The sequence below is a fragment of the Macrotis lagotis genome, chromosome X, assembly GCF_037893015.1.
Source record: "Macrotis lagotis isolate mMagLag1 chromosome X, bilby.v1.9.chrom.fasta, whole genome shotgun sequence".
Classification (NCBI taxonomy): Eukaryota; Metazoa; Chordata; class Mammalia; order Peramelemorphia; family Peramelidae; genus Macrotis; species Macrotis lagotis.
The window spans coordinates 251,063,693-251,207,871 of NC_133666.1; the positions used below are offsets into that span (position 1 = coordinate 251,063,693).

The 144,179-nt window shown below is 36.4% G+C and overlaps 2 protein-coding genes across 6 annotated transcripts; both read right to left on the reverse strand.

Moving 5' to 3' along the window:
• Nucleotides 1–1,146: 1,146 nt before the first annotated feature.
• Nucleotides 1,147–13,547, reverse strand: CCNB1 (cyclin B1). 3 transcript variants are annotated; one of them, XM_074201288.1, is made up of 9 exons: nucleotides 13,300–13,547; nucleotides 12,646–12,825; nucleotides 12,452–12,565; nucleotides 10,916–11,092; nucleotides 10,512–10,670; nucleotides 9,194–9,430; nucleotides 8,203–8,343; nucleotides 7,700–7,810; nucleotides 1,147–1,298 (listed from the first exon to the last, which is right to left on the reverse strand). In XM_074201288.1, the coding sequence occupies exons 1-9, from the start codon at nucleotides 13,318–13,320 to the stop codon at nucleotides 1,293–1,295; spliced, it is 1,146 nt and encodes a 381-aa protein (XP_074057389.1). In that variant the 5' UTR covers nucleotides 13,321–13,547; the 3' UTR covers nucleotides 1,147–1,292. The 3 variants fall into 3 exon arrangements, with proteins under 3 accessions (XP_074057389.1, XP_074057387.1, XP_074057388.1); XM_074201286.1 differs by lacking the exon at nucleotides 1,147–1,298 and adding an exon at nucleotides 7,325–7,542 and having other exon boundaries at nucleotides 13,300–13,545; XM_074201287.1 differs by lacking the exons at nucleotides 1,147–1,298; nucleotides 13,300–13,547 and adding exons at nucleotides 7,325–7,542; nucleotides 13,002–13,144.
• A 4,795-nt stretch (nucleotides 13,548–18,342) lies between these two features.
• Nucleotides 18,343–99,509, reverse strand: SLC30A5 (solute carrier family 30 member 5). 3 transcript variants are annotated; one of them, XR_012471593.1, is made up of 17 exons: nucleotides 99,258–99,356; nucleotides 81,038–81,160; nucleotides 80,141–80,207; nucleotides 77,986–78,071; nucleotides 76,255–76,342; nucleotides 62,535–62,622; nucleotides 60,833–60,909; nucleotides 59,860–60,030; nucleotides 58,828–59,116; nucleotides 58,210–58,418; nucleotides 55,044–55,201; nucleotides 51,880–52,009; nucleotides 43,198–43,429; nucleotides 40,382–40,608; nucleotides 38,709–38,837; nucleotides 37,145–37,286; nucleotides 32,942–33,030 (listed from the first exon to the last, which is right to left on the reverse strand). XR_012471593.1 is itself a non-coding variant. In XM_074201285.1 (16 exons), exons 1-16 carry the CDS (start codon nucleotides 99,329–99,331, stop codon nucleotides 32,860–32,862), a joined length of 2,319 nt encoding a protein of 772 aa, XP_074057386.1. In that variant the 5' UTR covers nucleotides 99,332–99,509; the 3' UTR covers nucleotides 18,346–32,859. The 3 variants fall into 3 exon arrangements, 2 of the variants coding, with proteins under 2 accessions (XP_074057385.1, XP_074057386.1); XM_074201285.1 differs by lacking the exon at nucleotides 37,145–37,286 and having other exon boundaries at nucleotides 18,346–33,030; nucleotides 99,258–99,509; XM_074201284.1 differs by lacking the exons at nucleotides 37,145–37,286; nucleotides 76,255–76,342; nucleotides 81,038–81,160; nucleotides 99,258–99,356 and having other exon boundaries at nucleotides 18,343–33,030.
• Nucleotides 99,510–144,179: the final 44,670 nt, after the last annotated feature.

Below are 144,179 nucleotides of genomic sequence, written 5' to 3' on the forward strand. Positions count from 1 at the left end.
TTTACTGGCAGAGAAAACTAGAGACAGACCAATGCTTTCTTTCCATCACACTACCTGTCTGTCCTCCCAGATTCTCTATTCTTTCCTCCCACCTCCAAAACACAAGCATACAGAGAACATGCAATTGAGCTATAATTCAACCTAGAGATGGTATACTTAAAAAAAAAAGGTAAAAAAATTCTCTTCCTGAATATGGAATATGAGTCAAGTATGTTGATTCCACAGAGATTTAGTTTTATAATCTCTATATCCTCTGAAGCCCTATAGCACTCTGACCCTCTTTTCACTTTTCTCTATTACCTGGATGCTCTTACCTCAAGGACTACAAAAATAGCCTCCAAGAGACCGTGGATTATATCCCACTGCTATTGAATTTGGTATGTAGTACCTTGGACAGAGGTGTTACAGGGATATTTAAGTGAATTTACTATATAAATTCTATGAATTTCACTCAACTGAGTTAGCTAAGTCTATTATAGGACTTTTGGCTAAAATGAAGTATGTTTTTCTTGATAAGTCCTCACTTTGTTTCTATTCTCATTTGATTGGTTGATGATATTCAAGGCTAGAATGATGACACACTGATACATGAACCGAGGATTCTGGCTTTGAAGGAATTCATTCTATGAAATTACAACAAAGACTTATATAGCAAATAAATAATGGCATTATTACAGTTGGAAAAAATACATTAAGTTCCCACTGAGTTGATTACTGAATTTTCCACCTGCAATGCAGTCATGAATGAACTTCTTTGTTACTTTACAATGTGGAAAATATATTGTAATCATTAATATTAGTACATGAAATAGGTAATATGGACAACAGTTTTGTCAAACTTGGTTAGAGAAGTGTTGTTTATTTAAATAAATCTTACTGTGAAACTCATTCATTAGTATCAGCAAGGATTTGATATTAAAAACTTGTCTATGACAGTCCTATAGAAATTGACCTTGAGAATGAAGTTTCAAAAAAAAAAACTTGGAAGCAAACCTTGCAAAACCTTGCACTGATGCAAAGTGAAATGAGCAGAATCAGGAGAATAATTAATAGAATAATAGAAATTAAAGATGAACAACTTAGACTTAGGAACTGATCAATGCAATGGAGCCAACCACAGATCCAGAGAACTCAGGATCAGGTTTAGGTGATAGACGTAGAGTTCAAACTGAGGTTTATTTTATTTTTTGGACATGGATAATGAGCAAATGTTTTGCTTGACCACATAATTTGTAATGGGTATTGTTTTTCTTACTTTCTCAATGAGGGAGGGAGGGAAGAGCAGGAAGAATTCAGAACTGAAAAAAAAAGGAATAAAAAGAAATTAGCCCTGACAATTTTCAGATCAAGTTCTTTATCATCCTGTTGAAACTTTCAAACTGAGATATCATTTTACATCTATGAAACTGGTTAAAATGATTGAAGGAAAAAGTAACAAATGCTGGAGGGGATGTGGTAAAATTGGAACACTAATTCATTGTTGGTGGAACTGTGAACTGAGCCAACCATTTTGGAAAGCAATCTAGAATTCTGCCTAAGGAGTTATTAAACTGCCCTTTGACTCAGTAATACCACTACTGGGTCTATTTCCAAAGATAATTAGGGGGAAAAGAATCTATGTGTTTAAAACATTTATTAACAGCTCTTTTATTGGTGGAAAATTATCTTAAAAAAACAGATTTGTATGAAATATTGAACAAAAAAAGTAGAGGCAAGATAATGTTGTATATAGTAACAGATATATTAAGAACAACTTAAGTGATTAAATCGTTTAATTATAAATACCTAAATTAACCAGAGATAAAGATGCTATCTACATTCAGAGAAAGAACTGATAGATATGAAGAACATTTCATATATATGCATTTTTGTATACATACAATCGTGTGTGTGTGTGTGTGTGTGTGTGTGTGTGTGTGTGTGTGTGTAGTCTAGTCTAATGGTAGCCATCTCCAGGGGAAGGAAAAAAAGGAAAATTTATATGTTTAAATTTAAAATACTCATATTTAAAATGAATTGTGTTGTATATACTAAAATTGCAGTTCCATGTGTAAACATTTTTAAAAACTAAATTTTTTAAAACAGGTTTTGAAAGTGCTTGTTTTATTGCTTAAATTAAAAATAAAATGAAAATAAACCTTTTTAATTTTTTAATTCTGTCACTTTTCTGTCCATATTTATCGTAGCACTGAAACTAATTTTGTTAAACTAATTACTAAAAAATTTTAGTAATGGTGAGTATTTACCAAATTCTACCCAGAGTTTAGGAAAATTGTAAAACAAAGGCACTGAATTTAGAGTTTTGGGAGGAAGATTCAGAAAGACCTTGGTAGACAGGTTTGAACTGATCAATCCAAAGTGAAAGGAGCAGATAACATTATGAGTTGATAACATCATCAAGGGGAATATAAGATTTCAAAATACTACTCAGAAAAGGCAAATTTTAAAGCTACCTGATAAAGGAATAGAAAATAGATAATAGAGTCTTATAAAAGACCAAAAATATTTCAAGTTGATTTAGAGCTAGAAGGGACCTCAGAGGTCATTGAAACCTGCCCCCTCATTTTAATGATTTTTCCAAGGTTTTACAGTCAGTATATAGCTGAAAGAAGAATGTGTTCAGGATTTTCTGACTTTAATTCAGTGCTCTGCCATAAATTTAGCAGAGATTATAAAGTACTGTGAATAATGATTTCAGACCTATACTACATAATAAAAAATCCTGATTACATCAGTGGCTAATATTTTTTAAAGTATTTGATGTTTTGTTTGTACATCATAGATTTTCTTCCCTTCTTCCCCTTTCTTCCCATCTCTTTTTACAAAGAATACAAGTTATATAATAGAAAAAAAATACCTCAAAAGACTCAACATCACATGCAACTTGCAATTCCCATAAAGATGCAACAGGAAGTATTTTTTCAGTCTCTTTTTTTGGGGTCAAGCTTAGGCATTGCAGTTTCACAGCATTCAATCTGCTGTATTTGTTTTCTTTCTATTCAAATTGTTATAGACATTGTATATATAGTTTTCCTGACTCTGTGTATTTCCCTTTGCATCAATTCAGATTACATCTTCTTAAACTTCTCCAATTCTTTTTTTCTTAAAATTTGATTCTGAGGTGAGATTTGAACTCAGGTCTCCCTGACTCCAGGGCCAGTACTTAGCCGCCCCTGTCATATTATAACAATGTTTCATTTCATTCAGGTACCACAATTTGCTAAGTCATTCTCTAATCTATGAACATCTAATTAATTTCCAGTTCTTTGCTACCACAAATAGTAGTCTGGAATACTTGTAATCTTTTTGTATGCCTCCTTAGAATACAGATCTAGTAATGGAACCTCAGGGTCAAAAGGTATGGACATTTAAAATACTTTGACATGATTCCACATTGCTTTCTCAAAAAATGGAATGAATTATTAAACAAAAATAAGTAAAAAAATAATCAAAATATGCACAATAGAGAATTTATCAAAAAAAAAAGAAAAAAGATTGGCATCAGAGGACTTAGTGTGCTGACATTCAAGGACAGCAGATTGATGAGAAAAGGGAAAACTGGGGATGTGAAGTTCAAGAACTTGGCGGAAGTTTTGGGATGGCTTCAGGACAACTTGGGAGTTGATGTTATTTCCTTACTTGGTGACAAGATTGTAAAACTCAAAGTGTTGAATGACCTTAATCTTTTTGGTATGAACAGTTTTTTTGGGAAACCTAACTGAACTGTTAATTGGTAAAATTTTTTAGTTAGACTTGGAATCAGGTCTTATTTGTCAAGAAGATGCTGTAGGTGGAAGTAAAAGGGGAGCCAGTGTCAAGCAGCTGGTTCTACAAGTAAAAACTAGCTTTAGGCAGTAAAGTCTGTTCTAGATTATTTTATTAGGAATGACCATGCTTACATCATTCTGGAACAAATAGGTTATATTTTACGTGGCCATTTGCAAATTATAAGTTAAACATACAAGAAATCAATACATTGTGCTATATATATATCCTTAAAAGCATCACCATCTTTACTCTTAAAAACCTAGATGATGACCATTTTTTTAATTGTTGAAGCTGCACTGCAAAGTACAGAATACCAGAAACATTTGATTCTCTTACAGTATTTGAAACATTGAACAAATGAAATTATACAACAGAATTCAAAAGTCTTAATTAAGAAGGCATTAATTGAACCTTTGCACTTCTAAAGCCTTCTTGTGTTGTCTGAAACTAAGGTTGGTGAGCAAAAGCTTTGGTCTGAGTGTTTACATGGGAGTTTGGGGAATACTAGAGTGACTGGAAAATCTAAAGACAGCTTTAAATAAAGACTTTGCTTATTTGCAACTTATTCCATCAAAAGTAATGAAGCAGATAGCTGCTCTCTTCAATAATTCCTAAACCAGTAATCATACTAAAACATACATACCACCATAAATCTTTCCCAAAGGATTGTGTAAAATGCAATATATTACAATATTACAACAAATCTATGCAAGTTTTTTTTCCTCCCCAAAACAAGGGGATCTTTATGCTTGCTCATTTCTTTGATCTTAAGAATTTACACATTTCTGATACTTTCCTAATAAGATGAATTTGCCAGTATCTCTATTCTTAGCAAACAAAGAAATCAGTAATTTATTCACTTGACCTTTATTGAGCATCTGTAGGATGCAAGGTACTGTGGAGTATACAAAGAACTCACATTTCTTTAGTACTTTTGGGTTTACAGAACATTCTCCTTATAATAAACCTTTGAGGTTTCTAAACTGTAAATGTTTCCATACTTACACATAAAAAAACAAACAGTAATTTATTAGTTTCACATTTCCAAGACAATAAGAAAAACTGATTTAAATTTATGAAAACAGAACCATTTCCCACCTGATTTAATGGTCAAACAATTTCAACAGGTTATGTAAAGCTGTATTTTTTTAATGATTCAAAACATTATTAGAGAAATATGAACTAAAACAGTTTCAGGATTTCATCATACAACCATCAGATTGGCAAAGATGACAAGCCTATACTCTAGCACCTTAAAGAGATCAAAGAAAAAAGAAAAGATCCTATATTTACAAAAATATTTACAGTTTTTATTGCAGGAGGAAAAACAATCTAGAAACTCAAAGAAAATCCCCCATTACCTGGGGAAAAACTGAACTATAGTGTAAAAGACTATAATGAAATGCTATCGTGCTCTTTCAAAAATGAGAAAATAGATGTTTTCAAAGAGACTTGGGAAAACTTTTATCAACTAATATAGTGTGAAATGAGTAGAACCAAAGAACAACTTATCAATCTTATAAAACAATTCTTGTACAAATGAATGAGGAATGATGAATACCTGATAATAATCCTGTAAGAACAAATTCTGAAAGTTCTAAGAACTTGATTAAAACAAATGATTACTCATGATTCCCAAAATCTGATGAAAGCCAGCTATCCACCTTCTGACAGGTGATGGATTCAGTATAAAGAACAAAACATGCGTTTTTTTTGAACAGTCAAGGAGGAAATCTGTTTTGCTAAACTATGCATATTTGCTTCAAGAAATTTTTTTTGTCCCAGCAGTGCAATGTGGGAGATAGGAAGGGTATAAGAAAACATTTCTATTGGCTTATAAAAAAAAAACAACTGAGTTTCACAACTAGTAATAAAGATCAGAGCCCAGGACTCAAAACTCTGGAGCTTTCTATAACATATGACAATCTCTCCCCTCAAGATAAAACTTGTAAATAATTGACAAAAAAAAGAGTGATCAGTAGTACTAGAAAACATCAAGGTTTGCCAAATACTCTTAAGTATTATTAGGTATCATCTCCATTTTGTTCGGCAAGTCTGAGTCAAAATCCCATAACTATTTTGAAGGCAGAATTTGATCTCCAATCCTATATACAAATCATTCTGCTCATACAAATTATGTTGAAAATTCTGTTTACAGGCTTTATGGAAACACTAGCATTGGCTTCTGATATTTAAGTATTATCAAAAATGAGAACAGCACAAATTAAAATCAGGAAGATACTGAAATAGGAAGTCAGTGTAAAGCTATAGCAGTAAATGATGTACAACAATCTAGAGACAAAGAGGAAACTTACTGAAGAGACAGATCACAGTTGTAGGTGGGAAGATTACTGTGGTAGTGCTATAGTAGAGGAAAGCAGAGAAACCAATTAAGGGTAGTATCTGAAATCAAATTAGTTAAAGATTAAAAGGAGCTGAATTAAGTGCAGCAGCAGCAGGGACATTTTGAGAATTAGAATTCACAAAATTTGGATAGGAAGTGGGTAAAGAAGTCAGATAGATGGGGTAAAGTTCTTATGCTTATCAGAAATAAGAAAAATCTGAAAGAACAGGTTTAGAGAAAGTGGGTGAAGTTTTAGTTTTAAGTTTAGGCCTGATCTGGCAAGATTTCTGGTGATATTCAGCAGGCTGTAATGAAGGGCTGATAAATAGGTGCTAATTGAAGTCAGATGAGAAAACGCTGACAATTCTGGGTAGGATAGCAACATTTAAGGAAAAGATAAGTCACTGAAGAGAGGTCAAAGAAAGGACAAGTAGGATCATGTGATACTGTGGAAGTGGACAGAAGTGTTCAAGTGGGCTCTTTGATTCGATAATTTGTGGTATAAACCCCAAGTAGTTTGAATATGGATTGGAGAAAAAAGGAGGTAGAGAATGAGGAAAAGGATCTGGAGATAAAAATGACAGAGGGTGAATTAGGAAGATTTGTGAAGATATATTAAGAGTTCTTAGCCTGGGGCCTATAAAGTTATTTTAAAATATTTTGATAACTATATTTCAACAATTTCCTTTGTAAGGTATGCATTTTATTATACACATCAAAAGACTGCTAAAGACACAGTCACGACACAGGTTAAGAACTTTTGATATACAAGAAAATCTTAAGAAGGAAGAGTTGAGAGAATCTAGGGCAGATGGCATGGATGGTGAAATGGAGGCAAACAGACAGCTTTGAAGGCAGTAAGGAATATCTACCAATAAGGAAATCAACTGAATACAACAGTGTTTCAGCATGAAACCAGAAGATTTACAATTTGCTAGTTTAAAATCTTCCTTTATTTGACAATATAACAATGAAAAAAAATTTTCTAAAGGGAGGGAGGGGACAGATCTCTTCTTTGAATTTTTAATTATATCAGCCTATAGACCTCCTTTACCTTTGATATGGCAGGCATAGCACTTAATTGTTTTACTCATTAGTCTGAACACAAATTCCAGGTTGACTCAACCTTTACCTGCTTTAGGTCTAACCTGAACAAACAATCCCTAAAATGCTTTTGGGAAGACTGACATTAAAAAAGTTAACACATAAAAGTAAAAGGGACAAAAGAAAACTTTATTATGACAAATATTTGGGAGCTATAATATGTACAAAATGGCACATGGTGCCAATCTCATTGTAGATTTTACTATAAAGATAAAGATTTACACTTTTGTGAGTGGCCTGGCTAGATCCTGAATTACTACAGAATTCAGTTGTGCAATAGTGCTGATCTTTGCATGCTTAGTGCTGGCATACTTATTCTTGATAGCCTGAAAGAATTAAAAAAAGAAAATTAAGGAAAATCAACCAGTATAGATCTGATAACTGCATATAAAAAAAAACAACCTAAAGCTTTTTCTTTTTAAAATACAATTTTCTCTAGCACAATTATCTTTTGACTTAACAGAAATACCCATTTCCACTTACCATGTGCTTTGTAAGCCCCCGGTTCACTAGGATCACATTCTTAGCCATATGCTGCATTACAGGAAGAAGGGCATCCTCCGTATAAGACATGTAGTGTTGCAGAGTTGGAGTCTATGAGTCAGCATATCGAATAAGAAAATAGTTGTAAAGCACTTTGCACAGGGCCTGATATGCAATAGGTAAGCACTATATAGATGCTAGCTTATATTATTCAATTAGGAGATTTTTAAATGCTAATCTCCACTTTTCATCAAATAAAAACTGCCACCTAGAAATCCATGACCATGTTTGTACTTGCTAATGAAATTCTTTTAAAAAAATCCTCATTTCTTCAAGTCTCTATCTCATTTGCTTTCGGAGTGAAATCAGAAGGAACAGTATCTTAGTATTTACTTTTTAAACCAGTCTGTGGCCTTAACAGATTTACAGGCTGAAAAGTCTCAACAAAAAATACAAGTACCAAGAAATTCACTCAAGTTTAAGGTGAAGCTCACAGGACTTACCCATTCACCATTATCAAGGACCTTCAATGCCAAGCAAAATGCACTTGCTGCAATCTGGGAAGGAGGGAAGTGGACCATATCATAATCCACCATTGTGAGTTCCATCAGGTATTTGGCTAAGGTGTGCTGTTCAATGTCAACCTGGGAATGAGAAGTCATTTTCTTCTTGGGGAAGAGTTCATTAAACTTGCTTGGAAACTATTTGATTTAAGAAAAGTATCAAACTCCACCCAAAGAAAATGACCCCCACAAATCTAGACTTTAAACTTCCATTACTATAACCCACCAATCAATACCAGGTCAATGCAAGACCCCACATAACTGTCTACACAACTGTCTTCTTGCCATCTGCCTTACCAGTACAATCTCTAAAGTTCCCAAAAACCATGCCCTGAATTAAATTAAAATTGATTTTGGGACATTCAGCCCCTGTTTTCAATTGTTCTGAATGATGAGAAAGCACAAAATCTTCTGTATCTTGTTGTCTTTAGACCAGACAATGCTTCACATCAGATCCAATCACCTTCTTGCCATCATGAGACCTGATCAGTGCCCAAAAATGTTTCATCTCTAAGATCTTAAACTTCTATAATTTCCTGTCTTCTACATCTCCCAATGCCTTAGGCTTCCCAAGCCTGGTCTGTGTAAGTATAAAAAAAGCCAAGTTCATTCCACAGCAATCCTTTCATTGGTTTCCCAGTGATTATCATATAATCTATAGCTGTGTTTGGAATAGGCACAAGCTCCTGAAGCTAAAACCCAGTTGTTCTGTCAGGAAGTTTCTCATCTTCCAATTTTATGGGATCATTTGAGATCATCTTGCTACCTTTAAAGCATTTTACAGGGATCATCCTGCCTTTAGAGTCTGAATATACTTTCTTTCATATAGGAGGTTCAATGTTCAGCTAAATTGGCCTTCTCCCCTCATGATAGCAACTATCAACCTTCATATCTCTATAACCCTTCCTTGCTCATCAAAGATTCAACTCACCTCTCCAACCTTAGATGCTCGGCGTAAAAAGTGCAAGGGTAAAGGACGACCCAGACTGAAATCTAAAGCTTTTAAAATCTTCATTTCCATCTGCCGAATCTGGTGCTTACTGTATGTGTGGTCAGTTACAAAGGCAAAGTCCCCAATTTCAGGTGGGTACATCTCTTCATATTTGCTGGCAATGAACATGGCAGTAACACCCACCAGCTGCAGCAGTTTCTTAGGCACACTATTATCCTGCAAGATTGAACCATGAAGTTTAGGGACTGAAATGAGAGTGGCTGCCAAATGAATGTAATGCAAACAAGCTTCTCTTCATGACAGGTAGCTCCTTCATGGACCACTTCTGAGGAACTTAAGAGAAACATTTTCCCTTTCCCCCTTCAAATTCCCAGTCTGGCCAGAAGATGAACATGAATGAGAAACCACTATTGGTGGGCTTTGGTAGACATTTGATTTAGAATTAATAGTCATTAGAATACTGTTTTTAGTCACTAACCCATTTGAAGAAACCTGAGACACTCCTCTACACTAATGTCAAAAACAGACATTACAAAAACCTCTCTCGTAATCTTCCTATTATTATTATAAGCATAAAGAGTAGCTTAAGCTTTATAGGATCTGAAAAGAGAAAGTTCAGTCACAAAGCAAGTTGAAAGTTCTTAAATTATTTTAAAGCATTGAATTTTACATATTTGAACAGAATGTGGTGGAGTAAGTAGAAAGAATGTTATATCTAGAATCAGAAGAACCAGCTTGGAATCCTGGCCTCAGACACACTAGCTATGTAATCAAGAGGAAGTCACTTCACTCAACCTCCAAGTTTCATGTTTCTCAACAGAAAAATGGGAATAAAATCTATCTCACAGGCTTGTTTTGGGGTTCAAATGAAAATGTATATTTATCACCCTATATAAATGTCATCTAAATTATGATGGGATAGTAATACTGATATTTACATTATTTAGGATTTAGAAAGTACTTCATTTAAGCACAAAAACAACTCCTGAGGGCTTATGTGTATTATATAATAATATATAAGTGCTCAAACATCACACTTATTTTACAAGTGAGGAAACTGAGGTTCAGCAAGTTAAAAGAACATGCCTATGGTCTCACAGTTAGCATTGAGATAGTTCAAACTCCAATCTTCCTGAATCCAAGGTCAGTCTTTCATCCACAAGATTGCATTTGTATTATATTTCATGTTTTAACAGAGACAATTCCAGGGAATTAGGAAAACTCTCTCAAATGGCAACTTCATAGGTTTTTCAAGAGATCAACACTCAGCACCCATCTAAGGATTATCTATGCTCACCTGCATAAATCGGTCAATAATGGCCACAGTCATGTACATAGTCTCCTGTAGCAACCTGAACTTCATTTGCACTTGTACCAACCAGTCAATTAGGATGGCTCTCATGTTTCCAGTGACTTCTTGACCCACAAGGTATTTTGGTTTAATTGACTGCTCTTCCTGCATGTAAAAAAAAGTAAATTGTCTTTTGAAATTATATTTCATGAAGCAGAGTATCTAGAACACAGGAGACAACTGTAACCAGGAAGGTCATTTATTGCTAAATAGTTAAAAAAAAGTTCATCATCTAAATGCTAGTTATTCACAGACTTATTAGGTAAACTTTAATAGGCCTTACTAAAAAATATTTTAAAAATAAAAGTAACAGGAAGTTTGTTTAGGAAGATTCCAATAAGAGTACTAACCTCAAGTTGTCTAAGATAACAATAAATATCTTTCACATATTCACTACAAAGATTTGGATCAGCTGTATCCTCTGCATCAACATCTTTCACTGCGAGTATGACATCAGAAAAAGCTTGGCACAGAAACTCTTCTGCAGGTGCACACCCAGATGTTTCCATTGGGGATGGAGAATCCACCTGGTTAACAGAAAGCTCTTGGAATTAAAACTGTAGTGCTATGTATATATACATATGTATCAATATGAAGGTTGATTTTCTGATTAGTTATCCACCCACTCAAGAAGCTATTGCTACATGGATGTCTCTATGTGCTTTGCTCCTCACAAAAAAAAAAATCTTCAATCTGAATTCTTCAGCAGTATCTCCTGGACTAATAATGTATCAAATGTGGACTGGTTTTACAAAAGCCACAAGTTTGTTGATTCCAGATTTAAACACAACTAGAAGCAAATATGAAACATTCTGGGCTTTTTCTTGTTGACACAATGGAAGTATTCAATTACTGTGTCATTTGATCATCATCACCAAAAGTAAACTTGGAGGGGCGGCTAGGTGGTGCAGTGGATAGAGCACCAGCCTTGGAGTCAGGAATACCTGGGTTCAAATCTGACTTCAAACACTTAATAATTAATTACCTAGCTGTGTGGCCTTGGGCAAGCCACTTAACCCCGTTGCCTTGCAAAAACAAAACAAAACAAAAAAAAGTTTATTTATGCAGTCTTTGAGGGGGTTTTGTTGGGAGATGAGGTCCAAGAGTTAAAAGATTGGACAGACCCTGTTAGTAGGAAAGGCATTGTTGATTTGAATAGAAGGCAGGATTTTAGTTTTTCTTTCCTTTCTTCTTCCCTGTCCGTACGCAGGAAGAATTCTAATTCTGGATCCTGTTTATATTGTTCAGGAACAATTCACATCACTGCTACAAAAACAATCCCTAAAAATGGCTCATACAAAACAATGTGATTTGTTCAGTTTTTTCAGTCATATCTTACTCTTTGTGACCCCATTTGGGTTTTCCTGGCAAAGATAAAGATAATGAACTGGTTTGCTATTTCCTTCTCCATTATGTATCCATTTTACTGACTAAGAATAGAGGCAAAGAGGGATTAAGTGACTTGCTCAGGATTGAACAATTTTTTTTAGTTTTTTTTTTAACGCAATGGAGTTAAGTGGCTTGTCCAAGGCCACAGAGCTAGGTCATTATTAAGTGTCTGAGGCTGACTCCAGGGCTGGTGTTGTCCACTGCGCCACCTAGCGGCCCCCTATTTAATAACTGTATGATGTTGCATTTGAAGTCAGATCTTCCAGTCTCCAGGTTCTATGCACCCCACAACCTACCTGCACTTAAATATAGTATAGCCAATAGAAACTCAGTAACTTTAAGGAAATGTTCCAACATTGGAAAGATGCTCTTCAAAAGAGACGGTATGCAAATCAACAGGGTTTCTGTCTATGCCTTGTCAAGGCAATTCATTTGACTGGAATCTAAATCATGTGGAAACATCAATCAAAGAAATGCTGTCTTTTGGAATTGGCTACCTTATTAGGCTCAGGAGTTAATTTCTCTTCCTTAACAGGCTCAGGCACAGGCATCTTTTCTACTGGTTTGGGGGCTTTTTTAGCCACTACTTTTGCTACGGGAGCTTTGGCTTCCTGGAAAGAAGAGACAAAAAAGAAGGATTTACAGTTGGAAAAGGAAGATCCACTGGTAGGAAGAGAAGTAAGGGAGTTACCTTTTTCAGTGATATTTTGGAAGGAGGTGCCTGCTGCTGCTCACACACTTTGTTGCCAATGTCACCCAGGGCCGTTCTAGGCCTCAGCCCGGGCTTGGAGGCGGCGGTGGATGCCGGCACCCTTTTGGCAACTGGGACATTACCACCCTTCAGTTTATTCTCAGCATTTATCTTCATGTTCTGCAAAGGGAACCAAAAAATTACTTTAAAACAAGGCAAAAATGGTTATAGGGCCAAAAATGATTAAAGTTGTAACTGTATATAGAGTTCAATCGAGAAAGGCTGGATTCGGGAGAGGGGCCAGGAGACCCTTTGCTGCCCCTCCCCCCGTCACTGGGCTGCCATCCCCGTCCTACCCCCATCTGCGTGGAGGAAGGGCCTTCACCGCCCGGGGCACAGGGCCGCCGGGGGGGGGGGGCTCCTGGGCCCGGCTTCAACGTCCCTAACCCACTTTCCACTTTTAATCCACTTTTTTATCTCTGGGATTTTGGAAAAAACGAGGTTCTCTCCCCTTCCCCCGCCCCTTTTCCCGGAGCCCCGAGGGGCGCCCCGCTCCGCCCCCACCCCGCGCCCACGGTGACCCTTCTAAGCGGGGGCTGAGCCGGGGGGGGGGGACGGGTTAGGGGCGCCGTTCCACCGCCCCCCACCACTCACCCTGGTAACGCGGAGCGCCATGGCCTTTCCGGGGCAGCTGACAACAAAGACACACGCACGCGCACACGCACACACACACACGGACACACACGGACACACGCACGCACAGGAGCCCAAGAAACGCCCGGGCCGGCCCGGCCTAGCTGCCGGGAGCGCAGGGGAAGCGGGCGCGGCAGCAGCCGTTCCTCCCAGCACGCAGTGGCAGCCGCGGCCCAGCCTGAGGTTTAAACCCCGCGCAGCTCCGCGCTCATTGGCCAGTTCGTCGCGTTCCCTCGCCCCTCATTGGTCGGCCGCGGGTTCCTCCGAGAATGCGTTTCCTTGGCGATCCCGGCAGGACGTTCGACGGGAGGGCGGGGCTAGGGGCCGGGCCGAGCTCGGCGTTACTCACGTGGCGGGGGGGGCTGACACTTCGCCGCCCCGCCCCCTTCCCCGGAGACCGGCGGCAGCGCCGGGGACTTTGCTGTCCAAAGTGACCCGGAAGCATTGGGCGAGGGGGGGGGGAGGCATAAAAGGCGTGGCCAGCGCTTAACTGCCCGGATCCCATTGAAAATTCCTGAGACTTTGAGCGTGTCCCGGCACCGTGATACGTGGTGGGAAGTGGGGAAAGGGCGAGGCAGAGAAAGGCAGGAACCGCCCTGCCCTCGAGGGGGCTGACCCGGCGACCCGGAACGGCTATTTCTCTTCCTCCACAAGCTAAGTCATTTGTCCCGGGGAGGGTGTGTGTATAGCACCCATGTGGGTATATGTTTTTCCCCTAGGCATCCTAGCTGCCAATGGGCAGCTTGTGGATGGCGCGCTGGGCTGGGAGTCAGGAGGCCGAGAGTTCACATGCAGCCTCATAACCGTGGCAAGTCACCGAACCTTGACCATATCCGGTCATTTTATATATATACATATATACATATATATGTATATATGTATATATGTATATGTATATATGCATATATACATATAATTTATTATACATGTGTGTGTATTTTATTTATTTTTTTATTTATTCCAGATTTTTGCAGGGCTTGCCCAAGGCCACATAGCTAGGTAATTATTAAGTGTCTGAGGCCGGATTTGAACTCAGGTCCTCCTGACTCCAGGGCCGGTGCTCTATCCACTGTACCACCTAGCCGCCCCCCGTCGTTTTAATTCATATCTGGTCACTTGGACCCAGATGGCTCTGGAGGAGAAAATGAGGCTTCCCCTCAAATCCAATTCACAGGCCTGTCCTGGCATCACCTCCCTGACAGCGTGGCTTTTGAGAAGGAAAGACAAACATCATCATCAAGCTTAATTTTTATACACACACTTTCCAGGTGTATGTATGCATGTATGGAAGTATATGATATGGAAAATATTCATGCAACTATTAAACATGGGAACATGTATATATAACTGGGAAATATATAACACAGTAATGGGTGTCCTTCATTCTCAAAGAAGACCACAACATCAAGGAGGTGATGCCATGACACTGGATTTGAGTGAGGAGTGCTGTGCTAAGTCCCAGCCTCACTTTCTCCCCCAGAGTCATCTGGTGGCCAGATGGGAATCAGGACAGCAGGAGATGCCAAACAATCAGGGTAAGTGACTCGCCCAAGGCCACACAGCTAGTAAATGTCTGAGGCTGGATTCGAGCTCCCATCCTGACTCCAAGGTCAGTGCTCTATCTGCCACTCCATCTAGCTGCCCTATATAATATGGAAAATGTATATGATTATTAAACTCAGAAATAGATGTATACATATTAAATGTGAAAATAAATGTGTGTTAAAACTGAAATATCCACATGTGTATATACACATATACATAATATTTATATTTAAAATGTGGAAAATGTTTTATTTGTATGTGTATATTTAAAACCTTAAACCCCAAGTTAAGTGAGAGGGTGTCTACCCCAAGCATGTGATGCCTTCCACCAGCAAAATGTCTGTATAGACGCATTTACATACACACAGACATTTTCCAAGTTACACATATATAATAAATAACATGTGTATATATGCAGTTTCCAGTACATACATGTATATATTTGTATATACAGGGTGATGTCTTGACTTTGAATGAATTGGACTTAAGGGAGGCAAAGTTGAGCAGTCTTTTAGGTCCACTCTTCCAGAGCAATTCAAGGGAAAAGTAATAATAACTAGGGATACTGAGGATGACCTTGGCATCTTCAAAGTCTGACCAAGCTCTAATCATTCCATATGACTATTGGAATAAACTATTTTCATCTGCTCATTCTGCTGGGGGGAAATTTTCACATGCTTGGGGTAATCACCCTCTAACTTACCTTGGGTTTAAATACATATTTACACATAAAGATTTTCCATTTTTTAAACATATATATGTGTATCTCCAGGTTTAACACACGTGTAATTCCAATTCAATAAGTAAACATTTCTAAGTGGAATATTCATACACACATTCCCCATGTTATATATTTCCATGTTTTATATATAGATATGTTTACATGTTTAATATTTATACACTGATTTTCCATATATATATTTCCATTTTTATACATGTTTCACATTTAATATTTATACACATATTTTTCCACATCTTGTATTTCCATGTTATATACATATTTCCGGATTTAATGCAATCATACATATGTATATTTTCTAGTTTACTTTTTCAAAATGCTAGCATGTAGCCCACTCATTGTATGCTCATTGTCCCAAATTGTTTCACTGTTCTGGGGCCCAGCATCATGTGTGAGAGTGGAATTGATGGGGAAAAAAAAAGTCAAGTCATACACAAGGGGGACATTAGTATTGTCTTAAGTTCTCTACAACATCTGAAACTAGAACTCTATTTCTCCTGGTATACTTTCTCCTCTTAGGTCTATCCTCATCCCTCACAAATTATGTATTCATACATAGCACTTTCTCTTTCTTATGCCTTGCCACTTTCAGTCCTCCAAAACCTAGAATACAATCTCTACTTATCCTACACTTCTCAGAATCCCTGATTTCCTATGTTTAACATAATTGTACATATATAACCTATATCAGATTACTCGAGAGAGGGAGAAAAATGTGGAACTCAAAATCTTACCAAAAAAAAGAAAAGTTGAAAACTACATGTAATTGGAAAAAAAATAAAGAAAAATCACACTCTCCAAAAAAGAATCTCTGATTCCCTTCAAGACTCAGTTCAAACATTACTTTCTAGATGAAATTTTTTTCTGAACCTGGACCTGTCATAGCCTGATGTCTTTCTTCTCAAAATTGTTTTGTATTTTATTTATTTGGTATGTATTATATGTATATTCATTTTTAAATACATGTTTTACCAGGGAAGGGACATCTAGGAGCCTCAGTGGATAGAGTGCTGGGTCTGAAGTCAGGAAAACATCTTTCAGTGTTCAAATGTGGTCTCACTTTACCAGTAGTATGACCCAGATAAGTTACTTAATCCTGTTTGTCTCAGTTTCTCATCTGTAAAAAAGAGCTGGAAAAGGAAATGGCAAAGTACTATATCTTTGCCCCAAAAAAACCCAAATGGGATCAGAAACAGTTGGTTACAATTGAAACAGCTAAAAAACAGCAACAACCTACTTGGAGAGGCAACAGGAGCTCCTTAAGGGCAGGGTCTGTTTCATTTCTGTCTTTGTAGCCCCAGATACTAACCCTGATTGGCCCAAGGTCACTTGTCTAATTTCAAATTGTCTTCCATCTTTGTTGTTGTCATTTCAGGAGTGTCCTACTCTTTGAGACTTCATTTGTGGCTTTCTTTGCAAAGATACAAAAATGGTTTGTCTTTTTTTTTTCTAACTCATTTTACAGATGAAGAAACTGAGTCAAACGGTTAAGTGACTTGCTCAAGGTCACACAGCTGGTAAATGTCTGAGGTCACATTTGAACTCAGGAAGACAGTCTTCCTGACTTCATTGTGGCTTGTATTCTATATTCTGAGCCATCTAGCTGCAGTCACTGGATGGAACAGTGAGTAGATCACCAGTCATGAAGTTAAAGATTTGAGTTCAAATTTTGATCACTCACTAACTGTGTGACCTTGGGCAAGTCACTTAACACTGATTATATCACATCTAGGACCATCTCCAGTAGTGCAGATTCCTATCTGGTTACAGCAGCTCCTCACTCAATCCAATTCACATGCAATCTCTTTCCTTAGGATTTGGTCTTCTAGGACAAAGGACAAACATCACCAATCCAGACTTCTAAAAATAAGTTCTTGAAAAGTATTGATTAATTACCTTCTCAGTTCCTCCAGGCAATTCTTTAATTCAAATCAGAAGCCAATCAGTATCAATAGAAGAGGAATCTAGACTTCCTCTCACAGGTCCCTATTTTTGATTGAAATACAGGAGTTATGTGACAGTCTTAAAAAACAAGAGTTCCTATTTTATGAAGACTGAGTAAATCACTTCACCTCTTAGCCTCAGTTTCTAATCTGCTTATCTGTAAAATGTTTACTTTATAGGTTGTGTAAAGATCACCTGAGATAGTGTATGGAAAGTGCTTTGCAAATGTTAAAGGACTTTAAAAATGCTAGCTATAAGTCAAGTCAACTAGCATTTATTAATTGCCTTTTCAAGGGCTGGCTAAACTCTTTGTTAAACTCTTCAGGCACAAAGTAGGACAAAACCAGTGTCAGTCTTCAAGGTGCCCACAGTTTAAAGGAAGAGATATTGTCTGATATGCTTTTTGAATGGAGGGTGGATAGGATGCAGGAGACTTAAGGCTGGAACACCAACCAGCTGGCTACTATAAAAATCGAAGCTGTATGGTAATGAGGGCCTGAGTCCCAGTATTGAGGGAAAGAAAGGAAAATCCAAGAGATCTTACTGTTATAGAATTTACAGAGCTTTACCTCAAATTATAAATGAATGTGTTTGTATGTATGGTGAATTGAGGTTGATTCTTACATTTTCCTGCCTGGGCAACTTGGATCATGGTTGTATTCTGGTCTGTAAAAGGGAACTTAGGAAGAGGGGAGGATTTTAAACAAAATTTAGTTTAATCTTATTTTTAATTTTATTAAATATATTTATATTCCATTAAATTGTTTCATTCATTCATTATTTGTGATTGTCATTGAGTTTAAGAGTTAATCTACAAAACATTCAATTCAAGATGTACAATAGTTGGAAATGCAAGACTCAAGGTAGAGGACTAGACTGAATAAATAGAACTGATAATAATGTACATTTGTTTATGTTGCCCACTTATATTTGACTCTTTTTGATTCCTTTTGGGGTTTTCTTTGCAGAGATACTGGGGTGATTTTGCCATTCTTTTCTCTAGTTCATTTACCATATGAGGAAACTGAAGCAAACAGGGTTAAATGACTTGCCTAGGGTCACATAGCTAGTAGGTGTCTGAGGTCTCATTTGAACACTGGAAGATGAGTCTTCCTGGTTCCTAACTCAGGGCTCTAAATGCTATGATACGTAGAGATAAATATTGAATCCTTGAAAGATGAGATCTTCAAGTGAAATAGTATAGAGGGAGAAGAGAAGAGGACCTAGGATAGAACTCTGGGGACTACTCATGGTAATTGTTGAAGATGTAGGGAAGGAGTCTAACAGGTAGGAAAAATAGGGAAAAAAACTGACAAAAACCTAGAGGGAGGGAAAGAGAAGAAGAAGAAGAAGAAGAAGAAGAAGAAGAAGAAGAAGAAGAAGAAGAAGAGGCGGAGGCGGTGGCAGTGGCAGTGAGAGACAGGAGAAGGGGAGAGAGAAAGAAAGGGAAACTGAGAGACAGGAATGAGATAGAGAAAGAGATAGAGACAGAGAGTGCAAGGATGAAAATTAAGAAAAGGTCATTTGATTTGGCAAGAGTGCAATTTCAGTTAAATGATGGTGGCAGAAAACAGAGCGAAAGTTGAGAAAAAAAGGAGGCACTGAATGTATATAGTTTTTTTCAATTTATAGAACAATAGCAGTTGGAGATGATATATCAATATCAAGAGAAGATTCTTGGAGGATGGAAGACAGGTACAGGTATCAGCATGAAAGAGATAGTGGCAGAAGGGGTCCAATTGATATGGGATGAGGAGGGGAAAAGGAGTTCTTTTTCAGTGAAATATGAGGCAAGGGTCTCAGCTGAGAGGGCAGGGAGAGGGGGAGCCATAGGTTTGAAGAGAGATAAAAATATTAAGAAAAGCTGCAAGTTGGTTCAGTTAGATAAATGTAAAAAGATCTCCCTGCTTCATAAACAGCACAGTTCCGTAATTCCATCCATCTTCATTCATCAGCCCAAATGCAAGTAAAGGCAGTAGGTGGTGGGAGAGATCCAAGGCTGGGGCTAGGCAGGGCAAAACCAAAGTTAGGATAAGGAGGCAAGAGACTTGAGAGAAGAATAGAGTCCAATTGGGTCTAGGTATTCACTTACTATCCCTTTAATAATATGTTTTATAATCTTGCTGAGAATTGTTATTATCTTATTATTTGTAGATTTCTCCACTCCCTCTATTTTGAATATCAAGACAACTTTGCTTTCCTCTGGTTCAGCAGTTTCTCTCCAGTTCTTCACAATTTTTCAAAACTCAGACAGTAGCTCAGAAATCACATCTGATAACTCTTTCAGTATCTTGTGATATTTGGGCCCTGTAACTTGAACTCATCAAAGGAAGCTAAGTGCTTATTTATCTTGGATTTTTAGCTTGCTTTTAATCATTTTTTTTTGCAGAGAAAATAAGATTAAGAGGTAGTTTTATCACCTCTACTCCTAAACCACAAATACTCAAATAGAAATTTTTATAAAGTACTGAATATAATACCAAGAAAAAGAATCTCTTCCCTCAAGAAGATTACATATGTGTACATATTTACAAATATAAAATGAAAACAAAAGTTATGTCTCAAGGGAAAGAAGAGTAGCTTCTGGGAGCAGGAAAAACCTCATGTAGGAGCTTGGAAGTGAACTAGAATTGTGGACTGCAACCAGGCCTGGGGGAAGGGATGACCGGAGGACAGGACAAGATAAAATCACAGAAGTGAAATGCTATTTATGAGGAGGAATGTGAAGTACCTAAAGGAGCAATATTGATTAAGACTGGAAAGGTTGGTGAAGCCAGATTGTGAAAGATTTAAAAGCCAAAGGAATTTGTCTTGATCCTAGAGGGAAAAAAGGAACCTGGTGAGCTTCCTGAGCCCCTAAAGAAGTGACAAGCCAGACCTCTTATTTTTTTGTGATTGTTAGGTTGTTTTTCAGTCAAGTTCAACTCTATGGCTATGTGGGGTTTTCTTGTCAAGGGTACTGTCATTTTTTTCCTCTAGCTTATTTGATAGATGAAGAAACTGAGGCAAATAGGATTTGAGGGACTTGCTCAGGTTTATCACATGGCTAGTAACTGTCCAAGGATGGATTTGAACTCATGAAGATGAATCTTCCTAATTCCCAAAACCAGTGCTCTGTCCACTGTACCACTTTAGCTGCCTGACCAGTACTTTAGGAATTTCATTTTGGTAGATTTGATTGGCTGATAAGAGAGAGGCTAGATACAAGAAGACCAATTAGGAGGCTACTGCAATTAGTTGGCATCTGTTGTTACTGTCCCTTTCATTTCATTACTCCCCGCCCCATATGATTTTTAAAATTCTTTTTTGTTGTTCATAACTTAGCAGTAGTTCATTTTAAGTTTTAGATTTCCTGATCAGGACCACTGCATTTTTAGAAGCTGGGACAGCTACTTTAAGAGTGCATTTTTAGGTCCAGTCATATCTTTATTTTCATCCATATGCATATACTGCGCCACCTAGCCGCCCCTACATATATATTTTTAAATTACAGAATTTCATTCCATCCTCCCTTTCCACCTCCCTCCCCTCAGCGGCAAACATTATGGTTAGCATTGTACATACATATTTTGATAAACATGTTTACAGATTAGTATTAAGTTTTAGTATTAAGTATATTAAGTATTCTTTTCAGTATGAGGAATTAGGATTAAGGGAGGTACATAAAGGATAATTTTTGTAAGTGTTCATCAGGTTCAGAAGGGTTGGGTTTTTTGTGAGCTGTTTTGTTTTTCTTCCTTTGGATGGGGATAACATTGTCCTTAGCCAGCCTAATACAGTTGTCCTAGATCTCAGAACTGCCGAGCGAGCTGCTTCCATCAAAGTTGATCATCTCCCAATGTTGTTGTTGATGCCTACATTGTTCTCTTGGTTCTACTCCTTTCACTTAGTAAATCATTCCATGTTTCTCTAGAATCCAATCATTTATGGTTTCTTATAGAACAATAGTATTCCATACTATTCATGTACCATAACCTGTTTAGCCATTCCCCAAGTAATGGGCATCCCCTCAATTTCCAATTCTTTGACACTACAAAAAAGAGCTACTATGATATTTTGGAACATGTAGAATTTTCCCCTTTTTTTATAATTTCTTCTGGATATAGGCCTAGAATTGGAATTGCTGGGTCAAAGGGAATGAACATTTTTGTTGCTCCTTTGAGCATAGTTCTATATTGCTCTCTAGAAAGGTTGGATCCATTCACAACTCCATCAGCAACTCATTAATGTCCCAATCTTACAACTCTCCAACACTGATCATCTTCCCTTTTTCTCATCTTAGCCAATCTGATACTTGTGAGATACCTCATTGTTGTTTTAATTTGCTTTTCTCTAATCAGTAATGATTTGGAGCATTCTTTCATATGATTATATATAGCTTTAATTTTTTCATCTGCAAACTGTTCATATCTTTGACTATCAATTGTGGAATGACTTGTGACCTTATAAATTTGATGCAATTCTCTATATATTTTAGAAATGAGACCTTTATCAGAGCTCCTAGTTGTGAACATTGTTTCCCAGCTTTCTGCTTTCCTTCTAATTTTGGCAGCATTGAATTTATTAGTGTAAAATCTTTTTAATTTAATATAATCGAAATAATTTATTTTTCAGTTAAAATGTGCTCTAATTCTTGTTTGGTCATAAATTTATCCCCTTTCCATAGATGTGATAGATGGAATATTTCTATTAATTTACCTATGGTGTTGCTCTTTATGTTTAAATCCTGTACCCATTTGACCTTATTTTGGTGTAGGGTGTGAGATGTGGATCTATGCATAACTTTTGCCATACTATTTTCCAGTTTTCCCAACAATTTTTGTCAAATTGTCGAGTTCTTATCCCAGAAGCTGATGTCTTAGGGTTTGTCAAATAGCAGATTGCTGTAGTCACCTCCTGCAGTTTCTTTTGAACCTATCCTAATCTACTGATCCAGTATGCTATTTCTTTTTTTAAAGTTTTTTTTTTTTGCAAGGCAAATGGGGTTAAGTGGCTTGCCCATGGTCGAACAGCTAGGTAATTATTAAATGTCTGAGGACGGATTTGAACTCAGGTCCTCCTTACTCCAGGACTGATGCTCTATCCATTGTGCTACCTAGCTGCCCCCAGCATGCTATTTTTTAACCAATACCAGACAGTTGTGATAACTGCCATTTTGTAGTATAGTTTTAGATCTGGTAGAGCTAGGCCACCTTCCTTTACATTTGTTTGGTATGGCACTGAATAAGTAATTTAATTTGGGTAGAATCGTCATTTTTATTATATTAGCTTGGCCTAACCATGAACAATTGACATTTTCCCAATTATTTAGATCTGATTTTATTTGGGTGAGGAGAGCTTTATAATTGTGGTCATATAGTTTCTGAGTTTCTCTTGGGAGGTATTTTCCCAATTATTTAATGTTGTCTATAGTTATTTTAAATAGAATTTGTCTTTCTACCTCTTGCTCTTGGGCTTTGCTGTTCATATATAGAAATGCTGATGACTTTTGTGGGTTTATTTTATATCCTGCTCCTTTGCTGAATTTGTTAATTGTTTCAAGGAGTTTTTAAGATGATTTTCTCTAGTTCTCTAAGTTTACCATCATATCATTTGCGAAGAGTAAAAGTTTTGCTTCCTCAATGCCAATTCTGATTCCTTCAATTTCCTTTTCTTCTCTTATTGCTATAGCTAGCATTTCTAATACTATAAAGAATAATAATGATGATAATGGGCATCCTTGTTTCATCCCTGAATTTATTGGAAATCTGAGTTTATACCCATTACATATATTTGATGGTTATAGATACTATTTATTATTTTAAGGAAAATTTATTCATTTATTTATCCATTTATTCCTAAACTTTCTAGTGTTTTTAATAGGAATGGATGTTGTATTTTATCAAAGGCTTTTTCGGCATCCATTGTGGTAATCATGATTTCTATGTTTAATTATGTTGTGTTTTCCTAATGTTGAACCATCCCTGTCTACCTGGTATAAATCTTACCAGTTCCAGTCATTTCTAAATGAGTGCTGCTAGTCCAGTGAATTCCACTACAAAGAACTTCAAGTATTCTTACACTGAATTCACAGTGTAATTAATTAACACTGTACAAATTCTTCCTATAGGAAGTCATGGGTATAATTGATATCCTATTGTTTATCTTCTTAATGGGTTGGGGAGGGGAAGAATTTGGAGGTCAATATTTAAAAAAGAATGTTAATGAAGAAAGAAAAGAGGACATGGTTCTTGCCCACAGTGATGAATTTATAGTAAAATTTTGTGGAGTACATGGGAGATGTGTGGACCAACTAGAGCATATAAGGCAGAATATAAAATTAAATTTTGTGGGTATTGGCCAGTAGTCTCTAAAATGGAGGACACATACACCAAAATAGGCATGGAGGATGATGCGCTAAAATTAAAATTGAGAGCATCATAACTGTTCAGTATTCTTGCATCTGTTGTCTATTTTTGCTAACCTTTTTGTTCCTACCTGTGCCTAGTGCAGATTAACCAGTTATACATAGCTCTCTCCATGGGAGACATTATTGGGATGGGTGATTATCTCTTGCCCCTATCCATCATTCCCCACATGCCTTTGTCCTCTGATCTGGGCTTCACAAATCATCACTCTACCTTTTCCCATGATCCTAGGCTGCAGTAGGGAAACAAGTAAACTTGATCTCATCTTCGGTGAGATCTTAACTTGCCTGACTTCAGGGAAGAAGGAAATTTGCTGGGCTAATTTCGACAACTTTTGCCTATTTGGTATATAGATCTGAAAAATTAATATCATGATTTAGTGAGACCAATGGGGGAGCTTCAACATCTGAATCAACAGCAGCTGGGGCCTTCAGAGTCCGAATTGGGAAAGCCCCAGGCAGTGTCCTCTCCATGGGTGAAACTCCGGATTAGTGATGCTTTCTCTTATCTATGTTTATGTAGGTTTTGCTCTTTTTATTATATTGGGACTTGTTGGTTACTTTTGCTGTAAAACTGATTTATTTCTACCTGTTTTATAATCACTTTATTAAATATATCCTTTTTAGTTTTGTTGGTGTGAATGTGTCATTTTGTAGGAGCGAATCGAAACCAAACAAGTTTGTATTCTATATAAATAATTATACAATTAAGTTTAGTACTGTTGGGGGAAGGGGCCCAGAAAGGCAATTGTGAGAGAACTCACATAGACAGGTACATTTTCTGTTTCAGTCATCCTTTCTTACACATAAGCTCACTGAGTCAAGCAAAGAAGGGGTTTAAGATAGTTGATTCACTGTGGGGGGAAAGGGGATTGCTTATAAAGATTTTGGGCCTCAGGTACCCCATAGATTAGGGAGTTTTTCATTTGCAAAGTTTTCAAGAATGGAGTTTGAGAGGAAGGGAAGACAAGGAAGAGGGCCTTAGAGATAATGGTGCAAGATTATGTTCTTTCTGAGAAACTGAGGTCAGTTTACAAATGGAGAGGAGAAGAAATAGCCAGAAACTCCAGAAAGAGAAAACTGAGGAGGGGCTGGCTACCAGGTTAGCATGAAGATCATTTCCTGATGAAGCCTCATTTAGGATTTTTCTGGCATGCAGCTCAACCTGGTGATTTATTTATGCAATACAGCAGGAAGTAGTTGCTGGTGATTCTTGAATATCAGAAAGAGTATGAGAGGTGTCATTGGGAAGGAGTGAAACAGTGAAGGTTAAGTTAGAAAGAATGGGTTCATGGAGTCAGGAGGACCTGAGTTCAAATATGGTCTCAGACACTTAATAACTGCCTAGCCTTGGGCAAGTTACTTAATCCCACTGAATTAAATAAAAGGGGGTGGAGTGAGATCTGGCCAATCATAGAGGTTATGAGTTTTCTGAGAAGGATTGTCCTGCTGAGAGGCAACAAAAAAAATTAACATTGCCAAATTGCATTACAATTTAGAGACCCATTCTTTTTGGCCATTTCAGGGTATATTGAAACCAGGTGATAATTACAGGGGCAGATAAAGGTGACTTTGCTTGATCTTAACAGCTCCAAATTTGACCAATGATTCAAAAAACCCAAAGGAAAAATCCTTGGGAGTTGAAGAAATCTTTGGTCTTTCCCTGTTTGCCACTTCCTAAGAGAGGGAAAGTGAGAAAAGGAGAAAAATGATGCCACTTTGCAGAAGGTGACTCTTCTGTCAGTTTGGCTAAGTCTATTTGCTAGGCAGGCCCCTGAAACCTAAAGTGACTACCACCTTCGAAATGTTGGGACTTTCTAGAGACCCAACACAGAGAAGTGAGTTGGGAGACAGTGATGAGCAGAGAAAAATCAAGAAAAAGCACCTACCTCCCTTTGGCTAAAAGAAATTCCCAGTTCACAAAGGGAATCCCATTTAGGTCCCAAGTTTCAGCACTAAGAAATGTTGGAAGAAAGGACCCAGAAAGGTTCTAGGGACCCCACCCTGATTTATAGATGATTATGGAGAATTCACATAGATAGGAAACTGTTTGTCAGCCTTTATTATGTGTAAGCTCATTGAGTCAAGGATAGAAGGGGTTTAAGATAGTTGACTCAATGTGGGGGGAAAAGGGATTGCCTATAGAAATTTTGCACCTTAGCCAGGTACTCCTTAAACTGGGGAATTTTTCATTTGCAAAGTTTTAGAGGATGGAGTTTGAGAGGAAGGGAGGGCAAGCAAGGGAGTCTTAGAGATAATGGTGCAAGGTTATGTTCTTTCTGAGAAGACAGTCATACTGAGGTCAGTTTACAAAAACGGGCTTATGTTAGTAGTTCTGTGACCTCTTCCCACACAAAGCTAGGTATTATATCAATTAACTCTTTCATTTCAAAGTCCCCAAGTTAAGCACTTCAGTTAATCTCATCAATACAAGAAAAACTGATGAGATGATTAACTGGAAGAATCAAGAAGTTGTCATTAAGTAACTACACTGAACCCACAAGGACAAGAATTCTGAGAGGAGAAATAAGAATAAAAAGCTTATACAAAAGAGAAAGGAATGCCAATGTGGTGAACATATTTGGGGGTGTTTTAAATCTAGGACTTTCTAGTGGTTGTCTGTTGAGTATTTGCATTTTGCCTTTGATTCCAGTACTTCTGGATAATTTTTAAAAAATATTTCACTAATATTGTTTGTTCTTCCTAGAGTCCCACAACACTGTTCTCACCCTGTTTTCCTATCTGTCTGACAACTTTCAGGTCTCCTTTAGTGTATCATCTTATCTCGCACTTCTTTAGCAAGTGTCCTGTAGAGCTCTCTCTTAGGACTTCTGCCTTAATTGGGCGTGCCATAAGTCCAAGTATGACCTCTGCATAGATGATTATCAAATCTATATTCTCAAAACTCAACCTCACTAAGTCCAAAAGAGCTCACATTATTCTACAGTGTCTACCACAAAACTTATTTAAGTTAGCACTATCCTATCATCTAAGTCATCTGAGTTTGTAACCATGGAATTAGCTTTAATTTTCCCTTTCCTAGGCCTCCATATTTAATCAATAAGATCCATTCTTCCATATCTTTTCATTAATCTTTGTCTCATCCACCATTCCTAGGATAGGCCTTCTCACCTAAATTACTTTAAAATCATTCTAATTCATCTTAACTTCTCTCTCCATGTGGCTACAAACCTGGTCTTTTTAAGGCATGGGTCTATCACTCCCTTATTCTGTAATCAACAAGGATTTTCCATTACTTATGAGATAAAAAGAGCATATTCCTTAGGCTAACCTTTACAATCCTCACAATCTGACTCTCACCTACCTTTTCATTCTTCTTTCATACCTCTTTATTTTAAGAAGGCAACTAAGTGGTTTACTGGATAGAGTACAAAGCCTAGAGTCAGGAAAACTCATCTTCCTGAGTTCAAATTTGACCTCAAAAGATTTCTAGCTGTAAGACCCTGGGTAAATCACTTAACCCATATCTGTTAAAAAAAAAAAAAAAAAAGAGAAGGAAATGGCAAACCATTATAGTATCTTTGCCTAGAAAACACCTAATTGGTCAGGAAGAGGACATTACCAAACCACAACAGAATCCTTCATAAACACTAAATCTAACAATCATTACTAATTACTCCTCAAATTTGGCATTCCTTTCTCTTGCTTAATTTTGTATAAGCTTTTCCCCATGCCTGTCTGTAATACCTTTGATTCTTATTCCTGCTCTCAGAATTCTTGTCCTTATAAGGTTCAGTGTAGTTACTTAATGACTTCTTGATTCTTTCCAGTTAATCATCTCATCAGTTTTTCTTGTATTGATGGGATTAACTGAAGTGCTTAACTTGGACTTTGAAAAGTTGGTCTAATCAGGCTGAGCTTCCCAACTTCTGTTTTCATTAGTGTAATTTCTATCACCTACTGATGATAGTTAAAAAAAAATTGCTACTAAAATTTTTGTAGTCTTTTCCATTTTTTCCCCCTTTGGTTTGGATGCTTTCTGTTTTCCTTCAGCTTTGATTCCTAAATGTCCTCAGGATGACAACATATTTGGGTCTAGACTTTACCTTATACTGCTTCTCTGTTTTATGAGTCAGTCAGTATTGTTTATAAATTTCCATGACCTTTTCTAAAATGTTTTACAAACAAATTTGTATTCCAAACCATTGTTGCCTTTTGCTGTTATCTCTCCTTATTGTCAATCAAGTATTTATGGACTAATGTGTTTTTAGGTTCTTTTGATCTTGTAAAGGAATGGATTTATGCATTTAAAATTCCTTTATATCATCATCATCATCATCATTATTATTATTATTATAGTAAACAATCTATACTTATTTTATCCATTTTGATTAATAACTTGTATGAATCAACCAAGATGGAGTTGGTTTTAATTAAATAACTGTAATTTTTTGTTCTCTTTTAAGCTTTGTACCATTTTTAACCTTTAAACTAACAAATCAGTAGTCTGACCACATACAGAGGTGATTCATGAAGAACTCTGATGGCAGTTTCAGGTAATACCTAATTAATTTTCTGTGATGCCAAATGATTCCTGATTCTTCTCTCAAATAAATTTATTAGTATTATATGGGCCACAAGACTTTTGTGTAGTAGCTTCTCTCATTCCTTATTCTCTCTCTTTTTTTAAATCTATTACTACTTATTTGAATAAAACTATAAAAATGATCATGGCAGATTTGGAGAATGTACTTCTTAATTTAAAAAATGAAATTGGGGCGGCTAGGTGGTGTAGTGGATAAAGCCTTGGAGTCAGGAGTATCTGGGTTCAAATCCAGTCTCAGACACTTAATAATTACCTAGCTGTGTGGCCTTGGGCAAGCCATTTAACCCCATTTGCCTTGAAAAACCTAAAAAAAAAAAAAAAGAAATGTAATTCCTTATTACTGATCAGTTTCTCAATGCATTCCTCACTAAATCCCACCTGGGTATACCAAGTATATGCTATAGTGATTGAAGTCTTACTGAGTTTAAAAATTTTCCTACCTATTCATTCTCTGCAAAAGACTTAATTGCTACAATAATTTTTATTTAGGGTGGTCTTTTTACAAATACTCATCTTGAGCACCTCAATATCGCATAAATTCCCTATGATCTGTTTTTTGTTATCTTTTTGACAAAATGAACTCTGTTAACTCCTTTTACTATTTTGCATATAGCTAAGACTGCCAAAATTAGTTTGGGTCAGTATTCACATTGACAAAATAAATACTTACTATAAGATTAATAAATTATTCAAAGAAACTTAAAGTGTTTAGTCTAGTTTACTAATTTTCTTTAAATTACACAATTCATTACCTATTAATAAAGTCCTTAAAATAATGCAAACTATTGTTTGCTAAAGTTGGCATGAAAACAAAACTCACCTTGCAAGATGAAATGAAATGACATGTCATTTTAAACATTAATTTTAAAAGATTAAAAATATTTTCAAAAATGGAATTTTAAAATCCATACAAAAGTTAACACATTCCACTTACCACTATAATGAAAGAAATGAGCTAACTGATTGTTCAAAATCTGGTTTTTTCTTTAAAAATGAAACCCCTCAACAATCCATGTTATGTTAAAGTTTAATGAAAAAGCAAACCCAAATTTTATTTATTGCCTTTTTGGCTTGCTTACATATAACTTACTAGAAAAATCTTTATCATGAAAAACTATCATATAAATGAAATGATCATTAATAGTTTCATAATTGAAACTCAGTTCAGCATTCATACACAATAATTCAGAATCTCTACTGGCAGGCAAATTATTGCTCTGAGAAACTTTCATATCATCACAAACTAAAAAACACCTCTCAATAATATGTTGTTATTGATCAATGATATTTATTCTTGTTCAAATCTGCAGTAAACAAAGAAGACTTTTGTTTTTTTTTTTAACATAGAAGACTTTTAAAGGGGTTTAATTTTATGACCACTATCACATTTAATTTAGCACAAAACAGATGGGTGGGGAAGAATAAATTCTTGTTTAGAACTGGGATTGGGAATGGACTGTGATTTCATTGCAGCTTGGCACTTTTTCCTGAAGCATAGTTGCTGGGGTCACATAGCTAATATGTGGCAATGATAGGATACAAATTATGGTATTCCTGATGTAAGGCTTTCTATTCACATCACAAAGCTGTCTCTAACTTTAAAATTGAAAAATTAATTATTTGGGATGAGACATTCTAAAATATCTATGAAATAAAAGCTTTGTTGAGAATATATTTAAAAGTTCTAAATGGGTAGTATTTAAGGATAATTTTTTTTGTCTTTCATTTTTGAAGACCATGATATGCACAGGAAATGGATTTGAGGGGGTGCCATGTTTAGTCACCAACCTTACTTTCTCAGAGTCATCTGGGTCCAGTGGCCAGATATGAATCAGGATGACTGGAGATGACCCTGGATGCAAGGCTATCAGGGATAAGTGACTTGCCCAAGATCCCAGAGCTAGTAAGTGACAAGTATCTGAGGCTGGATTTGAACTCCTGTCTTCCTAAATCCAAGACCAGTGCTCTATCCACTGTCTCAAGGTATTAAGGACAGTTAAATGCAAAAGGAAAGTAATTTATTCAAGTTAAGTGGAACATATGGATGGATTTTGTTGCTTGAGTTATTTTGTGATAGGGCACAAGGAGTAAGGATGAGTGGTTATAATTTTTTTTTTATAAATTATGGTAATTATGGTGGTGCTGTATTCCACCCACTCATGCTTTGAAAAGCTTTAAAATATGAAATTCCATTTTTCCTATTTTCCAAAGGATTAACAGAGTGAATTAAAGTGAAAATACTGACTCAAGGTACAGACAGAATAGAGGAAACAAGAAAAATCAGATGATTCAGACTGAACTTAACACGTGTTAATATCAAAACCATGATACCATATAAAACAATAATAGGATAAGTAAGAGGATGGCCTCAGAATGAAAATAAGTTAACGTAAATGTGAAAATTCTTTGGTAAGGAAAAAAATATGAGCATAATGCAAAAAACAATTTTCTTTAGATTTCACATTTTATCTTTTAGAAGAATCCATGTATAATTGCAGAGCCTTCTCAGACAAGAAATTTAAGAGAAGTATGTTTTCTGAAATATTTTTTTTTGCCTAATTAGCACAAAATCGACTACTTTAAACTTCCAAGTAATGGAAAAGAAAATTGGAATTGGAGTCTCAGGACCCAAGGCTAAGTCTCAGTTCTGCTTCCTGTTACTTGTGTAACACTGGGCAAAGAAAGCATTAACTTTTCAGGACCTTGGTTCCTTCCTCTCTAACATGAAGGGTATGGTGGATGAATTGTAAAGTTGCTTTTTTTTCCAGTTCTACTCAGGAAAAAAATTTAAATGTCCCAGAAAGAAGTTGAGTTATCTGATTGAGTCATTAAAGTGAACCAGGAAAAGTAAAGAACAAATCAATCATTCTGGTTTGCTGAACAGAATTATAGTTAGCTAGGGGTCTCAGTGGGTAGAGCTGTGTTCAGACTGGACTTAACACACCAACTAGGCTGTATGACCTTGGGTAAGTCACTTCACCCATTTTCACTAGAAAGAGAAATGGCAAAACTATTCTAGTATCCATGCTAAGAAAACCCTATGGATAATATAACATGCTATGATTCATGGAGCTACAAAGAGTTGGATGTGATTGAACAACAACAATCTCCTTTTTCCTATGCTTCTCCTAATTCCCAACTTCTCCTTGTCCCTTTTTAAGAACAGCTAGATGGTGCAGTGGATAGAACACTAGGACTGGAGTCAGGAAGATCTGAGGTTTTTTTTTTTTAGCTGAGTTCTAATCCAGGTTTAAATACTTAGTAGTTGTGTGACCCTAGGTAAGCCACTTAACTCATAATTCAGTTTCCTTAACTGTAAAATGAACTGGATAAGGAAATGACAAAACACTCCAATATCTTTGCCAAGGAAACCCCAAATGGTGTCAAGGAATGACAAAACAAAATCATACTTAACAGTCAATCCACCTATGCACCAGATACAACAAATACTGCTTACCCATTGAGGAAAAAACTTGCCATTTTAGCTGCCTAACAAGAAATAGAATATTCTACTGTGGAAAGAAACAGAAAAAAATCAGTGCCAGTTTTACATCTTAATAAATAAGTATTGATTTGCAAATATTGCTAAAAGTAAAATTATTTTATCAGTTCCTTTGTTTTCCAATTTCTTTAAGGAATCAGTTTAAAAACATTCCACGATTCTGTATGATTTCCTAATTCTTATTTCTTGTCTTGAATTGGTAGCTAGCAAGTACCACTCAAATTAGGAAATTTGAATATAAATTTAAAATGGCAACAGAAAATTGCTGGATGTAAAATAAAAAGAATATTTAGGAAGAAGACTTATGGTACAGAAAATTCATAAATATAGAACTTTAATTCCTATTTTGTTTTGCTTGGACTTGCAAAAAAATTCTAAGTCAAAGTTCAAACTTTCATTTGAATCCTTGTAATAAATGTGTAAATACATATTTACAAAAGGAGAATGTGACAGAAAAATAAGCACACTGAAGCAATTTCAGCCTTTTTTTGCTATAACACATTATTTCTATTTTCTCTTAATTGAACATGAAAAATTTGTGTTTGTATATCCCCAAGGATATAAGGTATGCTGTTGCTGACATAGTAGGATTTCTTTTTAATAAGCACAAAGTATAGTCATTCAAATTGTCATTATTCACATATACAATCAATGTTTCACATGTACAATCAGCCCAATTCAAAAATTCCTTTAGAAAAACCTCTTGATCCTATAGAACTGAGCTTTAAAAAAATTCAAATACAGTACATCGTTTCTGTACATTTATGTGCATTTTCCCTTAACATTATTTATAGGCAACCGGCAAACCATATTTCATGTCACATGATGTAAGTGCCATCTTTGTAGTATTTCATGGATTCCATCTGTTTTGTCATAGCAAGGACGTCGTGGAAACCTGTACTTAGGCCAGACATATGTTGAAAGTATGCCTCTTTTTCCACCTGGACTGTCAAATTGTTCACTCCAGCATCTTTAAGTACTCCTGTAACCTAATTAGAATTACAAGAAATTGTTAAAAATTTAAATTAGGAGATGTTAGCTAACATCAGCATGTTAGCATTATAACCTAATAATTTAATAGTTTTCTGAGGCTTCCAATAAAGTTTAATAAACAAGTCATTCTTAAGTCTTTCATCTTTCAGGCTGTTCTCCCAATTCCCTCCCGTCTTTCGTCTTTCTGTGCATTGAACTAAAACTACTTAGGAACTTCAGGCTAAATTATAAAAAAGTAACTTGTTGGGCTTAGATAACAGGACAGATAGGTAGATTATATTTTAAAAATTGGTGAATTTTCAGTCAAATAAGCAAAAAAACCTCCCAATATACACAAATGATAATAACACTGTAAATAAAAACAATTAAAACTGAATGCTGTGAAATTAAGATAAAACTTTGCTCCAAAGAAAAGATATGATAAAATTTTCAATCACTCTAAGGTTTTGAAGACAAATTGATAAATTTATATATTGGTTCTTTGTTTTTCAGTTTCTTTAAGTAACTCTCTACCCCTTCTTTTTTATTCTTATAAGGGATAGCTCTTTTAGAGGCAATAAGGGGAAACATATAGTGGGAAATGTTAGGTGATGTAAAAACAAAATATAGCAATACAAATATTTAAACAAAAAAATGGGTGATAATACTAGAACTCCTCATAACTTCTTAGTATCATAAACATTCTATCTTCCCTATTTCAGAAGAGGTGTATAAGACTAAATCCATCCAAGCCCTTAAAAACCTCCATTCCTCACCTTTTATCAGAGAACATGCCAACTATTCTTACCCTACCCTTTCCTTCTCTTCATATTCTTTCTCTTCTCTATTAATTGCTTACTATCTATCTATAAACATGTTCAGTTTTAAAAGGGCATTCCCTTGACCCAATTAGCTACCCTCTTATCTCTCTCTTCCCTTTCAGTCAAACTTCTTGAGAAAATGGTTTACATTTGATGTCTCCACTTCTGACCTTTGTAATGAACTGTTCTTTTTTTCACTCTTCATCTTTGATCTCTCTGATCAGCCACTATTTCTGGAGAGTCCTCCCTTGGTTTTCAGGATTTCATTCACCTCTTAATTTCCCCCTACCTCTCTAATTATTCTTTATTTTTTTTTCTTACTACCCTGTTAAAGCAAATGGTATCTTAAGGTTTCCTTAGTTCTCTTTTTTTCCTCAGTAAATTTTCCCTTCGCAATTTCATTTAATCCCACAGTTTCAGCTATCACCTCTCTGCACAGGAGCCTCAAATCAGTATATCTGACTCCAGATTCACATCACCACTTCAACTTCCCTTTGAACATCTCTATTTGAATATTTTACTGGCAACTTACCAGTGCTTTTCCTACTGTACTTGATACCTTCTAAATTTCCTCAAAGGCCATCCCATCTTCTTCCCTTCCTACTTCAAATTTATCCTTAACATTATTAAATGACTAATTTTTCTTGTGAACCGTCTGGTCATGACACCTCTGCTCAAATACTAATAATTTTCATGTGAGTAAAGTTCAAACTCTGACAACAAAGATTTACTATTTCCCTACATGTACTTTACATTCTATCTTAACTAGAAGCCTCATTATTCCCAGTAGATGTCCAATGTTGGCCTGCTGTCATTCAAGTCTTTGCTCCTATTTGTGGATCCCTCAGGTAAAAAAAAGTCTCAGGAAAGCAGGGAAGGCAGCATGTATAAATGGCCAGTACAGTGTCTCTGTCTGTCCGTCCGTCCGTCCGTCCGTCTGTCTCTCTCTCTCTCTCACACACACACACACACACACAAACATACACACACACAAAATCTGTCCTTGATGAATGTCTGCTGAATGAAGGGAGGAAAACACTTCTTAGTCAAAATGTGACTCATTAGAATTAATATTAGTACAAGTAAATCATCTAGGTTCTTGCATATGGAGAAATCTCAATTGATATAAAGACTTTTACAGAGGAGGGGAGTCTGTTATCAACATCCAACATGCACACAGAAAGAACCATGGTCCGCTCTTTCTCCAGAAACTTTCTATCCCATACATTGTCATTATACAATTTAAAATAGTTTGTATTCTGTCAGTGCCATGCCTTGTTTATTTAACATCACTGGTTAGATGTTGGAAGTGAATTGTCCAGATAAATGAGATTTTGTCCCTCTAAACATTAAGTTCTGAAATATTTTAGGCAAATCTAATGGAAATCTATGAAATACAGCTTTGAATAAGAATTTAAACTTTTATTTCAACAATATTAACATTATAAACATCAACTGCTTATGAAGTCTTCAGTTCTCTTCTGTGTACCTCAAAATGTCCATTTCAGTTCTTATGTCTACATTAATTTTTTTCATCCCACCACTGTCAATGTCACATCCTGCTATTATCATCACCTTCTAATTTGCTTTTAATATGTTAGAAAACCAGGTAACCAAAATCATATGTAAAAATTGACTTTCAGGAAGTCTTCCATGAAGTGAATACTTTTTTGTCATTTTGGAGGGTGACTTTCTACTTTAGCAATGTTAATTTCATGGTTTGTGGCTATTTTAGAAAACTAAAGTTACAGGAATCTGACCTATATATGAATGGGGTGACATTATCAGCTCAGAATATAAAACTGTAGGAGTCCTTGGAAAAGTGTAACTCATTTATAAGAAGGAAAATGAAGCACAGCTATGTCTGTCACGCAGTCAGCTAGTGGCAAAAACAATTGCAAATTTGAGCCTCTTGACATAGTGGTTTTTTTCCTGTTATGTTAATATATTGCTTTTTAATTCTTTCATGTATGTAATTCTCATCTTTCCAACAAGATTCTGACTTTCTTTAAACAGCTTTGTCTCATACTTCTTTAGTCTTTTCCCAAAATATCTATCAGTGTTGAGCCCACTGATGGACCAAAGATATTTCTTGTATTTATCTCCTGTCTTCTCCAGTTCACTTGGTGATCTCTGCAGATGCTATGAATTCAATTATCATCTTTATATTGTTGATATTCAAAACTCTTTATCCATCCCTAACCTCTCTCCTACTCTCCAGATTCACTCTACTATACATCTCAAACTGGAAACCCTACAGACATCTTAAACTCAACAGGTCCCAAACTTTTCCCCCTCTTCACTATTACTTTCAAATGTATCACTACCCTGTCAGGAACCCCCAGCATAAAACTTAATTGTCATCCTTTATTTCTCTCTCTCACTCACTCTCCTTCCATATCCAATTCATTACAAAGGCTAGTGGATTTTATTTTCATAATATCTCTTGTATATGCCTTTCTCTCCTCTGACTCTGTGGTATAGCACTCATCACCTCTTTTCTTGACTCCTGTAAGAACTGCTGGTTGACCTCCATGCCACAAATCTCTCCCAATTCCAGGCCATCTTCTTTCTACTGAGCTGTCAAAGTGTTCTTCCTAAAGCACAGGTCTGATGGTGCCATACCCCTAGTTAATAAATTCTAGCAGATACAAACCTTTTCTACATCTAAAACTAAAATTGTTTGGTATTCAGAGCTCTTCATAATTTAGCCCACCATCTCCAATCTTTTCAGGCTTCTAATACCTTACAGTTACCCACCCTATGGTTACCCCAGTGACACTGGCCTCCTTGCTGTTTGTGTCCAAGATTCTCCATCTACTGACTGGATAATCCGACTGGTTGTATCCCATGTTTGAAATTTTTTGCCTCCTCATCTGTGTCCTGGTTCTCTTGGCTTTCCTTCAGTTTACAGCTAAAATCCCACCTTCTACAAGAAGTCTTTAATTTTAGTGCTTTCTCACAGAAGTTCTTCCTAGATAACTCACTGTAGATATATTACTATTTGCATGCTAATTCCCAATAAATTGTGAACTCTTTTAGAGTAAGGACTGTCTTTTACTTTTCTTGGTATCTCCAGGACTTAGCATAGTGCAGAAGCAAGCAGATGCTTAATAAAGATTTATTGAATGATGACACTGAGTTAACTGGCTATTCAATTAGTTAACAACAATATTTTGTTAATGAGGCTACTAAAGTAGGGGCAGAGAGTCAAAATAAACTAACATTGTGTTTTGGGGAGGGCCAAATGTTCAACTACTGAAAAAACCTACCATGCAAAAATGTCAGTGCCCCCCTTCTCCCCTCCTACCTGGTCTGAAACTTTAATCTCTAGAATCACTCCTTTGGATTAGATGGAAAAGAGGAACACTGGAAGGGCCTCTAGCTTTCTCTTAAAAGCATCAGCATGCCAAATTACCCAAGTGTCATCTTGGGGGACACAAGAGTCTGACCTTGAGATAAGATATATAGGATAGATTAAGTTTCACTGGCATGGAAAGTATAGTAGTGAGTAATCTCAAACGTGGTTGTCCATTGGCAGTTTTGGAAAATAGAAAGCAGGTTGCAGTCATATGGGGAGTACAGATTTCTGCTGTTTTTAGGACCAATTGATCCTTAGAACATAGTGCTAACAACAATAACAATTTTGAGAAAATGTCAATCTAGTTTTCAACCATTAAATTATATCCCTCACTCTGGCTTATTCATCTAACAAAAATAGTCCATAATGTCAATAGTAAAATGAGTGAAACTAGATAAATGAATCAGTAAAATATATCCTTAGTTCATTTGAAAATTTTACTGATGGTAGAACCAACAGATTAACTTCAATTCTAAAGAGCCAGATGGAAGATAAGATTTTGGTACTTTTTAAAGTTTTATATAAAGGATTTACATAAACTTCACTACTACTAATTTACTAGAATGTTACAATGAATAACAGACAAAACAAATGAAAATTTACTTTGGATATTACATTTGGGAGAAGGGTGAGATGGGGAGGGTAAAGGTAGGAAAATCCCTTTCATGGTTAACTGAATATCAAAAATATATCTGTTGATTAAAATATACAAAAAACTAACAGTTCTAATCTACCTTTTTTTTATTTTGGTAGGGCAATGGGGTTAAGTGACTTGCCCAAGTTCTAGTAAGTATTAAGTGTCTGAGGTCACATCTGAACTCAGTTCCTCCTGACTCCAGGGCCAGTACTCGATCCACTGTGTCACTTAGGTGCCCCTCTCATCTATTTCTGGAATTAAAACAATTAATTGTATTAAATTTTAAGAATTTGAACTCCTGATTATCACTACATGGTAATGTATTCATAAATAGCTACGTAATGATCTAATTTTGATGGCCTAGAGCAGAAAGGCTGGTTAAAAGTCTAACTTTAACTGTTATTCTTTTGCTGAAATTGTCATTCAGCCTAACAATTTCTAGGCATAGGGTACTGAATCAAAGAAAAAAAGACATATTACAGTGCCCAATGACAATCTTAAAGTTTGTGTGTAGCCAACCACTCCTGAGACTTTTTTTTTTACCTCCTAGAAGCTGTACCTGACACATAGGTTTATACAGGATACTAAAAATTCCCTGAAACTTCATGCAGCACACTTTCTCTAAAAGCCTCTTAAAGGCATTGCTAGTAGTTTCTCAACTGGGCAGTCAAGTGATTGGAAGCAGTTCACAATTTTTTCTTAGCTCCCTCTTAGAATGTCTTCTTCTGTTTAAGTTGCAAAATGGTAGATTTGGAATGCTCTGAAAATGCTGAACTGGTTTTAGATACCTAGAAACAAGCTTAGGTCAAGTGACTCCTTTGTGTAAAGTTATTTTGATATTTTTGAATACGGTGATAAGCTATTAAAATATCTTACCTGTTGTACAATCCGCTGTTCCAGCACATCTGACATCACTTGTATATGAATTGTACCAGCAACAACACTGGCAGAATGACGCCAAAAATGAGGATCTCTGTAGGATATTAAACCTTCAATTTTCTGAATCTGCCAAATTGAAAAAAAGATAGTGATAAAGATTTTTCATCTGTCATAAATGAAATATAGGCACACACACACTAATTTAGTTATTAATTTAGCTATCATTTAGTATTCCTTATTAGTACAGGAAAAAAAATCACCTCATTGAACATCTTTGAATATTTATAGAAAGAGGCAAAACCAAAAGGGTAAAAATCACAACTTTATCCTTACACATAAAAGACAGAACACTGAAAACAGTTCTGAATGGAAAACACGTCACAGTAGCTGTCACATCTAGGTTTCTGAATCATTGATATCTCTCTCTCTCTCATACACACACATACAATGGCATCTAAGACATGAAATGTGACATACAATATTGGTAACCAGATAACCCCCTACACCAAGATAAATCCCAACATAGTCCTAAACACTGGGATATGCTTATATACTTCTGCTTAATTAATGCCTTCATAGTCTTCTTCAGATTCACATATAAATGCAAAAAACCCAAACATTTAGAAATTTTCATCATTCATCTACAATTTTTGCACATCTCCTAATATAAATATATACAAGTAAAAAAAATCTGAACATGTACAAATATCCACCAAACAAAAGATTAGATTGGTAGAAAATTCACTGACTGTTGGATGAGAGGAAAAATAGAGAAAGTATTCTACTTTCGGAAGTGATCATCACAACTATGAGTTGCTTTCATTTAAACATCCATGGAAAAGGAAAATACTGTTGTGAAAAAAAGAAATCTGTAAAATGGTCAAGTCACTCTGGAAAGCAATTTGGAACTATGTCCCCAAAGTTAATAAACTATGCACATCCTTTGTTTCAGGTATGTCACTATTAAGTTATAATTTTAACAAGATCAAAGAAGCAAAAACCCCTTATATACATATAAATAAGTGGATACTCATCAATTGGGGAATAGTTGAACAATTACAGTATGTGAATAAATTAAAAACTATTGAGCTACAAGAAACTACTAAAGAAATAGTCTCAGAGAAACACGGGAAGACTTGTATGCATTGAGACAGAGTGAACTAAGATATCAGGAAAATAAATTATGTAAAAACAATAATCTAAATAAAAAACAGTGAAAGGCTAAAGAATTCTGATTAATGTAATGAACAATAATGATTCCAGAAAACAAATAATGCATGTTTCCCTTATCTTCACAGAGAGGTGATGATTCAAGATGCAGAATAAATGGATACAGTCAATATGGGAATTTATTTTGTTTGACTGTTCATTTCTATTACAAATTAGGGAGGACATGAAGAGAAAATAAATGCTTGCTAATTTAAAAAATCTATCTATAGACACACATATGTATATGTGCATGTATATATCCATCCATTCATCTTTCTATCTATCCATTCATCCAAAGAAATTCTTCCCATATAGATCAAATTTCTTAGTCAAATTTTGCAAGCTAATGTTTAAAAACTGCAGCAGAGAGGATTTATTCAGTTTTAACAATTTTTAACTTAACAAATACAAAGAAAAATTTGAGTAAACTCTCATATAATATGTAGAAGTTCAAAGCCCACCTTTTCTAATGCAATGTTTATCTCTTTTTCATTCTCTGGTGGCAGCCTCAGAAGTAGCACTTGACAGGCATCTTTAATCAGTGGAATAACACTGAGAAAAATTAATACAGCAATAAAAAGAGAGCAGAGAGGATCAGCAAAGAACCATCCAAACTGTTCTATAAGAATCGTGGATACGATCACACCAATGCTGCCAAGCGTGTCTGCCAATATGTGTAAAAACACACCTACAAATAAAACAAAAGCAACATACACACACATATATATATATACTACATGTGTAAACCCACACACTCAAATCATTATAATTAGTATAATTAGAATTCTAAAAACTCCAAGAACACTCATTAATATTAAAATTATGCTTAAAAATCTTTGCATTTGCCCAACTATACAACAAAAGCAATCTTTTATTCTTGCCTCTATGAATACTGTATATTTGTAATATAAATTATTTAAAAATTAAGCAGTAAACCATACAATTAATTTATATTTCCTAGTTACCTCTTGAAACCTATGTACTTTTAGACTTCAATTTTTCTCCCCAATCATGTTATGTATTCTTGTAAAACCCAAATAATCTTATCAATTTTTTCTTTAGGATTTCCTAATTTCATTGCTATAAGGAAAAAAAGTCTTAAATTTATTATTAATTCTAAGATGTGATAAAGAGTATTTCACTCAACAGATAGCTACATAGCTTAATAGAAACAGTTTTCCTATACTAAAGTGGTCACAGAACACTCTTGATGTTTGAATTAAAATGCCAGAATATAGTTGCTGGCAGTGGGGGTGGGGGGGGAGTAGGGGGAGGGAAAGGAAGAGGCACATATTATTCCTGGGAGAAAAGGGACCTATGGAAATTTGGAAACAAAACTGAGGGAATTAAGCCTATTCATTAAGATACTTTAAAAGCACCATATAAACATGGGGGTGATGATCAATTGTTCATTCCAAAAGTGCAAAAACCAGGAACAATTTTAGGATATCTGCAAGGGAGAATACCATCTGTGTCCAGAGAAAGAACTATGGAGTTTAGACAAAGACCAAAGAGTATTACCTTCAATTGTTTTTTAAAAACAAGTTGTCTTATGTACTACATAATTTTGCTATCTCTAATATTTTATTTTATTTTTAGGGATAAAATTCAGTTTTGTTTTATTTCTAGTTGGGTCTTATTCTTAGAAGGTTAACACAGTTTGACATGTCCAAAGGTTGAGTTTCTCTGCTTAATATATAACACTTATACTAACTCTAAACTTATACAATGGGTTAAAAAAAAGAATAAAAAAAATCACCCACTGTACAGCAGTATCATAAAATAACTTGAGTTATTTTAGATATAATCCTTAGATCCAATGACTGACAGGTTTATAATGACACAACAGTGGTGTACAAGTATTGCTATTAAAAATTAGTAGTTTGGTTTGCTGACATTGCATTTTGAATTAAATCAGCACCCAAACTAATCAACACATACATAAATACAAAACAACTATAAAACATGGAATGTGTTGACAATTCCCAAAACATTACAATTTTCCTTTAATCTACTCATTAACCACTTCAAGGTTCAGTAATATCATGTATGCCCACAGTTACTATTTTATGTAATATTTTATTTTCCTCAAGGTTATGATTTTTCTCTTAACACATTCAATTTTGATCAATGTATAGAATGGAAACAGTGTAAAGATTATCAGACTGCCTTCTTGGGGGGATGGAGGGAGGGTGGGGAAAAATTGTGAAATTTAAAATTCAAAACTAAAAAGACTGAGGAAGAAAAGCACCATATAAGTATTTTTAGCTCATAATTTCATCACACACAAACACACACACACACATGATTTCACTGATATAGTGAACTCCACAGTAAGCACTCTTTACACATGCAGAAGAAATCATAATTTCAAAGTCTTAAAAATCTGGTCCATGGAGAAATTAAGTGACTTGACTATGGGCACATAGGTAGTATTTGTCAAAAGCAGGAACGCCTGGGAGTTCCTAATTTCAAGGCTAGCCCTCTACCCATTACATACCAAGTTAATTCTCATTTGGTTTTAGAGGGATAATTCTGTCACGGAATTCCTCCTACACTAAAAGCTGCATGGAATGGCTTGAGAACTTCTGCTCCAAGCTAGATTGATTTTAATATTTGTTCTCTTTGATGTCTCTGCAATGTCTGACATTGGTCAATTATTTGAAAATCTTCTCTGGCATTCAAAATAAGATTTGGTATGACTCTTTTCTTTCATTTTCTACTCTTAACCAATCCCCTAACTGTTGTCTTAAGTCTTCAGGACTCAGCACTTTTATTAGCTCTCTAGAGGCAGCTAGGAAGCTCAGTGTAAGAGTACTGGGTCTAGAGTAGTCAACTCTGCTCCTTACTGCAGACTCCGATCCCTGATATTTACTAGTTGTGTTTATTTAGCACACAGTAGGTGATAAATAATGCTTGTTTTTTCTTCCTTTCCTCTTTCCTCTGAAAAACAAATCCATTCACAATACACAGATACCTTTTACTGGACTTCTAATCCAATGGTATCTCTTTAAAATGTCTCACAGAAAGCCCAATGACCTCTTTCTTCCCATGAGAGGGAAGGCATTCATATGCAGTTCTGCACCATAGAATTTTTCAACCCTTCTCTCATAAAGAACTTCAAGATTTTGCATGCCATTACTAGAACTCTCTTTGCGTGGAGACTCTCTCCAGGTAGCATCATATTCCAATCATATTCCAGGATATCCTTGACTTCTACAATTATGTCCCTTGATAATTACACATCACATTTATAGGATCCCTAGCCAGCACTTACCTCTCATGTTAGCATTCATGCCTCCCCCTGAAGCTCCATGAGAGTGTCCATGACTGTGACTGTGCCCATGATCACTATGAGAATGATTGTGTCCATGACTGTGTCCATGGTGAGAATGACTGTGATCGTGTGAGTGACAGCCTCCTTGAGAAGCTCCGTGGACATGGCCATGGGCGTGGCTAAAGGCACAGACACCAATAAGGTTTACTATCAGCCCTCCAATTGAGACAGGCTAGAGGGAGAAAAGAAATCTAACTTCACTATTTTTCCTATCATACATGGTAAAATTTCTTACTATAAAATTACCATAAGCACATTTTTTTAACAACATAAAAAATATAGTAAAATCTAACTAAAAGCCATGTTGGAGATGGTTAACCTAAATCAGAAAGAAGTCTAAATTTTAGAAAACTTTTAATGAAATGGTGTTTTAGTACTTTTTTTTATGTTTTTTTTTTTTGCAAGGCAATGGGGTTAAGTGGCTTGCCCAAGGTCACACTGCTAGTTAATTGTTAAGTGTCTGAGGCCAGATTTGAACTCAAGTACTGACTCCAAGGCTGGTGCTTTATTCACTGTACCACCGAGCTGCCCCGTTTTAATACTTTCAAGTACAAAAAGTAACGATCTTAAAAATGCCAGAATAGAGTTCCTACTAAACTTGCTTCAATGAAAAGATAAAATAATTCACATTTGGCAAAATATTTTATGTACAAATAAGTGCTATTAAAGTGGTTCTAAAAAAGGACCTAAAACACTGCTTCCTAAACTACCCCTACATATTATCACTGCAATGTCATTTATGCTATTTTCTTAACAAAACAAAATAGGTACCTGAATAATGAATAATTGGAACTGCTTAAGTTTTCTTGTATGTTCATTAGAAAACTTTACAGAGGGTGGAGCCAAGTTGGAAGATTAGAGGAAGCCACCCCGTTGAACTCTTCCCAACCTTCCCCTCCAAACAACTTTAAAACAATGCCTCAAATCAAATTCTGGAGTGGCAGAGATAAAGAAAAAGTCAAGTGTGAAATATTTTTCTAGTCTAATAAAACTTAAAAGGAAGGCAGGACAAGAGTAAAGGTATGGTAGTAGTCTGTCCAGAGTCTACACACTGTGTTGTCAACAGCAGTCACAGTAGTTACAGCAGTAGCTGTTTCTGGTATTTCTCGATTCAGAGATGATAATGGAGTGAGACAAACACTCAGAGATTATGGGAGAGTCTTTGCTAGCACTTGGTAGCTGGTGTTGATTAGCTACTCAATTATCCATATGCAGTTCTAGATTGCAGTCCAAGAAAGAGAGAAGTGCTCAGGATTGGTTTCGGATGAGATAGGGTAGGGGCCCTGGTCAAAGTTCCAAGGCAAGGAGGAACACTAGTCCTTGCACTAGAAACCCTTCCTGAGTAAATATCAGAGCACAGACTAGGAAAGCAGTGACCATACTTCTCCCAAGATCAAACTACCTTGGAAGCACCAAAAAACTGGAAGTTTGGGAGAATGCCTCTCCACCTTCAGGTAAGCAGGGCTAAACTTTAATATAAAGTTCAGCATCAAGAAATAGGCTTAAAAATGAGCAAAAACAACAACAAAAAGAAGTTGACCATAAAAAGCTATTATGCTGGCAGTGAAGATCAAAGCATTAATTCAAAAGAAGATAACAACATGAAAACAGCTATAAATAAAATCTAAAAGAAAATACTAATGGGACTCAAGTCCCAAAAGAATTCCTGGAAGAGTTAAAGAGAGTAGAGTGGTATAATAAAATTATGAAAAGAGAATTAACAACTTGCTAAAAAAGGGATAAAAATTCACTGAAGAACTCCTTAACAAGCAAAACTGATTAAATGCAAAAAATGCACAAAATTTCATTAAAGAAAATAATTCCTTAAAAAATGGAATTGGAGGGGGCCGAAGGCAGCATTCCCAAGAACTCCACCCCCCCACCCCAAATAAACAAAGGATGGCTCTAGCCAAAATTTAGAGGGGCAGAACCCACAGAAAGACTGAGTGATAACATTTTCCCAGTTCTGTGGGAAAGGAGTGTTTCACCAGGACTGGGGGTTGGGAAAAAAAGCTGAGGACTGGCCCAGCCCAGCAATCACCCACAACAGCCTGAAGGGGTGTTGCGGTGAGAGAACTCTACAGCACCTGGGTGAGTGTGGAGTGAGGAGCACAGGCCACAGAACCTGCAGAGAGAATCCGGAGAAAGCAGCCTGCACTCCCAGAGACTGTAGGGGAAGTCTGAAGAGATTTCTCTGCTCCCCCTGGGGCAGGACTCTACTGTTTGCCTACAATCAGACCCAGATTGCAGTTTGGGCTACCACACTAAGATAGCTGGATCCTGCCTTATAGCCCCAGGGCAGAGGGAAGTGCTGTGGTCATCTACATATCAAAGCACAAGCTAGAGAGCATAAGACCTTGGAGGAATAAAGGTCCCAGTGGGGTGTCCCCCCCCTAAAAAAAAACCCCAAAGCCTTGGAAGTGTCTTGGTCTAAGGAAATGAGTAAACAACAGAAAAAGAAGAATTTTACCCTAGATAATTACTTTAGTCCCTTGGAAGATCAAAACATACTCAGATGATGACAAAATCCAAAACCTCCAAGAGAAATAGAAAATGGGCTCAGACTATGGATGAGCTCAAAAAAGACTTTGAAAAGCAATTGAGGGGCAGCTAGGTGGCATAGTGGATAAAGCACCAGCCCTGGAATCAGGAGTACCTGGGTTCAAATCAGGTCTCAGACACTTAATAATTACCTAACTGTGTGGCCTCAGGCAAGCCACTTAACCCCATTGCCTTGCAAAAACTTAAAAAAAAAAAAAAGAAAAGAACTCCTTCAAATGCAGAATGGAACTAAAGGAAGCTTATGACTTTGCAAGAAATTAGGGAGAAATAAAACTCTTCCAAAAAAAAGAAGCCAAAAATTAGAAGAAAATGTGAAATATCTCATTGGAAAAAAACAACTGACCTTGTAAACAGATCCAGAAGAAATAATTTGAAAATTATTGGACTATCTGAAAGCCACAACAAGGAGAAGAGCCTAGACTTCATTTTTCAAGAAACAATACAGAAAAATTGCCCTGAGATCCTAGAAGCTGAGTTTAAAATAGAAATCGAAAGAATTCACCAGTCACCCCCTGAAAGGGATCCCAAAAAACTACCAGGAGTATTATAGCCAAATTCCAAAACTCCCAAATCAAAGAGAAAATTCTAAAAGCTGCCAGAAACAGGCAATTCAACTACCGAGGCTCCATACTCAGGATTACACAGGATCTGGCAGCATCTACATTAACGACTCGCAGGGATTGGAATATGATATTCCAGAAGACAAAAGATCTTGGTTTACAACCAAGAATCAACTACCCAGCAAAACTCAACATCTTCTTTCAGTGGAAAAGATGGATTTTTAGTGAAACAGGGGACTTTATACTATCCTAACAAGATGACCAGAGCTGAACTCTTTCTATGAAACCAATATGGTACTGTTACCTAAACCAGGAAGAGTTAAAGCAGAGAAAGAAAATTATAGACCTATTTCCCTGATGAATATAGATGCAAAAATCCTAAATAGAATCTTAGCAAAATGATTACAAGTCATCACTAGGATAATACATTATGACTAAGTAGGATTTATTCCAGGAATGCAGGGTAAAAACTGCTGGGATAATTGGAAGTTAGTATGGAAGAAACTTAGATTAGACCAACACCTAACACCCTTTACCAAGATAAGATCCAAATGGTTACAGGATATAGACATAAAAAACAATACCATAAGCAAATTGGAAGATCAAGGACTAGTCTACCTGTCAGATCTATGGAAAGGGGAGCAGTTTATGACTAAGGAAGAGTTGGAGAACATCACCAAAAACCGATGATTTCGATTACATTAAATTAAAAAGCTTTTGCACAGATAAAACCAGTGTAACCAAGTTCAAAATAAATGTAGTAAATTGGGAAACAATTTTTACAACTAATGATTCTGACAACGGACTCATTTCTAAAATATACAGAGAACTGAGTCATATTTTTAAAACAAAAAAGCCATTCCCCAATTGACAAATGGTTAAGGGATATGCAAAGGCAATTTACAGATGAGGAGATCAAAGCAATCCATAGCCATATGAAAAAATGCTCTAAATCATTACTTATTAGAGAAATGCAAATTAAAGCTTCTCTGAGGTACCACCTCACACCTCTCAGATTGGCCAGTATCACCAGGAAGGATAATGATCATTGCTGGAAGGGATGTGGGAAATCTGAGGCACTATTACACTGTTGGTAGAGCTGTGAACTCATCCAACCCTTCTGGAGAGCTATTTGGAACTATGCCCAAAGGGCAACAAAACTGTGCATACCCTTTGACCCAGCAATACCACTACTGGGTCTATACCCTGAAGAGATGAGGAAAAAGGGTAAAAACATTACTTGCACAAAAATATTTATAGCATCCCTGTTTGTGGTGGCAAAGAATTGGAAATCAAGTAGATGTCCTTCAATTGGGGAATGGCTTAGGAAACTGTGGTATATGTATGTCATGGAACACTATTGTTCTATTAGAAACCAGGAGGGATGGGATTTGGGGGAAGCCTGGAGGGATTTGCATGAACTAATGCTCTGTGCACCTAACAGCAACATGGGAGTGATGTTCAACCTTGAGGGACTTGCTCATTCCATCAGTGCAACAATTGGGAACAATATTGGGCTGTCTGCAGAGGAGAGTGCCATCTGTATCCAGATAAGGAGCTGTGGAGTTTGAACTAAGTGCAAGGACTATTCCCTTTAATTTAGAAAATACAGATAACTTATTGTCTGATCTTGTTACCTCTTAGACTTCTCTTCTCTTTAAGGATATGATTTCTCTCTCATCACACCCAATTTGGATCAAGGTACAACATGGAAACAAAGTAAAGACTGACAGAGTGCTTTCCGTGGTGGGGTGGGGGGAGGGAAGCAAGATGGGGGGGGGGGAATTGTAAAACTCAAATATCTTTAATAAAAATAAATTTTAAAAAAAGATGACTAGAGCTGAACAGAAAGTTTGATTTCCAAGTATAAGACTCTGGTGAACCATAGGGGGGGGTGGAAGAGAAGGACTAACTATGAGGAACTTAATGATATTGAACTGTTTGTATTCCTGCATGGGAAGAAGATATTGGTAACTCATGAACTTTCTCATTTATAAGGAGCATATATAGACAGGACATAGGAAGGAGCAGAATATAATGGTATGATGTTGTAAAGGGATGGAGTCAGTGGGCGATGGGGGAAAAGTAGTGGGAGGAAGGAAAAGGAGATGAAGCTGAGAGATTTCACATAAGAGTCAAAAAAAAAGCAGGGGGGGAGGCAAGGGGGAATGAGTGAGAATTCATTCTCATTGGAAATGGCTCAGGAAGGAAATGACACACACTTAATAGGGTGAGGAAATCTGTCCTGCCTTGGAGAAGGATGAGAGGAAAGGGATGGGATGAAGGGGAATTGGGGGGGGGAGAACAGGTGATAGAAGAGAGGGAAAATCAAGGAAGCGTGTACTCAGATTCAACACACTTTTGAACAGGGCCAGGATGAAAGGAGAGAGAGAGAATAGAATAAATGAGAATGGAGAGAAATAGAGTGGAGGTACAGCTAGTAAAGCAACTGAGAGAAAAATACTGAAGCAACTTCTCTGGTGGACTTAAGATAAAGAAAGCAACTCATTCCAGAGACAGAGCCATTGAAATCTGAACACAGACTAAAGTACGTTATTTCCCCCCCCCCCTCTCTCTATTGGGGGGGGGGAGAGGGTTTATGTTTATTCTTATGTTTATTCTTATAACATTCAATTTACATCAATGTATGGCATGGTAACAATATAGAGACTTGTCAGACAGCCTTCGGGGGGGGGGGGGGAGGGAGGGGAAGGGGGGGGGGAAATTGTAGAATTCAGAGCCTTGAAAAAAATGATGGGCACATATTACTACTATACATACCTGGAAAACAAATAAAATGTTAAAAAAAAAAAAACAAAATTGGGTAAATGGATGCTAATAATTCCATGAATGTATCCATCAAAAACCTAATAAAAACAAGTTTGAAAAAAATGGGAAAATAGGAAGAAAATTTAAAATATCTCATCAGAAAAACAAATGACCATGAAAATAGACTGACATAATTTAAGAATTATTGGACTACCTGAAAGCCACAATCAAAGAAAATGCCTAGACACCATATTCCAAGAAATCATCAAGGAAAATAAGGGTTTTGATATTGTGTGAGCTCAGTGTGAAACTGGGTTCAAAGTAGAGAAGGAAAACATATTAGTAAATATGGTTCCAGTTAAAGACTATCAGAAGTATTATGCCTATATATCACAAATGGTTTTTTAAAAGAAGTTTGGAAGGTATTAAATATGTTGAATATGAAAGACCACCACAAAGCCCAAATTGACTGTAGCATAATAGAAAGCAAATGATCATTACTGACATGAATCATTTCAGAACTAGCTCTATTCAGTCAGTCATTGACAGTCAATTAATTTGGTCACTGACTTACGTTTAAGTCAAAATCAATATCAAATTAGAATATAGCCTACAGACAGCATGAAGTGAGATTCAACTAAACCAGATCAATTCAACAGCATGCCTTCTGCTGATGAAACTAGAAGAATAACAGAAAAATTGAAATGGATATCTTGTGATAAAAATGAACTCATAACTGAAGAAAATACCAATACTGGGAAAAAAAAAACCCTTAAAAAAAAGGAACTAGACTTGTAGATTCTTAGATTTAAGGTCCTCTTGATTAAAAAACTCTCTCTACCTAAGCAGCTCAATGACTATTTTACAGCTGAGACTCACAGAGGTACGTACCTAAGGAACTAAGTGGTTAAGTAACTGGCCCAGTCACTGTTTAGAAGAGAATCTTAAGAGATGGAAAATAGCTGCTGCAGTGAGAAGGCAGGCAGCAAAAGCTGATCTCAGTGTCAAGAAGAAAGGATTAATGGCCAAGGAGCTCATTTGCAAAACACTGTAGACAAAGCTAGTAGAAGATCACAAATTACCTTACAAAATGATGAAAAGCATTAAAAGTGAAGAAAAATCTGCAGAAATGTTGGCATGAGATTCAACTTAGCTAGAATATTCCAAAAACTCCTACAGATTGAAACTTGAAGGAAGTTTAGTAGATGTAAAATGTTTCTGTAGCTGGCAAATAATCAGGGATAATATAACTATTAGTGTGAGCAGAACTCACCATACTTGCACTCTTAACACTCAGAAAATGAGACTTTAAGAAGATGAAATTGGGAAGAGTAGCTGAATCTGGCAAGTATATGAAGAAGAAATTTGTTCTAGAAATAATATAATTAAAAGCATCAAGAGAGTTATTTTTAAGAGAGTTCAAAGAAAATATGCCCCCCCAAAAGGAACAAAATTTATGTAATATTACTTGCCACCAACAAAAGACTTCAGAGAAGCTAGTGTATTATTTACCCATAATATGCCTATCATTTTCATCTTTCTAAAATCTCTGTGAGAATAGTCTATTAAAGATATTCTTGATGAAAATCTAAAGCAGGAAGATCTTGTGCCACATCTTCGAAGTCATAAAGTGACTGAATGATACAGAGCATACAAGACTCCACTATTCATTGTTTATTAATTACCAGATGATGAAGTAAAATGTAGCTCTCTTCCAATAAAGTGTCAGCTATACATCCCTATAAAATGACAAGGATCTTTCACTACATTAATATACTGCTGATATAATACTAAATATATCAATACCAAGAATAAAATGGTATTATCTCATAGTGAAAATAAATTATTTAGAAGAGATCTGCTGGGGCGGCTAGGTGGCGCAGTGGATAAAGCACCAGCCCTGGAGTCAGGACTACCTGGTTCAAATCCGGCCTAGCTGTGCGGCCTTCAGCAAACCACTTAACCCCATTTGCCTTGCAAAAACCTAAAAAAGAGAAGAGATCTGCTAATAATCAACAAGGAAAAAAAGGAATGGAGAATGTGTTCTTGCTAGAGTATGACATTCAACTGTATTATCCCATAAGTATGTTTATTTTGGATAGGCCCTCCAAATTAATAACAAGCTGGAGCCAGAATTAAATTGAAGGAAGAAACTGAGTTGGATGTATTTGGGAAATTATGCAGCACTTTCAATGACTATAAAACTCCAGTGATGCTATATGGCTGCAAACTGAATACCCAGGGTCTGAAATATTAAGAGTAATCATTTCCTCCTACATCACTCAAACTCTAGCTGTCATCCCTTAGATGATTTAGCAAGAAATAGTCTCAAAGGTACACTGTGTGCATAAAATGGTATACAGATCACAGGAGAGTCTTTGACTAGATTCTCTTTGGAGAACTAATGGGAAGAGACACAAAAATAATCTGCCTGAGATTATTGAATAATCGTTCAAAATAATCATGGATCAACTGAAATATTAAAATGAAATATATGTTTAAACTAGAGATTTGGAAAGTCAGAAAATAAAGTCCTGCCTATAGTTTTATATATATACATACTACTAATAATATATATAAAATATAATTTATTTTATTATTCTGACAGCTCAGATATTCAGTAGATTACTTTTTAAAGTTATGAATATATGCTATTATATCAATAAAAATGAAAAAAAATATTTCAATGACTATGCCAATAGGAATTTAGATGTAAAATAAAAACACTTACCGCTAACATGTATGTGTCTAATTCTGGAGGATCTATCAATCTAGCCACTGACTCCACAAACAAAAAAAAAGCTATTACCATTAGAAAAAGGCCATTAATAAAACCAGAGAGTATTTCTATTCTGCCATACCTGAAAAAGATAATACATTCTTTTAAAAAAAAGGAAGGACTAAAAAAATAAGACAAATTTTAATAATGCAAATTATGCAAAATACATATTTTAATACATTTTTCTCTAAGACTTTAACAAGAATATTCTTATATTGACAGAAAATGCCAGGATCATACACATTTCTGTAGTTTATAATTGGTAACAATGAGAAGAGAAACAAGGTTTTAAAATATTTCTTCAATGAAATAGCATTTCTGCATATTCAACATGTTTTAAATTGAAAATGATCCTTAATATCAAAAACAGCATCATCTTGAATAACCCTGAAATGCAAGACATTTTAATATGTGTTGCACTGTATTGACTCATACTGTGAACTAGTTTCTGTTGCATGGTGCAGGCTAGGATTTTCAGATTCATAATATAAGATATAGGAAAGTACTTAAGAAGTCATGTAGTCTTGCTTTCTGCCTATAAAGAAATGAATGTTCTAGCAATTTACAACATATGGCTATCTATTTTCAGGCCTCTTCATGGATGATTCTAAAGTGTCTTCTGTTGGTCTAAACTAGTGGTTATTTTCTTGGGAAATCAAGATGGTCCTTCTGACTACCCAAACTCACAGGTTCATTTTCTCTTGTTTAATTCTCTAAGAAGATATTGAGTTAGCATCCCTTTTAAAAATATCTCTTTAAAAATCTGCTTTAAATGCTTGAAAATACAATGATAAATGTTAGAAGGGATGTGGGAAGTCTGGGACACTAATGCATTGTTGGTGGAGCTGTGAACTCAACCAACCTTTCTGGAGAGCAATTTGGAATTACACCCAAAAGGTAACAAAAATGTGCATATCCTTTGATCCAGCAATACCTCTACTGGGTCTATACCTGGAAGAGATTATGAAAAAGGGTAAAAACATCACTTATACAAAAATATTCATAGCAGCTCTGTTTGTGGTGGCAAAGAATTGGAAATTAAGTGAATGTTCTTCAATTGAGGAATGGCTGAACATATTGTGGTATATGTATGTCATGGAACTATATGTATGTCATGTCAATAGAACTACTGTTCTATTAGAAACCAGGAGGGAGGGGAATACAGGGAAGCCTGGAAGGATTTGCATGAACTGATGTTGAGTGAGACGAGCAAAACCAGAAAAACATTGTACACCCTAACAGCAACATGGGGGTAATGATCAACCTTGATGGACTTGCTCATTCCATCAGTGCAACAATCAGGGACAATTTGGGGCTATCTGTGATGGAGAATACCATTCAGAGAAAGAATTGTAGGGAAAAAACTCACTATCTTATATGCAATTTTGCTATCTCTTAAACTTTATTTTTCTTCCTTAAAGATAATGATTTCTCTCTCATCACATTCAACTTAGATCAATGCATACCATGGAAATAATGTAAAGACTAACAGACTGCCTTCTGTGGGGGGCGGGAGGAGGGAAGCAAGAATAAGGGAAAAATTGTAAAACTCAAAATAAATAAAAATCTTTCTAAAAAAATAAATGCTTGAAAAATAATCTCAAAGAAACTTCCCACGTTCACCTTTTCTAGGTTAAATAATATTAATTCTTTTCACGTTTTCATCCAATCTTGCCATTCTTTTATTTGCCAACCTTTTTATTAAGATTTTGTTGGTTTCCTCTGAAAACTCTAGTTTTTTTCCTTATCTTTTAAAAAAACTGGTGAAGTCAAAACTAGGTAAAAAACAATGAGTAAAATTGCAAATGCTTGATTGGCTAGCAATCAAGCATAATAACATATTCAACCACAAACAGAGCATGACTGTAGTAAGTTACAACTAATTATTTTTAATCCTGGACCCTAAAGATCCCAGGGGGAAAAGAGGGCAATATGAGGTTAAGGGCTGATGAAAAACTAGATTCTAAAGTCACTAATTCCAAGGTGGGTACAAAGACTATGTTATTACTTGTGGCAAGTTTGAAACTTATCATCTCCTGACCAGTGAGGATTTGCCTTTTCATTCCCTACTCTTTTCTAATAAATAGACAATTAGATCTTCCAAATCACTAGGACTCATGTCCAAGTGTTCATGCTTAAAATAAGGTTTAGAAGTATCACTTGAGGCAGTTGGGAAAGGCTTTGGAGAAAAGATGGTTAAAATTTCGATTAAGCCACGGGCATAGGTTGATGTCAATAGAGATAAAATTGGTCTAAAATTTGAAGCAATCTATGTAAAAATTAGAATATTTCGTAGAGAGTTGGTTCATCCAGCAAAAGCAGGTCAAATACATAGTTTTAGTAGCATGTTTCATCTCTTTAGGTGAGTTCTAAACCCCAGACCATCTAAAGTAATCCTCAAGTTTCCAAATGATAAGATTTTAAATGATTTGGAGGAAGCTATTATGAAATTTTTTTTAGATTTATAATTTCATGTTGGCAAAAAGCACAAATAAAGTAAAATGATCAAATTAATGGTAGTGGTGCCACTCTCTGTTATAATCTCGAATAATTTTAGGAACCAGACCAAATTCTATGTTTAGAAGTACACAATTTATGTGAGAATTATAAAATTTTCCTCAATAAAAAAATAGCTCTTTGCCTTTCTGTACCATAATTTTTTCGTGTTATTCCATTATATAAATTGATATTAATTCTGTTAAACTAGGAGCTATACACTACAAGTATTATAAGGTTCTACTGAGGGGGGTCTAACAGGTTTAGTTAAGACAAAAATTTTCCAAAAAACATGTTATTTAAAAGTTTAAGTAGAGAATTAAGCATCCTCATCACAAACGCCTGGTTTTTCCACTCTTTTCTTATTTTATTATGTTTACTTACATAAAATCACGCTGACATTCCTTTCTTTATAGGGCAATTTGTAAAATTATAGTAAAGCAACCAGATAAAATTTAAGTACTATGGCCTTAGATTGAATGATGAAAGCAAAAGATCTAAGAACACTATTACTTTATACTAAGATTTATGAAATGATTTTTTTATGAGGGATTTTGTGTGTAAGACTTATTGTCATTTAAATTCAATAACAAACTGTTAATGTGAATCAAAATACTTACCCATAGGAGAAAATACGGGTTGCTTTCCACCTACTCACTAGGGCTGCAAAAAGTCCCATAACTAAAGCAGAACAATCAAAGAGCATATGGAATCCATCTGATATTAGACCTAGGCTATTGGTCAGTACTCCATAGAATAATTCCACAAAGGTAAAAACCTAAAAACAACAATTTGGATCATGTTAATAAAATATCAATTTCATGTAATTTTCTTAGAATTATACAAAAAGCAGGGCAGCTAGGGGGTGCAGTGTATAGAGCACTGGCCCTGGAGTCAGGAGGACCTGAGTTCAAATCTGGCCTAAGACACTTAAAAATTACCTAGTTGTGTGGCTTTAGGCAAGTCATTTAATCCCATTGCCTTGCAAAAACCAAAAAAAAAAAAAAAAAAAAAAAAAAGCAAAAAGCACTTTTCTTTATGATATTGTCTAGTATGATTCAACTTTGCTTTTTCTAATGCATGGTAGTATATTATAGTGGAAAGTATAGCACACTTGGAGTTGAAGACACCTAGGTTCAAGTCTCATCTCTGACCCTAGATGCATGACTTTGGGTAAATGAATCACTTCTGTAGGTCTTAAGTTTCCTCATTTGTAAAATACAGATGGATAACAATATCTGTTGGATCATACAGGGTTGTTATTAGGTTCCAATGGGATATTACAGTATGTGAAGAGGGGGACTTACGATTTCATGGTATATGCAATTCCTAGATGAGGAAACTCCGTCTACTAATGTAGATCTAAGGCATCTTTTCTACAACTTATAGACTTAAAAATTGTTTAGAATACTAAGCATTTAAGTGATTTGTCCATATAGACAATATGTCAGAAGCAGGACTTGAACTCAATTTTTCCTTCCTTGGTTCTGGGGTCAGCTCTCTATCTTTAAATCTTTAATTCCAAAGACCAAATATTGCTTGAAACAAAATCTCATCTGATAAAATACTAATATTCTACCAAAGGTGTTGTATGGCTGTAATGCATGCAACATTACAACTGAACAGCTGAGTGTGAACAGACTGTAACATATGTAAGTAAGTCTGAAGAACTGGAGTCAATGACAGATTGCCTTCCACGGGGGTGGGGGTGGGGGGAATTGTAAAACTCAAATAAAATCTTTAATAAAAAAAAAAAATTAAAAAAAGAACTAGAGGCAAGAATATTATCAGGGATATATCTGAAAAAGAAATCAGATTCATCATTATGGTGAGAAGGTGTAATAAACAGGTGGAATGCCCCAGTATTTTATCAGCATCTTCACTTCATTAGAGAAAGTGATGCCAGGACCTCTAGAAGTAGGGCAGACGCTCCAAGTTCAACTTTAAGGAGGGACATATATGAAAATTGCACAGGATAAGGAAACCAGAAGTGTTTTTGATCTCCATCATTAAAGGGAACATTCAAATTAATGTGCTCCTAGAGTCATTTGAGTGTTATTATTAAATTACTCTCATATCATATTTAACAGAAATAACTGCATAATTCACTAATTCAGAAAGATAAAAATAAAGATCTAACTCAAAGGAGTTTGAACTATATTTTGAAACTTGATGATCCTAAGTGTATGTTATTTTTATATATTTAATATTAGTAGCTGTCATGGGTAAAGACATAATAGTAGGGAACATTAATTCTATCACCTGGAACATATGGACTTTGATAATTCAATAAGATTAAAGAACTAGGGATCGGATTTTTGGCTTTGGTGGTACAGGGAACTCCAAGTTGAGAAAATGTCCTCTATCAAGCTAAGTCAATATTTCTGATGAAATCATCAGATTACACAATACCAGTAAATGGATTTCCTTAGCAAGTAAGAATCCTAGAGTGAATGTGTAACTTTTATAAGACAACAAATTCTTTAACACTAATACTAATCTGGGGCAGGTAGGTGGCATAGTGGATACAGCACCAGACATGGAGTTAGGAGTATCTGAGTTCAAATCCAGCCTCAGACACTTAATTGCCTAGCTGTGTGATCTTGGGCAAGTCACTTAACCCCATTGCCTTAAATAAAAATTAAAAAATACTAATACTAATTCAATAGGATCTCTGTCAATATTTTTCAAGATTTTGTGTGACTGGTTGTATTAGCATATAATATAATAGCATTAAAATGTTAAATGAATCAAACTTTCAAAATTCACAATGGTTTCCTCCTGATTTTCTCATTAATTTGAGTAAGTGAATGTGAGAACACAATATTAAAATGTTAGTTAATCAAATGAGATAATATAAAGAACTTTCCAATCTTGGGGTACTGTAAAAATTTCAATTATTTTTAATAGTTGTGGAGAGCTGCATAATTTCAACTTTATTTGGCAAAGAATATTTTAAAAAACTCCAAGAGAAATAAAGTTTGTTTATAAGATTCATTTCAATGACAACTGATTGTCACAGAGAAGAAAATTAATGATACAAAATTAGTAACTTGGTATAGTAGAAGTACTGAAACTAGGAGTGAGTTACTAAATACTAAACTGTGGACACAACACCAACTAACACATTTATGAAGTCATCTTTTTATATCATGAACTACATTTTGCAGATGAGTAAACTGAGTGACTTTCCTCAGACCATAAAAATGCTAAGTACCTAATGAAACTCTTGGCTTTCTACTTCACTTCACTTCACTTCAAGTGTCTTTTTAGTTGTGAAATTCAATGATTCTATATAATTTAGTAACAGGTAATAAAGAGCTAATAAATAGCAGGATACAGAGATTAGTTTTAAAGAACAGTTAAATTTATTTTACACAAAATTTTAATTAACATTTCAAAAAATTATTTCTAAAAAGCTCAAAGATTATCTAAGTAGGCTGAATATAGTCATGCAATCTTGTTTACATTCTTTCACCTGCTTAGCAAAACTTTTTTTTAAATGAAACACAATTTTAAAAATATATTTAAAAAACTCTAGTTATTTCCTTGGGGGGAAGGAGGTAAGATTGGGGGAAAATTAATATCTTTAATAAAAAAAATAAAAAAAAAACTCTAGTCAGAAATGTCAAGCTGGGGTCTAAATAAGACTTTACATGTACTGAACTCTTACAACAAATTTTAATGTCTAATTGTATTTTTCCCTTCACATTCCTAAATGTGCTAAAACTGATAACATAGAAAACTAAATTGAAAATTATATCATTTTATTGAAAAAAATCTTACCAGATTTAGGCACAAGAAGTAAAAGATGTGTCTAGAATCACTCTCTTCAAGTATTTGTTTCAGTGATTCTTTAATAAACCTGGGTACTGACTGAGAGCTATGTTGTAAAGCATCACCCATGAAGTTATATAGAGGAGTTCCTTCAGGAGAATAGCCAACAAGAGTACCCTTCTGTCCTCTCTTAGAGGGAGAAGCTAGGATGTTAGCAGCTACCAAGAAAAAATAAATCACACAACAGATTAGAATGAAAATTATTTTCTTTTTGTTTTCTTTTAAACACATTTTTACTGAAGCCTTTTTTTTTTAAATCATCATACTTTCCTCTGGTAAAATTTTCAAAAGGCTAATGTTTACAAAAGCCAACTGCTAACATTAAATGGAAGTACTTAAAACTTTAAAAATTCGGTACAAAATAATTTGATCACCACAATCAATTAAAGACAAAAAGAATATTATAGACAAAGCACTTAAGGACAAAAATCAACCCTTCAAAATAGTTATTAATTTTGATGTAATACTTTAATTGATCCTATCATTCCCTTCCCCAGTTTTCTCAATTACAAATTAACCTTTCATCTTAAACAAGAGGAAAATTAAGGAATAAAACAAGATGCTTACACAAAATGAAGAATATAGCACTCACTACTACTCCTCCAGAAAGGACATGTTCAGTACTCTCTTGATGTGCTGGTTTATTCATAGCTCGAAGTTGGTCTGTTATTGGATGGGTCCAAAAATTTCCAAAAAGCAGAGCACTAATACAAATCAGAAAAGATCCATAGCGGGCACTTTTGGAAACTTCCATTTTGACTGAACAGACAGAATCCACATAGAAATCCAGGACCACAACAAAAAAGATAACTGTTGTGAAAGGCATGATGAGAGAAGACCAAGATTCTACTTTACTCTAGAAAAAAGGAAGAAATTCCTATTAGTGAATGATACAGTATGCAGATATTTTTAATGTGCTAATGTTTCTTGGGTCCAAGTAAGCAGAATTAGATGCTTGAATGTGAATGTTAAAATGTACTACATTGGGGGTGGCTAGGTGGCATAGTGGATAAAGCAAGTGCCCTGGAGTCAGGAGTACCTGGGTTCAAATCCGGTCTCAGACACTTAATAATTACCTAAGCTATGTGGCCTTGGGCAAGCCACTTAACCCTGTTTGCCTTGCAAAAAAAAAAAAACCTAAAAAATGTACTCCATTTACACATTTCTTCAAAATATTGCATAACCCATTTTCTTGTTGGGCTTTTTCTTACAAATTCAGGATTTGAATATATTCTATAATCCCATGGGTCTAAGGCATATGATAGACAAGTACTATATTTTATTCTCAATGTATTTTCTAGAATATAGTTTCAAATTCTTAGAAAAGAATAAAAATCCTCCATCTAAAAGGAATATGAAAAATATTAAAAGACAAAATCAAATAAGAAATTTATCATTATAGACATATATAGAAAAGAAAATAATGTAAACAGATGAGAACATATATAAAGCACTTTCTAAGTCTATATGTATGAGCACCCTAGACTTTAGGAAAAGGCAAAGATTTAAGTTACTTGTATATGAGTAAAACAACAAACTTATGGATGAATAGCAATTCAGTTTTTCACTTAATGCAAATTTTTTCTTTTTTGCTATTACCTCAGTTGTCACAGAAAGAATGATGACCCATGGGCTCAAAAGAAGCACAGAAACAAGATGGGATAATGCTTGAAGACGTTTGCCTCCACCCACATCTAGAGAGAGCTTTCTGGAAGCTGTATGAAAACCAACTTTACAACACAAGGCCAACACGAGCAATAATACTCCACCCTGTTAATAAAATGATAAAATTCTTATGAGAAGTACACTGGCTCTGATAATACATATAAAAAATTATGTTAGAAGGAAATGGTAAACTGTTCTTGCAAACTCTGATACTATCCCAAATCTACTGCTTAGAAGAAAATGCTCTGAGGTTCATTTTCAATTAGAAAACTGTCCTTATTTTTTTTAACTTATCACAGTTAAAATCATAGAACTATAATAAAAGTTCCATTATAAAAAATTCAAGAGTTATATTTTCTTATATAGACTTATGAGACATTAATCCTGTAATAACATAATAGCAAACTATTATCTTCAAACCTGATATTAAACCAAAAAAAAAGTCTAACCAAATAGGACACTATTCAATATATAACAATATATAACATATTTGATCATTTTTCAAGATCATCCAAATCACTTTTTGTAGGTAAAAAAATGGTTATAGTCACAGATAATATATTTGACAAGGGAAAAAGAAATGATAAAACCAAATTGCCTAAATCTCTATTAAAAAATCCATTTAAAGGAAAGCTAGGTGGCACAGTGCACTGGCCTTGGAGTCAGGAGGACCTGAGTTCAAATCTGACCCCAGACATTTAAAAAATTCATTTAAATAGTTATCAAATTACTAAAAGATAGGCTGCATTCTAGATATTGATAATGTGACATATACATCACTTCATAGACATCAGAAACTTAAGAAAAATTTTAGCAATTCATTTTATGTGAGTTGATATATATAGCTGTGGTTCACATTTAACCAAAAAATGAATAAACATGAGTAGATATAAAGAAAATGACACACCTTGTGGTCTGCAACACCTAAAAAAGCAATGACTGTGTAAAGCATATGTGTCAGAGCACTGTCATGATGTCCTTCAGCTAAAGAATTCAAGTTAAAGGAAACATAAGGCATCTTCAAACGATATGATAAAGTTATTACAGTGGTAGCTCTAATGCTTTTTAGCTGGTGTGGATTTGAAACAAAGATTTCTTGTTCCTCCTCTCCAACTAATTTGTTAGGGATGAAGTCTTCTTTACTTCAATATTCAGATTCAGAAAGGCCTTAAAATGTCAGAAAGTATGGAGGTGGTATCACCTGAGAAATCATGGCAATAAGCACAATCAGCAGGGTCTTTTGGCACCAAGGACTACTCTATAAAAGTAAACAAGTCTGGTGTGAAGTAGCTCAGTGACAATATGGGTTTTAACTGTAGAGGCCCCTCAAAGACCAGATATCACAGCTGATTAGGCTAGAAGCATTACTCTGCTCTATTTCTGAGTTGTGCTAGCTAAGTCCTCCTTAAACAGCTGGGTGGCCTTCTAGCGAGGTTATTCCTATTAAGTGCTAGATTTAGTGTGGACAACTGATTGGCTTTAGTTCTACTGCTAAAACTCAAGGAAGCCTACTATCCTTTGCCTCCCCAGAGATTATAACCATATTCCAGATGAATTTATTTTGAAGAATCTTCACTTTAACAGTAGAAAAAAACTCATTACTAACTACTACATTTTCACAAGTCTTTCAATCCACCGATATGGCAATTCAATTCATGGGAGGTGACATGTAGTCATGTGTTCAAGATTAACCAAAGAATGAATAAGCTTGAGTACCTATAATATATATGCAAAGTATACAAAGATAAAAGTATAAAACATTTCCCTTACTATAAAATCAAATAATCATATATTTATAGATGAAATCTTCACATTTTACAGTTGAAGAAACAGAGGCCCAAAGATGAGAATGGTACCAAGCCTGAGCCAGGAATTGAATCCAGGTTTTCTCACTCAAATGTCAACACTCTCTCAACTGCATCATGATTGCCACTTTCTAACTCTGGGAATGACTTAACGATTGTATTTTTTAATACCTCTGCATACATTCTGTATCCTTTCTTAAAGAAGGCAAATTTCTTCAGGAAAAGACCTATGGAGTTTCTGTATTGCTTGCTTATGGTAAGTGAGCTCTCCTGGATAAAGCAGACATGCTTGCCAAATTGAAGACAATCTACTTGTGATCCTAGTTTAAGGGTCCAAAGGGTTACTTCTTGTTAAATCTACCTTTCTAGTATGAGAACAAATGCCATTTTTCAATAGCATCCCCAATTTCAAACTATTTAGTGATTTCAGAAAGTTCTATGATCTTGGAAAAATTAATAATTTTTTTTTTAGCTTTTACAAGGCAATGGAGTTAAGTGACTTGCCCAAGGACCCACAGCTAGGAAATTAAGTGTCTGAGGTTGGATTTGAACTCAGGTCCTCCTGACTCCAGGGCCAGTGCTCTACCCACTGAACCACCTAATTGCTGCTGGAAAAATTATTTTTAAAATAAATGATTTTTTTTTGTGTGTGAAACAATTTTCAACATTCAGCAATTTTATTATGTTCCTTTTATGAATGTGTCAAATGTTAAGCACATTCTACTTTTCTTTACCATTGTCACTCTACTATCATAATATTAAAAATATCTAGACTTGAATTTTTACTCTTTTATAAAAGGATACGATGTTCAGCAATTTTAGCCATGAGATCATCGTTATCAAAAAACAGCAAACAGATCACAGCAATGATGAAAAAAGCAGCTCCTCTTGTCTGAAAATAAATAAGATTTTCCGTTATTAGAAGGTTTACTAAAAACGATCAAGTTCAATGTTAAAAATATTTTGAAGACATATACAGAATTTGTAGGCTATCAAATTTTTAGAGTATGACCTAAAATTATATCTCCAATATAAAAAACAAAGGGTCACATTAAAGTCCTGGAAACTATCCTGAGATTCAAAACACATAATTCTGAAAAAATAAGAATTTTCTTGTCTTCGTCATGGCATTATGTCATCATGATTCAATTAGCTTAAGTTAAAATTTCTAGTTTTAAAATAGCTGACAATTGGAAATCCTATCTAACCAAGTAAAGACTGTTTACTAGGCTTTGATGATGATGATGATGATGATGATGATGTTTGTCCTTCATTCTCAAAGAAGACAATGCCATTGGGGAGATGATGCCATGATAAGCACATAAATTGGATTTGAGTGAAGGGGTACTGTAGTAAGTCACCAACAATGTCACTTTCTTCTCTAGAGTCATCTGAATTCAGGGATCAGATAAGAATCAGGATGACTGGAGATGGCCCTCGATGTGAGGCCATCAAGGTTAAGTGACTTGTCCAAGGTCACACAGCTAATAAGAATCAAGTGTCTAAGGCAGGATTAGAATTCCTGTCCTCCTGACTCCAAGGTCAGTGCTCTTTCTATTACTAGGCATTACTAAGCAAGGAAGGAGGCAGTTAGTGGAAAAGTGATAAATAACACATAATAACAGGATAATAAAAACAAAGACTGGTCCAAAGAAACATGTGGCTCACTCAGTTGCAAATTCAATTTTAATCATTAAGAAGTGTATCAGATGCATCCCATAATCTGGTCCTTTAATCCTGAACTTTACTTAAAGTCCTGTTCCAGACTCATTTTGGGTTTTTTTTTTTGCAAGGCAAATGGGGTTAAGTGGCTTGCCCAAGGCCACACGGCTAGGTAATTACTACATGTCTGAGACTGGATTTGAACCCTGGTACTTCTGGATTTGAAGCCAGGTACTCCTGACTCCAGGGCTGGTGCTTTATCCACTGGGCCACCTGGCCACCCCTCCAGACTCATTTTGGAAAGGTGGCCTAGGCAAAAGAAAATAAGGTGCATTTACTAACATTTCCAACAGGCATTATGCTAAATGTTCAAGATACAAATACAAGCAAAGACAGTTCCTGCCCTCAGGGATTTTATATTCTAAAGAGAGAAGACAATATAAAACAGGAAAGCTAAAAAGGGAGTAAATACCCCTGTGAAGGCACAATGTCAAAGTCCAGAAGTTCAAAGTAGAGTCAGGAAGGGAATGAAAGCTGACTGGCCTTAATAGGAACTTATCAATGGAAAAAGGGGAGGGATATGTCAGGGTAAGAAGGCTGCAGAGGCAGACAAATATTACATGATGAGGTAGCCCCAAGCACTAAGGAAAGTTGCATGCCTGCAACTGAGGCCTGGTGGCAAAGCCCAGAAGGTTAAAAGCAGAGCCATGAGGACAAATTTGACTGAGATGTGAGGCTTCAAAAGTGCAGGTCTAAACAACTATACTGAGAACCAGTTGAATTAATTATAGATGGACTTTTTTTATTTTTTTTTTTAGGTTTTTGCAAGGCAAATGGAGTTAAGTGGCTTGCCCAAAGGCCACACAGCTAGGTAATTATTAAGTATCTGAGACTGGATTTGAACTCAGGTACTCCTGACTCCAGAGCCAGTGCTCTATCCACTGCACCACCTAGCCACCCCTAGATGCTTTATCTCCTTGGAGTCTTATTAACTCTGTAATGACTATAGATATTATCTTCATTTTATAGTTAATGAAACTGAATCTCAGAAAGTTGAAGTGACTAGTCCACAGTCAAAAAACCAGTAGGTATTGGAGGAAGATTAAAATCCAACTTTTTTTGACTCCACATCTAGCCAGAGCTAAGAGTTCCATCACAGGAAGATCATCCACTAAGTCATGATCATTCTAGAAACTGTATTCAAACAAAAATGAGGAATGTATAAAACCAGTAAATATGATTAAGCAATACTATATATCCATAAAAATTAAAATTCTACTAAATTTGTAATGCTTACAATCCATGTTGTTCAAGGATTTTTTTTATATTTATTTTCTCACATTACTACAAGTCTTGCTATTACAAGTAAACAGTTTCCCCTCACACCCCCAAAAGACAGAGAAACCTCAAGAAAAATAAAGTGAGAGTGCTTCTATTTGTATTCAGATACCATCAGTTTTGTCTTTGGGATGGATACCATTCTTTAACATAAATCCACCAGAGAAGTATTTTTTCTCACAGTTGCTATCACTACCTATATTTCCCTCCATCCTATTCCTCCCCACCCCCGTTTATTCTATTCTGTCTCTCCTTTCACCCTGTCCCTCCTCAAAAGTATGTTGTATCTGACTACCCTCTTCGACAATCTTATATCTTTTCTATTACCTACACCACCCCTCCTTTCCTTCTGTCCCCTTTCTCCCATCCTTTTTCTTTCCTTTTTTCCTCTGGGGTAAGACAGATTTTTATATTCTATTGATGCTGCCACTTCTGATGAGAATGTAGGCTCACTTATTCCCCCTTCCCACTCCAAGGCAAAAACTTTGTCTTGCTTCTTTCACATGAAATATGTTAGCCCATTCTACTTCTTTTCCTTTCTCCCAGGACATTCCTTTCTCACCCATTAACTTCATCTTTATATCATATCTTCACATTCAGCTCCCTCCTGTGCCTTAGCTATATATGCTCCTTCCTACTACCCTACTAAATGAGAAGGTTCATATGAATTATCAGTATCATCTTTCCATGAAGGATTACACACAGTTCCACATCATTAAATCCCTCATAATTTGCCCTTCATGTTCAGGAAAGAATGGAAGTCCTCTATTTCATTGAATATCCATCTTTCCCCTTGAAAGATGATGTTAGTTGCGCTGGGGAATTGATTCTCAGTTGTAAACCAAGCTCTTTTGCCTTTTGTAATATCATATTCTAAGCCCTATGAGCCCTTAGTGTAGACATAACTAAATCCTATGTAATACTGTCTGTTGCATTAAGATATTTGAATTTTGCTTTCTGACTGCTTGTAATATTTTCTCCTTGACTTGGTAGTTCTCGAATTTGGTTTATAATATTCCTGGGAATTTTGATTTGGGGACCTCTTTCAGGAGGTAATCAGTGAATTTCTATTTTACCCTCTGCTTCTAGGATATCAGGGTAATTTTAATTTTACTGGAAAATGTCTTGAAAAATGAAGTCTAGATTCTTTTTCCTTGTAAGACTTTCAGTGAACCCAATAATTTTTTTCTAAGTTTTTGCAAGGCAATGGGGTTAAGTGGTTTGCCCAAGGCCACACAGCTAGGTAATTATTAAGTGTCTGAGGCCGGATTTGAACTCAGGTTCTCCTGACTCCAGGGCTGATGCTCTATCCACTGCACCACCTAGCCGCCCCCCCCAAATGATTTTTTAAATTATCTCTCCTGGATCTGTTTCCTAGTTCAATTGTTTTTTCAATGAGACAGTTCACATTTTCTTCTAGTTTTTCATTTTCTAGTTTTGTTTTGTTTCTTGATTTCTCACAAACTCATCAGTTTTCGTTAACTCCATTCTACAGTTAAAAGGAATTATTTTCCTCAGAGAAGTTTTGTATCTCTTTTTCCATCTGACCAATTCTGCTTTTTTAAGTCAGTCTTCTCATTGCCCTTTTGGACTGCCTTTTCCAATTGACCTAAAAATGGTTTTTAAGGTATTTTCTTGACTTCTGGCCAAGATGGCAGTGAGAAGACAGGCACAGTTCTAAAGTCTCCTGATCTCTTCCCCATCTATCACATGAAACAAACCTCTTAAAAGAATTCCGAACCAGGAAACCCAGGAGAGGAAAATCTACCTCAGGATTTGTCTCCCGCAGCAGCCTTGGCTGAGTATCGGTGGGTGAGTCTGGGCTCCGAGGGAAGATCAGCCCGGGACCAGCCAGATTAACAGCTGAATTAGAACCAGGAGTCTGAGGGCCCGAGAGCCAGACCTGCTGGATCAGCAGTAGGGCTGTATGAAGGGGGCTTGGGTCCGCGGGGAAGCAGAGGCGCTGGTGTTGGTGCTGTCCCCCTGGAGCTTGGGGAAGGGGCTGCAGGGAGAGGTCTGGTGCAGGACAGCTGTGGACACCATCCCTGGGCTCCTCAGGTCTGAGAAACTCTGAGTCTATGCCTCCATTGCACAGAGGCCTCCTCCCAAACAAATGCAAACTACTCTGCCTCAGGCCCAGGTGTGTGAGCAGAAGAACCAGCCCAGCTGAGGAATGACCTCAGGCCAGGGTAAAGCCCACCACTGATTGAAGGCAAAAGAATTCAATAGTTCCAACTCCTCCCTTCGGGCAAAGGGAGAAGGCCTCCCAACCAAGGTCACAGACACTCCAGGGGGGGCAACCAGCACCTCCTACTGGCCAGCCAGAGAAACTGCACTCAGTAAAGCCTTTAGTGATCCCAAGCCCAGGTGAACAAGCCCCCCCCCCCCATTCAAGGTCTTAGCATAATGAAGAAGGGTCAGCGGAAAGGTGGATCCATAGAAAAATTCCCAGAAGGGAAAGACCCCCAACTCAGAGAGACCTGGAACCTCTGAGGAGAATACAATCTGGTCTCCAGCACAGAAAGACTTCCTTGAAGAAATAAGGAAGTAGCTTAAAAATTTGGGAGAGACAATTAATACCTTGCAACAAGAAAACAAAACCTTAGAAAGTACAATTGGACAAACACAAAAGGAGAATAAATCTCTCAGATCCTCAAATGAGCAAATGCAAAAAGAAATTAATTCTCTCAAAACCTCAATTGGTCAAATGGAAAGCTCTTTCAAAAGTAGAACTGACCAATTGGAAAAGGAGTTGCAAAAGGTTAATGAAGAAAACTCCTCCCCCCAAGAAAGAATGGAGTCTACAGAAACTAATGACTCCAAGAGACAGCAAGAGTCAGTTAAACAAAATCAAAAAATAGAAAAAAATAGAAGCAAATGTAAAATACCTCATCAACAAAACCACAGACCTTGAGAATAGATCGAGGAGGGGCAACCTGAAAATTATAGGATTTCCTGAAAACATTGAAGAGAAAAAAAGCCTGGACTTAATATTACAGGATCTAGTGATGGAAAACTGCCCTGATATCATGGAATCGAAGGGCAAAGTAGTTATTGAAAGAGTACATTGATCCCCACCAGAGAAAGATCCTAAAATGAAAACACCAAGGAATGTTGTGACCAAACTCCAGAACTATCAGATAAAAGAGAAAATCCTGCAAGCAGCCAGGAAAAAACAATTTAAATATCAAGGAGTCACAGTAAGGATCCTGCAGGACCTGGCTTTATCAGCTTTAAGGGATTGAAGGGCCTGGAATGAGAAATTTCGAAGAGAATAGAAACTTGGAATGCAGCCAAGAATCTACGTTCCTGCAAAGCTGAGCCTTCTCTTCTAGGGAAAAAGATGGACATTTAACAAAATGGAAGAATTCTAAAAATTTCTGATGAAAAGACCAGAGCTAAACAGAAAATTTGGACATCAAACAGGGGGTTCAAGAGACATATGAAAAGGTTAAAAAAAAAGGGGGGGTGGTAAAAGGAAAAAAATGCAATTCAGTAAGTTGAAACTGGCTATATTCCAGCATGGGGGGGGGGGGGGAAGAGACTCTCATAAATCCTGAGAAATTTAACTCTAACAGAGAGAATATACCTAGCCAGAAATGATAGACATCCATGACCTATCCATGAGATTGCTATCTAATGGGATGTAACTAGCTTTAACCCCACTTGGGAGAAAGACTCTAATAACTCTCAGGAATTTTGACTCTATCCAATAGAATATACTGAACTAGAAGGGACAGACACTCAGAATTTTCTATGACCTAGATAGAATGATCTAAAAAATTACACTAGCTCCCTAAAAAGGGAAAAAGAAATTAAAGGAATTAGAAATGGGAAGGAAGAGACAAAACTCTCACTCTTTGCAGATGACATGAAGGTCTACCTAGAGAATCCCAAGAAATCATCTAAAAAACTACTGGAACCAATTAGCAATTTTAGCAAAGTTGCAGGTTATAAAATAAACCCCCATAAATCCTCAACTTTTCTATATATGTCTAGCAAGAAACAGCAGGAAGAGCTAGAAAGAGAAATCCCATTCAAAGTAACCTCAGACAGTGTAAAATATTTGGGAGTCTATTTGCCAAGACAGACTCAGAATCTTTTTGAAAACAATTATAAAACACTTCTCACACAAATTAAATCAGATTTAAATAACTGGGCAAATATCAACTGCTCATGGATAAGGAGAGCTAATATAATAAAAATGACAATTCTACCAAAACTAAACTATCTGTTTAGTGCCCTACCAATTGAAATTCCAAAAAATTACTTTAACGAGTTAGAAAAAATTGTAAGTAAATTCATATGGAGAAATAAAAAGTCAAGAATTGCCAGGAGCTTAATGAAAAAGTGCAAAAGAAGGTGGCTTAGCCCTACCTGTTCTAAAATTATATTATAAAGCATCAGTCATCAAAACTGTTTGGTACTGACTAAGAAATAGAGAGGTGTGGACCAGTGGAATAGACTAGGTACAGAAGTAGGAGATGCTTATAATAATCTGCTGTTTAATAAACCCAAAGAGTCCAGCCACTGGGATAAACACTCCCCCTTTGATAAAAACTGCTGGGATAATTGGAAGTTAGTATGGAAGAAACTTAGATTAGACCAACACCTAACACCCTTTACCAAGATAAGATCCAAATGGTTACAGGATATAGACATAAAAAACAATACCATAAGCAAATTGGAAGATCAAGGACTAGTCTACCTGTCAGATCTATGGAAAGGGGAGCAGTTTATGACTAAGGAAGAGTTGGAGAACATCACCAAAAACCGATGATTTCGATTACATTAAATTAAAAAGCTTTTGCACAGATAAAACCAGTGTAACCAAGTTCAAAATAAATGTAGTAAATTGGGAAACAATTTTTACAACTAATGATTCTGACAACGGACTCATTTCTAAAATATACAGAGAACTGAGTCATATTTTTAAAACAAAAAAGCCATTCCCCAATTGACAAATGGTTAAGGGATATGCAAAGGCAATTTACAGATGAGATCAAAGCAATCCATAGCCATATGAAAAAATGCTCTAAATCATTACTTATTAGAGAAATGCAAATTAAAGCTTCTCTGAGGTACCACCTCACACCTCTCAGATTGGCCAGTATCACCAGGAAGGATAATGATCATTGTTGGAAGGGATGTGGGAAATCTGGGGCACTATTACACTGTTGGTGGAGCTGTGAACTCAACCAACCCTTCTGGAGAGCTATTTGGAACTATGCCCAAAGGGCAACAAAAATGTGTATACCCTTTGACCCAGCAATACCACTACTGGGTCTATACCCTGAAGAGATGAAGAAAAAGGGTAAAAACATTACTTGTACAAAAATTTATAGCAGCCCTGTTTGTGGTGGCAAAGAATTGGAAATCCAGTAAATGTCCTTCAATTGGGGAATGGCTTCGCAAACTGGTATATGTATGTCATAGAACACTATTGTTCTATTAGAAACCAGGAGGGACGGGATTTCAGGGAAACCTAAAGGGATTTGCATGAACTGATGCATGAGTGAGATGAACAGAACCAGAAAAACACTGTACACCCTAAGAGCAACATGGGAGTGATGTTCAACCTTGAAGGACTTGCTCATTCCATCAGTGCAACAATTGGGAACAATTTTGGGCTGTCTGCAAAGGAGAGTACCATCTGTATCCAGATAAGGAGCTGTGGAGTTTGAACAAAGTACAAGGACTATTCCCTTTAATTTGGAAAAAAAAAAAACCCAGATATCTTACTGTCTGATCTGGTTACCTCTGAGAATTCTGTTCTCTTTAAGGATATGATTTCTCTCTCATCACGCCCAATTTGGATCAAGGTACAACATGGAAACAAAGTAAAGACTGACGGAGTGCTATCTTTGGGGTGGGGGTGGGAGGAGGGAAGCAAGACTGGGAGAAAATTGCAAAACTCAAATAATATCTTTAATAAAAAAAGAAAAAAAGATATTTTCTTCAATATTTTTTGTATCTCCTTCACCAAGCTGACTTGGATTTCATGATTTTCCTGCATTGCTCTCATTTCTCTTCCCAATTTTTCCTTTACCTCCCTTGATGGATTTTCAAAATCTTTTTTGAGCTCTTACATAGCCTGAGATCAATTCCTATTTTTCTTGGGGACTTACAGAAGCTTTGACTTTGTCATCTTCTGAGCCTGTATTTTGGGCTTCTATGGGATCAAAGTAACTGTCTATGGTCAGATTCTTTTTCTGATTTTTGCTCATTTCCCCAGTGTATGACTTGATTTTAACCTCTTTGTTTTAACTCTTTTGTTTAGCTCTGCTTCGGGGGTGGGGAGTGATGATGCACCTGTCCCAAGCTTTTGAGGGTTTCTGCAACTGTTTTCCTGGACACCCCTTTCCCCTCCCCGCCTCGGGGTGGGGGGCACTCTTAGGGGAGGCTCTAACTGCTTTCCTGGCCTCAAACTGTGAGAAGTATCCTTGACTCCACTCTGACAATATTGGGGGTCCCAGGTTAAGACCTGAATCTCAGTATAGGCAGAGCAACAGAGTCCTGCCCCAGGGATAACAGAAAGACCTCTGCAGTCTCTCCCCACTCCCTTATAGTCTATGGGCTGAGCACTCTGGAAGCAGTTGCTGGGATTCCACAGACCTGCTTCTAGTTCCTGGGGCCAGGGCTGTGCTTAGACTTGTCCTACCCTGGACTCCCGAGTTCACTCTAATGTGACAGAGTTTTACCACTGACCTTCCAGGCTGTCCTTCACAATCCCTGGGCTGAGAGGTCTGGAAACTGCCCCTGCTGCTACAGAACTAAGTGCCCCCAGAGTTGCTCCTGGACAGCTGGAGCCAATTTGCCCCAGTGCAACCCAGGCTGGGCTAGGGCCCTTTCCAATCCCCATGTAACAGACCCTTCCCATGGATCCTCCAAATTGTCTTACGCTGGAAAATTGTTTCACTTAGATTTCACTTAGTCTTTCTGTGGGTTCCCTTATTCTAGAATTTGGTTAGAGTCATAATTTAAAAGCATTTGGAGTGGTCTGGGGGAGAACTGGGATTTCATTATTTCATCAATATGTATGTGTATCTAGCTAAAGATAGACAATGATCTGGACTCAGAATTGAGGAGAAAGATATTGATCTAGTTTGCATTTGGGAAATTTCACAATGGTTTACATGATTTCCTTCAAACTGCTACAAAAACATTTAAATTCATTTTTTTTTTTTTAGATTTTGCAAGGCAATGGGGTTAAGTGGCTTACCCAAGGCCACTCGGCTAGGTAATTATTAAGTGTCTGAGACCAGATTTGAACTCAGGTACTCCTGACTCCAGGGGCGGGTGCTCTATCTCCACTGTGCACCACCTAGCCGCACCAAAAACATTTAAATTCTTAACAGTACTGTTAATTGGGAATTCATCTTGATAATTTGTCATTTTTCTGTCCTGTCCCCCCCAACCTGTTTTTTTTTTTAGCATCACCAACTTGGTAAACTAAATAGTAGGATGTAAATACATGTAAATGTATTTGTAAATGTATTTGTAAAATGTAAATACATGCTACATATATTATTTTCTCATCTTTACCTTTTCTTCTAATTTGATGTTGATTGATTTGTTTTAACAAATCACAGTGACAAAAAAGTGATAGGTGATTCCTCCCATATTAGCAAGTTATTTCCTCTCTATAATCAGTTTTGTTATTCTAATGTTATTATGTGGTGTTTGCTATGTCTAAAGGTCAAACCTCAAGATATATAAAAGGGGAAAGTATTAAATGACAAAGGGAAAAAAACTAAAGATAGTATTACTTGAATAAATGATTTCACTAATGAGGGCATTATTCCCTTCACCACAGCAGACCACAATTCATCCAAAACTTCTCATTCTGTAATTCTGGTCTATATTCACTTACAAATCCTACACTGATGATTTATCTAACATGCTAAAGGTCTTCCTTAGGTATTTTCCCATTTTGTAGTTGATGCATAACGTTTGTGCTGTCAGTCTTTGTTCCTGCCATATAAGCAACAACTCATCTCCTTTTCAATCATACATTTCATGGAGGATATTTTTATGTCACTTTTTTGCATGTAAATCATCCCTGGAAATGGATAGTAACCCATGTCCATTAAGGGCCGGTGCTCTATCCACTGCACCACCTAGCTGCCCTGAGAACTGCTAAGTTTCAGGCAATGCAGATACACATTATCAATTGAACAAGAATTAAAAAATATGGATTTTTGCATTAGAAAAGTTTTTAAAATTTCCAAAATTCAATCTATATTGTGTTCTTCTCCCTAATCAATTCTAAGACCAATTCTTTATTTCCTTTCAGGCTTGTACCAAATATATGCAAGTTTAGGCAGCAGGCATTTTGTAACCATTTAATTTTTTCCTTAATGGATTGTTAGACTGAGTTCTTGAATAATCATGGATCCCATGGAAGAAGCCCTGTAATGGAGTTTAATGTAATCAGTATTATATTATCTGGCAAGAGGAAGACTTGAAAGGGTTCATTTATCTCCAGTGAAGAGTTATTCCATTTGGATCTTCCACAGGACATCCTCCAGCCTCAACTAAGGTTAACAATCAGAGGATTTCTAAATGGTACTATCTCTGTAGTTACGTTTAGGAAAAGATCTTATTTGGATTGAATATATGCAGGAGATATTCAACTGCTACTAAAACAAGGAGACTGAGAGAACATCACTAACTATTAATTTATACTTTCTTATTTCTATAAAATTTTCAGGAAAATAAGTTAAATGCAAATTTAGAGTATACTTGATGAAAATAATAAGAGTAGAACTAGGAAAATTTTTATAAGTAATACAGTAGAATATCTCCAGCACACAAATGACTGAAAGATACAGGGGGGAAAAAAAAAATCCCAGTTATTTTTAATTATAAAATTGTGAAGCAAAATGCTACCTTAAGAGTTCTTTTCTAAACAATCATGTCTCTTGTGCATATGTTAAGATCATACAAGGTTCCTTCACAGATGTAATTCAAGATAAATTTGTTCAATAATCCACTGATAATTATCAGGTAACCAAAATGAAGTTCAGGAAATTATAGGCAAATGAGATCCACCAAAACTCAAGAGTATGGCTTAACAATTCCCACAGTAGACAATGAATGAAGAATATAGGTATATACAATATTTGTTGCATATCTATAATAAGAAAATGGAAAGAGCCAGTCTATCAAAACATATACTTTGCACAGGCATTGCAGAGGGATATTGAATTAGCTCCAGAATTGGCATGGGGAGTAGGTTAATTTGTATTTGGAAAACCATTCAATGATGCAAAATTTTTCTTTGAAACACAAACCCTATCTTTAAACACTAATATTCTTCCACTGATGTTAAGACTGCTGTAAATCATGAAATACCACAATAGTATTAGAAGATTCTGATAACTTAAAAAGTACAATCAAGAGATACAAGGTAGCATAACAGGGTTACTGAGTGTTATCAATGATGACTTGTATACAAAAAGTGAGGTGTAAGATATCATTCAGATATAAGACTGGCCCAAAGAAGAGAGGATAAATAACAAAAATGGACAGTTAGTGATCACAACACCTTAGATTTATAAAGGTTTATAAAACTCTTTATAAATAGTAGCTTCTTATCTTCATAACAATCCTGTTAAGTAGGTTCTAGAAAGTGCTTCTATCTATTCTATCTATTTCATGAATGAGACTGAAGTTCAAAGGGCCCTAAGTCAAATGGCTGGTGGCAGAGCAGGGATGTGAACTCATATCTGACTGATTCCAAGTCCAAATTCTTTCCATTGTAAAAAACAGATTTTTAAAACATTGCCTTAGTTTAAAAACAAATTAGTATTTTTTGGTTATTCTGAACTTGAAAAATACTAAACAACCAAAGATTTCCATGTACACAGAGGACTATATATGAAATCTTGAACATCCATTACACAAAACTCATTTTCTCCTTCAATGTTATAGATTGATCATGTTAGTTTCAAAACTATTCCCACAATGTTACTTTATGCTTTTCTTGAATATTAAATCAATTTTTTATGGATGGTTTTTGTCTGTAGTAGACACCAACTTAACACTGGTGGTGTTTAACCTTAGCACCAGGGAGCTTGCAGCAACCTGGGTGATTTTCTCCTAGAAGACTGAACAGAGTACCAGAGAATAAGAAAAGAGAGACAGCCTGAAATCTACACTCCTGGTAGGAGTATCTTCATTGAGCAGATCATGGATCCATCAGAATAATGAAGAAAATACTATGTGGTTGAAAATTATGGACCAGCACTACAATTATTAAAAATAAAAAATAAGTTAAAAGGATTAAAGAAAAGACATAAGGTTGGTGTAAGTTGACTGTAGCATCCTGATGAGCTTTAAGCAAGAAGTGGCAAAAAAGGACACTACCAAGAACAGGATCACAGAGGGAGTTGAAATGAACAAGTAACAGGATTGAGAAGAAACAAACTGACAGTCTTTGTAATTATCAGTTAGCTCTGAGATGCTAAAAAGGAAAAGAGAAAACCTCCAAATTATTGGTAGATTTTTAATTTATGAGGTGCAGCAGTAGAAATACTTATACCAATGAAATAATGGACTTAACAATGACAATTTTCAAAATATAAAATCTAAGGAGATAATGCTAATGAAACAAATTTTTTCATAAATAATTTAATTTTTCTTATGCCTTAGAAGGTATTTTAGAATCTCTTCAGAACACTGACAATATAATAGTATGGGAGCTGGAAAGTCTGTCAAAAGTGCATAATATCTATTGTAAAAAAATTGTTCAAATGTGAGTGCTAGAGAGCAGTAATTTGCTTATATATCAATTAGTTTTAAGTATTAAAGTTATCAAATATTTTTCAAATATGAATTATGATTGGAAACTGAGGGATGCCGGTCAATTGAGAAATGATTGAACAAGGTATTATATATCATGGAATAATACTGCACTATAAGAAATGATGGAGGGGACTGGCATCAGAAAAATCTGGAAAGATCTATATGAACTGATACAACCTTCACAGTAATAGCAATACTGTAAAAATAATCAACTGTGAAAGACTCAGTAATTCTGAACAGTACAATGGTCCACTATAATTCCAAAGGACCCAAAATATAAATGTTATCCACCACCAGATAAAGATCTGATGGATTTAGTCTGCAGTCTAAAGCAAAACTTTTTTTCACTTTCACTACTTTTCTTGTCTTGGGTGGGAGGGGGAGAGGAAGAAAGGGGAGGGATGGCTAATGTAGGAATATTTTGTATGATTTTGGATGTATAATATCTATCATATTTCTTAATTTCGCAATGAGTGGGGGATAGGAGGAGAGAATGAAACTTGAAGATGAAAATAAAATCAAAATTTAAACATTTTGAGAGATTTGTTAGTGACAATATAAATATCAGTTATTTACTTAAACCATTAATAAATTTGCTACAATTTTTCTAAATGGTGAAAAGATAACAGTAACTTCCTCTTTTTATTCTTGAATAACAAAATTTACATTTATTATTTCACTTTTGAAATAAGGGATAGTTGAGAAAAAAAAATACCTTTGCTGGTCCTCCTCCAGAACTAGTGAACAAAACATTTAGTAGCGAGATGACAACAATATCACTGTGTTCAAAGAGCAGCAAAGTCCTATGAAAATAAAGTTAACAATTCAAATGGCTTTCCTATACTATTTTTCCATATACATGAATTGAAGTAGATTGAGAAAATGGATCAGATAGTCTTCTTTGGCTTTCATACAATAGTAAAAAAGAATCTTTCAGGAGTAGCTAGGTGGCGCACTGGATAGAGCACTGGCCCTGGAGTCAGAAGAACCCAAGTTCAAATTTGACCTCAGACACTTAATAATTACCTAGTTGTGACCTTGAGCAAGTCACTTAACCCCATTGCCTTGGAAAAAAACAAAAACAAAAAAAGAATCTTTCAAAACTAAAAATCACAATTATTTAGTATATAGATTCTTAACTGTTCACTATTTTTTTTCCTCCCCACAAGTCATGGATTTGTACTTATAGGCATTTAGTAACTATGACCCAAATACTTAGAGGTAACTAACCGAACTTTTATTTGAGAACAAGAAACTGTTCAAAGTTGCCAAATTATTTCATAAAATACTGGTTTAATTTTTAAAAAATTTCCTGACAAACTTAACATTCACAAATAAAAATAAAATAAAATTCTAAATAAAAATTTAAACTCCAAATAATTTAATATAGGCAAGAAAAAATATACTAATTTAACAGCAACAGTCTTTTCATTTTATTATCTTCTAATCTCTTTTTTTTGTATGTGCTTTTGATGTTAAAACCTGATGTCATTCTTTGGGTCCAGAATGAATGTAAATAGCAATTTTTTTTCCTGTTTTGGCCAGATTGATTTTTCTTCTTCTTTAAGACTTTGCAAAAGAAGTTTTTTTGCTTTTTTTTCTTACCTGCTTTAAAAATTGAGAAACCCTGATGGTTTTACTTTCCCAGCTTCATTTTTTTTTTGGAGTGGTCATTCTTGGCCTTTGTCTTCATCTCTCTCTCACCTTACCTTAATCAATGAATTTTCATTGTCTCAGTCAATATGACCTAGGAAAGACCTAGCTTTAAAAGGTCAAGATCTCCCACTGCATCCAGGATCATCTCCAGTTGTCCTGATCCATTTCTGGCCACTAGACCCAGAAAGTTCTGGAGGAGATAGTGAGGCTGGTGGCTTTTCATAGCACCCCCACATTTAAATCCAATTCACAATCATGTCATGAAATCAGCTCCCTGATGTCAGTCTTCTTCAAGAATGAAGGAAAAACATCAACCCCTATGTAATTATGAATTTTTGTTGCTGTTACCTTAAAAAAGCAAACCAAACAAAAACTTTTCAACCAATTTTCTGATAATCTGGATGTCTTTCTTTGAGAAGGCAAATGAGCTGGGAAATGAATAAGATTTAGGAATCTTTGATTTTTTTTCCCCCTTTTACTTCACTCCCCTATCAGGTAAAGTTTATTTGAAAACAGTCAGGAAAGCATGTCAAAGTGGGAGAATAATTTCACTCCCATGTGAACTAAAAATTATGTGTCCTCTTTAACTCATTTGCTTACCACAAGATCTTAACCATGTAAGTCAATTTAAAAAAAAATTGCATGTTTATGATAACCTTTCACTAATCATGTCTTTAAACTTCTTTATCAACCTTTTATATAAAATGTTAAAAAATTAATATACAAAATAAGCATATTAACCAATCTTGTTTAACACAAAACTTGTTTTAAAAAACAAATCTGTATTTACCTTAATGGTCCACAAAGAGTAAGGCCAAAAAACCATAAAAGCGAAATGATACACCCAGCAACAGCATGTTTAAATATTTTGATCCACTGCAAAAAGGAAAGTGAAAATTAAAAAATTCCAGTTATAGAAACCATTAAGGTAACCCAAAAAACCTTATATTAAAAATAGAAAGGTCATAATGAAAAGTTTAAAATGGGTAAAATATACTACTCTCAAAGTAAATAAAATATTAGCACATTTTAAAGTTGGGAAAAATAACCTTCTGTATGTCTCATTTTCATAATTTCTGCTTGGAGTTTAAAGGTTTTTTTTGAATTTGTAATGTTTAAAACTTCCATAATGTTCAAACATTAGTGTGGCAGGACTTAATATTCTACCTTTTCTTTTCTAGATGATTCTTACATGCTAGTATAATTTTGTCCAAAAAGAAGTGGGGGGGGGAGAACTACAGAAGAAGAGGAAGGAAAAGAAGAGAGGATTGGGAGAAAGAATTACAATAATGGTCTTATATGTAGGTTGAGCTAGAAATTGGAAACATCTTCTGTCCCAGACTCCTATCCTGTAATAGTTTTCCCAGAAGAAAATGTTTTTTTGAAAGTCCCTATAAATTCTAATAGAATTTAGAATTTATTTAACAATAATCCTTGACTGCAAGTTAAGTCCTGAGTTCAAATTCAATGTCAGATGTTTACTAGTGTGTGACCTTGGACAAAGCTCTTAATATGTTACTTCAGTTTTCTCATCTATAAAATAGGATGATATAATAGTACCCATCCCCAAGGATTATTGTGAGGCTCAAGTAAGATGATCATAATTATAAAGTGTTTAGCACAGTGCATATTATCTATTATTGTTATTATTCTTATTTTTTAAAATGAAATCCAAAAGCATTCAGATAGAGGCTGTTTCCCAAGGCCAGAAGAGATGCTAGACTCAACCTGGGTCACTGCCAGATTCATACTGGGGACAGATATGAACTAGCATCTTTGTGTTGTACTATGCAGATTCCCTGGGCTATGTGTATGGAGAGAAGAGGAAGCTCAGAAGTTGCCAGTTGTAGCAGCAACAGCATCAAGAGTGGCTCAGACCTTAAGAACAAAGCAAGATGTCACTTTCAGCATCTAACTCAACCTAAAGAGGAATAAACAGGGCAAAAATCCTAGATCAAAAGGGAGATTATCCCTGTCACTCTGAGCCAACAGTTTTTCAGCTATCTGACAGGGATGGAGTCCAGAAACAATCTCCTCTTGCTCAGACTCAAACCCAGGTCAGGAATTTGCAAAACTGTTTAAATAAAATATATTTATGCATTCTCTAGCAATATGAGAATGTACATACACAGAAATCCTCAGAATGCTGATCAAACAATGACCAACTGCAATTCCTAAGGACTCATGATGAAATGTTTATGTGAGAGAAGTGAAAAACTCAAGAGTTCAGATTTGGTTTTGTATGACCATACAGGTTTGTAATAGAGGTTCTGGGTTTTTTTTTCCCCTGAGGAAAAGTGAGAGGGAGAAAAAGATGATTTTTGTTGAAAATTTAAAAAAAAAATTAGGCCAGTCTAGTTAGTTCTTTGCCCTAAATTAAATAGGAAGTAGAAGAACTAGGATTTAAAATGCTAAATTAAATGCTTTTTTCTCTAGAACAATGAAAAATAATAGGTTAAAGACATTCTAACTGGGCTTTAAAATGTCAAATGTCCTAAACTTATAAAATACTGAACTGAAAGAGAATAAACTAGTCTGCACATCTTATTAAAACTTTTATACTCTTATTTACTAGTATACTATACATTCTATTTCTCATTACTTTTCCCAGAAATTTTTATCCTTGAAATTTACAAAACAGAATTAACTTGTTCTTGACTTGAATAATTGCAACAATTATACTGAACTTGACTTCATTATGGAAAAAGATTAGGGAAATTAAAAAACAACATAAATTAGCAGGTTTAAGTATTCTTTACTCATTAACTTTGGTCTACTGGATTAATTTATTTTATTTTGTGTCAACACATACTTAATTTTATTTATTCAGAAAATTTTATCAGTCAAAATTTTAAGTCTTTTTTACTTAAATCATCTGACAGGAAGGCAAGATAGAAATACTTTCCCAACACAACCAAGGGTAAATGATTTTGCATGCAACTTACCTGATGTTTTGTAATAGTTTTCCCAGAAGAAAATGGCTTTTGAAACAAAACCATGAAAAATGCAGACCTATTGAAGCAAATATGAAAACATTAGCATAGCAGTTATGAAGATATTAAGAAAAATAAAAATGGGTTTTAAACAAACTAAGCAAAATATATATTCATAAAAGTATTATTCTAACAGCCATTATTATTCAAAATGTGTTTTTTTTTGCTTTTTTGGAATAGCCTTAAAAATCACTAGTTTAACCACTAGTTAACTATATTTAGTTTAACGATTCAAAAAACCTAAATTTAGTTTAACCAGCCAATACTTTATTAATAACCTTATACTCTTAAAATAAAAGAAATACAGTCTCAAAGAATTTATTTATTGTAATCTGCATATAACAGAAGAAAGGAATAAACACAGGTGTTTGCCATTTAATAAATGTAGAGATATATCAGTATGTTATCTGAAAGTTACAGAGGTTCATTTAAATTCTAGAATTTGTAAGAAAAATATGTAATTGTATATAATTATGCTATTTAGTATATTCCATATAAATATTAGACTAGTTTCTTTCCTGAGAAATGACAAAATTGAAATATTTATATTCGTTTTCTATGAATTCTATCATTAATAAGAGATCTAGCATTTTAATTTAAATCCAAAAGGATAATCATTTTGGTAATAATTTAAAAACAAAAAAAAAGAAAGCTTTTTTGGGGGCAGGGGAAGGGGAAGGAATTTCTCCACCTATACATACTAATTTAAGTATAAGACTTTTTGTACTTTACCAATTACTTTTTAAGAGTAATTGTTTAACAAGAGTAACAGCTTAACAAACTGAATAATATAGTATATTCTGAATCTTCTATCAAATTAAAAACTTGGAGAAAATTCTGAATACTTACCCAAGTTTTAATATAAAGATGAACTGTACAATGTGAACTACTTTTAAGAGATCATATGATTCAAAAAGTCCCAAAGCCTTTAGAAACTTAGTGAAACATAACAATACAATATATTTAGTGAATCTGAAAAAGAGGAATACATAAGTTTTAGTATCACTAAAATTACTAACACATATAATTTTAGAATAATACTCTGAGAAATCAATAAAAGATACAGGCATTTTATCAAAAAGTCAATTGTAATGCAATTTCTCAATTTTCTGATATATTAAAAAAGTATCTATTACATCTCAGCATTTTTTGGAAATATTTCAAAAATATTAAATTTCAAAAGCAAAATCCCAAACTCCTTCCCATTATAAAGAAAGCAATTAGAGACATCTAATTTATTGAATATATTGTAAGCCCCTTAATGGCAGGGACTGTTTTATTTTTTTGTCTTTCTATTCCCAGTGTCTAGCCAGGTATATTAAATTTAAATTAAACACTTGTTGATTTTGAATGATGCAGAATACACATGTGAGAATAAATGGGTAAAAAATACTTTAGGCAGTCAAAACAGACTATCAAGTTTCCAACCTCATAAGAAATTAAAAGCTGCAAATCAGAAGGATGTAAAGGGGTTATTTAAAGGTAGACACATAGAGAGGAATAAGAACAATTAAACAGAAACAGTAATCTACAGACATTTAACAGAGGGTCAAATAGTCCAACAAATCAAATTGTTCCTTAAAATTGATCTTTGCATTCATGACCCTTCATCACTAAGAAATTTTATAGCGTTTAGTGTATTTTAAAGTGGAAGCAAAGTGGATATACGATTTAGAAAGATTTTCTTTGAATTTCTGAACTCATAGTCATTTTCATTCTACTGAGAGGGATCCAGAGGTTTTAGTTGTATTACATTAAAGAAAACCACTAAAATAATTGCTTTACTATCATTACATTTAATAAGCTAGGCCTCTGTCAATCTATATCAAGGAGAAAATTGCACTAAATGAAAATATTATCACAAAAATACCTTGTCAACAGGTTCTAAAAACGAAAATTATTATCAAAGTATCAATAGTGTGGTCACTTAAATAATAAGAACCTGTCTGGTTAAATTGGGACAGGAACATTTAGGTATTATGGATTCAAAACTAGGTTATTCTGGGTCTAAGATCCAACATTGAGAATAGAGATATCCAGGTTCAGAGAGGCCCTCAAATTTCAAGGATTGGAAGGAAGAAGCACTTTGAACTACAGTGGGGAAAGGAGGTGAAATGATTGAAAAGATCTTGATAATAGAATTTGCTTGAGAGGATCAGCCAAAGGATGAGGTAACAGTGATTTCAAATGATCAGATGAACAAAGTCATAAACTACAGTAGAGAAAGCTTTGAGACTTAGATTCAGAAAATTTCTTTTTTGATATTTTAAAGAATAAGTTAACAGAATAGAAAAAAGGTCCAGATTTCAAGCATCCATAATGAAGAAACAGATTCTGGAGGGATCAAACATGTCAGTAAATTCCATGTCAAATAAATTACTAAGTTAATATAAAGATCAAGGCTGCTAAGAAGCTAGACAAAAAAAAAAAACACCTAGTAGTGTAACTATTGTCTTAACCATCAGTGGCAAAATGACCACCAGAGGAAGTTCTTGAGAAATCTGCTGGCAGATGTAATCCACCAGATGAAGGGCACATCCTGGGTCCAGAAAAGCAGGTTTGTAAAATGAGAAGCCACACTGTGAAATATCACTTCAATGAATAAGGAGAATAAGATTAAGCACACTGTGAAAAGGCAACACTCTCTTAGAGCTAGGTGAGCCTGACCTACAGTATCAAAATTCTATCATTCCTCTTTGAAAGGGGCACAGGGTAGGTCAATAATAGCTTGACCACAAACAGCAATACAGCTGTTAGTCTGATGGCTTTCAGAAAAGCATGGGGAATATATATTTAAGACAAACTAATGACCAAGATAGTAGGTCAATTAGCAATTTCTCTCAAAAAATTTCCTGTCAGATGCAGCACCTTGTGAATTCAAGGAAGTTGAGAAAAATAGATATGACTGCAGAATATTAAAGACCCTGTATGGTATCTATAGCTTAGAGATGCTGAAGGTACCAAGTCAGGGAACCTAAAAGATTAAGCTCATACAGGAAAAACAAGTCAAGTTAAATCAGAGTGGTTTGGTTGTTTGGTAGGGATGGATATTTTGATTTTTAAAATAAAATTTTGTAGATGCTTTTTGTTTACTTTCATGGCACAGCAATTTCTGAATATGCCCCCTTCCCACTTTCAGGAATCATTCTTCTTTAACAAAGAAGAAAAAATATGCAATGTGAAATGACACATAAATCACATCTTACCATATTTCTTTTTTGCAAGGCAATGGGATTAAGTGGCTTGCCCAAGGCCACACAGCTAGGTAATTATTAAGTGTCTGAGGTTGGATTTGAACTCAGGTTCTCCTGACTCCAGGGCTGGTGCTCTATCCATTGCACAACCTAGCCGCCCACATTTTACCATATTTTACTTTTAATAGTTTCCAACCTCTCTAATGAAGGAAGATAGAAAATGAACAATTGGATTTGTTAATTTGAACAAGGAGTGATCTGCTATTTTTCCTCCTTCTTTAAAAATCTAGACCAGTGAGTATTCTTTAGTTGTTACAGAAAACCAAGATTAAACTATAGAAAACTTTGTGATTTGTTACTGTTGATTTTTACATTTGTTACTATAATTTTCCACTCCTTCCCCAAACTGCCTTAGAGCATTGGGACTGGATGGAGGTCAGGAAGATCCAAGATGCTTTAGGGGTCTGGGCAAGTCATTTGGTCTCTATTCATCTCAGTTTCCTCAACTGTAAAACAGGGATAAAAACAGCATCTAACTTGCAAGGTTTTTTGGAAAGATTAAATGAAATAATATTTGTAAAAGTATTTAGCATAGTGCCATGCACAGCAGGCACTATTATAAATGCTTATCATCCTCTACCCCCCGAAAAAAACAATTCATGTTTTTTGATAGTGTTTCATTCTAAAATCTTAAATTCTCATCAAAATAAATAACAAGTTGTTGTACTGTTAACTGAGGAAAGGATGAGGAATCTGATCTTCCTTTTACAGGGAGGTTTTTGCTTTAAGGAAACTCTAGAAAGCTAAGAACAGCTGTGACTATGAAAACCAAACAGAGAACTGAGGGACTGGGAAGCTGGTAGGGGGGTCCTTCTCTCTGGTACTAAGGCCATGTGACATTCTCATTTCATTAGTACTAAAGAGTTTTTTATTCATTATTAAAATATTCTTGTTCAAGAGCAAATACAATTATCCCCTCCCCCAAAAAATATAGACCCTCATAAGCAATAAAGGAAAGAGGAAAAGATTAAAATTAATAATAATAATGGCAGCTAAGTGGCACATTGGACGGAACACCAGCCCTGGAGTCAGGAGCACCCAAGCCCAAATCCGGCCCTAGACACCTAACAATCACCTAGCTGTGTGATCCTGGGCAAGCCACCCAACCCCACTGCCCCGCAAAAACCAAAAACCAAAACAAAATAAAATAAAATGATGATAATAAAAATAATAGTAGGGGCGGCCAGGTGGCGCAGTGGACGAAGCACCGGCCCCAGAGTCAGGAGCACCCAGGTCCAAATCCAGCCCTAGACACCCAACAATCACCCAGCTGTGTGACCCCAGGCAAGCCACCCAACCCCATCTATCCCACAACACCTCCAAAATAACAATTATAATAATAAAAAATGTGCTTCAGCCTGTGTTCCAACACCTCCACCTCTGTCGCAAGTGGATCACATTCTTTATGATAAGTTCATCACAAAAGCTACTTCCATAATTTTCCAATGTTGCCATTGCTGATGGCAACTCCTTCCATTCGTACTTCCCCACTACCATATACTTTATCTTCTCTCTCCTTTCACTCTGTCCCTCTTTTTAAATGTGCTGTGGGTAGCTGAGTGGTGCAGCAGACTAATCACTGGTCCTGGGGCCAAGAGACCCCAAGCCCACCTACCACCCCTAAGGCCCAGCAACCACTCGGCCCTGTGGTCCCAGGCAGGCCATCCAATCCCAGCCCCTTGCAAGAAGTAAAAAAGAAAATGTATTGTATCTGACCACTCTCCCCCACAGTCCATCCTCTCCTCCATCACTCACATTCCCTCCCTTCCCCCTGTCCCTCTTCTCTCCTTATTCTAGAAGTCTGTACCCCATTGAGTATATATGCTATTTCCTCTCTGAGTCACCTCTGATGAGAGTGAAGGTTCCCTCATTCTCCCTCGCCTTCCCCCCTTCCATATCATTACAATAAAAGAAGACTTCTTATATGAAATATCTTAGCCTATTCTACCTCTCCTTTCTCTTACTCCCATTACATTTCCCTTTAGCCATTGACTCCATTTTTACAATATATTATATCTTCAAACTCAGCTCTCTCCTGTGCTTCATCCATAAAAACTCCTTCTACCTGCTCTATTAAATGAGTAGGTTCATATGAGTATTACCAGTATCATTTTTCTATGCTGGAATACATGTAGCTCATCATCATTAAGTCCCTCATGTTTTACCCTTCTCCTCTGCTCTCTGTGCTTCACCTGAGTCCTGTACCTGAAGATCAAACTTTCTGTTCAGCTCTGGCCATTCCAACAGGAACATCTGATTTTTTTTTTAGGTTTTTGCAAGGCAAATGGGTGGCTTGTTCAAGGTCATATAGCTTAATTATTAGGTGTCTTGAGACTGGATTTGAACCCAGGTACTCCTGACTCCAGGGCTGGTGCTTTATCCACTGTGCCACCTAGCCGCCCCCCAACAGGAACATTTGAAATTCCCCTGGTTCATTGAAAGTCCAACTTTTTTCCCTGGAAGAGGACTTTCAGTTTTGCTGGGTAGTTGATTCTAGGTTGCATTCCAAGCTCTTTTGCCTATGGAATAATATATTCCAAGACCTAAGAGCCTTTTAATGTAGTTGCTGCTAAGTCCTTTGTGATCCTGACTGCAGCTCCACAATCTTTGAATTGTGTCCTTCTGGCTGCTTTTAATATTTTCTCTTTTACTTGGGAGTTCTGAAACTTGCCTATAATATTCCTGGTGGTTGGTTTTTGTTTTATTTTTTTTGGATCTCTTTCCAGGGGAGATCGGTGGATTCTCTCAAATTTCTATTTTGCCCTCTGCTTCTAGGATATCTGGGCAATTTTCCTGCAGTAATTCTTTAAAAATGAGGTCACGGGTCTTTTCCTGATCATGACTTTCAGGTATCCAATAATTTTAAAATTATCTTTCCTGAATCTGTTTTCCAGATCAGTTGTTTTTTCAATGAGATGTTTCACATTTTCTTCTAATTTTTCATTCTTTTGGTTTTGAAGCATTGTGTTCTGACTTCTTGTAAAGTCAGCAGCTTCCTTCAGCTACATTCTACATCTGAAGGATTTGTTTTCTTCAGAGAGCTTTCTTATCTCTTTTTCCATCTGGCCAATTCTGCTTTTTAAAGCATTCTTCTCCTCAGTAACTTTTTGAACTGTTTTATCCATTTGACCTAAGCTGTTTTTTAACATGCTATTTTCTTCAGCAGTTTTTTGGATCTCCTTGACTAAGTTGCTAACTTCTTTTTTCATGTTTTTCCTGCATCTCTCTCATTTCTTTTCCCAATTTTTCTTCTATCTCCCTCACTTGATTTTCAAAATCTTTTTTGAGTTCTGTCATACCCTGAGCCCAATTTCTGTTTTTCTTGCAATTTTTAGATGTAGGAGCTTGGACTTTCTCATCTTCTGACTGAGTATTTTGATCCTTCTCGGGATCATAGGCAAAGTATGTCTCAGTGGTGTTCCTCTTTTTTCTCTGTTTATTCATTTCCCCAACCTGTGCCTGGTCTTGGGGTGCTTCCTGAGCTTTTGTGTATTATTGGGACACCCTCCACAAGGATCTCAGTGTGTAAAGCTCTAACATCCCTCCTGGTATGTGAATGACCACAAGGGCACCCCTCTGCCACAGGGCTGAGGTGGGGGGGGGGCTGCTTTTCTATGGGGGGCCTAGGCTGCAATCAGGATCTGAATGTGGTCAGAGGCCTAGAGTCCTATTCCAAGGACAGAGGACAGACCTCAGAAGTCTCTCTCCTCTCCCCTACCTAGGCTCAGCACTCAAGCCTGGAGGCTCCTGCTTACTGGCTCTGCCTGCTTCCAGTTCCTGGATCTGGGATGCCACAGCCATGCTGCTTGCTGAGTGCCCTGAGGGCTGGCAGAGGCCCCTGGTTGATCTTCCAAGTTGTGCCTGGTGCTTCCAGGGGTGTAGGTCAGGAAACTGCCCTGCTGCCATGGCTGCAGTGAGCCACAGCTCCCAGCACCCTGAGGCTGCCTCTGGGAGGCTGAAGTTCCTTCACTCTGGCAGCTGCCTCTCCAACCCCATGCAGCCACGCCTTTCTGCTATTTTCCAGGTTACCTTGGGCTGGAGAACTGACTCACTGGATCCCTCTGTGGGTTCTGTCTCTCAAAAAATTTAGTTAGGTTCCTTATTTTATAAGTTTTGAGAGCGAGCACCTAAGAGAAGATCTTCTCCTGTCACCATCTTGGCTCCACCTCCTAAAAAGTTTTCATAGCAATTTTTCCTTGCTTTAACAAAAAATATAAAATAAATTCAACACTTCCAAACCTGTACAAATATACCAAAATATTTTTGGTGACCTACTTTGTGATAGCAAAAAAAAGTAGTTGTAGTTATGATAATAAAAGCTAACAGCTATACAGCACTCAAAAATGGGGGGGGGGAGGTGTGGGAAGAGAAGCGGAAGAAGTATTCCAATTGTATCCATACTGTCTGGTCCTATATATAATTTTCCAAAAGGCTACTTATGGCTCATTGATTTGGGTACCATGGGACTATGCTCTAAGCATATCATAAATCAGTTATTAAAATGTCTCTGACTGTTAATAAGTATGATTGGCAACAGTATATATATCAATGAGTCCTTGAATATGTTTATGTCAGGATAGAAATGCCTTCTTTTATCTCTTCTTTGAGGCCAAATATAGTCATAATTTTGTAGGATTCAGTTTCAATTGTTTTGTTGTCAATCATTCCTTCCATTTCCCAGGTTTGCAGTTGTTTTGTTTTACTATTTGTGCTTACTTTACTTCAGTCCATATTTATCTTTCTAAGCTGCTTCACATTCCTCATCAGGTGCTCGGGACAACCCCCACTCATAGACCTACACTTTTCACACACAAATCCAAGCATCCCCTTTGCAGGTCTGGAGTCATAATAAAGCTATTGTTAAAGTATATGTCTGCCCATTTACTCCTCTGTGACTCCACTTGACATTCTTGAAACTTTTTAAACCAAAATATACTTCCTAGGTCACTACCATTTAGTTTTTCCCCTATCAGAATGTAAGTTTCTTTTCTTTCTTTTTTTTTAAAATGTTTTTTGCAAGGCAATGGGATTAAGTGGCTTGTCCAAGGCCACACAGCTAGGTAATTATTAAGTGTTTGAGGCTGAATTTGAACTCAAGTACTTCTGACTCCAGTTCACTGCACCACCTAGTCACCCTAGAATGTAAGTTTCTTGAGGGTAGACACTGTTTTGTTTTTATATTTCCTATTTTACCACACTACTTATCACATTAATTATTAAATAAATGCTTTTAAAATTCAATCTTATTGAACAATAATATTCTCTTATATTCAAAACCCAAGCTATTGAGTCATTTCTCAGTCATTGAGAATATTTATTGGGGGGGGGAGTTTAAAGAGTGAGAGTTAGGTGAAACGGTGGATTTTGGGAAACTTGGGGTCAGGAAGACCTAACAGGAATCCTGCCTCAAATGTTTAACTCTCATCTGTAAAATGGGGAGAACAATGGGATGCACCTTTCAGGGTTGTAAAAATCCAATGAAATTAAATGTGTACCTGGACTTAATAAATAAATGCTTATTCCTTTCCCCTTCCCCACCACAAGACCTTACTGATCAAGCAATCCTTTGATACTTCCTAATTAACCCACAATCTCATTCATCACAGCCCCTTGGGCTGGAGAACTGCCTCACTGGATCCAAACTTTTTTATCCCCATTGCCTCACCCCTTCCTCAGCTAAGAACTTTGCCTTACATTTTACTAAAAGAGCAGTCCACTTGCTAAGAGTTCCCTCTTCTTCCCTTCCCCTCATCTCATCACCCAGATGCCTTTTGCCACTATTTCTTCCTTCACCTCTGTCTCACTTTATAAGGTAACTTTTTCCTTGCAAAGGAAAACTCATCTACTTATCCAAGGGATCTCATTCCATCCCATTTTCTCTAGCAGACTGTCTCCTTTATCATCACCACTCTCTAAGTTTCAATCTCTCCCCGTATATTCAAAAATGACTTCATTATCCCAACCCCTCTGCCCCTACTCTCTCCTCTTCCTAACTTCTTTATTACTATAAAGGAAAGGGCCCAGGCCAGCTCTAGGTGCGGACTCTCTCTTTCACTCCTCCTATCTGTTGCCAGAATCTATTGTTTCATAACACCTCTTGCATATGCTCCCTCCTCTTCTAAAACTGTTACTAGCCTGGGTCAGCACTCATCAAATCTTACCTAGACCACTCAGTCTTTGGGTTGGTCTCCCTGCTACAAATCTTTCCCCATTATCTAGTCCACTCTCCACTTAACTATCAGAAGGATCTTACTAAAGCAGAGGTCTGACCATAGGTCTCCTCCCCTACTCAATAAAATGTCTTCCTATCACTTCCAGGATCAAATCAAAAACCTGCATTTAAAGTGCTTCCTAACTTAGCCACCACCTACCTTTCCTATCTTTTTTTACACCTTCCATCACATCATGTACTTCTGGATCCAGTGATACTGGCCTCCTGGTTGTCCCTTGCAAGGGATACTCCAACTCTCAACTCCATGACTGACTCTGATTCTGGGAAAGCTTTCGCTCTTCACTTCCCATTCTGATTTCCTTCAAGATCCAGTTAAAACTGTGCCATCTACAGAAAGACTTTCCTGTTCCTCCTTTTGTTAGGTTTTTCAGCTGTAGATTATTTTCAATTTATCCTGAATATAGTTTGTACCTAACTGCATGCTGTCTTCCCAATGAACTATTGTAAACTCTATGAGAAAAGAGACTGATTCTCTCAAAGTTTATTTCAGTGACTTTATTTACAGTTGCTTTATCAATTTACCTATCTTACTACTCATCTTTTCAATTTTCTTATTACTAACAGCATTTTTTTAATCAGGCTGTTACTAGCTGACAATTCTCTTGAGAATTGTTTGTTCATATCCTTTGATCATTTATCTACTGTTTGTGTGTGTGTGCGTAAACAAAATTATTTATATATATTTGAAACCAAACTCTTATTTGTTTGCAAAGAAGCTTTTTAGTTTGATGTAATCCAAGTTGTCTACTTTATCTTTTATGTTCTCAGGTTTATTAAACATTGGATTACTTAGTTCCATTTTTTCTGATCTCTCATGTCTGATCTGTTCTGCTTAGCTACTTCTCTATTTTTTTAACCAATAGTAGAGATGGCTGTCAAAGATAACAACAGATTACAACATACACTTGTCAGCAATGTTTTAGGAACAAAGAGTAGTATCATCTCATAAAATAGAAGCAATGGAGGGTTAAAACTTGTTTAAAAAAACTTGACAAAATATCTAACTAAACAAAATCAACCCCAGGGCATTCAAGGATAAAACTGAAAGGATTATATAAACAGAATAAAAATGGAAAATATTTATAAAAAATCATCTTAATAAATTCTTCTCTCCACCACAGACTTAGATGCTAAAACCACAGTACTGAATATGCTGACAGGAATTAGAAATGATACTAAAGAAAACAATAATGGAGAAATCCTCAGTAATGGATGAAGGCCATAGAGACAGAAGAGATCTGTGCTGGAAGTGACAGTTCTGAGCATATTCAAAAATAAAAGGTACAGAAAGAGAGAAAGACACCAAAGAGGTCTCAGACCTTATTAATAACAACAACAAAAAAAACCTGAGGAAACATCAGAAACAACCCATCCATATACTTGCTCTCTCATTTGAACAAAAATTTTACAAGTGACTATACACAATCTGAAGACATCTTTAATGAGGGTATTTATGGGAAATATTAACAAACAATATTTAACAATGAACCATATACTGATCATTTAACTGAAAAATGTAGAGAAAACAAGATCTCATTATGCTTGTCATTTGTTGATTATGAAAAATCATTTGATTTAAAGAACAAAATGCCACCTTACAAGTTCTTTTACAAGGTGCGCCTCATCCAGACACCAAATTAATTTGAGATTCTTTTCAAAAGAGCAGAAATATCTCTGTTCAAAGATCCTTTGATAATAAACCTCAGGAGGGAAAAAAAAATCTTTTTTTTTTGCAAGGTAAATGGGGTTAAATGGCTTGCCCAAGGCCACACGGCTAGGTAATTATTAATTGTCTGAGACTGGATTTGAACCCAGGTACCCCTGACTCCAAGGCCAGTGCTTTATCCACTACGCCACCTAGCTGCCCCAGGGAAAAATCTCTTAAAGGAGTTTGGCTTGTCCATCTACACAGGAATTACCAAATAAACAAAGAATGTACATTGCTCAGATTTCAACCTCATTTGAACAATTGCCTTACAAAATTTGTTCATCAACATGTATTATCTGGGATAGAAAGTGCAGACTGACAAGTTGACCCCAGGGATGAATTCCTTTTTGGAAAGAGCAAAGCTCCTTTCTGGACCCCAAGTTTCCTGGAAAGCCAAGACTATTTTTTTTTAATACTGAGAGTCTAAATGGCAGAAAGTTAGGGGATGCAACTCCTCCAAATAATGAGTATTGAACAGAGGACAGAGAAACATATGGTAATTGCAAAGGGGTTGCAATGAGTAAATAAAGAGAAATTCTGAAGAAAAGGTATAAAAGATGTCAAGATAATGAATGATGAGCTGGTCATGTGGCAAAACCAAGGGATAACAACTAGCCAGCTTGCTCCATTGGTACCCTTAAAACATCAAGAGAAAGCAGAGAAGGCTGCCAAACTACTGACTGAAGCCTCTGTGACAGGCTATAGGTAAGAGTCACAGTGGAGGAAGATGCCATGGATGGGGTGCATTCTGCATTGTTAGAGGAAACTTAATAAATGATACACATCCATTTCTACATTTTACGATTTGATAAAGAAGCTACTGCTACTAATGTAGGAATCATTCCTGAATAAGTTATCTATATATGGTTAGAAAATTAACTTGTTAGAGACAAAGATCAACAGACTCAAAGAATAAAAATGACAACATAAGATATACAACTAAAACAAATCTAATCTGATCTATTTAAATTATATTAAATTGCTGATGCAAAAAAAGGGGGGGAAATGGAGGAAAAGACATATATATGTATGTGTGTGTGTGTGTGTGTGTGTGTGTGTATATATATATATATATGCCAATTTTAATCATTTCCTAAAGAAGTTTAGTGGATATTAATCCACTATCATTAACAGGGAGGTCAAAAGAGCTCAGGAAACCACTTTCAACATCAAACATGATCGACTTGCCAAATGGAAGCTAAAGGCAGTTTAGTATATCAAATCATGTATAAAATATAGGATGGCAGAAGAGAGTATGAATACTGATAAACAGTAAAAAGTAAAAGTAAGTGTATAGAAAACTTAGTGAGAGATTCAATTAAACAAGTCATCTCAAGACATTTAAGGACAAACTTGGAAGAAGACAGCAATGAAACATGTAAAAGACCCATAGAGATTTATATAACATTTTTCATCATCAAAGACAGGGGATCTACCACTTTTGATTGCTAAACTAATAGACTTGGATATTCTGCAAAAGGACCCGGAATGGTACTAAAGAAAACAAAGCTAGGGAAAATAGATAAGACAAACATAAACAGTGTAGGTCCACGCTGGAGGTGACAATTCTTAGGTATCTTTAAGAGGGAAAGACTAGAAAGAAGTGGTAAATATTAAATGACTAATGATCCATACATACCTTTTATCCATACAATAACATCAGAATAATCTGGGGGTCTTTAGGGAAAGACTGAATCTGTGATTTTATTCATGTAGAGATTTACTGGAGGGTTTCATTGATAAAAGTATGGGAAGGGAACTAAGAAACTTTCACAAACAATATCTTCTATGGACATTAAGTTTATCATAACACAAGTGATGGAAAGCAAATAGAGAATGCAAGAAAAGATGTCTTCTTCCAAGAGTTGCATGTATTTTCTCATGTATAAAATTGCACACAATTCATAAAATATTTAGCAAAGGTAACACCAATAGCAGCTCTTCATTACTGGCTCTTATTATTAGTTTTAGCCAGGTATGAAACAGGTAGATATGAAATTGTCAATGGGGTCATGGAGGCCAGACTAGCACAAAGTTCAAATGAAAAAGTAATTCCTTAAGGATGGTGAAATTCTCCAGATGATCTTTTTTGCCAATAACTTTATATTAACTATCAATCTCCAGGATCATCTTTACTCAAGGATTTTGACTTAACTAGTTACCCTGAAAAAAGACAAGCAAATGAAGAATGCCTATTTTTGAGACTACAGTATACATTAGGATGGGAAACCCAAAGAGTTACTCCATCAGTCCATAGGTCTTGAATAAACACTAAATAATAAACTGAACTAGAACTTTATTGGAGACTAGATTGCTGTTGAGAAACTGTAGTTTTAATGCCCCCAAGCTTTTCCTGAAACAAAGAACCATTTTTTTAATACCAATATTCTCTGTGATGAAAGGCAGCATGCACAGCACAGTAAGACAGTTGATATTAGACTTAAGAAGAGAGTTGAGTTTAAGTCCTGTCTCAGACCCTCAGTGTCCTAAGAAACTCTCTAAAGTTATAAATTCCAAGAGAAAGTGCTGATCTGCAAAGGTAGAAGATCCTCACCAGGAGTCTCTATGTGAATAAAATCACAAGTTCAATCTTCACCTAAAGACCCCCAAATTCTTCTGGGGAGACCACATACATGATAAGTTATAGAATTTTAAAATCACCAAATAAATGAAGCTATAATAAACAGCAATGAAAAGGTATGTGGCCGGTGTGCAATTACAACATATTATAAAGTATCATGCAGAAATAAATAAGGATAACAGAGATATAGACTAAAAAAAAAGGCATGAGTTAATCATGTAGCACGAACAATGGATAACTGAAAGACAGCCTGTATGCAATCTAGTAATCCTGTTTGACTGAAGGAGCAAAATGAAAATAAGACTGGGGAAGGCAGGTTAGAGTTAGGTTGTGAAGGAACTTAACTGCCAGATCAAGAAGTCTGTATTTTATCCCAGAAGAGTAAGGAACAAATTAAGAGTTCTTGAGCAAGGAAGCCAGATCTGTGGTATAGGGGAGACAGTGTCAGAGGAGAGAAGAGGGTTTATATTAAGTGATGTATAGTAAGAGATTATAATAAGATGAGAGTATATGTGGTGCCCATGACAGTAATAGAAAAATTAGGCCAGAGAATTTGGGGGGCAAGGGGAGAAGGGACGGATAATGAATACAGTTTTAAAAATGTTAAGTTTAAGATGCCTATGGGACATCCTGTTTGAAATGTCCAACAGGCAGTTGGAGATTCAATACCTGAGGCTAATGAGAATCATCTACATAAAGATAATTGTATTCATGGCAGTTGATGAAATCATCAATTAAAATAATAGAGGAAGAAGACATAAGACAGATTCTTGCATGACACCTATGATTAGTGGACACAACCTGGATGAATCTCCAATAAAGATCCAGACTATTTAAGTCAGATAAGTGGGAGAACCAACAGAGAAGATTATTTAGAAAGAAGATAAAAGGTAGAAGGATGAGGATTGAGAAAAGGTCATTACATCTGAAAATTAAAAAATGCTGGCAACTCTAGACACAGTCAGTTGAATGAAGTCAGAAGCCAAATAAAAAGACTAAAGAGAGTGAAAAGAAAGAAGTGGGGGCTCCTGTTGTAGATGGCCAAAAAAGAGTTCAGCCACAAAAAGGGAGGAGAAATATGGTATGATGGCTAAAAGTGATGGATAAAGTGAGGATTTGGTGAAGATAGGGGAAATACGAGTATAATTTGGAAATGGTTGGGAAGAGAAGGTGAAAGGACAGAAAGAGCAGAAAGGCACATCAATGGTCCCTCAAAATCATTTACCATATTTGGGAAGATGAATTGTTCATCCTTCCTTCAAATCCATTCCCCTTGAGATATTGGAGTGCTTTGACTCACTCCTATGGCCCCAAATCTGTTGTGGACACTTAGTATGCATAGTGAAAGTGCTATATGTTCTCCAAACTAAGCATGAAGTTGAGAATGTGGGCAGATCCTGAAGCCCTTAAGAGACTATAGGCTAAGGGTGATGGTTGAGGTTCTAACTTGAGGGCTTACTAGTAGGATTTATGAGGGAACATTGGCTGGAATGCATGCCCCTTACTATTTCCATCATACAAAGTTAGTAAGCAGGGTCTAATCCCAAAGGTATTATTTATGATATGCATACCACTTCCTATCTTTTTCTTCTTTGCTATTTCATTTTTTGGGGAAAAAACTGTGATCAATCTCAACACTTCTCTATCCTCTCAAGTGTCCCTACGATTCAATCTCTTATCATGTTTCTGTTTTAATTATTCTATCAAACCCAAGTATAAGCTTATGAACAACCCCCTAGGCATCAAAACCAAAGATCTTTGCCCTCTCTATAATTTCTGTCACAATTTAATAGTGTTTCTGTTCTGTCCTCCTTAGACTTCAGATCTACTAGACACCCCTGGTTCTCCTCTTATCTTTTAATAATCACTCATTTTGTCTCCTACTCGTTTTTCATCCTCTTCTCAATTCCCTGTTTCCCAATTCTTTGTTTCTCTGCATATACTCAAATCTCTTGGCAGTCAGTGGGCTTAAATTTACACCTTTATGCAGGTGACAGTAAACATTAGATCCTCAGCAATCTATATTATTTGTTTTGCTTATCTTGCGATGTTCCATACTAATAGTTACAAAATCCTTGCTAAATTAAAAATCTCAAGAAGATTTAAGAATACCGTCAGAAATATTTACAGCCATTTTCAAGAGTTGCTGTGTGCCACCCTTTCCTCCAATTTATCACTGTAGCTCTTAAATTAGGTAGAAAGATCTTCTGACAGACTCAAAATTGGTCACCAAGTCCCATGGGATTTAAAAGAACTTGCTGTTTGCTCTTTCATCGCTTGAAAACTTAGGATCAACCATATGGGACAAAGATGCATTAAAACAAAACTTTTGGAGCAATTATTTGTAACTAATGTAACAACTACTAGAGAATGTAATAACTTATACAAAGAGTTTTGGGTTTTTTTTGCAAAAGTTCTATATAACTTTGATCCAGCACAAAACTAGCTTTACCTTATAATTCTATTTCTTTTTTTTGACTTTGGAAAAAAAATTATTTCTGGCCCAAAAAGAATAGGATCGATCAACTGATTGATCTATGTATCTATCTATTAGAACTGTCTTAATTAGTAGAAACTCAAAAGGCATGTATTAATTTCTGAAACACATATTGTTATTATTTTTTAAATCTTTAGTTAGGAGTGGGTATGAACTGTCATAAAGTCAATTCTTCTGGTCAATTCAGTAAAAAATATTCATTTGATAACCATTTGAAAATGTACTTCATATTATAGGTGACAATTTAAAGTAACTGAAGTTTTAAACCCCTCCATTCAAAAAATGGCAGAAGATGACAGATGGTCAGAAAACGTTGAAGTGGCTATGAGAAGTCAGGAATGAACTATTATTAGTGGTGCTGACAAGAGGTCCAACTCTCCTAGACCATTTGGAACTATGCACAAAAAGTAACTTAACTGTCTACATTTCTTGATTCATCAGTTGCCCTAGAAGACATATACACCCAAAGGAGGTCTACAACAGAAACAATGTTTACCAGAAGATTCATAGTGGTACTCTTTATAGTAACAAATATCAAGAAGCAAAGTGGTGCCCCTTCATTATGAGATTGCTGAAAAAAGTTATATGATGGAAATGTAATTATTACTATGTAATAAAGACTAAACTATAACAATAGACTCTGAGCTAATATATCATCAGTTTTTGCAAGTTTCATATGGTGTTGAGAAATATGTGTATTTTTTGTCATAATTAGAAGATGCCATGTGATTTTTCATTCTAATTTCTTCAGGAGTCTGTTTGCCTTTCTGTTAGAGCCTTGTCCAAACAGAGAGAGAGAGATATTGGTCTTCTGTTATTATTGCATTACTGTTTATCTTGAAGCTCAAATAACATTTCCTTTATGAATTTGGATGCAAAGGTATTGTAGTGTACAAGTTTATTATTGTTGGTTTGTTGTCTTGATTTCCTTTTAGGATAACATAGCTTCCTTGCTTATCCCTTTTTGTTTTTTGAATGTCTTTGCTTTGTCAGTATTACTGAAAATCCTGAGGTTTTTATTTACTTAATGTAATTTTTTTCCAATCTTCCTATTTTATACATGTCTACCTTTTTTAATGAGCTTCTTAGTAAGCAACATATTGTAAGGTTTTGTTTTAACCAATCTATCACTTTTTCATTTTATTGAATTATTTAACCATTTATATTTAAAATTATGAGTGAGATTTATATTTTTCCATCTGTTCCTTTCTTTTTTTAAAAGATTTTACTTATTTTGAGTTTTACATTTTTTTCCCTAATCGTACTTCCCTCCCCCACCCCCCATAGAAGATAATTTGCCAGTCTTTACATTGTTTCCATGGTATACATTGATCCAAATTGAATGTGTTAAGAGAGAAAGGAAGAAACAAAGTATAAGAGATAGCAAGATCAGACAATATCAGGTTTTTTTTCCCCTAAATTAAAGTTAATAGTCCTTGGTCATTGTTCAAACTCCATAGTTCTTTTGGATAGAGATGGTATTCTCCATCACAGATAGCCCCAAATTGTCCCTGATTGTTGCACTGATGAAATGAGAGAGTCCATCAAGGTTGAACATCACCCCCATATTACTGTTAGGGTGTACAGTGTTTTTCTGGTTCTGCTCATCTCACTCAGCATCAGTTCATGCAAATCCCTCCAGGCTTCCCTGAATTCCCATCCCTCCTGGTTTCTAATAGAACAATAGTGTTCCATGACATACATATACCACAGATTGCTAAGCCATTCCCCAATTGAAGGACATTTACTTGATTTCCAATTCTTTGCCACCACAAACAGGGCTGCTATGAATATTTTTGTACAAGTGATGTTTTTACCCTTTTTCATCATCTCTTCAGGGTATAGACCCAGTAGTGGTATTGCTGGGTCAAAGGGTATGCACATTTTTGTGTGTGTGTGTGTGTGTGTTTTATGTTTTTGCAAGGCAAATGGGGTTAAGTGGCTCGCCCAAGGCCACACAGCTAGGTCATTATTAAGCGTCTGAGACCAAATTTGAACCCAGGTACTCCTGACTCCAAGGCTGGTGCTTTGTCCACTGCACCACCTAGCCGCCCTAGTATGCACATTTTTGTTGCCTTTTGGGTGTAGTTCCAAATTTCTCTCCAGAAAGGTTGGATGAGTTCACAGCTCCACCAACAGTGTAAGAGCGTCCCATATTTCCCACAACCCTTCCAACAATGATCATTATCCTTCCTGGTCATATTGGCCAGTCTGAGAGGTGTGAGGGGGTCCCTCAGAGAAGCTTTATTATAATTCTATTTCTGTAACTATAGAATTGTGGCTACAACTGTCCTGGTTTTGCGGCCCTGGGGAAGTCAATCAATCAATCTCTAACCAAACCTTCTTCTAAGCCTTCTTTCAACATAAATTATGTAAGGAGGAATTAGATTATATAAACATTAGTCCATTTAAGTTTGAAATGCAAATGCAGGACTGTTTCGCAGCCTTTACTTGAGCAACTCTGCAAACAGGTGAATTTGGGGCTCCTTAACTAATAAGCCCCGGCCTGAACAACAAAGAAAAGGCAAGATGACACAGTGTTGGAGGAGATACGGGGGCAGGTCGGGAGGAAAAAGGGGGCTCCCCGCACTATTAGTGGGGTGGCGAGGATTCGGATTCTTAGGGAAAGCGGTTTCGAGCCACGCCCTTAAATCGTGGCGCCGCGCGTGCCCTTTGACCCGGCAGCACGCGCATCAGAGAAGGAGAAAAAGGGCGCAACGGGCGAAAACAGCGACCGGCCGGGCTCCGCGGCGGGCAAGGCCCGGGCCCACAGGCGCCCCTCGGGGGCAGCACTTACCGCGCGCTGGGCACGTCCACCGGCCCGAGGCTGCCGCCGCCCGCCAGCGCGTGGCCGCTGTACTTGTCCTCCATCCCGCGCGTCTCAGGGGCCGCCGGCCCCGCCGCGGCCTCTCCGCATCTCCCGCCGCCGCCGAGCCGGCCCTTCACTGGCGCAGGTCGGCGGCCGGCGGCCTCGCAGGCGGTCCCCGGGCGCGGCCAGGCCGCGGGCGGCGGCGGCTGCGGCGGCGGCGGCGCGGCGTGACCCCGAGCTCGCGGAGGCGCGGACGCCGCCGAGCCACGTCATCCGGCGGAGCCGGGCGGCCTCCCGCGGCGCGCCTGCGCCTCCCGCGTCCCCTCCCCCCTCCGACCGCGCCGCCCCGGCTGTTGGGAGAAGGCGCCCAGGACCCTGCGGCCCGGACGGGCGCAAGCGCGAGGCAGCATAGTGATACTGCCCGTAGCGGGTCTATGTTACTGGTGATCGCACTATTTCCATGATGATTGCAGCATTCCTGTAAGAAATGATAACTTCACAATAGTAAATATTTAAATACGAATAATCATAGCGAACGTGTACAAAGTGCTCGCCGCGCTATCTGCCACTCATGTAAAGCGCTTCCGTCCTTTGCTCCTCACAAGAGCCCTTGGAAGTAGGGGCTGTTATCGCCTCCCTTTTACACTGGAGGACGCTGAAGTCCATAGAGGTTGAGTGGCTTGGCCCGGATTCTGGCAGTCAGAGCCCACATTCCCCGTCCAGCCTCTCCCCGCCTGGCCACCTGCCTAGCCGCCTTTCACAAGGCCATCCTACCCAAGCCCCACCCGCGCCTAACGAGTCACCCTGCAACTTGGGACGCCGACCTCTCTTCTCCGCCCTTTCTACAGCACCAGGACACACAAAAACTAGGGGACGAGGTAAAACTCACCCGAATCGTGAAGGAAGCTACACACACAGAAAGGTGGAAGGGAGAAGATAAGGGGATTTAAAAAAAACACACAGAGACAGTATTTAAGATACTGAAGAGAGTGGAAACACGATGTCTTGGCTGGAATGAAGAAGAAAAGATGGAAATTCAGATATTCATATGTAGGAAATGGGTGCAAAGCTATAAGATAAAGGATATTTCTCTAACTCCTCTGAGTCCAAGGGGTTTCTTTTTAAGGAGGTCCCTGGACTCTGGCTTTAGACACTGTCTGCTATTTAGGACTTTCAAGCATTCCTGATGAAAAGATCAGGGCTAAACTGGAAATTTGATTTTGAAATATAAGACTCAAGAGAATAATAAAAATTGTAAATAGAAGAGAGATAACAAAAGGGATTCAGTAAGATGATGTTTACATCTCTATAGGGGAAGATGATATATATTATATTATACATATATAATATATATGATATATATTATATTAAATATATTATAATATATAAAATATATAATAATATATAAATATATTATATTAAAAACCAGGAACAACCAAAAGTAAAGTGTGAGAAAGAGGACTGGAGAAGAGGATAGGCAGATGTAGAATGGGGTAATTATCTCACATGAACAAGTACAAAAGACCTATTACTGTGGTGGAAAGGACAGGAATGGTGGGCACCACTTAAAGTCTACTCGTAAGAAATGACTCAAACAGGGTAAATGCACCCTACAGAGAAGTCGGAAGGGAGGGAGATCAGAAAAGGAGGGGGGGGACTGATTAGCAAGGAGGGCAGACTGAGGGCAGTGGTCAGAAGCAATATATTGATGAGGGACAGTGAATGGAAAGAAAAAGGGAGAGAGAATGGGAAAGAGCTAATTACATATTTAATTGTAATTGTGGATTTGAATGGTATACACTCATCCATAAAACAGAGGCAGATAGCAGAATGGATTAAATCCAGAATCCTATAATACCTTATTAACAAGAAACACACTTAAAGTAGAGACACAGAATAATGGTCATGGAATGGAGCATAATCTCTTAGTCTTCATCATAAGCAAAAAAAAAAAAAAAGGATTAGCAATTATGATCTCAAAGCAAAAGTTAAAACAGATCTAAAAGATAAGGAAATCAATAACATGTATGGTGTAGCATCCAAATTCATAAAGGAAAAATTAAATGAGTTACAAGAGGAAATATACACTAAAATTATACTAGGGGGAGACATCAACTTTTTCCTTTCAGAACTAGACACATCTAATCACAAAATAAGAACTAAAGAAGTTGAATAGAATTTTATAAAAGTTATATAAGGGGCAGCTATAGGTGGCTCACTGAATAGAGCACCAGCCCTGGAGTTCAAATCTAGCCTCAGACACTTAATGATTATGTAGCTGTGTGGCCTTGGACAAGCCACTTAACCCCATTTGCCTTGCCAAAAAATAAAAAGTTATATATGATAGACCTCTGGAGGAAATTGAAGGAATCAACAGGAACATACCTTTTTCTCAGCAGTATATAGCATTTTCACAAAAAAAAACCCCAAAACATGTGAGAACATTAAAAAAAACCTTGAAATTAAAAGCAGAAAGGAAGAAATATTAAATGCATCCTTTTCAGATCATAATGCAATAATTTCATTCAATAAAGAATAATGGAAAGATAGATTAAAAAATTGTTGGAAACTAAACAATCCTAAAGAATGAATGGGTCAAGAAACAAATAATAGAAACAATAATTTCATTAAAGAAAATGACAGGAATGAGACAACATATCAAAATTTATGGAATGAAGCCAAAGCAGTACTCAGAGGAAAATGTATATATCTAAACTCATATCAATAAATTAGAGAAAGCAGATCAATGAATTGGGCATGTAACTAAAAAAAAGAATTTAAAAGATCAAATTTAAAATCCCTTATTATACATCAAACTGGAAATCCTAAATGTCAAAAGAGATGACTAAAATTGAAAGTAAGAGAATTATTTTTTAATTTATTTTTTATTTGATATTTATTCTCATTTTGTACAAATGATGGGTTTTTATACATTAATAAAATATTCTTGTTTAAGAGTAAATGAAATATCCCCTCTCCCCTATAAATATAGACTCGCTTGAGTGATAAAGTGGAGAGAAAAAAATTAAAATAAATAATAGTAATAATTGTAGGTATGGTCAGGTGGCGCAATGGACGGAGGAGCAGCCCGGGAGCCATGAGCACCCGAGCCCACATCTGGCCCTGGCCCCGTACACCCAACAATTACCCAGCAGTGTGACATGCAAGCCACCCAAACCCCACTGCCCTGCAAAGACAAAAAAAGAAAAAAAAAGATCCCAAATAAAATAAAATAGCAGTAATAATAGTAGGGGTGGCTGAGTGGAGGACAAAGCATTGGCCCTTGAGCCAGGAGCACCCGGGGCCAAATCTGGCCTCAGACACCCAACAATCACCCTGCTATGCGGCCCCAGGCAGACCACCCAGGCCCATTTGCCCTGCACCCCCCCAAAATAATAATAATAAAAAATATGTTTGAGTCTTTGTTCCAACACCAACAACTCTGTCCCAGGTGGATCACATTCTTCATGATAAGTCCATCACAAAAGTTACTTCCATATTTTTCCACTGTTGCCATTGCTGATCGCAACTCCCTCCTTTCATATTTCTTCACTACCATGTACTCTATTTTCTCTCTCCTTTCACTCTGACTTTGCTGTAGGGCAGCTGAGTGGCACAGCAGACAGATCCCTGGCCCTGGGGCCAAGAGGCGCTGAGCCCCATACCACCCCTTAGGCCCAGCATCTACCTGGCCCTATGGTCCTGGGCAGGCCTTCCAATCCCAGCCCCTTGCAAGAAGTAAAAAAGAAAATGTGTTATATCTGACCACTCTCCAACCCCAGTCCATCCTCTCCTCCATCACTCACATCCTCCCCCTTCTCTCGTTCTTACTCCAGATGTCTATACCCCATTGAATATATATGCTGTTTCCTCTCCTAGCCACCTCTGATGAGAGCAAAGGTTCCCTCATTTCCCCTTGCCTTCCCCCCTTCCATATCATTGCAATAGCTCACTGTAATAAAAAAAAATATTATATGAAATATCTTGGCCTATTGCCCCTCTCCTTTTTCTTTCTCCCATTACATTTCCCTTTTTTTCTGTTGACTCCATTTTTACACCATATTTTATCTTTAAATTCATCTTTCTCCTGTGCTTCAACTATAAAAGCTCCCTCTACCTGCTCTATTAACTGAGAAGGTTCATATGAGTATTATCAGTGTCATTTTTCTATGCAGGAATACATGCAGTTCATCATCAAGTCCCTCATATTTTCCCCTTCTCCTCGAATCTCCATGCTTCACCTGAGTCCTGTATCTGAAGATCAAACCTTTTGTTCAGCTCTGGCCATTCCAAAAGGAACATTTGAAATTCCCCTGGTTCATTGAAAGTCCATCTTTTTCCCTGGAAGAAGACATTCAGCCTTGCTGGAAGTTGATTCTCAATTGCATTCTAAGCTCTTTTGCCTTCCCGTATATTGTATTCCAAGCCCTACGAGCTTCCAATGTAGTTGCTGCTAAGTCCTATGTGATCCTGACTGCAGCTCCACAATATTTGAACTGTGTCCTTCTGCCTGCTTGTAATATTTTCTCTTTGACTTGGGAGTTCTAGAATTTGTCTATAATATTCCTAGGGGTTAGTTTTTTGGGATCTCTTTCTTGGGGGGGGGGGGCGGGTCAGTGGATTCTCTCCATTTCTATTTTGCCCTCTGCTTCTAGAATATCAGGGGAAATTTTCCTGTAGTAATTCTTTGAAAATGATGTCAAGGCTCTTTTCCTGATCATGACTTTCAGGTATTCCAATAATTTTTAAGTTATCTTTTCTAAGTCTTTTCCACATCAGTTGTTTTTTCAATGAGATATTTCACATTTTCTTCTAATTTTCCATTTTTTTTGGTTTTGAAGTATTGAGTCCTGATTTCTCCTAAATTCATCAATCTCCCTGAGTTTTATTCTTTGTCTGAAGGATTTGTTTTCCTCAGAGAGTTTTCTTATCTCTTTTTCCATCTGCCAATTTTGCTTTTTAAAGCATTCTTCTCCTCAATAACTTTTTGAACTGTTTTATCCATTTGACCTAAGCTGGTTTTTAGCATGCTATTTTCTTCAGTATTTTTTTGGATTTCCTTGACTAGGCTGCTGACTTCATTTTCATGTTTTTCTGCATCTCTCTCATTTCTTTTCCCAGTTTTTCCTTCTAACTCCCTCATTTGATTTTCAAAGTCTTTTTTGAGCTCTGTCATGGCCTGAGCCCAATTTCTGTTTTTCTTGGAGTTATTAGATGCAGGAGCTTGTGCTTCCTCATCTTCAGACTGAGTATTTTGATCCTTCTTGGGCTCATATGCAAAATATTTCTCAATGGTGTTCCTCTTGTTTCTCTGCTTGCTCATTTTCCTAGCTTTAGCCTGTTTTGGTGGTGCTTCCTGAGCTTTTGGGACACTCCCACAAGGGTCTCAGTGTGTGAGGCTCTGTCCTCCCTCCTGGTCTGTGGATGACCATAAGTGCCCCCCTCTGCCATGGGGCTGAGCTGGGGGGGGGGCCCTGCCATTCTATGAGGGGCCTAGGATCTGAATGTGGTCAGAGCCCCAGAGTCCTTTTCCAGGGGCAGAGCTTGGCAGTCTCTCTCTTCAGTCCCCTCCCTAGGTTCAATGGGCTCATGCCCTGGGGCCTCCTGCTTACCTGCTCCACCTGTTTGTGTTTCCTGGAACTCAGCTGCGCTGGCCATGCTGCTCTCTGTGTGCCCTGAGGGCTGGGCTTCACATGCTTGCTCTTGCAGAGGTCCCCCCACTGTTCCCCCACTTTGTGCCTGGTGCTCCCCGGAGCATGGCTCAGGAAACTCCCCCGCTGCTGTGAGCCATGGCTCCCAGAGCCCTGGGGCTGCCACCAGGAGGCTGAAGTTCTTTCTCTCTGGCAGGCCACTCCTCTGGCAGGCCGCCCCTCCAACCCCAGGGATCAGAGCTTTTCTGCTCCTTTCTAGGTTACCTTGAGTAGGAGAACTGCCTCATTGGGTCCCTCTGTGGGTTCTGTCTCTTGAAATTTTAGGTAGAGTCCTTAGCTTATAAGTTTTATGAGAGAGAGAGCCTAAGACTCATTCCACTCTTGTTGCCATCTTGGCTCTGCCCCCCGAAAGTAAAAGAATTATTGAGCCAATAAAATAGATAAATCATTAGCTAATTTGATTGAAGTGTAACTTCCTTAGACTTTAGAGAAACTTGGAAAGAATTACATAAACTGATGCTGAGCAAAGGGAGCAAAACCAGGAGAACATTATAAACATTAGCAATAACATTGTAGGTGATCAACTATGATGGTTGAAGCCACTTTCAGCAGTTCAGAAATCAAGGACATCCTGAGAGACCTGTTACAATGCTTTCCACATCCAGAGGGGGAAAAAACAGCACAGAATTTGAATGCATATACTATGTTCACTTTTAAAATACTTTTCTATCTTTCCTCTTAATTCTAATTCCTCTTATACAAAATGACTAATATGTAAATATGTTATACACAAATGTACATGTACAACTTTTACCAGACTGTTCTCTACCACGGGAGTTGGGGTGGAGTGGGGAAGGGAAGAGAAGTATTAGAAAAATGTATAATTTATAGATCTACAAATGGATGAATGTTGAAAAACTACCATAGCATGTAATTGAAAAATAAAATAACAGTTAAAAAAATAATATGTAACCTCCCTGATCCCTTTATGAACTTCAAATACTTTTCTGATTGAGTACAGAAGGGGGCCATTGACTTAGCAAACAAATTAGCCACTGGGGCTTTTAATTGCCAAACTCAAGCTACTTCTCAGAAATGGGAAGAGTCATGCAAAGTTATGCAAAGTCATGTCAGAAGGAAAAGGAGGAGAAAGTTTCTGTCTCCTTCACCCCAGCTCCCTCAGTTCTGTAACAGATCTAAAGCTAAATCTCTCAGCTAAGAATTTATTAAGCATTAACTCTATAACTTGCTTTCTGGTTACAAACTGACTTAAAATAAAATGTTCCTAGCCGTTAATGCTCAATGAACATTCTGATAGTGCTCTTCCTTCAGTAGCTAAATGGAGGGATTTCTACCTAGTCCATAGAAGCTATTTAGCTCTGCAATTTCTCACCCCTTTCCAGAACTATCTCTCAGATATGTAGCCTAAATTGGTTTTCTGCTTTTATCCTGCTCATGGTGAGTTAATATGAATTAACTATAAAGGTAGAGAAACTAAATCTGTCACAGTTTGGTTGCTGTGATCTTAGCAGACTGTCAGGGAAATCTAACCTTGAGCTAGACTGATATTGTTTACCAATTCTGGACCAATTTTCCTAAATATTTTTTTAATGTCATCATCTCATGCACATCATGGCATACTTTTATTTTAAGGTAATTTTTTCTTTCTTTCTATTTTAATTTAAGGCAATGGGGTTAAGTATACCTGCCTAAAGTCACATAGCTAGGTAATTATTAAGTATCTGAGTTAGTATTTGAACTCAGATCCTCCTGACTCCAGGGCTAGTGCTCTATCCACTGCACTACCCAGCTGCCCCTGAAGTAACTTTTAAAAATTCATTGCATGTTTTTTCTTTCTCACAGGTTTTTCCCTTTTGTTATGATTTTTCTTTCACAACAGACTATTATGGAAATATATTTAAAATGATTGTACAGGGGGCGGCTAGGTGGCACAGTGGATAGAGCACCGGCCTTGGAGTCAGGAGTACCTGGGTTCAAATCCAACCTGATACACTTAATAATTACCTAGCCGTGTGGCCTTGAGCAAGCCACTTAACCCCATTGCCTTGAAAAATCTAACAGAAAAAATCATTGTACAAATGTAACCTATATCAAATTACCAGCTGACATTGGGAGGGGGGGAAGGAAGGGAAGAAAATGTGGAACTCAAAATCAAAAAAATGAATGTTGAAAACTATCTTTACATGTAATTGGAAAAAAAATAAAAAAAATTTTTTTTAAATGTCTTCATCTTCTAATAGGGAGCTAATAAACTATAGAGAACTGATCAGAATTAGATCCTTTACTGTAACAATAAATATGTCTAATATAGGGCGTTTTAAAAATGTCTTAATAAGGTTTAATAGTTAAAACTATGCTTAGTTTTTTTGGGACCTCTTTTATATACCTTCATCTGAGGATTTTAAGAAATACTAAACAAAATGAGACCACAATTTGCTTGACATTGATGACTTGTTGACTGGTTATTGTTGTTCTAGAACTCTTGTATGCTGTCCTATCAGTGTGTCTCTTGTTAAGAGAGTAATGTCATCACTATGTCCTATGCTAACTTATACTGGAGAATATATCATTTTTCTTTATGTAGCAATAGAAGATAAACTTCGTTGCACATTAACTTTGTGTAAAAACTAACTGCGCATACATACTTCCTCTCTATCTCTGATCTCTTCTCATTTGATAGCTTCCATATCTTCACCTTTTTCTTGGGAACTGCTTTCTCTTTTATTCCCCCTGAAATACTCCTTTGCTTTGTTCCTTGTCTTGTTAAGCATTATTCCCAAATTGCAAATTTATTAAATGTGGTTGACTGCTACTGTTACTTGTTGCTATTTCCCTTCTTAGGAATGAAAGGCACCTTATGATAGCAAAAGGATTTACAAGCCCCAGGTTTTCCTTGCCCTTAAGTGAAATTGCTACACATGAGACATCTTTGGAATGGAAAGATTCACTTTAGGAAACAGGACTTTGACAGTGCTGGGAAGTTAGTATTAGTATTCCAAATGCTTCAGCATACTATCCTTTTTCTCATTATTGGAGAATTCATTATAGTTCTCATTTATACTTTTTCCTGTCTCTCTCTCTCTCTCTCTCTCTCTCTCTCTCTCTCTCTCTCTCTCTCTCTCTCATTATAGTTATCATTTATTTTTTTCTTTGTTTTTCTTTCTGACTATCTCTCTCTGCCTCTCTCTCTCTGTCCGTCTCTCTCTTTTTCCTGCTACTTTGTTGTAATACTGCATTAGATCTCTCTTGGATTTCCTTGAAGTTGATCCAGAGACAATGAAAATGGATGCAGGGAAAGTTTCAGTGAAGCCATATTAAAGTCTTATTGCATTTGTCTTTTCCTATTTGTCACACCAGTGTATATTTATTCATTCCTTTCCACCTCAATTCAATTCAATTAAGTTGGACAAACATTTATTAAATAAGAACTCTATCCAATGGACTGTCACTGGGCCCAAGTGATAGAAATATAGATAACAGAATTGTTTTCAAGGTCTTTATAATCTCTGAAGGGATTGTTGTTCAGTCATTCAGTTGTGTCTAATTCTTTGTGACTCTATGGACCATAGCTTGTAACAAAATTCATGGGGTTATCTTGGCAAAGATACTGGGATGATTTACCATTTCCTCCTCCAGTGGATTAAGGCAAACAAAGGTTAAATGACTTGCCCAGAATCACACAGTTATTAAGTGTCTGAAATCAGATTTGAATTCAAGTCTTCCTCAGCCTGGTAGTCTATCCATTGAGTCACTTTCCTGCCTCTAAGAAGGATAGTAGGTGTAAGCAATTCCTTATGTCTTAATCAAGTTCCTATTGTATGTAAAATATTATTGTAAAAGTTGTGGGAGCTAAATTTTAGTTTTATAGGGAAATATGATATATTTGAATAAAACCCTATCTCTGCTCTAGGTAGGTTTAGTGATCTGAAGAATAATCCATGATTTTGGGTTCAGAGATATTCTTTGAAGAGGAAAGAAGCAAAGTTAAAATATGGAGACAGAGGAGAGGAAGAAAGATGCAGTTTTTGGTCAATGAGAAACAAGCTATAGCTCCAGGGCTCCTCAGTTAGCAACCTCTCTTCCTTTTAAGATCACTTTCTACAGATATATAACAACCTACCCATATTCTCATTAGCAGTTATCTATCAACCCACAGGCTGTTCTTCCTTCATTTCCAAATCCAATTTATAGTCTTCCTCTTCAATATAACCTCTCTCTTTTACTTAAGGACTTCAATATGCATGTTTGTGTCCCTTCTAGCAGCACCCAGTGCTACTTCCTTAGTTCCTATGATCTATACTTTTGTTCAGTCTCAGTCAAACACAAGGATGCCCATAACCATGAACATCTGATTTCACTTTTCTACTTTTCAGTCTTGACCTTTAGTTAACTAGTTAAACTATGCATTCAATCAACAAAAATTTCTTAAGTACAAACCACATGCTAGCTTTGAGCTGAAAATTGGTATGACAAAAAAAAGAAAATGGTCACTATCCTTAAGCAGCTAATAGAGGAGAAAACATGTATACACATACATACATACCTACATAAATATGCACAAATGTATAAATGCTTGTAGACATGTGTGTATTTGCAGGACACATAACCTGTCATTAACTCTCAAATCTTATCCTATTTTGGTCTATGCCTTGCCAAACCCCAATCCACATCGAAAACAGAGCACCTTTCCTTCTCCCCTAAACTCACCTCACCTAGGAACATTCCTAATTCTTTTTTCTTTCTTAGGTTTTTTTTTGCAAGGCAAATGGGGTTAATTGGCTTGCCCAAGGCCACACAGCTAGGTAATTATTAAGTGTCTGAGGCCGGATTTGAACTCAGGTACTCCTGACTCCAGGGCCAGTGCTCTATCCACTATGCCACCTAGCCACCCCAACATCCCTAATTCTATTGGGAACACTACTCTTCTTCCAGTCACCTAGGTTCAAAACTTGGGAGTCATCCTCAACTTTTGCCTTTCATTCATCTCCATAGTCAATCAGTTACTAGATCTTGCAGATTCCACCTTCATAGCACCATAGTCATGCAGTTATGGCCTCAGTCATCTCTTTCTTTAACATTAGCTTCCTAATTATTTTTCCTTGAGTCATTCCCTTGCTCTAGAAGTATCATTGGCTTTCCATTGCCTCTAGGATAAATTACAAACTCTTCTGTTTGGTGTTTTGATGCCTTTGAAATCTGACTTCAATGTATCTTTACAGACTGATTTCATTGTTACACCTATACATATTCTTGTTAGATTGATTTACTTGTTTATATATATATATTATATACACATATATATATATGTATATATATATTATATACATATATATATATATATATCATCTCCCACTTCAATACCTTTGCAAAGGCTTATGCCCGGAATGCTCTAGCAATCCCTAGTTCCTTTTAAGAGATGTCCAAGAGCTATTTCCTTCAAGAGACCTTTCCTGATTCCCTCATTGTTAGCACCTTACCAATTAATGTGAATTTATTTTGTATTTATTTATTCATTTATTTATTTACATGCTATTTGCCCCTTTGAGGGAGGGACTATTTTTTTTCAATTTTGTCCTTGTTTTTCCAGGTTCCACCAGAGTGTCTGGCACAAAGGGAGGAACTTAAATGTTCATTGAATTGAATTAAATTGAACCCTAGGTTCAATTATCTCTACCATTTACCTTATCTTCACTTTCTCTTGAGATATTAAACAATGCTGAAGAATATTTTGCATGTTCATTCCACTAAAAATTTGTTATCCAATTGTGTTTTTGTAATATAGCAATCCTTTTTATTTTGTTTTATCCCTAATTGATTTTCTATCACATTTTCCATAATGGCTAATTAAAACATCTATTCTTGTCTTCTATACAATCTTTCTGCCAAGGGACTTTTCCCATTCTTTATGGGCCAACCATCATGAACTCTGGTAGGGAATGTAACAGCCAAAAAGATGAAGTCTTGGGCTGAATTAAGAGGTAGAGCTTCTAGGCAGAAAGAGATGATCACAGTTTTTCTGTTTCCTGCCTTGATCAGACCACATCTCAAATATTGTTTAAGTTCTTGATTCCACAGTTTAATAAGGACATTGCTAAGCTAGAAGGGTAAGCAAGATGGTGAAGGGTCTTGAGTTCATGTCCTACAAGGATCAGTTGAGGGAACTAGAAATTTTTAGCCTGGAGAATAGATCCAGGGGCTAAATAGTACTTGGCTTTAAGGATATGAAGAGTTATCCTATGGAAGAGGGATTCCACTTGTTCCAACTGACTTTATAGGGCAGAACTAGGAACAAGTGGAGATTCCAAAGAAGTAAATTAGAGTTTTATGTCAGGAAAAATTTACTAGCAATTAGAGTGGGCTATGGGCCCCTTTCTTTGGGTCTCTTATCAGGGACTGGTTGATCACTTATTGGTTGTGTTAATAGTGGGAGATTCCTTTTGGGTATGAATTGACTAGTCACCAGCTGGATTTCTTTCCACTTGTGAAATTCTGTGAGAACCTGTGATTCTCCATTATTTTTCCATCTAAAATATCCCCTTGTTTTTCCTCATTTGTATCAGTCTCAGTTAAAGGGGTGGTCTTTCTCTTTTTTGCTAAGGCTAAACTTTTTGCTTATGCCTTTTAACCTCTCCTTTCCTAGCCACCCTAATTCAAAGCTTTTCTCTTTCAACAATTCCTTTGCTAATATTTTCAGAATTTTAGTTTTATATATCTATATCTATATTTTTCCTTGAACTTGACAAACATCAACGAGCATGATCATTTCTATAGACAAATATTGCACCTCCTCTAGGACCATTTACCCAACTTAACACTCACACTCATAGGACTGGACCAAAAGGATCAGTCTGTTAGAAAGAGCCATTTTTTTTTTTTACTCATTTGCCTCCATTTTTATCTCTTGGGCAGCAGTGTAACCCCATTTTCCCCCCACTAGATACAGATTTGATACTTATATGTGTGTATAAGAATATGTTCGGTACTGATTAACAGTTTGGATTAACAATAGCGAAGTGAGAAAAATGTAAAGTAAAAATTTTGAGGGTATAATTTCTTCCTGGGTTGCTCCCTCTAGCAAGGGTCTCAGAAACATCCTCTCAGGTTTGAATCTGTAGCAACTAGGTGACTAAGTGGATAGAGTGCTTTTTGTGATAGCTAAGGTCCTACACTAATACATTGTTGGTAGAGCTGTGAACTCATCTAATCTTTCTGGAGAGCAGTCTGGAACTACACCCAAAGGGCAACAAAAATGTGTATACCCTTTGATCCAGCAATACCACTACTGGGTCTATACCTTGAAGAGATGATGAAAAAGGGTAAAAACATCATTTGTACAAAAATATTCATAGCAGCCCTGTTTGTGGTGACAAAGAATTGGAAATCAAGTAAATGTTCTTCAATTGGGGAATGTCTTAGCAAACTGTGGTATATGTATGCCATGGAACACTATTGTTCTATTAGAAACCTGGAGGGATGGGAATTCAGGGAAGCCTGGAGTGATTTGCATGAACTGATGCTGAGTGAGATGAGCAGAACCAGAAAAACACTGTACACCCTAACAGCAACATGGGGGTGATGATCAACTTTGATGGACTTGCTCATTCCATCAGTGCAACAATCAGGGACAATTTGGGGCTGTCTGCAATGGAGAATACCATCTGTATCCAGAGAAAGAACTGTGGAGTTTGAACAAAGACCAAGAACTATTACCTTTAATTTAAAAAAAATGATATCTTATTGTCTGATCTTGTTATCTCTTATACTTTATGTTTCTTCCTTAAGGATATGATTTCTCTCTCATCACATTCAATTTGGATCAATGTATACCATGGAAGCAATGTAAAGATTGGCAAATTGCCTTCTGTGGGGGATGGGTGAAGGGAAGTAAGATTGGGGGAAAACGTAAAACTCAAAAAAATAAAATCTTTAAAAAAAATGATTAAGGTCCTATTTGTAGAACCATGTCTCTGAGTGAAAAATGTGATGGAGAACTTAAGATTCATTTTTCTATAGAACTTTATCTCTATTCCCCCTTCCATTGGGAGTTTGTGTTTTTTCCTTCTAGGACAGCTTTCTAGTTATTATCCAAAGGAATATTTTGAGTTTCCAGTGCAAAATTGGTAATCAGATAGTGAGTGCTTTTTCCCAAGAGGGGATTTTGGACTCACTTGGAGCTGGATTAAATGCTGGAGAATCCTGACTATAAAGAAAGGAGGTCAGATTCCTCTTCTATTCTCTGTCATATTATATCTCTACTGCAGAGTGGGAGTATAACTCTTTGGGGAAAAAAACTTTTTTAAATAAAGTTTAGGTATGGTTCTTGTCTCAGTCTCTCTAAAATAGATTATTAACAAAGTCCTTTCTAAAAATGCTTTCCCCTTACAATGTATTCAAGGCCATCTCTAATCAGCCTGATCTATATCTTGCCACTGGACTCAGATGGCTCCAGAGGAGAGAATGAGGTTGGTGACTTTGCCCAGCACCCCCCTTCACTTAAAGCCAACTCACTTGAAAGTTATAATATTTACCTTCCTGATTTCACGGTCCTCTGAAATCACAACAATGAACAGGTAGAGATCAGGTATAGGATAGCTATTTATTTCCTTCATCATAAAAAAAATTCTTAGAACAGAAAGATCCCTAAGAGTGCATGAACATATACTTAAATCATCACTACTCTTCTGCAAGATTGGAAAGACTATCAGGAGGCTTGTGGGATTGCTGAATAAATATTTCATATTCACTACAAGTCTATACTATACAAACAGCAATTCAAGTTCCATGTCTTCTGGCCAGCCAGGCATACATGGCTCATATATGGTCTTCACCATTTAGAAAGATATATTTTTAGAAAATATTGTCCAATAAAACTTCATCAAACTCACAAGATTGCTACCAAGCTTAAAAAATATTCATATCAGGATTTTTTTTTAGTCAAGTACTCAGGGAAAAAAAAACTAAAGAGAAGTATTAAGGAAGAAAACTTGTCTTCACCCCATCTCTCTCGCTAGTTTATGGGAGAGCAGATTTCAAAGAGAGGAGGAGAGAATTAGGCAGTTCTTTGTCTTTTTCTTTTAAAGTCTAATAAGGAGGTAAGTAGTTCTTCCTGGCTTAGTGGCTGGTCCTTTTTGAGGTAGTACCCAGTTTCAGAAGTCTTTAAGGGATGCAAGTATATATTTATGCAAGTTATATTTATAATTATTCAAATCCAATCAGATTTTCTTTGGAAAATAATAGTGTTACATTCCTGACCAAGAATCCAATACCCACTTTATTATAAAAATTGCTACCAACAGTATATATGATTAACAAGTGATATATATCTAACATATTGATATAAAACTTTCTAGTATATGTAACATTATTAAACAGTAACACAGTAACCAATTATATACAACTATATTTAACATCATAGCCCCTTTACAAAGTGTAATGTAATCTCAGACCTTTTTTTGGCAGCAACAAAACATAAAGGGAAAGAACCCTTTCACCAGTTTTGAAATTCAGAAGCATTTCCTTGGGTTGATTTTTCACAGACATTTTTTGGAGATAATGACAGTAGGTTCATATGGTAACTTTCTGAAAAATAAATCCAGAGATGTTAATTTTATTAGCCTTAGTAATCATAATGACTTGATTGAATTGGAGATTGAATTTTGGAATGTGATCTTTTGTTGTTGTTTTAAACAGTTATATAATGCTCACTATCTATGACAGCCACTGTTCTAAGTGCCTTCATTTGATCCTTATAACAAACTTAGGATGTAGGTGCTAATATTAATTCCACTTTACAGATGAGGAAACAGGCAAATAGGGGTTGAGTGACTTGCCTAGAGTCACAGGGCTAATAAGTGTCTAAGGTCAAATTTGAACACATGTCTTCCCTGAGGGCAAGGACTGATTTTGCCTTTCTTTGTACACTATTAATTCTTCTCACAGTGCCCAGTACTTAATAAGCACTTAATAATTGCTCATTATTGATTTATTGATGGCTTTGCTACTTTTGAACTACCATTTCATTAGCACTAGAGACTTCACCTTGCACCATTTTAAAGGTATAAAAGCTATGTCTACCTTTAAAATGCATTGAATCAATACTTACTCAAGCACATTTTTTTTCATCCTTTTATTCCTCACCAAACTGTTATGTCACATTGTCAAATAATCTCAAAGCCTAACTGGTAGTCAGCTACTGGTAGTCACACAACTCAATCCACAGACAATAGTTTTTCCCTTTTCAACAGCAAGTCTAATAGTTTCTTTATATCATTGAATTATACCGCTAATAGATGAATGCTTGTTTGTTGCTATATATATATATATGAAAATATTTATCCTTTAAATGTATAATGAAAATATTTTTCTTTTCTTTATGGAAGCTCTTTGTCTCTAGACAGTTCTTCTGGATCTGCATTTTCTGTCCCCTTGGGGATAGATTCTTGACTTTATCACATCTCCCTGAGACTTTTGACCTACCAAATTGGTACCCACCAAACATATATTAACTTAAATGTGCAATATGGGAAAAAGTCTTTCAACTTATTTTTCTGATAACACAAAATATTAACATTAAAAAAATTAGCAAAATTTAAGAGGTAATATAACTCAGAAAGAGAGACATAGAAATAGCATGACAAATGACTGGGGCATGAGAGAAAAGTTAAGAGGCAAAGCAATTAATGTTAACATGACAACAAAACTATCTGTGCAGACCTGTGGCTGAGGGTTTGCTTTCTTTTCCCCATAGACTAAATCTCCCAGAAGGTTTTGGGACTATGCGGTAATGTGTCCTATAGAAGAGTCATTGAAGGTCTCTCAAAGTCCAAGTTAGAGGGAGATTAAATCTTTAAAAACTGTTGCTGAGTCCATAGGGACTTGAGTATAGCACCTATAAATGACCTTTTCAGAGCCTATTTAACCCTGGGAAGGCAGGCCTCTAATGAGAGATACTAATGAGAGATACAGTATCCCCATTGTGGCATGATTTTACTTATAGTTTAGATTACAGATCACATCTTGAGTTTTCCTCAAGAGAGGAAATTAAAAATACTCAATTTATGTTGTATTGTCCTATGAAATCCAATTTCATGTATGTTTCATGAAGTGATTTATGATTAACAACTATAAATCAGGCATGTGACAGATAATTTTATTTTTACACACAAATGGCATGCTAACAGCAGGACACTCACAAGGATGCATCTGTCAAAAACAAACTTATTCTTGAAGAGCTAGGAATTTACCTAATAACAACTATTACAATTTGTAAGGAGGCTGATACCAAAACCTCAGCAGATGGAAGAGGAATTTTCAGGCACAAGGTTGACACTGCTTGACTCTGGGCAAGTCATTCTTCTTCCTTCCCTGTTTCAATCCTTGATAACCAGTTCAACTCAACATTATCATCTGTTCTTCAATCTGTTTCCCTTGTGTCCTTCAGATGGTCACAATTTGCCAAACTCCAACCCTAGATTAATGCTCTAGCCACAGTCTTTCTTTTAATTTATGTGCTGTTGAACAGAGCTGGAGAAAATACAAAACCATGGTGACTTGGTTCAGTGCAGATTTATGTCATCTAACTCAATTCACTATCTTCTCTTCTCAGTAGCTACTCCAAACTTTCCCTTCTCTTCTTTAAAATGAAAGACAGTTAGGTGGTACAGTGTCGAGAGAACTCTGGCCTGGAGTTAGTAAGACCTGAGTTCAAATTTGACATCAGACAATACTATGAGGCTGAGCAACTCACTTAACAACCATTTGCCTCAGTTTCCTCAACTGTAAAATGGAGATAATAATACTACCTCCTGCCCAGGGTTGTTGTGAGGATCATATGAGATATTTGTAAAGCACTTAGTACAAAGAAGGTACTTAATAAATGTTTGTTTAGGGCAACTAGGTGGCACAGCAGATAGGGCATCTACCCTGGAGTCAGGAGTACATACCTGAGTTCAAATGTAGCCTCAGACACTTAATAATTACCTAGCTGTGTGGCCTTGGGCAAGCCATTTAACCCCATTGCCTTGCAAAAACGTAAAATAAATAAGTAAATGTTTGTTTCCTTCCTTTCACTCTATTTTCCTAGCCATTTCGTTTTTCACCAAAAAAAAAATGAGGATATCTCTGTGGTCTCCTTTGCCCTTCTTCCTTATTTCATATAACTCAGGTAATCTTCCCCACTAGTTCCAACTTCACTCTTCATACATAATGAGGTGGTCAGTCTCCTTGCCAAGGTAAACCCCTCCAAAACTGATTTGTATTTATTTTGTACATATTCTGAATACACTTAGACTTCTGACCTCCTTGTTAGAATATAAATTCCCTAAGGACTAGGATTTTTTCCCTCTAGTCTTTGTTTTCCCAGCGATTAGCCCAGTACCAGATACCAAGATCAGACAGCCAGGCTTTGTTTTTCTTATCCTCTTTAGACCATGCTGCCTGGTCTCAGGACATCTCAGTCCTTCTTCTCCCAGAACTTTGCCTCCTGTTTCTGAGATCCTGTGTTCTGATTGGTAAGCTTTTATCCACATAGATGTTTGGTTCACTTTTTACTTCCTGGCCATATACAAGCCTTACAACTATGAGGACCCCTCCTTGGTCTCTGTATGGTTAATACATAAGATATAAGATTTTCCATGGTAAGGCCTTATAGTTTAGCTACAGAGAATTATTGACTCCCAATTTACCGCAATATATAGGGAGGGAAGATGAGCAGGATTGATTTTATGCACATATTTAAAACAGCTTGATCATTTAAAAGAGTTGCCGAATGTTCTTGACTGGGCCTGGCCAGACTCTCAAGGTCATACTTGATTAACATTGCATATTTCTTCAGGAACTAGCCATTCCTGAATGTAAACATATAATTCTTGAAGTTCAGGGAGGGATGGTTCCTTCCTCAGACAACCTGGAAAATTTGGTTTTATTCCACAAAAAATTGGCAAGAAGCCTTCTTTGTTCTCAAGCTTTGTAAGATCTAATTAGATCTTAACCTAATTGGAGTCTCACCCATGGAGGGGATGCTCTGCCTGGGACCTGTCCCATCAGGACTCTGGAGGCTGTACCCCCGGACCCTCCAGCCACCGTTGATTCAGATGTTGAAGCTCCCGCAATCAGTGATGTTTTCTCTTAATATTTATGTTTATGTAGGCTTTGCTCTTTTACATATATATATATATATTAGGACTTACTGGTTACTTTTGCTGTAAAACTGATTTATTTCTACCTGTTTTATAATCATTTTATTAAATATACTTTTTAGTTTGATTGGTGTGAATGTGTTATTTTGTAGGAGCTAATTGAAACCAAAACTTGTTAATCAAACACCCTCTTTTCACTGACTTTTCATTTCAACCTCCCTTTATGTACTACATTCTTCTACTAGAGTCTAAGCTCCTTGAGGGTAAGGGCTATCTTTCTTTTGTTATTTGTATCCTCAGCATTTAGCTTTTCCATTTATTTTATTCATTCAATACATACTTGTTGAATGATTGATTTCTTTTTTTTTATTTAAGGCAATGATGTTAAGTGACTTGCCCAAAGTTACACAGATACGTAATTATTAAGTATTTGAGACCAGATTTGAGCTCAGGTCCTCCTGACTCGAGGGCTGTTGCTCCATCCACTGCGTCATCTAGCTGCCCCAATGATTAATTTCTTAATATGCTATTTTGTTAAATGCTTTTCCTTGAATTAATTATGTCTTTTGATCAGCTAGTAAAAGTAGACACAGTGGTAGCTAAGCAGCGATGGTTATCCGGACTGATACCTTGAAGTGGAAGGGGACAAGTAATGTTAAGTTATATCTACTATGTGACAGACCCTATGCTAAGTGCTTTACAAATATTATTTCATTTGATCCTCACAATAATATGGGGAGATGGGCATTAATATTTCTGTTTTACAGTTGAGGAAACTGAAGTACACTGGTAAAGTCAACTTACTTGCCCAGAGTCAAATAGCTAGAAAGCATCTGTGGTTAAATTTGAACTCAGGTCTTTTTGACTCTACTTCCAATGGAGTCCATTCACTGTGCCACCTGTCTTCCTTGAGCCTGGTATAGATTTGATGGGCAGCCCATGTCTGACAGAGTGCTACAGAGGCAGTGGATTATATAAGTTGGTCTTGCCCCAATCTTATGTCCTGACTCTGGTCATTGATTCATTGTGTTGTTCCACTATGCTTCAGTCTTTCTTCCTTAATTGCCTGCCTAGTACCATAGTTCAGTTAGTATTTTGATGCTCTTCCAGTTCTACGAAGGATCAGGGTCTTTTTTCTGAGCCCTAGCTAATTTCCTGCTGCCACAGTTCCTGAGCACCAACTATCTGTCAGGTTAACCTCTAGTTTATTGACAGATTCTTTCTGCTTCATCTGTCTCCTGTGATATTTGCCTATAACCCATTGCTGGTTACAGGTTGCAGTCTCTCTTCTAGACTACTTACTCTTTTGGACTTGCATTTTTGGTACAGTAGGAGTAATCAGTCAATCGGCCAGCATTTATTAGACTATATGCCAGAAACTACACTAAACTCTGGGAAAACAAAGAAAAAAGAAAAAAAAAGGACCATATATTTTAACAGTAAAGGCAGCTTAGATAAATCTAGGTGTCTATAAAACACATAAGCTAGTTACAACAATTTGCTAGGTAAATGCTAGCACCTGGAGCTGGGGGACTAGAAAAAGCCTCCTGGACAGCATAGTGTTTGGCTGACTCCTGAAGAATTTTTGGGTCCCAAGCATGAGGTAAGAAGGGGAACATTCCAAGGATGGGACTGGGAAATGGAATGTTATAAACAAGGAACAATAAGAGCACTCCTTTGGCTGGCTGGCAGAGTTTGTGGAGGAGAATTAGGCCTAAATCATGCAGGAAATATCAGAGGGATCTAGGTTGTGAAGAGTTCTTATGCGAGAAGACCATGACTTCATTTTTCTTTCTCTGTAAAAGGACTATCTGTTCCCTTAAAACTCTAAATCTTATGACCCTGTAATTTCCAGGTCTGCAATCTTTGTAAATCGATCCCTTTTCCTACCATAGTGGTGTTTGCCTAATCCTTTTTTTTGGCTCCGGTAGCTGTGCAGTAGTAGTTTGGTTCTGAGACCTCCCTCCTATATTAGCAGTCATGTTGGCTTTTTTCTTTTTTCAGGTTGGTCTCCTAGTAGAGGAGGTTCAGGATTAGAATTAAATGGAAAACTTATAGTATATATAACAGGTTAACAATCTATTAAACATAGAAATGGAAGGGTAGGCAACTACCAGGTTTGGAGTAAGAAGACTCATCTTCATGATTTCAAATCTGGCCCCAAGACACTTACTAGCTGTGTGACCCTGAGCAAGTCACTTAATTCTATTTGATTCAGTTTCCTTATCTGTAAAAATGAGTTAGAGAAGGAAATGGCAAACCACTCCTGTATCTTTGCCTAGAAAATCTCAAATAGGGTAATGAAGAATCAGACATGACTGAAATGACTGAAGAACTAGAAATGAAAAGATAGTCAGCAAAGAGGAGTACTGAGGATATTGTATTGAATCAACTGAATATATAGGTCCCATTTAAGCGTCTGGGATCAGCTGTAACAACTCAATTCTTTTAGTGCTTATGTGAATAGAAAGCTATGTCTGTAGTCTGAGTCTTAATCTTTTAAGTCAATTATATCTCAAGGAGAATTTTTTTTAAATGAAAAATTAACCTAGCTTGCATGGAACACATATGGCTAACTTTTTTTTTTGGTAGGTTTTTGCAAGGCAAATGAAGTTAAGTGGCTTGCCCAAGGCCACACAGCTATGTAATTATTAAGTGTCTGAGACCGGATTTGAACCTAGGTACTCCTGACTCCAAGGCCGGTGCTTTATCCACTGCGCCACCTAGCAGCTCCTTTTTTTTTTTTTTTTACAATAATAAACATTTATTTGGCAACATGTGTTGAAACAATGAACACTTACATTATACAACTTTTCTTATAAAACAAAATAAACCATATTCCCAATCTTACCCTTCTTCCCAGACTATCACCACTCCATAAATGGAGCAGGGTTTTAGGATATTGCTTTCACTACAAAAGGGCTGCCCAGGAACTGAAGAGACCCTAAGGAAAAAGGGGGCTACATAGGAAGGATTTGGGATTGAACCAATGAAAAAGCAGACAAATTTCTTTGATACAACGTTTTTATATATTGCCTACTTGCTGTTAAGTGCCCTAATTAGAAAATATGAGCAAAGCAGGCTGAGAATTTTAAATCTTGGGAAGTTGAAGCTCTTGTCATTCATGGATTGCTCTAAAGAATAGGTTTCCTTGGGTAGTTAGGTGGTGCAGTGGATAGAGTCCCAGCCCTGGAGTCAGGAGGACCTGAGTTCAAATCCGACCACAGATACTTAATGATTACCTAGCTGTGTGACCTTGGGCAAGCACCTTAACCCCATTGTCTTGCAAAAAAGCAAAACAAACAAACAAAAAACCCCCCAAGCAAACGAAAAGAATAGATTTTCTGTGACAGCTCAGGCTATGTACTCACTGTATTCAGGCCATGCTAATGAGAATTTATATGCTCAGAATGAATCGAGCCAATGTGGAAAATCTAATTTAAAGGAAAACTTTCCAGAATTATTGTTTAACTCTGACTTGAGAAAAATGGGTCATTGACTGCAAAGCTATTTTTGTAATACAAAGATTTTTGCAAATGTATGATTTTTACAATTTTTTTTAGGTTTTTGCAAGGCAAATGGGGTTAAGTGGCTTGCCCAAGGCCACACAGATAATTATTAAGTGTCTGAGGTCAGATTTGAACTCAGGTACTCCTGACTCCAGAGCTGGTGTTCTATCCATTGTGCTACCTAGCCACCCCTACAATATATATTTTTAAATATTTTATTTATTTTTCCAACTACATGCATGTAAAGCTTTTTTTTCCAACAATTTTTTGGTAAGGTTTTAAGTTTTACATTCTTCTCCCTCCCGCCTCCCCTGACAGAAAGCAATCTACTATAGGTTGTGTATAACTATGCTAGACATATATCCATTAATTAAATTGAAAAGGGAAAAATAAATAATACATAAGGCAATTTTAAAAAATTGAAGATAGTAAGCTTTGGTCTATATTTAAACTCCATAGTTCCTGGTCTGAATATGGATGGTATTTTCCATCACAAGTCTTTTAGAATTTTCTTTGATTATCATACTGCTGAAATGAGCAAGTTCATCATAGATGATTATCACACAATATTACTTTTAGTGTGTACAATATTCTTTTGGTTCTGCTCACTTCACTCAGCATCAGTTCATGCACATCTTTCCAAGCTTTTCGAAGTCTTGTCCCTCATGATTTCTTATAGAACAATAGTTTTCCATCACACACATATACCCCAATTTGTTCAACCATTCCCCAATTGACGGACTTCTCTTCAATTTCTAGTTCTTTGCCTATGAAAAGAGCTGCTATAAATATTTTTCTACGTGAGGGTTTTTTTTACCCTTTTTGTGATCTCATTGAGATATAGATTTAGTAGTGGTGTTGCTGGATCAAAGGATATGCACAGTTTTATTGCCCTTTAAGCATAGTTCCAAATTGTTCTCTAGAAAGGCTGGATCAGTTCACAACTCCACCAACAGTGCACCAGTGTCCCAGTTTTCCCAAATACCCTCTTCAATATGTTTTGGTAGAAGTTATAATCACATTACTTTCTTTTTTGTAGTTTGAAATTTTATTCAACCTAAATAAAAATGTCCAAAGCAGTTTACTCATCTGCTTCACTCCTCAGTCTGACTTTGGGATTGATGAGCTTGATGATCAATTGAATACGCTCTCTTAGTGGAAATATGTGAGTAATCTCTGTGTGGTCAGATATTTTGCATGAAAGGAGCACTTCAAGTTCTTTGAGCTTGTGTATCTAGAATGTTTTGAATCTACTGGGTAGCTTGTGCCATGTTTTATTATTGCTTCCATTGCCAATATTGGGTATCAAGTTCTGGCTCTTGAATTATCTTTGAACCCTGCTTCTAATGACTCTGGTTTGTACCAGGTTTGTGTGTTTGTGACACATATATCTGACTGGTTGAACTCTTTGGTTCCCTTCTTAACTATTTGAGATTTCATTAGAGGTATGAGAATAAGCATGTTGCCTTCAAAGGGAGGGAAGAAAAAAAGGGGGACTACATTTCTTTTTTTTCCCCATTACATGTAACCACACAAAAATCTTTGGCTTTCTCTTCATATCAGAGAAAAAGTTTGAATTATTATGGTATTAAAAGATAAATATATTGACATTATATGGTACCATCATATGTTTTATGCATTTGAGCTTCTAAACTTTTTCTGTATCATCTTCTGGCCTTTGTCTGTCATTTGTGGCTTCCACAAAACTGAAATTTCCCATTTAATTTCTTATGCAGTCAAAATATATTGAAACCATGATGGGGAAAGTTGCAGGGTGGAAGGAATAATTGTATTAGTCTTTTGTTGTGCTGGTTTGTGGATTATGAGAGGATAGTGACTCTTTTGAAACAATGATGGATCAACAAGTGTTTATGAGCACCTACTGTATGCCACACCCTAGGATTATAAAAACAAAAATAAAGCAGTACTTGCTGACAAGAAACTTGTTGATGTTTGTCCTTCATTCTTCAAGAAGACCAGGATATCAGGGAAGTGATGGTATAGAGGATATGCAAGTTAATTGGATTTAAATTGAGGGGAAGGAGTACCCAGCAGTTACCAGCCTCATTTTCTTCTCAGTAATCACCTGAGTCCAGTGACAAGCTATAGATCTGGAAGACTGGAGATGACCCTGGAAATAGTGGGAGACCTTGGTCTTTTTGAGTTAGGTTTAACAGATCTCAATTTTACTGAGGCAGTTCTCATTCAGTGACTAAAGCTAGGTAAGAAAGAGATGAGGCAAAGAATTACCACTTTTATCTAGTCAAAAAAAATCACTGGGAGGGCAAGACCCTCAGAGTTTCTCAGTGATTAAGATAGGTAAGAAAGGAATGAAGCAAAGAGTATCCTTAGACAACATGTATTAAGGTAAATGTAGCAAAGAGGCTAAAGGCAACTTCATGACTAGTACCAGTCCTAGACCGTAACCTGGATTTTTCAATCTTAACTGTGTTGTCTTAGAAAAGCTTGATTTCTCAGGAGGGGAAGCAGCTCCCCATTCTCACATTTACTGATTCTTCACATCTCAACCCTGGCTGTTTTAGGGACAAACTTAACTTTGGGGTGTTCCTAAATGAGTAAATAGTAAAAGAAGTCCATGGTGTACAATATATCATTTCTTTTCACTCAAAAAAAATGCTAAGCACAAGAAAATCAAAAAAATTTAAATAGATTTGATTAAATAGGATTCATTAGCTGGGAGATATATAGTCAAGGCTGTTAATTAGACATTCCACAGCTATACTGGTCAAGTTTGATTTTTTTGTCCAATGAACTCTTTTTAAAACTTATTTTTAATTAATTTTTCTTTTTTTTTTCCTTTTTTCCCTTTTTTTTTGAATGCTATTTATTCAATTTCATGCAAAGGTAGTTTTCAACATTTATCTTTTTTGTAAGTTTTTGAGTTCCATATTTTTCTACTTTCCTCCTTTCCCTCTCCCCCTCCTCATGACAATGTATAATCAGTTATATTTGTATAATCCCATTTAACAAATTTCCATATTAATTGTGTTGTGAGTATTCATTTTAATGACTCTTCAGTTGGTGTTAGCCCATTCCTAACCCTACTTACACACATATTCTTTCTGTCATTTTTTTTAATGCCTTCTTGCTGGCAGTACCAGGGAAGGAAATAATGCCAGCTGTTGCCACTGCAATCTCTCCAGGCTTTTATTACTTACTTGAATTCTGTCTGCCCTTGGGTCCTTTGGCTCTTATGGGTGAGTTTTTACTTTATTTTTGCCTAGAACTAGGCTTTCTTAGTCATTTCTAAACTATATTGTAATAAGCATTCCCCTTTCTCCTCTAGCTTTTCTTTATATGCTCTCTTCCTTTTTTAGAGGGGCAGCTAGATGGTACAGTAGATAGAGTACCTGATCTGGAATCAGGAAGACCTGAGTTCAAATCTAGTCTCAGAGGCTTACTAGCTGGGCAAGTCATTTAACACTGCCTCAGTTCCTCATCTGTGGGGGGAAAAAAATGAACTGGAGAAGGAAATGCACTGAAAATGACTAAATAATTACAATCTTCACAGAATATGAGCTCTTTCAGGACAGGATCTGTTTTATTTGCTTTTATTTGGCATTCATTAGGTTGATGTTAAAAGAAGGAAACTTTAGGGAGGAAGTAAGATTGGGGAAAAATTGTAAAACTCAAAATAAATAAAATCTTTTTTTTTTTTTTTAGGTTTTTGCAAGGCAAATGGGGTTAAGTGGCTTGCCCAAGGCCACACAGCTAGGTAATTATTAAATGTCTGAGACCGGATTTGAACCCAGGTACTCCTGACTCCAAGGCCCGTGCTTTGTCCACTATGCCACCTAGCCGCCCCTAAAATCTTTAAAAAATAAAAAAAAGAAGGAAACATTCAACAAAGCAAAGCTGTCAGGGTGCAGTGCAATACTAGCTAGCTGAGTCAGGACTCCATGTAAGGGAGTAGTAGCCCACGTTGCCAGTTACTTGGGGAACAGTGTTTTCCAGTGTTTACTTCTCTTATGATTATGGTGATGATGATGATGTTTAGTTTCTTCCATTGTATCTGAGTCTTCATGAGTTCATTTGGGTTTTCTTGGCAAAGATACTGGAGTGGTTTGCCATTTTCTTCTCCAGTTCATTTTACAAATGAGGAAACTGAGGCAAATAGGGTGAAGTGACTTGACCAAAGTCACACAGTAAGTGTCTGAGGCAGAATTTGAACTCAAGTCCTTCTTCACTACAGTTCTGGTGCTCTATCCACGTCACCATTTAGCTTCCCCTTCCTTCTCTTAACATTTGTTGAAATCTCATTACTCAGAGAGTTACATCCAGAGGACCATCAACCAGAAGGAACCTCTTCTTTATCAAGTAAAATATTCTGCACCATTAGTTGTCCCAACTTAGCAACCAGTCTAGGTCTCTCAGCAATGAGTCAAACATATCAAGAAGTTGGTCTCTTAGGGGCGGCTAGGTGGCCCAGTGGATAGAGCACTGGCCTTGGAGTCAGGAGTACCTGAGTTCAAATCTGGCCTCAGACACTTAATAATTACCTAGCTGTGTGGCCTTGGGCAAGCCACTTGACCCCATTGCCTTGCAAAAACTAAAAGCAAAAAAAAAAAAAGAAGTCGGTCTCTTACAGCTCCCACATGATCCATTGAATATGGGTGTTTGCTCAGTGAGTGTGAAAAGGGCCTCATTACATAAACATATACTAAAGAAATTCCAGGTAATTCCTGTTTTGGGGGATGGGGAAGGACCTGAGCAGTTGGGGTAATCAGGAAAACCTTTGGGCAGAAGCTGATCTGGATTTTTGCAGAAGAGGGAGGCAGTCCTTTTTTCTGCAGCTCTTCCTTCTTATAGAGATGCTAATCGAAGCAAAGACCCAGTGATTATTCAAAGTGGGGTTGAATCTCTAAATTTTACAGGTTTAGAAACTTTGTTTTGTCCATCTACCAGGGATTATTAGGCTCTAGGGAACTGATTCAAACCAAACCCATAAGACATAGATTTGATAAATTGCTATAAAAGGACAATTAATGTACCCATATTAAAATGATAATGGAGTTCTACAATACTGACATATCCTAGTTTTAGAGTCAACCCTCCTCCTCCACCTCCTTCAAAATTGGCATGTATATTGACTAACTTCAGGGTTTTAGAAATCAGTGAGGCATCAAAACGGGCATTATTTAAAATTTTAAATATGGTTATTTTTCCAAGTTGATAACAAATGTGCCTATGTTCTGAACAAGGCAAAAATATGAACATTAAGAACAGCTGTTTTTAAACAGATGGTAAGTGCAAGGAAAGGAATCCATCTTTTGCCTCAAATTAAAATTTATATTTTTAGGAGGGGAAGAATAGGGTCATACAGAAATTAACAGTTGTTTCACTACATTACAATTATGCTTAGCACTTCTGAAGCCTTTTGTATGACTTTATTATCAAACCTTTATTCTTGCTACTTAAACTCACAGATCAAGGGATAGTGACTTTTTTTTATAAATTAAAATTTTATTGATTTCTCTTATTTTTTTAACTAATCTTTCTGTCCAAAAATATTCCTCATGCTGAGAACTACTTGTTACAACAAAAAAAAAGTAAAAAAGAAAGGAAAAAGAAAACCGTTCATGAAAACTAACATATCAGCCAAGTCTGACAACATATGACAGCATTCATTTCCATATTGTGCTTTTGCAAAAAAGGCTTTTATTGTCCTTCATTACTGAAGAGGACCAAAATGATATCACCAGGTTGTGGTCAAGATACACTGTGTCAGACCTGCTGATCAGACCTATATGAGCTCAGAAGAATCTACCAGAGGTCAGGTACAAATATACCATATGAAGATTTGGAATGGAGATGTCTCTAAATTTGTACATCTCACGTTTCCTTTTATCTACTGCAATTTTGCCTTGCTTCTAGAGTACAGTGCCTTCTTTGATACAGGCACACCAAGTTTGGAGGTCCTGTGCCAATATCCCCATGTCTCCCAATTGATTTCAAAGATTTTCACAGAGACATTGAGAATGTTCTTGTATTTCTTTTTCTGACTCCATGTGAGCACTTGTCTTGTGTGAGTTTTCCATAAAGAGTCACTTAGGAAAATGTATATTTGGCATCTGAACAGTGTAGTCAGTCCATTAGAGTTGAGTTTGAATGTTAGACAGTTCAGTCAGAGAAAGGACCTCAGTGGCAGTTAATCTTCAGGATCTTTTTAAGACAATTCAAATGGAAGCAATTTGGTTTCCTGACATGGCACTGGTATACTGTCTAGGTTTCACAGGAATACATCAATGAAGTGAGCATAATGGCTCTGTAGACTTTTTTTTTTTTTTTTTAGTTTTTGCAAGGCAATGGGGTTAAGTGGCTTGCCCAAGGCCACACAGCTAGGTAATTATTAAGTGTCTGAGGCCTGATTTGAACTCAGGTACTCCTGACTCCAGGGCCAGTGCTCTATCCACTGCTCCACCTAGCTGCCTCCTCTGTAGACTTTCAGTTGGTAGTCAGTCTAATAACTCTTCTTTTCCACACTTGCCTTCAGAACCTCCCAGACTTAGTAGGCTCTGGCAATGTGTGAATCAACCTTATCATCAATGTACATCCCTGGAAAGTATACTGCTTAGGCAAGTGAACTTATCCATAGCATTCAAAATTTCTCCATTTGTTGTTACTGATAGATCAACATATGGATGATATGGTTCTGGCTGATGGAAAACCTGTTTTTCTTGGTGTTAATTGTTAGTTCAAAATAATACAAGCAGCAGAGAATGGATCCATACTTTGTTGCATCTCAGCCTCAGAGGTTATAGTCATCTGTAAAGAAAAAGTCATGCACCAACTCTCCCTCTACTTTAGTCATGGCTTATAATTTTTTCAAGTTAATAAATTACCATTGGGGTGGCTAGGTGGCACAGTGGATAGAATACAGGCCCTGGAGTCAGGAGTACCTGAGTTCAAATCCGGCCTCAGACACTTAATAATTACCTAGCTGTGTGGCCTTGGGCAAGCCATTTAACCCCATTTGCCTTGCAAAAAAAAAAACCTAAAAAAAAATTACCATCAGTACATACCATCAGAGGCTGTTTGTTTCGTCCTCATTGAAGGCATCTGACAATATTGCTGAAAACTGTGATAAGTATAAATTTCTGAAAATCAGAGTTTCTGGGTAAATTATGATAAATTTTTATCAACTTCAGCTAGCAAATAGTCAATAAAAAGGGGCTCATTTGACTTCTTAGTGATCAAAAAGGTCTAACCTTTTTACCTTCAATACTTAGAAAAGGGGGTGCTCCTGAAGGTGGAAGTCAACTCTGATTGGATAACAGGTAATGAAGAATGAACATTTTAATGAAAGTCTGGGGGGAGACATCCCTCATTATTCAACTCTTGGTCAGAGACTTTATCTATACCCATATCACTCCATCTAGCATAATCTAGGCAAAAGGGAAAAATCTACTTTTACCCCAGCTTGTATGAGTAAAACACAATGGACCAGATCCATCAAATTACCTAAATTAAAATTTCTCTGTCTTTTAAACAGAACCGAATTTTCACTCTCATTATCAGCCTTGTACTTCAAAGACTGCTTGAATAACTTATGGGGGCTGATTTCCAAATGATTGGTTATTAATACAAGAGAGAAATAATAATTCCTGTCAAAACATCATACTCAAGAGCCTGAGAGGAAGCCCACATCCCTGCTTCACTCTATCAGTGAGTAGGAGAATCATCATTGTCCATTATCCAGAACCTGGCAAGCATGTTGCCATGAAACTGCCATACAGTGATGATAAATTTCTCTGGCTACCAAATTTTGCCATGATTTTCCACAAGCCCTCATGACTGACAGTATCAAAGGCTTTGTCAGATTGACAAAAGTTTTGTACAAATCTTTATTTTATTTCTGGCATTTCTCTCAGCACTATGTTGACTATTCCCTGGTCCTTTCTGAAGCCACACTGACACTTAGATGACATCTTCCAGGTGAAGGATCAGCCTGTTAAAGAGAACTTTGACCAGAATTTTACTAGGGATGACTAAGAGAGAGAGAGAGAGACCTCCCTTTCCCCTGCTCTCCCTCAGTGATCGTCACAGGACAACCTATTTCCTTTTCCCTTCTAGAGATGGACAATGGAAGCATCCTTGAACTCCTGGGAGATAACTTCCTCTTGCCATATAACACAAAATTTCAGGCAGTTTATGTATGAATAGTAGACTTCTTGTCTTGTAAATCTCAAATGGAATAAAATCAGCACCAGGTGTCTAAAGTCATTCATAACCCCTTCTTTAGTTGGAAGTTGATTAGAAAGGGATTGACTTCAACTTGAAATATATAGTCAATGACTTAAGCATTGATTGATGATGGTCTGTTGAGAACATTGTGGAAGCATTCAACCTATCTCTCTAGGATCTTGTTTTTATCACTAATCAATATGGCTCCATCAGCACTGAAAGGTAGAGATGTACCATAAGTCTTTGGCTCACAAATAGCCTTCATGGCTTCATAAAAGTGTCTTGCTGTTGCTATCAGTGTAAAACCGAATTTCATCTGCCTTCTTACTGAACCAAAAATCCTGCATCTCTCTAAGTTTTTTTTAAATATTTTGATAGTATTTTACATTTGATAGAATTAAATACTGCCTTCTTAGTGTTGGAGGAATTAACGTGCTTATAAACCCTGTGGAGTTCATTTTTTTTTCCTTTAGCAGCTTATGAATTTCCCCATTGGTTTTAAACTTATCTTGATATTTATGCATGTTTTGTTCCAGAAGAATGAATGCTGTGCTGAACACCAAATATCTGAATGTTGTCCACTTCTTTTTTGCTCCATTGTTGTCTACTGTATATTGGTTCTGCTTTCCTTCCAAGTTAGCAACGAACTGTTCACTATCAAAGAAGTGCTCCAATCTGTTGACATTGAGTGTTTTGGTAGTTGTCTTGACTTGGGGCTGCCACTTTTGTTGAATGTTAATGTTTACCTTCTAGAGAATAAATTTTTGATCAGTACAGCAGCACTCTATGCCACACATTACCTTTGTCACTCTCACATCCTGTTTGTCTCTTCTCTTTATAATGACATAGTTTATCAAATGCCAATGTTCTCTGTAGTGATACATACACAAAGTTTTATTGGGTTTAGATAAATGTACAACAGTTTTGATGATAAGAAGGTCATGAAATGACAAATCTTCAGTAATAAGTGACCACAGTTGTTGCGGTTTCCTTCCTGCCACATCTGTTAGTCTAAGCCTCCTCTAGCACTAAAATCACCCAGCATTATAAGCTGGTCTTCTTGTGGCACATTAATGATGAGGGTTGCTAAGTTTTTGTAAATTTTTTTTAATATCATCAGGATTTTCATGGTGAGAGCATATGGTGGCATGACATTTACCTGCAAGTAGCAATTGCATTGTTATCAGCCTATTGCTCAAGTCTTTTGGGGGGCATATAAAGTTGTTGGCTAGATTAGTTTTGATTGAAAAACATATACTAGCCTCATGGTGCTCCATATAACTGTGGCCAGAAAAATGTGTATCTTGCTTTGACTTTAGTAAGCTGACCTTTGTTTGCCAGCCTTATTTCACTCAGGACTGCTATTTGGATATGATATCTGCTGAATTCTCTAGCAACAAGAGCTATTTATCTTTCAGGTCTTTGTATTCCATATTGTCTATAAGTATGTGTTCTGGGCAGATAGATGTTATAGATAACTAAAAAATTTAGTAAGCTTAAGATTATGATTTTAATAACTGTAATAGTCAAAAGAAGCAATCACAAATAAAAAGATAAGGAATGCAACTGCATAATCTTAAACTCCAAACCATTTATAGTTTGCTAAAAGAAAAAAATAGGTAATATGGGTGGCATTATAGGTAAAGGTGAACAAAATAACAAAAATAGCTTTTTATTTGATGTATCCTCTTCTGATACATCAGATTTTGCTATTATTTTCTTTGAATATTCATTGAATATTTATATTCAATGTATTCATTCTACTTCTTTTATCTTTTCTCTATATCACTTCATTACAGATCTTTGCATACTTATTTGCATTTTTATTTTATTTTATTTATTTCCATACTTATTTGTATTTTATCTGTCATTTTTGTGGAAAAATATCATTCTGCTGCATCAATATACTTCATCTTTGTCATTCCCCAAACATTTGACACATAGGTTATTTCCAGTTTTTCATGATTATTAACAAAGATATTCAGTATCTGTTCAGATAGATCTTCCTATCTCACTCCCCCTCCTCTAAACCATTATCCTTTAAGCCATATTTAATAGAAGGATCACTGGGTCAAAGGGCAGATCAGTTTTAGTTATTTTTATTAGACATTGTCAGATTGCTTTCTTTTTTTTCTTTTTTTTTTTTTTTGCAAGGCAATGGGGTTAAGTGGCTTGCCCAAGGCCACACAGCTAGGTAATTATTAAGTGCCTGAGACTGGATTTGAACCCAGGTACTCCTGACTCCAAGGCCGGTGCTTTATCCATTATGCCACCTAGCTGCCCCCCAGATTGCTTTCTGAAAAAGATTGCACCAGTTTATAAGTCCATTGATACTGTAGTGTTTTTCGTTTTTCTTACTCCTATTGAGGATCGATTTTCATGGAATCTCAAGAGTTGGAAGAGAATTCATTTAGTACAATCTTGGCTTGATCAAATATCAAGTATCTTCCACAACAAGCCCCAAAAGCGGTCATCCATCTTTTGTTTGGTGATCCCCAAGGAAGGGAACTGCGCCACCTAAGCACCCTTAAGTGTACTTCTTAGAGGCCATTTACTATCCTGATCATTCTCCTCAGGACAGTTTAGTAGTTTTTTCACTTTGTCCTTCATGTCATGACTTCATTTGGAGTTTTCTTGGTAAAGATACAGGAGTGGTTTACTATTTCTTTCTTCAGCTCATTTTACAGAAAAGGAAACCGAGGCAAACAATGTAAAAGACTTCTTCAGGGACTGCTAGTGTCTGGGGCTAGTCAGGAAGATGACTCCAGGTCCAGTATTCTATCCACTGAATCACCTAGCTCCTCAGGATAGTGATCAACTTAAGAATATATTCTGAAAAGCAGTACCTAGAGTGAAACAGAATGCTCTAGATGTTGCCTGACCAGGGGACACTACAGAGGGATGCTATCTTCTTGGGCCTGGACAGTATGTCTGTTGTTTTTTTTTTAAATTAAACTAAATTACATTTTCTATGAACAGTTATATTTTTTCCCCAATTATGTACAAAACAACTTTTAAAATTTGTTTTTCAATTTTTGAGTTCCACATTATCTCCCTTCCCACCCCCTTCTTGAGGAGAGAAACAACTTTTAACATTTGTTTTTCAAATTTTTGAGATCCAGGTTATCTTCCTCCCTAACCCCTTCTTGAAGACACAAGCAACTTGATATAGATTATAGTTGTTCAGTCATGCAAAACATATTCCCTTAAACCATATTGCAAAAGAAAGTACAGACCTAAAGAAATCCAAGAAAAAATAAAGTAAAAAACAAAATAAAAACAAAACTGTGCTTCAATCTGCATGCATAATCCATTGATTTTTTCCTTGGGAGACAGATAGTATGCTTCATCATGAGTCCATTGGATTTAGCTTGGAACGTTGCATTACCAAGAATAACTAAGTCATTTACTGTTGATCATCATACAATCTTTATTGCTGTTCCTATGGGCAACACTATGTCTGTCTTAATGTAGCTGAATATTAATGATAACTAGCACTCACAAATATTGAGGTTTGTGAAATGTTTTAGATCATACCTCTTTTGATCCACAGGAAGTCCTATGAGGGAGCTGCAGCTAGATGGCACCATGGATAGAGTACTAGGTCTGGAATCAGGAAGGCCTGAATTTAAATTTGGCTGCAAACACTAGCTGTGTGACCCCGGGCAAGCCATTTATCCTCAATTTCAGTTTTCTTAATTGAAAAAATGGAGATATTAACCTATCTTGCAGGGTCATTGTGAGGATCAAGTGAGTTAAAATATATAAAAAATACTTAATAATGTCTCATGATTATTTCCTTTCCCATTTCTTATTTTACAGATGAAGAAACTGAGACTCAGAAAGGTTAGTTGGTATCTGAGGTATGTTGTGAGCTCAAATCTTCCTGATTTTAAGTCATATTCTATCCAATTGGGTAGATTAAATTAGTTTTTTTCTCCCATTGTAAATTGCTGACTCCTATATTGAGATTACTATTTGCTAAATTCTCAGGAAGAGCAAGAATAATTGTCATATTGCCATTCTTACCACATCTTGCATTTATGAAAATAATTTTTTGACTCTTAAGTGCAAGAGGGGAGAGGAGATTGAAAGAATTGAGGTATAGATTATCCAAATTTAAGTAGATCCGTATGATAATGAGATTTCAGAAGACAGATTATCCTGATTGGGACCTAGTATTCCCCAGAGTCCAGCCCAAGCAGAACGGCTGGTGGAAAGTAGAGAATAAAGAGAGGAAACCAACTACCCTACCTTAAGAGATCTCAAGGTCTTGAACTGGAGGAAAGAAGACTCAAAAAGGAGGCAGCCCCATCTCACCCAAGGGCTAGGAGTCAGTACACTGAGGGACCTGCTGTATAGGGGAAGCAGTATTCTCCCACTGTACCTCTAGGGTTTAGAAAGTCATCCTTATACTTCACTACCAGACCTGAAGTTCAAATCTGGCTCAGGATACTTAGTATTGTGTGATCTTGGACATATCACTTAAACCTGTTTGCATCCATTTTTCTCACCTGTAAAATGAACTGGAGAAGAAATCTTTGCAAAATTTCCCAGCATCTTTGCAAGGATCACAACTAACAATAAAAACAAAACTTCAAAGACATATGGTTTGCTTTTCTTACGATCTTTTCAGATATGAATGCCATTTTCAATCTTATTTCATTAGATTTATAAAAAAATTGGATCAATGATTTCCCTTCTGCTTGCATCTTCAACTACAAAAGAATGAAAATGTCAGCTAATAAAGAGAATGTGATCTTTTCTGAGCACATGGGAAAAAATATGCCTTTCTTGTCTAATTTAAAACTGAGACATTAGTAAGAGAAATGGTTCAATCCATATTGAACTAGTATTGGATTGAGAGGACTTTCACATGACTGCAGATCTGGCATCCTTTCCCTTTCTGGGGGCTCAGGAAGAATTAACTTGGAAATGTTCCAAAATGGCATAAGGAGGACTTACGTTTTTAAGCTATTAAGCTAGGTGTTTAGTTAATAGTGATATATCATCAATATTCACCATTCATTGAAATTCTTAATTTTAAACCAGAGTTCTTTTGGGGAAAATAATCCTACCCAAATTTGGGAGCTATTAAAAGCTATTTGAGGGTAGTTAGGATGAGATCATCCTAAGGCAGGGTGGATGAGCCTTTGTCTTGTTCCATCTCTTCTTATACCACAGCGCCATCTATGGAGTACTCGAAGCAACTGCTCCTCGGATTCTATTAAAGGGCAGTAAACACATACTAGCTGCTGTTACTTATATTCAATTCATGCCATTACCTCAGTGTATTCGGAAATGTGAAACTTTTGACATTTCCAAGCCTTACTACTAATCCTGCTCTTTGTATGGAGAATTGCATTCTCTTTTTGTTAATCCTTTGAATGTGGCCTGCCTATCAGTCAGAATGATTTAAATTCCTATTTTTTTGGCATCATACCAAAAGTTGTGTCTTTAACTGAGAAATGTTCAGAAAGAATAAAAAGCTGCTTCTCTGCATTTTTCAGTAGATTTTCTACCTAGTTTGCTATAGGGGAAATAAATTTATGAAAAAGTTTGATTAAGAAGGCTTAAATATGTTCAGTTTATTGAACAAACACATTCTTGCCTTAGGATTTCTGGTGGTCTAAGAAAATTAAGACTCTGGTTCATGCACATACACCTGTAATCCTTGCTATCCAGGGAGTCTGGGGCTGCCAAATTTCTTGAGCTCTGGTATTCTAAATTGTAATATTGCAATTGCTAAATTAATCTGTTATCCACACTAATGAAGGTCTCAATATGGTGAACTCATGGGAATGGGAGAGGACAAAATTGCCTGAAGAGAGGAAAACTGGCTTAGATTGGAGACAGATCCTATCAAAGCTTTTGAGATGATATTTGTTTGTTTGTTTTGCAAGGCTAGGGAGTTAAGTGACTTGCCCAAGTTCATACTGATAGGTAATTATTAATGCTAAGATCAAATTTGAACTCAGGTCCTCCTGGCTCCAGGGCTGGTGCTCTTCACTATGCCACTTATCTACCCCTAAGATGATAAATAACAAGACTGGATCTGTGAGCAGCCCCTATATTTCCAACCTGTAAAAAACCCTGTTGGTAAAAACAAAACAAAACAACACAAAACAGAACCAAACCAAACCAAACCAAACCAAAAAACCCAACCTAAAATCTTCTGGCTTACGAAAGTCAGAGATGAGAGATTCTTTACTAATGGGTATTTTCCCCCTCACCAAATGAGAAATTTTACTTTCTATTAGAGATCTATACAGAGATATTCCTGGTATGCAATGACTAATAATTTTTATTTTAAACTCGTGATAGCTAAAAAGCTTTCTCAGTCATTCTGGCCTTTGGTGAAATTATAGAGGCCAAACTTGTATTCTAACCTATTTCTTAAATTGTTTTTTTTCTCCTCTTCCCTCTTTCAGACATTGGCTGGTTTCCCTATGCCCTTTCCACTCCCCCCCTTCCTTGCTCCAAACATTTAACACTTGCTTTCAGCAAGACATTTATACTTATGTATAAATGAATGACAAGAATTTCAGATGTAATCCCTTCCAGGGATACAAAATGTTAAGCTGAAGGAATGGAGCTTTGATTGAAATTCTATGCATTAATCAGAAGGTAGAGGAATTATTTCTTGAAAATAATAGGGTCTTATTGGTGTCTCTCAAATCATACTAATCATCTATACTTTAAGAGTGGCATATGTCATTGAAGTTTTCCTTTAAGCATTTTTGGTACAAATGAAGCAATCCTGAGCTCTTCCTGGTTGAAAAAAGTATTAATATTACACTCAGCATTTTAAGCATAAGTCTTCCAGAAACAATTATTTTATAGCCAAGTCATTCTAGCTTAGAGAAAAACCCAAACTGGCGTGGTCTAAATCTCTATGACCTCTGACTTACCTCTTCCCCAGGATGTCTAGAGACAACATTTATAGGAATATTGAATGGGAAAAAAAATCATAAAATGTTAACAGACAATTTTCAGTTAATCTAGTATAGAAGTCACAACTAAATTATTCCTGAACCACTACCCCTCAAGGATTCCTTCCTTTAATCAATATCACCAATAGCAATTCTTCAGGGGGTGGGGGAGACAAGGAAATAAACAGCATAGGAGATAACTTCTTATCCTCAATCCATTTTTTTGGGGGGGCTTAACATTAACCTATCCATTTCCCTAAAGGAAAAAGTCTGGAGAGGGTTTTATGCTAGATAAAATACTTATTTCTTAATATTTTTTAGAGAAAACAAAAAGGAATTTTAAAGATGTTTTCACAATGTTTTCTTCACAATCTTCTCTGAATGTCTTTTCTTATCTACTGCCCTCTGTTCTTATATGCCATCTACTTTCTTTTTTTCTCACTGCATATTCAGCAGACCCATGAGTGATGGAATCACAAATGGAAGGGATCTTAAAGATCATTCATTTTAAATTCTATATTCTATACTTGAGGAAACTTAAGGCCATATAGAAGTTAAATGATTTCTGACTTTATTCTTCCATTACTGAATCAAATAGCAAGAATTCATTAGATGTCTATATTGCTAGGTCCATACAAAGTCAAAATCATGGAACAATTCCTTCACTAGGTAATTATTAAGTGTCTCAGCCTGGATTTGAACCCAGGTACTCCTGACTCCAGGGCTGGTGCTTTATCCACTGCACCACCTAGCTGCCCCTTGCCACAGTTCTAATGGGGAAACAACATATGCATATGCAAGAATGTATATGAAAATGCACTCCACTTACTTTAACAGGGTAAAATACTACTATTATCTTAACAAGATAGTTAAGGCAGGAGGGCATTAGCGATTGGAGTTGGGGACCAAGAAAGACTTCATGTAGAAAGTAGTGCTTGAGTTGTATTTGAAGGAAGAGAAGGATTCTCTGAGACATGCAAGTATGGTGAGGAAGAGATGCATTCTAGGTATGGGAATGGCCAGTACAAGGTGAAGTGCTGTGAATGAAGAACAGAGTAAAGGACTTTTTGACTGGAATTTTGGGGGCTGGGAGCCACAGGAGTTTGAGTAGGAGAATTATATGATCAGTTTTGTGCTTATGAAAAAAAAAACACTAGGGTAGCCCTGAGGGAGGTTGGATTGGAGTGGGAAGAGATTTGAGGTGGGAATAGCATCAGAAGTTCAGTATTATAGTCAGGGAGACATGGGGATGAATAGAAAGAAGGATTTAGGATTTCCCAACTGCTTAGATTCACAGAGTGATTGAGAGTAAGGAGTCAAGGATAATGTTGAAGTCATAAACCTGGGAGACTAGGTAACTGGTTGGGTCAGTGATAGAAATGGCTAATTTTAATGGAGGGGAAGGTTTTTTTTGGGGGGAAAGTAATGTTATTTTTTTGGACATGTTGAGTTTGGAATACTTTTGGAATGGGAGCTCAGGAGACAGACAAATTGGCTATATAAATCTGCTGCAACAATAGTTTAACACATGGGAGCTGGGGAGAGAGAGAGAGAGAGAGAGAGAGAGAGAGAGAGAGAGAGAGAGAGAGAGAGAGAGAAAGAAGAAGAAAGGAGAGAGAAAAAATGAGGAAGAGAGGGAGGGAGGAGGGGACTAAAGGATAGAAGAGAAACCAAGACAGAACCTTGGGATATAGCCAATAGTTAGGACTTGTGATATAGATAATGAGCCAGCAAAAGAGACTGAGAAGCAGTTTGAAAAGCAGGAGAATCAATCAGGAGATAATATTGTCATGAAATCCCAGAGAGGGGAAAAATATCCAGGAGATGAGTTAACTTTCCATAGAACCTTCCTTTTGTAAAGGGTAGAAATTGGACTTTAGTTTGCTCCACTCTTCATCTGCAGGATAAGCTACTCCTAATCCCTTCACCATGCTGCTAATTTAGTCTTGAATACTCAGAACTCTCTCACCACCCTCAGCCTCCTCTTCCCTTTGGGTGGAGGGCTAGGGAGTGGAGTAGCAAACTCCTCTTAAAGTCTTTTATAGAGGGAAGAAACTGGATTTCACTCTCTGCAACTTTGTTTGGTTTCACCACTATGGAACAAGTATTCTCCTGGTATTTTCCTGCCCCCATCTCCTTTCCAACTTCTTTCTGTATGTTGCCATATCCTATTAGATTGTAAGTTCCTAGAAGGCAGAGACAGTCTGCTTTTGTTCTTATTTGTATCCCCAGGGCTTAGCACACTGCTTTGAGTTGTTTAGGGAAGTCAAGAAGAAAGATGATTGAAAAAAAAGATAATCAGGTTTTGCAGTTAGTAAGTGACAATGAGTCTCCTGTGTCACCTAGCTGCCCATCTGCTGGAGAAGATGGGAGAGGAAGGATCATATAGGATCTCAGATCTAGAGATAGAAACCTTAGAAGGCAGACCTTGGAAACCATCTAGTCCAAACTTCCTTTCACAAATGAATAATCTGAGGCCCATAAGGCTGTGATTTGCTGAAGGTTATTCAGTAAGCATTGGAAGGAGGAGAACATTTGAACCCAGGTCCTCTGAACCCAGGTTCATTTTATTTTTGTCATATCATTACTGTCTTTTCAATCCCTTTGAAGGGATGAAGGATACAAGAGGTGGATTTGACCTTGACAAAGAGAAGAGCTTTTTATCTTATTATCAAAAATTGGAGGAGAATGTAGAGAATGCATGTTCCTTGCTCTAGATCCCTTTATGCTCCCTCATCTCAATACAGTCAAGGAAGATCTCAGAATGTGCCTTATTCAGCTAAATGATACAAAACTAAATCTGAATGAGAAACTCTCATCACTGTGGGCCCATATACTATGTAGAGGGAAGGGGTAGAACCTGGACTTCCACACATGCAATTCCTCTCCAGGCAGCCTTCAGTTGCAGAATCCAAGTTGGCCAGATTACCCCCAATCCTGACTCACTTCCTCTGTTTTCTGTACCTTGCAATGAATCTTCTTCTTTACCTGGTCCCATTGTCCTTACTCCTTCCAAGTTCCATGGTAACCCACTCCCTCTAAATTCTTTCTCTTGCTCTGGATTAACTCAAACATTCAACACAGGTTTTAGGTTTCTGTCAGCATTCCCTCCTTCATCACATCCTAGCTAGTTTCCAATCTCCTGGGCAACTAGCACCAGCTCTTTGTGCCCTTATATGGACTCATGGTTGTAACTGGTAGCTGGGGGCATCTACATTTCCCTTTCCCCAATCTTCTCCTTTCTCATTGCTTCAGGTGCACAGTACTTTGCTTCCAACCGTAAGCTCTGGCATCTTTTCTCTTACTGCTCTGGGACTTATCATCAGACTCTGAACTGCTCTCTGTTTTTCTTTTTATTAGAGCCCATCTAATCATCTTTAATCCTTATTATCCCTTTCTTTTGGCTGACTGCTGTGTTTCCAAGGTTGAGAAGGAAAAATAAAAACTGGCTTCTTTAGGAGTAGGAAAGTTCTTTAAAATCAGGATCATTTCAGAGTTTTTCATGATGATCTTTTAAATGTGACATTAACCTGAGTTAATGGTAGTTGAAATGAGGCAGTAAAGGAAAGATCTATTCCCTTACTGAGCTAGTGTTAAGCATTATGAGCCTTGTTCCATTTGCATAGTTTAAGCCAGTTTGCATGCACTGAGAACAAATTTCAAAACATCTATCATCTGACAGCTCAATATGTGTGCTATTTCCTGTCAGCTTAATTCTTCCCCAACTTTTACTGGATGATAACCAACTCCTGTTCTTTCTTAAAGCTAGGAGACTATAACAGTGCTGCTTTTCTTTGATAATGTTCTGTTAACTCCCCATAGGTCTTGAAGCAAAAAGAATTGTTGCTTTTAACTGTGGCAGGAAGTCAAGGTGATGTAGGAAGTCTTCCCTGATGAACCCCTCTGGTTCTAATCACTCCATTTCTAATATTTATACCTTATGGTCTATTAATTTATACATTTTTATATGCCATCTTTTCATAGAATCAAAGATGGAAAGGACCTCTAAAGTCAGTCTAACCTGTACTTGAATGTTTTTGTCTGTCTATTTAATTAGATTATAAGCTTATTAGGTCTGGAATATGACCCTTGAATGCTATGTACAGTGCCTTGCAAACATATGGAGCTCTATAAATGTATTAGATTAGCTGGCTGACTGTTGGATGGACCTTGGCAAGAGTTGTGCTAATACATTTATAGGAGTCCAACAGAGTCATCTATTACTTAAGATACACAAAATTTATATTTATAAAATGTTATTAGAATCATAAAACCTCAGAACTGGAAAGGACGTTTGAAATCACAGAAGCCAATTTCCTCCTCTTTGTTTGACAAAACTGAGACCAAGAGACCAAAAGACAAAGTAACATATTTAAAGTAATAGCTAGTTAGTGGTAGTGTTTGGAGTATGATTCCCATTCAGGGCTTTGTTCACTACTTTGTTCACATGTGGCATATAGTTAGTGGCATACCTAAGGTGTGTTTATATGAGTTATGTGTATGCTATATTTTATATATATATATATATATATTTTTTTTTTTTTACTCTGTCTTTGGGTTATCTATCATATGCTGTTATAGACATATACATTCAGGTATGTATTAATGTATAATTACATATATGACATGGCTAAAACTCTGGATTTGACTTAAGATGAGTTCAATTAAATTATTCCTCAGACATACACAAGTTGTGTGACCCTAGACAAATCACTTAACCCCTTCTAGGTTTCAGTGCCCTCTTCCTTTAAATAAAGAAATTGGACTTAATATTTTTTAAGTCCCTTGAAACTTTAAATCTATATTTATATACTCCAACTTTATGGAGTTTCTTTTATTGTATGATTTAAAACAATTTATGAATATTTTCTTTGCCTTAACCTCAGTCAGAAACCTGAAACTTGAAGGAGAAGTTAGGGAATTTATTCACCCAAGTAGAGAGTTTATTGGACGAGGAAGAGTGTTAAAACTCTCCTTTCAATTCTCAAATTCCCTCCATATTTATGTCTTCCTCCTAATTCTCTGTACATAGAGATACTTTAAAAGAAGTCTCTTTTGGTCTGTCCTTTGTCACTGTAACTGTTGCACTCCTTGCCTGCTACACTTATTCAGTCCCATGTTTCTGTTGCATGTTCAGGAAGCAAATAATTTTTCTTTTCCTTTAAAAAATCTTTCAAAATCTTTATTATTGGATTACCATGTATTTTCCATGTATGTTAAAGCTCACATTTTCAGGATAGGTTATCTTGGGCTTCTGAACTACATTGCTCTTTGAAAAACATTATTCCTTTCCTTTCTATGTTTTATTGTAGGAGGAATAGTCTTGTATTACTTTATTGTCTTTACTTTATATTTGAAGTTCTGATAGATAGCAGAATTTGTATCTGAAATGAATTAAGATTATGTGTCTTGGGAGTTTTCAGCCTAGGTTTTTTTTCAGAGGCAATTTTTGAATTTTTTAAATTGATATTTCATTTTCTATCTTTAGAAGTTCTGTGTGGTCCTGTTATTTCCTTGCATTAAGGTGTTTATGTGTGTGTGTTTTTTTAATCCTGATGTGTTTTTCTGGGTGAAATATGATTCTTATGTTGCCTCTATGCATTCCATCTCCTAGACCAGCATGTTTAGCTTGCATAGTGATCAGGTTCTTTTTTTTTTGCTTCTCTTGTTTTTCTGAGTGAAATGATTCTTATGTTGTCTCCATGCATTCTGTTTCCTAGACCAGCATGTTTATCTTGCATAGTGATTATGTTCTTCTTTATCTTTGCTTTTTTTTTTTTTGCTTCTCTTTTTCTAGATTGCTTTTCTATTTTGAAAATTTGTATTCCTAGGGGCAACTAGGTGGCTCAGTGGATAGAGTAAGGGTCCTGGAGTTAGGAGGACCTGAGCTCAAATCTGACTGCAGATACTTAAACATTACCTAGCTTTGTGATCTTGAGCAAGTCACTTAACCCCATTGCCCTGAAAAAAAATTTGTATTCCTAATCTATTGTTTCTTTGATGAGGCTTGCCTTTGCAGAAGCAAGCCTTTCTATTCTACTTATTATTTTTGCTTCACTGGACAGAAATTCTGCTCTTATAATTCTCATGTCTCTTTTAAACCACTCAGAAATAGTGAACTATGGTTCTATGTTCTCAAATTTCATAGCATTCTCTGTTTCATCAAAGTTTGAATTTTCCTTCATCATGTAGTATTGTTTACTAGTTCTGGAGGTCATATTTTCTTCTGTTACTATTTTTCCCTGTTGATTTTTTCCTGCTTGAGTATACTCAAGGTTTTCTAGTTTTTTTCCCTTCAAAATCTCCCCCCTTACCTCCCTTATTTATTTATTTATTTTTTCCTGCTCACTTTATGAGTCTCTCCCTTTTGATAGTGATTTCTTTGGGGGGTTGCATCTCAAAGCATCGAAGTCTCCTTCCATGCTAGTCAATTCACTGTTTACCAGCCCTGCTCTCTGTTCCAACTTTTGGGTTTTGTAGTCAGGGGGTCCTCTGTTTTTTTAGTTCTTTTTTCTGTTGTTTGTATCATATCATATCATATCAAAAAATCTTCCCATTAATTTTGCTATTCTTCATATTTATTGTTTTTTAATAGTGCTGTTATTGTTCATTTTATTCATGTGCCCTAACTTTTTTTAGTCATTCCCCCAACCCATGCAGTTCATTCAATAATACATTCTCTGACTTTTAAAAATAAAACTGAAAAATTATGTTGAATGTTGATGGTCTTGAGTATTATTTGGAATCTCCTCAATAGACAGTGAGGGAGACTTAAAAATTTTTGAATTTTTGAATGAGGGTTCCTGGGTCATTATCAAAGGATTCTGCATCCTTTTCACTGAAACTTCCTTATTGACTAAAGAAGGTGCTTAGACTAGGTGATCTCTAAGGTTCCTCTTAAATCTAATTTTTAGTGTTAACATTGTCTTTGTGACACATATATCTGATTTTAAACAATGTTTAGTGCTATGTACCAAGGAAGCATGATGCAAATACTAAAATAATGGGGATGATAAACACTCATCTCTTCCATGCATCACTTTTGTAATATGTTCTGATGGCCTTTCAAAAAGGAGACTAAATATTAAAATCTAACTGATTGGAACATGATAATCCATCTGTTGAATTTTGTTGACAACTGTGGTTTATTTGTATATATCTCATTTTTTTACTAGATTGTTAGCTTCTTGAAGGGAGTTTTTAGCTGTGAAATACCCATGTAGTATCTTGCATAGAGCATGTATTCAGTAAATGTTTGTTGAGTGATTAATGATCTCCTGAATCACATCTTGGCTTTGATTCATTTCAGAGCTCTAATAGGGAAAAAGATCTGGCCATCATGGAAGTGACTCATTGACACATTAACATCCTTGTTGAATTAAACATTTCCAGAAGAAAATGGAAAAGCCTACTTAGTCCTTTGGTTTTAGTCCTGGGGTTCCAAGATGGTCTGTGA

Bases quoted from the DNA above. Each gene is read 5' to 3' on its own strand.
- SLC30A5 (XM_074201285.1), bottom strand. From the start codon at position 99,331: ATGGAGGACAAGTACAGCGGCCACGCGCTGGCGGGCGGCGGCAGCCTC. The intron at 81,161-99,257 runs GTAAGTGCTGCC...CCTCTTTTTCAG, and splicing joins GTGGACGTGCCCAGCGCGCG to ATTCACTAAATATATTGTAT. The intron at 59,117-59,859 runs GTAATAGCAAAA...CCTTTTTTCTAG, and splicing joins TTCTTTCTGTGACAACTGAG to AGTAAAGTAGAATCTTGGTC.
- CCNB1 (XM_074201286.1), bottom strand. From the start codon at position 13,320: ATGGCGCTCCGCGTTACCAGG. The intron at 12,826-13,299 runs GTGAGTGGTGGG...TTCCCTTTGCAG, and splicing joins TGGCGCTCCGCGTTACCAGG to AACATGAAGATAAATGCTGA. The intron at 7,811-8,202 runs GTAAGTCCTGTG...GCTGACTCATAG, and splicing joins TCCTTGATAATGGTGAATGG to ACTCCAACTCTGCAACACTA.